Source organism: Quercus lobata, chromosome 2 (genome assembly GCF_001633185.2).
Source record: "Quercus lobata isolate SW786 chromosome 2, ValleyOak3.0 Primary Assembly, whole genome shotgun sequence".
NCBI classification, from domain to species: domain Eukaryota; kingdom Viridiplantae; phylum Streptophyta; class Magnoliopsida; order Fagales; family Fagaceae; genus Quercus; species Quercus lobata.
In genome coordinates, this window is record NC_044905.1 from 701985 (window position 1) to 823880 (window position 121896).

Consider the following 121896-nt stretch of genomic DNA (forward strand, 5'->3'; position numbering starts at 1 on the left):
TTTATTTATTTTGTTTCTGAAATTTACTCCTCAGTAAATTAACGAACCACAAAAAAAATAGACTACAATATGCATGAAATAATCTCATCTTGCTCCAGATTCCCAAGGAAAAAAAAAAAGAGTAAATTGCAAAATACACCCTTGAAGTTTGGAGGTGTTTAGATTTTATACCCTCAAATTTTAGAATTTAGATTTTAACTCTTGAAGTTTGGGGTGTTTAGATTTTATACCCTGATATTTCGGAATTTAGATTTTACCCCTTAAAGTTTAGGAATATTTGGGCTGAAAGTTCAAGGTATAAAATCCAAATAACCCTAAATTTTTTAAAAGTAAAATCCAAACACCACTAAAATTTAGAAGGTGTAGGGCCGGGAAACTTATGATCCGGCCCACGCACTATCCGGGCTCAAGGCTTGTGCCGAGGAATTAGTGTGCCGAGGACGAGTGATCAAAGGCTGAGGGGTTAAGGGGAACAGTTGAGGATGACCCTGTCCTCGGCACTCCAGGGCTCTGATGAGAAAAACAACGTCTTAGTGAAGGCCGCCCCCCAATAATCCCCTGAAGGGGATGTGAGTGGAATAGGGCCCACATGGGGGGGGGGGGCGGTGCAAAATAGGTTCAAGGAAAACACGTCCCCTCCACATTAAATGCACTGGCCAATGTTCTGATCATATTAATGAGAGAAGACGCTTGGACGGTGTAACCTTGATCCTCACGACTAAACAGAAAAGTAAGAGGGGACAGCTGATGAGACAGGTACAGGACTAAGTACCTGCCTGACCTACAAGTGGATGGCTAGGATCAACCAAGAAGGACTATATAATGTAAAAGTGAGTGTGCAAAGGGGGGGGGGCTGGAAAAAATGGCCAAAATCCAGAGCCTCCCAGCCCACCTCCAGGAGAAAGACTCTAGAGGTGAAGAAAACTTAACCATGCATGAACACCACGAAAAACCCACCACCTGGTGACCAAGGCCTAGCCTTTCAAACCCACGCTCTACAAATGATATTGTTTGTGCCCTTTTACGTGCGAACCCAACACTGCTACGGTTCGTTACGAATCGTGTCCTTATAGAAGGTAAAATTCAAATTTTAAAACATCATGATGTAAAATCTAAACACTCCCAATTTTTAAGGGATAAAATTCAAATTCTAAAATTTCAGAGTGTAAAATCCAAATATCCCCAAACTTTATGAGTGTAATTTGCAATTTACCTTAAAAAAATGAAGGATCGTGTAGACAGAGTCTTTGCATAACAATTACACAAAAGAGCCCATTTGGTAATATTAGGGGAAATAAAATTTGCTTCTTTAAAAATATGATTAAAAATTCAATTTGAAAAGGAGCTTATAATTAATTTACTCCTACCAATAATATTTCCAATGGCCCAATGGGTGGAAGTTGAATTCTGAAATGGTTAGATCACGTTCAAAGCGTCTCATTCACAAATTACAAATTTGAACTCCAAAGCCTCTGATCTTTCTGCTGCTAGGGATTTATTCATTTTAAGAGTCACATGTATTGTCTCATGCATTCTTTTGTCATGGGATGTGCCTTTCACCTTATAGATTATTGACAAAATTTCTTTGTTTTTCTCTACTAAAAATATTGACTTTAATTTTCCCATGGAGAAACTTATTTAATAAAAAATTCACCCTAATTATATAATATGAGAATGGTCTACCAAACACCAAGTCATATAAAAATCAAAGTCTTTTGGAGTAATAAATCAATAATTACTTAATAATAAAAAAGTCACCCTCAATATATAATATGAACATTGACTAACAAATACCAATAATCATATAAAAATCAAGGTCTTTCGAAGTAATAACTCAATAATGAACTATAATACACATTTTTCAAATAGAAAAAATATTTGTTAGTAATAAATTAGTTTGGACTCATAAATTGATTATGTGTGGTTGTTTAATACTCAATAATTAAGGTGTTGATTTGTAAAAAAAAAAAAAATATTAAGGTTTTGTTGGAGTAATAAATAGTAAAGACTTAAGGCTTTTGTCAATGAGTGCTTCAAAGACATAAGTTAAGGTGCATTAAGGGTCTGTTTGGATAGAACTTATTTTGCTGAAACTGAAAACTGAAAATACTGTAGTAAAATAATTTTTAAATGTGTAAATAGTACCGTGAGACCCATTTTTAATGAAAAAGTTGATAAAAAGTGGAGTTTGTGAGACCCGTGAACAGTGTATTTATGCACTGTTCACAAAAGACCAGTCAACAGTTGCGGCTGAAAAAAAAAAAAAAAAAAAAAAAAAAAAAAAAAAAGGCAAACGCAACACGTTTAAGTGCTATTCAAACATACACTAATACTCCATTAAATAATGTTTTTATACATTTAAAAAAAATAAAGTCAAATTGTGCACAGACATAACAAAAACATATTCAATCACAATGAACGTGTAGGTGTAAACTAATGAATTATTAAGAGATTCATTTTTTCAAGCACTACAAGTCATAATTAAATCTTATTATTTTGTTAAAATAATATATATGGATAGTCTTATGAATTGTCAAATAATGGAGTTGAAAGATATTCCACTAAATTGGCATGAAGGAAAACTTTATTATTAAAAAATGTATAAGAATATCATTTAAATGAACCTTTAATTAATTTGTGCTTTAAGAATATTTGTTAACAAAAGTCAAAAATCAAACCGATCTATCCGCATGTGATCCTCTCCATCATGAGCACTTGGATGATGGAATTTCTTAGAATATCTTATTTTTGAAAGAAAAAGAAAAAACAAATCTTTGGGCATGCAACATGTGGTCTTCATATACCAAATTCATGGTTGGAATTCAACCAACAAGCAGCTAAACCTGGAATGCCACTTGGAAACACCCTATGGAAGCTCAATACATGTCAAACCCAATTTGGACGCCGAAAGTAGATGAAGATGGATAGGGATGCATGAGAACATGATATGATACTACTCCAGTGATAGAGGTCTTCTTTACCTGCCATTAGGGCTACCAAAAATGAAAAAGGTACACTGTCCCAGTCCCATTCCCATAGCAGCCGCAGATGCTTATCATTATTGGTGATGATGCAAGTTGGCACTCTCCCTTTTGAACGTACGTCTATTATTTGCTTCGAAACTCCATTTTGGAATCAACATATATGTTATATATGTAAGCACTTCCCTCATTCCCCACTCCTCTAAAGGGAAAGTCCAGATCATCATATACAAATTCCCACTTTCCCTAATGGGAAACCTTTTTTCTTTTCCTTTGTACCCACCATGTCTCATCATTCATTACAACCAATTTAACAATAACTCATCAATAATATCAACATATCGATCATATTGCAATTTCTCTCTTCATCATTGTCACTCTCACTTGGATATGACACACCTAAGAAACAATGGCTTTGATTGGCTTTAAGGATAAGCTTTGCTGTATATTGTCGAATCATGACGTTATATAAGGTACATGCATGAAAAATATATGGTATATAAAAAAGATGTTTAACTGACCAATATTATAGTTAGTTTTTGCATAACTACTGTTACGCAAGTATCAAATCTAATCTTATTTACACTGCTAAAAATACAGATTGTAAAAAAGTCATGACGTCCATTTGCATTGATTGGTCCAAATATTATCAATGATTCTTTTGTATCATTATGGTTTAATTAATTAAAAAGCATATATACTTTAGGTTGCTTTAGCGCCGCATTAGATCTTTGCGTGGTCTTTGTGTTTATGAGCCACTGTCAAGCTCTCATTTGTTAATTCGTTTCTAAACTTTTATTTTTTCTTTCCCCTCATCTTTCTCCAGGGGAGGGGGGGACCTGCCATTATAGTTCCATGTTGTAAGCTTCAAATTGATTTTCAGTTAATTAACATAAAGTAAAAACCAAGGCACCTTGTACATTCCTTGCAAAAAAGATACATTCCATTTTGTTTGTCTTCGCAATGGACCTATCTTCTTGAACTTGATATAAATTCGAGCATCCACAAATCTATATTTTTTTTAATAAAGCACATTGAATACTTCATTTTAAATCTTTTGGAGAACATAATGCTGAATAAATGTGAAAAAGATGTTTAATTTTTTTTAAGTCAATGAACAGTTACAAACAATTTTGCACCAGTCAAAGTGACAAAGCCTAGCTAATACAGTTACCATTAATATATGAAAAGCATTGTGATTGATTAGAAGTTTAACCTGAAAGGCCACATCTTTATCTTTATGATCATTATATTCTTGAATCTAATTATCAATATGATCATTTATTGAAGTGCCACGTGAAATGTCCAAACATATGATAGCATTTACATCGGCATGGTAAAAATATATGGTATAAGGCCCAAAAAAAGACACCTATATTAGTATATCTATTCATTGAACAAAATAAGATTTTGCTATATTAGTATTTGTGCAAATGTATAAGTCATAGTAGCTTATGCAAAATGATTTTTTTATTCTTTCTTTGCATTTTTTGGGAGCAAATGATAATTGTTGTGTGTGAAGAGAGTGAATCTATTAAAATAATCAAGAAATTTTGAAATTTGAATGAAATAGAGTATAAAATAGATAATAAACCGCAATTTTTATATAAATCAATGTGAATACTCTTAATATTTCATCCAACTTGTTTACATAAAATGATGGAGGTACGTACAAGCACAAATCTCTCTCTCTCTCTCTCTCTCTCTTAATTATAATTTGATAGATGGGAAAGGGAGGGGGGGGGGGTTTGGGAGATTTGGACCCTAGAAACATTAAAAGGTGAAGGCTCTTGACAAAAATCTTTTTCAATTATTAGATGATTGCATTCACCTATTATTCACACGTTTGGGTTTGGTTGTTATAGAAAATATAATTTTTATTTTATTTTTAAAAAAATTTGTATTGGTAAATATAATCATCTAATTGAATTCAATTGACAAATCTACATTTTACATTTCTTAAAATGTAAACTTCGACAATTTTTTTTTTTCCTGAAAAAACCCTTTCATAGATATAACTGACATAAGGAGAGCATGGCAAGGCATGGGATTGGGATTGGGATTGGGATTGGGATGAAGAGGTGAGGTGATAAAGGAGGAAGAGGAAGGATTGGTGGGTTACAAATTTAGAATTACAAGATGCATTGGTAACTGTAATTGAATAAATGAGTCTGGTTAGATTATATGCATATGGGGAGTGAACAAGAAGATAAAGTTTCTAGACTACTTTTTTCTTTTCTCTCTCATCTGTAAAAATGGTATTAAATATTAGGCAGTGAGCAGGATGATAAACCCACACATAATTATTCCATATTCCATATATACGTGATGCAACCATTCTCTTTCTAGCTTTCTGATGCTATATAAAGCCCAAGAGCTTCACTTCTTCTTCACACAACAAATCCTAGCTTTGTTTCAAGTATATGAAACTGGTCTAAATTGGGTTTGGCAAAGATACAGCAAAAGACTGTTTTACTTTGGCTTGTGCAGTTACGGGCTAGCTTGCTAGCAGGAATACTATTTTTTGGTCATCGAGGATTAAAGGGTAAGGGAGGTGACAGAAGAGAGTGAGCACACATGGTATTTCTTGCATGCTGGGTTTCATGCTTGAAGCTCTGCGTGCTCACTCTCTATCTGTCACCCCACCAACTCTCTCTCTCTCTCTCTCTTTCTCTCTCTCCTTGTGTGTATGAATTTTGTGTGCTTTTTTCAAACCTAAAACCTGCTCAAACCCGTGTAGATTTGAGGAATCTTATTATTCCCATCTCTCTCATCACCTGTATCTGAGAAATCTTAACTCATCTTTAAACTTGTCAGTTTATTCAATTGTGCTTGCACAAGATCTATCTAAAGTTAATGTTAAATTTTAAAATAAAATTTAACTACATTCAAGCATAGATAAAAACCATAAGATCACTATATTTAATTATAACATGAGTTGAGTAGTATTAATCATTCAATTTGTATAAAGTTTTATCAAACACTTAGGTATCTTGTAAGGAGACAAAGAAATGGGGGGGGGGGGGGGGAAGAAACTTAAGATTTTTAAATATTATTAATTTTTATATTTGGGTTTAGATCAGATTCTCAAAACCTAAACCAATCTCTTATATAAACCTGAAAATTTCTCGATTCTTTCCAAAAAATAAATTTCAAACTCATCTTATTAGGATCAAGATTGGTTAGAAAACCTATTAAACCGTTTTTTCTAGGTTTTTTTTTTTTTTTTTTGTGTGACTTTACTAACTTGTTTCTGCAGCTCAAAATCCATAACCGACCTTCAAATATTGGGACTAAGGCTTGTTTGTTATCATTATTATTGTTATTTACTAACTTTATTTCTATGTATGATCTTTTAAAAGTCTATGCATCAGATCTAGCTATATTATATATGTTTGATATGGCTTGCCCTAATTATGCGGACCTGTGGTCTTTGCTTCTTTGACACAAACTCAGAATGACTTGTGTAGTTGTTGTTGTATGCAATAAGTGCCAGTTTGTCAGTTTTTTGTTTTCATTTCAGAACTAAGGGGGATGGGGAATCAGTTTTGTTAGAGAGTCATATTCTAATTAATGCATGGCAGCTGAATTTTTGGTCCTGTACTACTTTGTACCTTCATCAGAAGATAAGAGTTGTCTGACTTGGTTGGCTTGTCATATAATTGAGCCTATCACCACACTATCTGAAGAGCTTTATTCTTCACTGAAAAATGGGATTTTTAAGTGTCACATATGGTCTTTGTGTAGGGGTTTAGAGAGAAAGAGATGGTTTAATTTTTATTTACAACTTAATTTTAGACATTTAAGGACTTTGTACAGGAGGAAGTTAAATGCAAAATGTAGAAACCAAAGGAGTTAATGACTTTATTATGTACCAACCTAGTATGTCTTCTTCATCTCTCACCCATTTTTTCTTGGGTTTTTCTTTTTCTTTCTCACATAGTAATGAATTCAGGTAAGGTGCAGAAATTCTTTGGTTTCTTGAAGATCCAAATCAGAGTTAGTTTCACAGGCTGTACGCTGTAGCTGAGGCAAGGAGAATTTTGCTCATTTTGATTTGTTTTTTAGGTTTAATTTTTTTTTTTAAATTAATAGATGGTTTGTAAATAAACTTCATTCTTTCCCAATAGCTTGTAAATTAAAATCCCTTTGGGGTTTTAATGCTTCTCCTGTAAACCAATTCTATAAATAAGTTGACAAAGAATTTTTCTTATTACTATTCAATTTGTGTTGCAGGTTTTGGAAGTATTTTCCCATTAAATTGTTTTGTAGTGTCATGTTTTAGCCAAATAGTAGTTATGGGAACGATTGGAAGAATCTGAAAACTACAAGCGTGTTTACAGGAGAAGAAGATTGAGATCTTGTATGACAATTCTCCAACATGAATAAAGTGGCTTACACTATTGTATGGTTCTTCAGCCTCTAGTTAAACTAGTATTATGCTCAAAATGTCCAAATGATAGAGAAGACTCATTTGGTATATATATAGTGTTGGTACTATTTTCTTAAATTTCTTTTCTTATATTTAGAACAACTGAATTAATTACCTTATAAATTCAGATCAAAGAACTGTTAGAGACAGCCTTGTGGATGCCAGTTATCTTGGCCAAGCTAACTGAAGAAACGTCTAGCTGTTTGTCTGATCTTGAGTTCATCTAAAACCAACAATAATCAGCAGGTTAATTATATGAAACAACTTTTTTATTTTTTTTATTGGAATGATGAGGTAAATGCAAGACGTGGTAAGAAACAAATATATCTTGTTTTTCATTTTGGTGAAAAAGACTTTGAGATTTGATCAAAGGGAATATCTCTACTGACGAATATAGAGATAAGGGCTGTCATAATGTTGGATTTCTCAGGCTGAAATAATTTCCTTAAAAAAATCGAATGGACTCTAAGGCTCTAAGGTCTAAGCAACAATTCATTCTTTAGGGGCGAGAAGATTTTGCTTCTTTCTTCTTCTTTTTTTCTTAATTTAAATATGATATTGGGTAATCATAGAAAATCTTAATTAGTGAATTAAGTTAAAATTACATGGTCAGAACTCGGAAATGCTATAAAACAGTTTAGCTCGATCAGATATGGATTTACCATCAATTGTTTTTGTCAGTGTAACTTTAAAAAGAGTTGCAATTTGGATTTCTTGTTTATAGTGACTTATATATATCATTGTTCCCAACAAGAAAAGTTTTATATACATCCGTACATTGTGCACGAATCAATTAAGGTTGGTAATTGTTGGAAAAATGCCTGGATGTCAGATTTATTATGATTAGATAAATTCAACCTTTAGAACAAATTGTCAATTACGAATAGCACTAATAGCTTTTTTAATTTTTTACCATATATTCTTGTCACCACTTCATGGTTTTATGCTTATATCATCCATACTTTTACATATCAGATCTTTGACTCCGACATTCTGCCTGCACATCATAATCATGAAATTAATTAAAATGGTAACCCATGTCCGAAACAAAATCTTTGCAATACTTTAATTAAAACTCATGAACGGTTCCCATAATATCTGGTTGAAAAAGAAAAAGAAAAATGATTATTAAAAAAAAATGGAACATTAAAGAAAAAAAAAAAAAGGACAAATTACTATTATTGTTTTGCTAAGATATATAATTGTGTCGTGGCAACTTTGTAAAAAGGGCTATCCTTGGCATTAAAGTGAGGAACACATTTATACTATGTGCATATTTTCCCAGAATGCTTGTGAATATGAGCACACTATAACTAGCAAAAAATCAAGCTTAATAAATCATTCACTAGGTTAGATTTAAGTTTAACACTGGATTGTCGACACTCGGAGAATGGCTATAGTTTCATAGAGAACACACACAGTGTGTAGAGTTTCCACTCTTCCTTGTCAACATTAACATAAAACTGTTTGATACCATCAAGGCTTGTCCATATATTTCCTGATAATTTCGAGGGAGCCTTGGTAATTATAGCAGAAGTACACCAGCAGCCTGAACTTCTGAAGGGAATTGCTAGAGAAGATATCATCAATCTAAAAATAAACATGTTAAAGTTAGTAGACCATGGCGATATGCCCAAAAAGAAAGAGCAGATGATGAAAACTCTCTTAATATAAGATAACCACACATCAGAGTTAGAGAAGAGCTCGGAAGTACCGAAGTAGTATCGATTTATATATACTTAGACATGCAAAGAAAACCCACGTTTAGGAACACACTATACAAAAGCGAAATATTACATGTAAGAGCTAGAAATATTGAAATAATGGTTAATCTTCAAAATTAAAAAATAATGGTTAATCAATTAATGTAGATAACTTTAGCTTCAAATCAAGGAAAGAAAAATCTATAAGCAGCTAGAAAATTTCTCTTTTGTACAGTGTAATGGTTCATGTAGATAGCTTTAGCTTTAATATCACGGAAGTCTTAATATATCCATTTCCTTTTCCTTTTCTACTTCTCAAGTAGAGGAGGAAAATTCGAGCTCTAAACATCTCAATAAAAAAACACTAAGAAATTTCAATTAATCTAAAGATTATTGACAGCTTAATATTCCCAACTTCATGGAAGACAAACTTTATTCCTCTGCAAAACTAAAACTGATATACTTGCCTCAATACCCAAAAAAGAAATTGGAGAAAATATGACAATTATTTTTTTTAGGACATGACATGCACATTGCACGCTCTAAAGAGCATAATGGGAGCAATTCAAGGGAGGAAAGACCATATCTTTTAAACCTAGAGAAAACATCTCATCAGCCTCATCCAACACAAACATTTTGATGTTGTTGACACGAAGTGACAGCCTTTGCAACATGGTTGTTAAAATATAAACAAGAAAATATAGAAGAAGACTAGATATCCCTAAACATTTATATTATATATATTGAATTATACGTTACATTAATTACAAAATTTTGTATACTATCTATTAGAAGATTCTCTTCTTTGAACTTGACTTTTTTATAGTTTAAAAATAATCTCATTAATAAAGGGTAATCTATCTTAGAAATAGGGTTATAAATGTCAAGTAACAAATTTCATTTTGAATTAAAAAAGAAAACTCCTAAAATTTAGGATCCCCCCTAAAATTTAGCCTTCTTTATTCATCCGAATAAAAGTAAAACACCCCCAATTTAACAATTTAAAAATTAAAAATTAAAAAAACTCGTAAAATGTAGCATTTTTTCCCTTCATATTCATCTTATTTTTCCTAGCTAAACTTTTCTTTATATCACTGCACTACTTTCAAAAAAGAAATTACAATTATTCCTTTTTTTTAAAGTTTATCTTTTTTATTTGTATGGAAAAAAATATATTTCCAAATTATAATAGATGTAAATTATTAATCCTTTAAGTACGCGTCTATTTATAGAAATATATTAGTTTTAGCATGATAACTCTAAAACTAAAACTGTGGTAGCTCATGGTATTACAAATTTACAATAACCTATTGGGTTCAATCACGGTCCAACCTTACTTGATAAATTAGAAAAAATTATTAAATTGCAGTTACTGGGATTAGAACTTTGGCTTAATCGGGTTAGCTTTAGAGTCTTACCACTAAGCTATACTGGTGTGTTGGTGCTCCAACTGAAAACTAAATATACTTAATATAAACTTAACAGAATTCATACCAATATATTAAATAAACTTTCATTACTACTTTTATTTTATATCATAACTAATATTCATAATATTTTATTATATTATATATTTTAATTAGCCATCTCTAAAAGGGAGTATATAAATATATTCATACTTTTATACTTCAAAAATTAATTATAAATTTTAAAGTATTTTTTCATGCTTTATTATTTTACTTTTATTAAATTTCTTTAAAATATGCTTCAAAATCATTTAATTTTACCCATATATATATATATATAATTTTATAAATATAATATCAATATTTGTATTTAATTAATTAATAAGGTAATTATGACATCATCGCGGTTCGACCTCGATCCGACCTTAAAAACTTTGAACCTCTCCCCTTACTGATTCTGTGAACAGTCTGGGTTTGAAAACCATGATGGTGAGTGAAACCGTAAAGAAGTGCATGATTGAGACTAGGACGGTGCATGTGGGTGTGTGCGATATATACAGTAATGATGAGTATGAGAAGAACTAGATGCATATTTGAGGAGTCAGAGAGTACATGGGATCCCCATGGGTCGTTGGGGAACGTGCAGGAATGATCTCAAAGCATGTTTTAGTTTGTTGCTTAGGTAAGGGAAAACACCAAAAAATGCTTTAACAAAGAGACTAGGAGCTGTTGGGTAGTGTATTTTGAACAACAGTTTTCAGTATTTAAACAATATTACACGTATTTTCACACACTTTTTCACCCACACGTATTTCTTAAAAATACAAACAACCTTACTAGAACAACATTACCAAATAGGCTCTTGGTTCAATGACATAGACCCCTTGTGCCATGTAAAAATATAAATAAGAAAATAAAAGGAGAGAGAGAGAGAGAGAAAGAATTAACACATATGTCTACAACAAAAGCCATAAACAACTATGTTTTTCTGTTAAAAATATATGGTTAAAAGATTAAATTTACCATATTCCAATAATTAAAATTTTTGGGATAATTGGTAATTTAACATGGTATCAGAGTAATACGTCTTGAGTTTGATCCTTATCTCCTCCACTCTACTTCCCATTTAAATTCTCATGTCTTGTGTCTTACCTATTAAAAGGTAGTTTCGGCTATACATGAAGGGGAGTTTTAAAAGTATGTGGTTAAATAATTAAATTTACCATATCCCAATAGCTTAAACTTTTAGGACAATTGGTAATTTAACATTTTCTATATTGAATTATGTGTTATAATGCACCCAACATTAACACATATGTCTACAACAAAAGCCATAAACGACTATGTTTTTTTGTTAGAAGTATATGGTTAAAAGATTAAATTTACCATATCCCAATAGTTTAAGTTTTTGGGATAATTGGTAATTTAACATGGTATCAGAACAATAGGTCATGAGTTTAATCCTTATCTCCTCCACTCTACCTCCCATTTAAATTCTCATGTGTTGGGCCTCACCTATTAAAAGGTAGTTTCGGCCCACACGTGAAGGGGAGTTTAAGAAGTATGTAGTTAAATAATTAAATTTACTATATCCCAATAGTTTAAATTTTTGGGACAATTGATAATTTAACATTTTCTATATTGAATTATGTGTTACAATGCACCCAATATATAAATGAATACGTTTGGTTTAGTTGGTAATCCTAAAAGTATGATAATCCATATTATTCAATGAAATTATTATCTACACATTTATGGCAATTTTTTTTTTTTTTTGATAAAAGATAAAAATTATACTCTAGCCTAATTTAAGTGTCTATGTGTATGAAATTCCCTCCTAGACTGGAGACTTGAACTTTGTCCCTTGCCCCCCATATCCCACAAACACTTATACTTGTGGCAATTTCTTAATATAGTTTAATGAGCTACATATTTATGAATATCCTAATATATCTTAACAATTCCATTCATGGGACTTTGAGTAACAACAACATGATGAATTCCAACAAAAATAATTCAGTTGCTCACGAACGATAGTCCCAACAACTCACATAAATCTTCCCCCACCCCCCAAAAAAAAAAATCAAGGCCAGTATGACCACCTCAATCTATAGCTTGCTCTTTACTTTAGTAGAATAGCAAGCACCAAGGCTTAATTATCAATAGGATTTTTTGTTCAATCAACATCCAAGTAGGTTTAAAGAACCAGAGGAGCTGTTGGAAGAGAGTCACATTGAGATAGCAAATGATGCCAAGTATTGAGATATATATAGTAAGTAGACTATAGAGAGAGCAAACATGAAGTGAGTCATCTTATACATGACATAAGATATCTTGGGTTGATTTTGGTGATTGATTAATTTGGTCATTAAATTAAATATAAAAAAGAAGATGTAGTTTCTTTTGATTTTTCAGTACGTACACTTTTAATGATTCAAATTAGTCACGTAGATAGACAGAAATAAATGATCATTTGAAAACTAAACCAACTTATTGAACCAAAATCAAAACAAGCACAATCCTTAATCCGTAAGGGTCAAAAAAAGTTGTTAGTAAATACTTGCTAGAGCTTATTTATAGCTTATCAAATTTATTTTGACTTAATTACAGTTATATTGAGCAAACGAACACTAATAATTAACAGTTTTTTTTTATGTTCGTTTTGAGGACGCTAATTTACAGCTCACAGACAGCTCTATAAGTTTTTAGTAGTTTCACTTTCACCTTTCTTATTTATTTAATATTTAGGATTAGCCGATTAGGACAAATTAAATTAAAACATAATATTAATAATCGATGTTTTTTATACGAATACGACTTTTCTGGTATAGAAATAGAATCCAACGACGTCGTAACAAAAACACTAACAGTAAAAAAGTAATAACAAAGAAGTATGAAGGGCAAAACTGCCAAAACCGAAAAAGCCGATGCGATCACAAAAATCCAAAATCCCTAAATCAAAAACACATTTTTTTTCCTTCCCCAAGCGAATCAATCCTCTTTTATTGCTTTTTAGCCTCTTCTTCCTCTCTCTCTCTCTCTCTCTGCGTTTCATTGCTTTATTCCCTTAACTCCTCCAACCTAAGATCCGAGGAGTTTGGGAAAAGAAACCCTAACCCTTAAAACCCCTTTTAATCAAACAATCTCTCTTTCTCTCTCGTTATCGCTTTCACTTCAAGGTAAAGCTTGCTTCTTCTTTTTTCGTTTGAGTATCGATTTGCTTGTTGATGATTTGTTTTATTGTGTTAGTGAGCCTAGATCGATGATTAATTTTCTGGGCTTTGTTTGTTTTTCGAGAAATTTTTGAAAAGATTGGAAATTTGGTCTTATACATGTGCTTATTGTTCTTAATCTGTCATTGATTTTAATGAAACTTTCTGGGTTTAGCTCATCTAGTTTTATTTTTGTGTATCTTACTGGACAAGATCAGCTGTGATTTAGTTCATTAAATGTGTTAACTAGGATTCGTTTGTGAATAACTTGCTCCTGAATTATTTGTATAAGGTTTTTCTACCACTTGGTGATGATGGATGGGTTCATTAGGTTGTGTGGTTGAGTATATTTTGGGGGAGTGGGGGTGTTGTCTGGGTGGACATGGATTTGAAAATTTACGGGTAAGCTGTAATTTAATTCGCTTTTCAACTTATGAAGTTGAAGGAATGAATAAGGATATGCATATAGCATATTGTATAGGGATTATTGACAGATTTATAATTTCAGCTATGTAATAAAAACGTTAACCAAGCTGCATGCATAGTGTTCCGATTTGTCTGTGATAAATCTTTTTTTTTTATTTTTTTTTATCATCCACTCAACTTAGATATACCTTTATCTGCACTTTCTATCATCCAACATCTCTGAATGATTTCAGTTTAGAGATAGCATTCTAGATTCCGGGCTCTTTTAATGATACTTGTGCTCCACCCCCATGAAATAATGATGCTTTACAATATGGTTATCAAACGGATCTTGATGAATCTACTATGCTTACCATGTTGCCCTTATGTACGTGTTTTTTCATGAGCTGAGATCATCTTTGCAAATTGATTCGTATGGCAGCAAGAGAACATAAAGAGAAATAATCCCCTTCATGTAATTGTGCTTGTATATAGCATGTCATGTAGTCTTCGGTGGCTTTGGTTGGAATTATATGGAAATATGCTGTTGATTTAGATGGAACCTTTTTTCTGTTTGTGATTATTCTTCTTAGGCTTCAGAAAAACTAGTATTGGAACTGAATCTTTCATTTTTTATGGATTTATCTTTACCTCTAATAACCTCAGGAAAACAATATATTTAGTTTCTTTCCAAGTGGCTTAGTGAATTCAAATTGACATCTTTTTAGCGAGACATGGATCTTGCCTTGTACGTTAATACAAATTCATAAAATTGTTAGGGTCAATAATACATAGAAGATTTACTTAGTTATTGGTATGCATAATTAAATCAAGGTTGGCTTAAGTATATTAAGAGTTTATTATTTACTGCCTACTCTTTGCAGTCATGGCTGCTTTGACACCAGAGGGATCACAATTTGATGCTCGTCAATATGATGCTAAAATGAGTGAATTGTAAGTTATTTCCCTTCTATTTTTTTTTTTCCAAAATTTTCTACACATGCATTGCTGGTGATGTGTACTTATTTTGGCATATCATGCTTATCATGTGATGCCTACAATAAAAGACTCATGCTTTGTTGATGAATTATTGGGAGCAGATTGGGTACTGATGGGCAAGAGTTCTTCACGTCATATGATGAAGTTTTTGAGAGTTTTGATGCTATGGGGTTGCAAGAGAACCTCCTAAGAGGAATCTATGCTTATGGTATGTCAGATCATGCCTTTTGCTTTTGAAAGAAATTCAAACTTTCTGAGTTGGTGTATCTTGTTGAGGCAGTAAATGCAACCCACAGACACGTGTTTCCCTGTAGAAAAAAAAATGTCATGATTCTAGATTTTTTATAAATATTTTAGGAAGATTGTACACACAGACATATATGTTTAAGAACGTCCTATTTCTTTTGTCCATCATGGCTCTGTAAGCAGATTCATTTTTTCTGGTAATATACTCTAATTGTTTTTATGTTCACGACTACCATGGCTTCAGAAATTGTTTTACGAATCAGGTTGTAAAATTACTTGTGTGTGCAAAGGATGATGTTCATTTAAAGTGATGTTTTGCTGTATAACATGATAAGTCAATGTCTCTTTTCTCTGATATGTACTCTGAGACTTGACTTCAAACTTGTGGTAACATGGGAAGCTGATATTTGGATGAAACTTTTTTGAAGGTTTTGAGAAGCCCTCTGCAATTCAGCAAAGGGGGATTGTTCCTTTCTGCAAGGGACTTGATGTGATTCAACAAGCACAGTCTGGAACTGGAAAAACTGCTACTTTTTGCTCTGGAATTTTGCAGCAGCTTGACTATGGCTTGGTTGAATGCCAAGCATTAGTTCTTGCTCCCACTAGAGAGCTTGCTCAACAGATTGAGAAGGTCATGCGGGCCCTCGGTGACTATTTGGGTGTCAAGGTTCATGCCTGTGTTGGTGGAACTAGTGTCCGTGAGGATCAACGAATTCTTTCTGCTGGGGTCCATGTTGTTGTTGGTACCCCAGGTCGTGTGTTTGACATGCTACGGAGGCAATCACTTCGCCCTGATTACATTAAGATGTTTGTGTTAGATGAAGCAGATGAAATGCTTTCACGAGGGTTCAAGGATCAGGTGCTTGCTATTCTTTTAATACGAATCTATTATTTTCATGCTGCCTTCAACTATTATCTAGAAATGCGAGTTTGAGGTTTTTTTTATTATTTTTTTAAAAGAATTAATGTGACATTCATACTTCATTCAAGATAATGGGAAAATATATTACTCATTTCATGCTAGTTATTGGTAAAACTTGTGTTGGCATCTGGTGTGCTTATTCTTTTTAAATGAATGTGCGGCCTTGCAAGCTGAATTCTGCTCCAGCGTGTTAAAGATCAGTTTTCACTTAATCTAATTGCTGTCCATTTTGGTAGGCCTTGTTCTAACAAGCAGGGTTTCTATTTTCTAGATCTATGATATCTTCCAGCTGCTGCCACCAAAAATTCAGGTTGGGGTTTTCTCTGCCACAATGCCACCTGAGGCCCTTGAGATCACGAGGAAGTTCATGAATAAACCTGTGAGGATTCTTGTTAAACGTGATGAGCTAACCCTTGAGGGTATCAAGCAATTCCATGTTAATGTTGAAAAGGAGGAATGGAAGCTCGAGACTCTCTGTGATCTTTATGAAACCTTGGCAATCACACAAAGTGTCATTTTTGTGAACACCAGGCGCAAGGTTGATTGGCTGACAGACAAGATGCGCAGCCGTGATCATACAGTGTCTGCCACCCACGGAGACATGGACCAAAACACAAGGGACATCATCATGCGGGAATTCCGGTCTGGGTCTTCTCGTGTTCTCATCACTACTGATCTCTTGGCCAGGGGTATTGATGTCCAGCAAGTCTCTCTTGTGATAAATTATGATCTTCCAACTCAGCCAGAGAACTACCTCCATCGAATTGGTCGTAGTGGAAGGTTTGGGAGGAAGGGTGTTGCCATCAATTTTGTGACCAAGGATGATGAGAGGATGCTCTTTGACATCCAAAAGTTCTACAATGTGGTGATTGAGGAGCTGCCAGCAAATGTTGCTGATCTCCTTTGATGTGCTTTTAGCTGGCATGTTCGAAGGATTCTAATCTGGAAGCGATAATTATTACTTTATTTCTAGTAGGTCTAGGGCTTTTGATAAGCATGGATTGAACTTTCCTAAAAATGGGGGGTTTTGGGTTCTCTGCATTTGAGATGGGAGGCCATTCCCAATTTGGGCAAAGTATCCATTTTTGCAAATTTTGTCGTGAGTTTGGTTTGTACTTCTGATGTCTTATTAAAGTAAAAGATTTGCAGAATCGATTGTAGCTTGGGTTGGTCTCATTTGATCTAAGCTTGGTTTTTCGTGTATGTGTGAGAAGGGATGTTATGTAGAGTTGAAACATGATTTGATTATGTTGGGATGTTATGTAGAGCTGAACTTGCTCGAGTGTTTCTCTTTGAGCTGTTAACTTGCTATATCTAGTCTATCTCTGCCGCTCTTCACTTTAAAATAATTATTTCTTTGGTACTTATAACTGGAAGATGAAGCTGTTTCTGTGTTTCACTGCCTTACACCTGAACGTACATCAAATTTGATCTTCTGGGCTGGACTGGACTGGATATTCCATTCTTTACTCTCTCTCTCTCTCTCTCTCATTTGTATCTGTCAAATCTGTTTTTGCTTCCTGGCCTAATCCTTTATGAATGATGCGAGGTTTCTCTATATAGAATGATGTGAGGTTTCTCTATATAGCGTGTGTTTTATGCTCTTTTGAGTATGCTATGGAGGATCATGTATGGTTTTGAATCGAAGAACAAAATATTGCCTCTTTATGTGATTCTCCACCCTCTGTTACCCACTTGCTGGAGGATGGTTATAGGATCTCTCCCCGTGGAATTCCCTAAGATATGCTTCAGAATATGTTGTTTTATGAGGAACTCTCAAAATGCAATGGTAACATTATGAACACTTTCTATTATAATTATGCAAAGGGATGTCTGTGTGCGTTGGGGAGAACAAAGGGATTCAGAAAGCACGATGACTTTTTCGATTCATATTTTAATTATGCAGCCGAACATGGCAGCCGACATAATAATTTGCACCCTCGGGCACTCCAAAATCAACTTCATATTTATTATTTAGTGATTGATAAGTCTTTTTCTCTTTCCATGTAAATTGATCCAGAATTTGATTGGCCTTTTCTTAGACTCCGTTTGAATTGCGCTTAAATTTAGTTTCAGCGCGTTTGTCGAATAAAGTGGATTTTGTACACTGTTTATGGGACTCACAAATTGTAGCAAATTTTTCTTCAAAATTGGGTTTCATGGTACTATTCGCATATTTAAAAATTATTTTGCTACAATATTTTTAGTTTTCAGCAATAAGTGATATCCAAATAGACCCTTAAAAAAAACTTCATTTATTTCATGGTTAGAGTTCGTTTAGAATCTGCTTATTTTGCTAAAATTGAAATTTTTTTACTGAAAGTACGGTAAAAATTAGTTGAAATAGTATAATAGAACTCATGAATAGTATCAAAAAGTGCAGTGAAACTCATGAATAATAGCAAAAATAAATTAAATAGTAAAATAAGTTGGCAAAAATAATTTTTGCCAAACCCACACTTAAAAGTTCAAGATTTTAAGATATAGCCAAATGCAGTTGTAATTATTTAGCTTATTCATAGAGCCAAATAATTAGATGAAAAACAAAGTATGCCAAAGGAACACATAAAAGGAAATATATTTGGGAAATAGTACTTATATTGACTGCATCTCAGCTTGAAGGGCAGCAATATCAACACTAAAATATTGGACTCAACTCTTCTGCTCGATTGACCATCCATCTTATTTGAATGTTTGGAATAATACGAGGGACACAATATTTGTTACAACTCATGATACAACAGTCATGATTGAAACAATATTATTTACTTTTAAAAAATCTGAAATCACTCAAATAAGTATTCAGCAAAATTGGGTTTTCTCTCTAGTTTTCTACGGAAACATGGAGGTGAAAAAAGGGGCTATCTTTAGCACAAGGGTTGCCGCAAGGCATATTTCTCTTCGTGCAAGCGGTAGAACAGGTTAGTTTCGTAGTAAAATCATGGAGGAGATCACAGAGAAATGCGCGAGGATAAAACTATTGTCAAAAGAAAAGGCTAAAGTAACAATCCATGAACCAATGCCAGAGGATGGTCTCATCCTCATTGGGAAGTTTTTTACAAAGAGAAGAGTCAACCTAGAGTCTGTGGCCAGAGTGCCGAAAATGGTATGGAAAACGGAGAAAACTTTTGAAGCCAATGATCTAGGTGAGAACAAAGTCATGTTTTTTTTTCAAACAAAGGATGACGTGGATTGAGTGCTCTTCCTTAGCTCGTGGTCTTTTGATAAATATTTACTGGTCCTCCATAAACTGGAGAGGAGTGAGGCGATAAAAGACATCAAGTTTGACAAGTCCCTGTTTTGGGTCTAAATCCATGGACTGCCTACTATGTGTTAAATGAAGACGGTGGGTTTGAGTATCGGAGCAACATTAGGCGAGGTGGAGAAAGTGGATGTAAACGAGAAAGGGTTCTGCCTTGGTAGTTTCATGCGAATAAGGGTACTCATGATATCTCCATGCCGCTGAGTCGAGGTCAAAAGGTTCGTTTGGGCAAGTATGGCCTGAAATGGGTGGATTTCAAATATGAAAGGCTTCCGATTTTCTCCTACTTGTGTGGGAGGATTAATCACGATGAACGAGACTGTTTGCAAGGATTTCGAAGTAAGGAAACACTAAGGCTAGAGGAGAAGCAGTTCGGCCCATGGCTACGTGCGACACAGGACAAACACCAAAAACCTCTGATAGTTACAGCGGCAAGAAATGAAGCCAATAGAATCAAGGAAGCTAGAACTGGGTTAGAGGAGCATAGAACAGACAATAATGTGGAGCGCATGACGGTGTCCAATAATCCTGGTAATGACCTCCCAGGTAAGGCGGAGAGGATGGTGGGGGCTAGGGCTGACGTGGTAGACGTCAATACCCTATCAAGTCACATCCAAGTCAAAATCCCGAAAATCCCGCTGATTTCAAATTTTGAACAGCAACTGCGAGATATCGATGCTGCAATCTCGGGAGAAGTTTCTGACGTAAACACCGAACTAAGAAAGGAAGTAAACTTGGAGAGGGAGGAAATCTCATTGAACCAGAATGATGCTAGTTTGGACGTGAAAAAAGGGTCTCATGCAAATGGGCTTATCACAGAAGCCCAATCCCATTTTTCAGCTCTTAGGCCTTAGGAACCCATTGTAAAGATTGAACATCAACCAGGTGCCATATTGGGTTTGTCTCAAGTCGATATAAATTTTAGAATGGTGCCTACCTCTCCAAAACAGCCAAAGCCCCATAAAATGAAGAAGATCACTAGAGGTGGTCAAAAGAAAAACAAAGGAAACAGAGGCTACGATAGGACGATCATAGCCTCGGGTAAGGAATGCATGCAACCTCAGGGAGAGAGTAGAGGTGTTGAGACGTTGATGGAAGTTGATTAGGCTGAGGTGGGAGTAAAAAGAAGACTACGGTCACCATTGCATGAGCTGGGAAACTGTGTAGAGAATGGGAAAAAGGCTAGAATGGAGGGAGAGGTCAAGGATTTTGGCAAGCTCTTAGCACACTACTTAGGATCGGCGGAGGCTGTTAACCAGCCCTGCAGGGCACAATGAGTGCCATTAGCTGGAACTATAGGGGGCTTAGGAACCCCCTAACAGTCAAGGCCCTCCAAATGGTGGTTTTGGAGAAAGATCTCATCTTGGTTTTCTTAATGGAAACTAAGTTTGATGTCACTGAGATGGATGGAATCAAAAGGAAAATAGAAAGACAGCTAGGCCTGGTGGTCCCTAATGTTAGACGTGGGGATGGCTTGGCCCTTTTGTGGAAAGATACTATGAAGGTGGATGTATTGACATACTCTCCTAGGCACAATGACACAATCGTTATTGAAGAACAGGGGATGAAGAAATGGCGATTTACTGGTTTTTATGGGCATCTGAAGACCGAAAAAAGGGAGGAGTCCTAGAAACTTTTGGAGAGCTTAAGTCACAGAAGCAATCTGCCGTGGGTTTGCATGGGGGATTTCAATGAGATTATGTATGCTATAGAGAAAGATGGTGGAGGGGTGAGACCTGATGGTCAGATGAGGATTTTCTGTGAGGCAATTAATAGGTGTCGTTTGAGGGACATAGGTTATGTAGGCTCAGACTATACTTGGAGCATAAGATTAGGTAGACGTGGTTGGGTTAGAGAAAGATTGGATAGAGCCTTGGTGTCCACGGACTGGGCAACGATTTTTCCGTCAATGAAGCTATTTCATGTGTCCAACTTGGCCTCAGATCATAGCATCTTAGTGCTCAAGGAAAGTAGTTTTCCCCGATGGTAGTGGCAACGATCAAAACTGTTTCACTTTGAATCCATGTGGCTTGAGGATGGACGATGTAAAGATGTGGTAGAGGAAGCATAGGAAACAGGGCAAAACAGGGTCTCGAGTTGGCCATTAGAAGCATGCTTGGAGGAGTGCCAAAGGTTATTAGAGTCATGGAATAAGCACACCTTCGGCAATGTGGGTAAGCAGATAGCGACCTTTCAGAATAAACTCCAGGCACTTGAATCCATGAAAGGCAATACTATGGACTTAGAATCAATCCATGCAGTGAAAATGGAGCTGAATAGGTGACTTGGTATCGAAGAGAAAACGGGGCATCGGAGAAGCCAAAACAGCTGGTTGAAGGCAGGGGATAAGAATACTACCTTTTTCCACACAAAAGTATCAAAATGGTATCAACGGAACACCATCAGTAGGATTCTTGATTCTAATAATGTATGGCAGGAAGATGCAAATCAGATTGGTCAGACCTTTGTAGATTATTTTGAGCAACTTTTCTCTACCTCACGGCCAAGGGTGGAGCCAGAGTTGATTGATGCAGTGCATTCAAAAGTCACTGATCGAATGAATTCTACACTCACCCAAGACTTTCAGGCTACGGAGGTGGAAAAAGCTCTAAAGCAAATGCATTCTTTAACAGCCCTAGGTCTAGAGGGTATGCCCCCTTTGTTTTATCATCATTTCTAGCCTATTGTTAAATCCATTGTCACTAACACAACACTTACCTTTCTAAATCATGGTATAGCCCTCCCAAAATTCCATGACACTAACATTGTGTTTATTCCTAAAATAAAGAATCCAGAAAAAGTGACTGATTATAAACCAATTTCTTTATGTAATATGGCTTATAAAATTGCTTCTAAAGTGGTAGCAAACAGGATGAAAATGGTGTTGCAGGATATTATCAGTGAGAATCAATGTGCCTTTGTGGTGGAACGTCTCATCATAGACAATGTTTTGGTGGCTCATGAGTTGATGAACCATATCGGCAAGAAAAAGAAAGGCAAATGCGGTGAGATGGCTGTAAAGTGGATATGAGCAACACATACGATCATGTTGAATGGGAATGTTTGCAATAGATCATGAGGAAGCTAGGCTTTCATGAGAAATGGATTAGCATTATGATGCGATGTGCGTCTTCGGTGAAGTATGCTATACGGATCAATGGGCAACCGTGTGGTCAAATCCGGCCATCCCGAGGGCTAAGGAAAGGTGATCCATTATCGCCTTACCTCTTCATCATTTGTGCTGAGGGGTTGTCTACCCTCCTACATCGTGCCGTCCAAAGAAAAGCTATTAAAGGTGTGGCGGCTTCAACTAAAGGACCTAGAATATCCCACCTACTTTTTGCTGATGATAGCTTGGTGTTTGGAAGAGCAACAATAAGTGATGCCACGGAAATCCAAAGGATTCTCAAGGTCTATGAACTATCCTCAGGCCAACAATTAAATTGCACTAAAACTTCCCTGTACTTCAGTCCAAATACTGATGTTGAAACAAAGGAAAGGGTGAAGTCCATGTTTGGTGCCCAGGTAATCAAGCCTAATGAATCTTACCTCGGTCTGCCGTCACTTGTGGGGAGATCTAAGAATAATACCTTCGCTCAACTTAAGCAGAAAGTGGCAAACAAAGTATCGGGTTGGAAGGAAAAGTTACTTACACATGCTGGAAAGGAGATCCTGATTAAATCCATGGCCCAAGCCATGCTTGCCTACTCGATGAGTTGCTTTTTGCTTCTCGAAAAATTATGCGAAGAGCTTACCGGAATGATCAGACATTTCTGGTGGGGTCAGATGAAGAATGAGAAGAAACTTGCTTGGTTGAGTTGGGATAAGATGTGCTTGCCAAAGGAAAAAGGGGGCTTGGGTTTTCGAAGACCTAAAAAGTTTCAATTTGGCTTTCTTGGCTAGGCAGGGGTGGAGGTTGCAAACCAATTCCACCTCGCTGTTTAACTGAGTATACAAAATTAAATATTTCCCACGGTGTAGTTTTGTTGAGGTTGGCTTAGTTCAAGGCCTTCGTATGCTTAGTGAAGCTTAATGGCGGCTCAGGGTTTTGTCTGAAAAGGCATGAGGTGGCAAGTGGGGAATGGTACTAGAATCAGAGTGTGGTGTGACAAGTGGATCCCTAGGCCAAGCACGTATAAGGTGTTAACGCCGAAGAGGCCGAATTCGGAAAATGCTCTAGTTTGCGAACTCATAAACAGAACAACCGACAAGTGGAACATGGACAAGCTCAATTGCTGGTTTCATCTCGATGACAGTGAGGCAATAATGAGCATACCTCTGAGCACAAATGACACAAATGATATATTAATATAGGCAGAAAATAAAAGTGGAAAATTCACTATCAAAAGTGCCTATGCGTTGGCTTTGGAGGAGCAGCAGCATGGCCATGGGGGATTGCTCAAATGGATTGGTCTGCAGGAAGACATGGAAAGCAATATGGCACCTAAATGTTCCACAGAAAATTAAACGCTTCACTTGGAGAGCAGGCCGAGGCATTCTCTCCACAAAATCGAACTTGGCAAAACGAAAAATCGCACCAAGTGGAATTTGTGAGTTGTGTGGAAAAGAGGAGGAGATTGTTAGTCATTTGCTTTGGTTCTTTGACCACGCTAAAGGAGTTTGGACAACAAGTAAACTTGTGCTCCCTTTTGACATCTCTTCGAGATGGAACTTTTTGGATGTGGTGGAGAATTTACAGAGGTGGGATGATACCAACCCTGGGCTTCTTGAGAAGGTCATCACGGTCTGTTGGGGTATTTGGAAGAATAGGAATGTGCTTCGGTTGGGTGGAAAAGGAAAGGCCGGCCGTACTCTCTTAAGGAGTGCCTTGCACTTGGTGGATGAATATTATGCAGCAAATGAAGTAAAAGCTAGAAATCTGACTAAAGTTGCTCCCACGGTTGCATGGCAACCACCAAGTCGTGGGCATTATAAGGTCAACATGGATGGTGCAGTCTTCTCAAACAGAAAACAAGCAAGTGCGAGTGTTTTCATTAGGGATGATGCTGGGGATGTGGTTGCAGCTTTGAGCAAGAAGTGGAAATACCCCCTGGGTGCTGTTGAAGCCGAAGCAAAAGCCTTGGAAGCTAGTGTTAATTTTGCTAGGGATGTGGGAGACGTAGAAATTAAGACTGATTCGCTGGAGATCTTTAATGCAGTACAAGGGCTGGCTTCCCCACCATCTTCTGTGGCGAATGTGCTTGGTGGAATCATGGTTCAGGCCTCGTTTTTTCAACAGTGCAAGTTTTCTCATACCAAACGACAAGGAAATGTCATTGCTCATGTTTTAGCCTAGCACGCTAAGTTTTGTTGAGGACTATGTAGCCTGGTTAGAGGAATGTTCTAGCATTTTAGAGTACGTATGTGCTCATGACAGACTTGTATTTGAACGTTCTGATTTTTAATAAATTCTTGTATTTCCCATCAAAAAATAATAATAACAATAAAAAAGAGAATATTATTTTTACCTAGTAATTATTATACATCTATCACAAAAAAAAAATTCAAGTACGACTCTAACCACTGGATAAACAAACCCTTATATATCTTAAATCAAAATAAAGATACGATAAAAACATGACAATATATTTAAAATTAATCCATATCAATCTTATTAGTCTGTCTCATGTCCCTTCCGGTACTCCAATGCATGTGAGAGCAGCTTGCCATAAAATAATGGTAAAAAGTTAAGACATTCAAGTTTCAACCAACAAAATAAAAATAGTAAAGACTATAGACGTGGGCTCAACGCTAGTCTTTTGGGGTTTTGTCCAAGTCAATGCAGAATTCAAAAAATAAAACAAAATCAAAATAAAAGAACTTTAGAATTTTCGCGCAAGACCAGACAACATGATTCCCCCACTGAACACGCCAACTAGAATCAACCCCAAAAGTCAGGACTACTCCTATCCGAATCCGAAAATAAGGAAAAAAAAAAAAAGTTAACTTTTTTGGACACACCAATGAAACCAACATTAACCAACCCAGGCAGAGATAGCTAGAGCTGGTTAACCCATTGCTAGATCCCTACGTTTCAATAATTCCTATTATATACTCCTGTCAAGATCAAAGCCTCACACACCTAAACCAGAGGCCACCTTAAAAATTGAATCTTTCTGTGTATCTCTGCCACAAAATTCCATGGGAGACTACAACAGATCAGACGAATATGGGAATGGGAATATGCAGATGGAGAGCTATTATGGGCCACCGCCACCCAGACCGGCCACTTCTTATGAACTCAGGTCCTACAGTGCCTCCTATGCACAGACCCAGATGGCCAACTACAACAACAAAAATAGGGACTTGAAGCTCAAGAAAGGGAAGAGTGCTTCTGCAAACTCTTGGGCTTTTGGTGACCCTGAGTTTCAGAGGAAGAAGAGGGTTGCTAGCTATAAGATGTACTCTGTGGAAGGCAAAGTTAAGGGCTCCTTGAGGAGAAGCTTCAGGTGGCTTAAACATAGGTACACCCAAGTGGTTTATGGCTGGTGGTGATTCTCTGCTCTTTTCTTCTTGTATGTTAATTGCTAAAAGTTCTGTTTGAATTTTACAATTTCAAATTTTGTGTCATTCTATAACTGTGTTTATGAAGTTTGTGGGTTTTGTGATCATAAAATTCATGATTTGGGTTGATCAATAAACTGAGTGGTAAATTGGTGGGTAAACTGTGTTAATTTGTTGGCTCCTGCAGGATATTATTTCAGGCTTGGAAGTTATTTTATTTATGTCCCTTATAATTCTTGCTAGCCGACCCCCAAAATTGTGGGACTAGGCTTTGTTTGTTGTTGTTGTTGTATGATTCTTGATGCTGGTGTCATCGAAAGCTCTATTTGTCTTTTGAGAATGCCTAATGTTGATAAGCCACCTTGGAGTACTCTTGGTTTTCTAATTTTTGGCACTTAGTACAAAATATAAACATGGGATTTGATTTCTTTTATTTATTTATTTTTTATTATTATAGGAATTTGATTTCTTTCTTAAATCTTAAGTAAAGGGGTTGCTTTCATCTAGTTGTTTATATTTATAGTAAAGTACTTTCTTTGATTATGACCTTAGAAATTTTTTTTTTCTTGCTTTTTATTTTGATCATAACAAAAACACCTCTTTCCCTAGCCCAAGTTAATGTTTAGCATGATCCTTCTTTGTATGTTATTGTCTTTTGGGTGTCAACCCGCATGGTAATTACACCTGCAATATCTCTGTTGTAAATGCTCTGGTTACAGTCCATGGTTGACTCACAGTGATCAATAGTCAAGGTCACTCAATATAAGTTTTACCTTTGCGACCATATATTGTTTAGTGATAGACTGATGCTAGCGTATCATTTTAGCACTTAAAAAGATTTCGTTAAAACTATTTCCTAGTCCATAGGATCAAATAGGATTAATGATTCTACTAACCTATAATTTCATTCAATACTCTTGGGAGCAATGCTCTCTCATCTCACATGAGGTATATGGGGTATATGTTGTTTATGAATGACTTATGGGATGTTCCTTATTCGAGTATGGAGCATGTACCTTTATTCTTTGTCTTGTGTTCTGCTCTGTCATCTACTGGAGTACTTCTTGTTTGCTGAGTCATGCTCCAGCATCCTAAAGCTTGATAAAATTATCATGTGATCATATGCGGACAATCATACCATATATAAACCTGTCATTTTTTATCCAAATAGAATATGATTGCACATCCTGGTTGAGGATTTTAATGGAAGCAGTGACATGCTAGGAGTATGTGTCTTCATTAATCATTAGCTTTAGTAACTTCTAAAGTCCCTTTATATCATCATTTTCCATTGACAATGGCTTTTTCCAGCTGCTGAAATTTTCAGTCTTATTAGTTAATTAGGTTATTAGTATTATATTTACTTTCATAGAGTCAAGGTTATTTTTGTAATTCAGGTCTTCCTAAGTGAATTAGAATTAGGGTTTAGTCCTAGTATGTTATATAAGAATGTTACTATACTCCTACGGAGAAATTTGATAGTTTACTTGATTAATAAAATTTCCATTGAGACTTTCTCAATGGTCTTGTGCTGATTCCAGCCAACTCTAAGTGTTAATTCCTAAGTTTTGCTTTCTTGTGCCGATTTCAAGCAAGTCTATGTGCTGATTCCTATGTTCTTTTATTTTGCCAAAAATATTTTTTCGTCTTTAAATTTTACATGAAGTTCGGTTTTCATCCCCAATTACAAAAGTTTGGTTTTCATCCTTAAATTATCAAAAATTGTTTTTCTTTTCATATCCTATTGAAAATGTTACACTTTATGTCCTTTTGTCCACTTTCATTAACTGTTTACCCTACATGTCTAACAGAATACCTAGGTGGCATTACTGAATTTGACATGAAACACTAAAAGAAAAACACATAACTTAATATGACATGGACATAAACATTATTTCCTTTCTTTTCTCACATTTTCTCAACAACCAAGCACAATCTTCCAAAAATTCAGAACTTCATGTGGGAAAGGACATAATATGAAGTACCCATCAAGGATCTTTAGCTTTAGTTCTCTCGTATATTCAGTTATTAAACAATGTCGAGGGTATGTATTAAGCTCAGTCTTAGCCGAAAGGCAAGGATAGACAATAAGTTTAAGCACAAGAAAAGGTTGTTATTTCTTGAAGACATAAGTAGCAGAACGGTTTTAGATTTATCCAATTACACTACACAAACCTGTATAATTTCAATGCTGGCGCTAGTTCCTTGAATAACTTGTATCCTGTACGTTGCAATCCCACAACAAAGATGGTCACACCAAGGAGCATGGAGATAGTAGAGACCTCAAAGCCAGTCTTACCCCCAATTAATTTGGATCCACACAATTAGTGATAAGCTGACAGTACCACCAACAGATACTGTTATAAAAGGCAGTTGAAGAAGCTGGACATCTGCTTTGCTTCTTTTGGGTCAAATTGATCAGCACTGTGTATTTGGTTTCTAATAAAAGGGAAAGGAAATTTATATATCTATGTCATACTAATACTTAGGTAATGATTTTTAAATTTTTTTTTTTTAGTTTTTTATTTAGTGCTGTATTTCAGATTAAGTAATGTCACAGGTATCTAATACATAGCATTGAAAGTTAACAGAAGTAGATGGAAGGACCAAAAGTGTGATGTTTTCAATTGTTTATTGATCAAAAAAAAAATTATGATAGTTTAGATGTTTAGGGATGAAAACCAAATTTCATATAAACTTTAAGGACAGCCAATATTTTTGCCTTTTCTTTTTCTGTTCTTTCATTTCGGAGTAGCATCATTTTGATTTTGTCTTCTTTCAGTTATTTTTAAAGGAAATAGAGATTTGTCTATTTGGGACTTTTATATTTATATTTGCATGTCCAATAAATTCCCTTGAGTTTTAACTGTGGGTTTTCCTGTGAATTGAAGGAAGTTGTATGGTCCAATAAAAACTTTGGTTCATTGAGGTGACAAATGATAAAGTTCTGTTGCAATTTAATGGGTGAGCTGGGTCCTAGGGTGTGAGTTTTTTCTACTTTTTTTTGGTAGAGATGTGGTTGCTTTCTTGGGTGAAGTTACTTAGACAGTTAATTTGTTACATCAGAGTTGGCTCTAACGAGCTAGCAACCTTCTTTCTCCTTTGAACTTTTTCCTCAATATTGAGAGTAACTATAAGCATTGGAGGGTGAGGTTCTTGTGTAGTTGTATTTGTTTGTATTAGTGTCTAACAACTCTAAATTCTTTTTTATTTTGCTTTTATTCAAGTTTTGCTTTTGGGACTTTGGGTATGTAAGTTGTGGAATTTATTATTTTTATTATTATTATTTTTTTAATTCTGTATAATTTCCATGGTAGTTGTAACTGTTTCTATCGTCCTCCTTCGTTATTCACTTTATGGTAATGGTTTCTTACCTGTCATTTGACTTAGACCATGATTGTTGGAACTGTGTTGATCACAACACTCACTTTGCTTCTCCTCCACTCTTCATTTTTTGAAGCAAGATGATAAAACCCATAACTTCACATCCGATTCTGATATAAAGATTATGATCCAAAACCTCTAATGTTTGAAAATAAGAGAAGTACCAGTAGGCTTAGGCTGGATTTCGATTTTCCTTCTCTCTGGATTTTGCAAAGATGAAGCAGATGAAATTGGGGATTGAATCTCAAATACTATTTTTGTTTTAGTGCATTTCAATCTGAATGTATGTTTATGTATGTGAAAAATAATTACCCTCTATGCTCTGGGTTATAACAGCCTTGGACTAAGGTACTACTGTATAGCCTTATATTTACAGAAAATAAGGGCCTGTTTGGGTAATCAATTTTCATCACTCAATTTCCATCACTCAATTTCCATCACTCATCACTCATCACTCATAACTCATCACTCATCACTCATAACTCATCACTCATCACTCATTTTTTAACACTCATTTGGCAACATCATTTTTATTTTCATCACTCAATTTTTTCACACTATTCATGGGTCCCACACCTGTCAGCCAGTACAGTTTTTTCTTTTTTTTTTTAGCACCCAACTCACCGAAGCTAATATATATATATATATATATAAAATAATTAAAAAAAAAAAAACAAACAAACCGAAAAGCCAACCCAGGAAAAGAAAAAGAAAAAAAAAAAAAAAAAGAACAACGCCAATCCAAAAAAAAAAAAAAAAAAAAAAAAACGCCAACCCAAAGCGCTACCCAGGAAAAGAAAAAAAAAAAAAAGAAAAAAAAAAAAGAAAACGCCAACCCAAAAAAAAAAAAAAAAAACCAACGCCAACCCAGAAACGCTACCTAGGAAAAGAAAAGAAAAAGAAAAGAAAAAAAAAAAAAAAGAACAACGCCAACCCAGAAGAAGAAGAAAAGAAAAAAAGAAAAAAAAAAAAAAAGCCAACGCCAACCCAGGGAAAAAAAAAAAAAAAAAAAAAAAAAAAAAAAAAAAAAGGTCAAAAGGTGGTCAAAAGTTGCGGTTGTGGGTCCCTCATGTGTGTTTATTTACGAAAATGCCATTGAGTTATGAGTTATGGAAACTGAAAACAACCTTTTGTTGTTTTCAGTTTCCATAACTCATAACTCAAAAATCAGAGAATTGAGTGATGGAAACAGAGTTATGAAAACAGAGTTATCGTTTGGCCAAACAACCTTTTTACTATGGGTCCCACCATTTTTGAGTTATGAGTTATGGAAACAGAGAATTGAGTTATCAAAAAACTCAATCCAAACAGCCCCTAATTCTCTCCATCTGAAATGAATTAATTTCATTCATATTTATTAATCTTCTATAAATCATTTGTGTCATTTAATCATTTTTCAAACTTAGTAAAATGTGGAAGCGAATTAGCCATGTCAGGGATCCCTTAGTCATCTCGCACTCATGTCACCACAACACGTAGCAACCAAAGAGTTGTCATCTTGTCTTGCCAGTTTAATAAATTAAAGGGCAACTATATCTGATTTTAATATCAGTACAGCACATTATGCTTAAAGTTCAGGTCTTTTTATAATTTATAAACTATGCTTAAAGTTCATGTCACAGCATGTCAGATGGGTTTATATAATGTAGTGATAAAAGATTCTTAGGGAAGAGGAATTTATAACAGATACACGTCCTAAGGGCACCAGGTAATGCTGGACCACACGATGAGAAAGTTATTAAATGAAGTTTCAGTTTGCATAAGGAGGTGCATTAGGACCATCTGCATTGGACAGTGATGCTCATTTTATTGTTCAATGCTCTATGTTATTAGATAGGTTACTGTCACCATCCATTTCAGACAACCTTGGGATTGTAATTTTCAATTGGCATGCATCTTCCCCTTCCATCTTCACCCAGATGAATTTTATCAATGTGCCTCTATGGTCGGAAAAATTATTGTATAGAGACAATCTCATGGAGTGTGATTCTCACAATATATGGGTCTCATAAATTTGTGAGGCCAACCAAATGTCATAGCCGGAGTGCGTCACGAGATGGTCTCATGAGATACTTTCTCCTATGTAGTTGATGCATGAATCACAAAGCATGATACCTTACCTAACACCATAGTATTGAATTTTGATTGTCATTTGTCAAGAGTTCTCCCTACGCGAAATGGAGAGCCTGATTGTAAATCCAATTATGGCAGTACTATTGTATTGAGATTACAATATGTGAGCCGTTGTGCAAGAACTTAAAACCAAAGTGAATTAAAAAAAAAAAAAGAAAAGATGATTAAATTTGTGAAATTATTAATAAAAAAAAAAAAGTCTGAAATTATAAAATTTTCCTTGAAATGGACCCTCTTTATTTTAAAAGCAAGTAAAAGTTCCAATATTAACATTTTGATGGGTAGAATTCAGTCGATAAAATAACTGTGGCTTTTGGCATTAAGGAAAAATAGTAAAACAAGATAAAAACTAGAACTTGGAATTGAAGCATTAGGAGTAAAACACAATAAAAATGAGAACTAGGAATTGAAAAAGTAATCACCCCAACCTTAGGTAGATATTATCCACTTTGTGGCTCATACCTCTCAAGTACATAGTAGTTGAGGAAAAAACCTCTACATATTGAATAGAGATCATTCCTTATAAGCATATTCGCATATGCTTCCCCAGATGATGTAAGACTCTTAAAATTGCTTCTCCCTTTGATTCTTCACAATCTGCCCCCTTACGAACACACACATCTTCATGTGTAGAGCCCACACTTTCGGCTCGGTATGACTTTGATATCATTTCTAATGACCTCGCCCCAATTATGTAGACATTATCTTTTTTGAGGCTTATACCTCTTATGGTTTTTTTCTCCCTTAAATTACACAACAGTTTAGGAAAAGACCTCTCTACACATTGAAAGGAGAAGCAATCCTGGGATGCTAACTCATAAACTTTCTTGAAATTGAAATGTAAAGAACATTTTTCGTAGTGTTCTGATGATACCTCTGTTTTTTTTTTTTTTCTCTTATCTCTTTATTTATTTATTTATGAAAAACACTCTATTTATTTTAGTGTAAGAGTGATATTAACCGACATCAGGAAGCAACTTTCACTAATATGGTGACGTTAAGACCAGATAAAATAAAATAAAAAGGAAATCAAAGGGAGGAAAATCATTGAGAGGAAATCACAAATCACAAATCAGATAAAATTGAAATTATCAATGGCGGCCACAATGTTCACTCTATGCTTTGCTCGAGTAAAACTAAGCCACATCAGCAATGGCCCCCACCCCCCACAAAACAAATAAAAATTTGGTAACTTCAGACCTCAGCCAAAACCAAACGAAACCTTACCAAACAATTAATAATAAGACTTATATATTGTTTGTTTAGAAACAAAAATAGGAGGATACATCTGAGCGAGAGAGAGAGAGATCGGAGATGTGGGAATCGATTCTTTTAACGTTAGCAGCAACCGCCGGAAACAACATCGGCAAAGTTCTTCAGAAAAAGGGCACCGTCATTCTTCCTCCACTCTCTTTCAAGTTCAAGGTTCTTTCTTTTTAATACAGATCACAACCCTTTTGATTTTCATGCATGCCCAGTTAATCAATTTTTGTAATTTATTATTTTTATTATTGGCATCCAGGTGATAAGGGCATATGCTTTCAACAAATCTTGGTTGGTTGGTTTTCTAATGGATATCTTTGGAGCAATGTTGATGTTGAGGGCACTCTCTCAAGCTCCTGTATGTACTATGTACCCCCCTTCACTTTCTTCTACCTTTCCTATCTTGCTTATTATTTTTTACCATATATATATATATATATCTATCTTATTTCTTGCTATAAATCATATTAAAAAAAAAAGACCCCATTTTTAAAAAATTTGTCAATTTAAGTCCCAAATTTACCAAATCCTTTCAATATAAGGACAGGCTTGTTCATAAATCAATTTGGTAGTCATTGAGCAAGAGCATAGAGGCTAGAGAGAAAAAACGTTGCTTTGAGTGAGAATGTGATTGCCAAAAACTCTAAATTTTATCGAACACAAATTTTATCAACAATTTTCTTTTCTCTATGCTTCATTACTGCCCAGAATATTGTAAAGGACTAATGTAGATGGATACGGACTTCAAATTGAAATGGTTTCATAAGTTTGGGACTTTGAAATAGGATATAACTGTGAGCCTTTTTATGTAGTTTTCTCAAGTAATAATAATAGTGACGATGATAGACATGTTCTAGTTAGCTTAACCGGTAAAGTTTTTTGTCATCTAATAACTGACCTAGCTAGGATCTAGGATTGAATCCTACCAATACCAAAAAGGAAACCCATTTGTGTCTTGGCCTGATAGTAAATAATAATCATCATAGAGCGAACATCATTGTTTCAAATTTTATCATATCTATAGAAAAAGTGATAGAAAGTTATTAGCCCTTGTGTTATTTTTCTGAAGGTTCTTTTTGTTAGCTTAAACATGAAAACCAATATTATATGTGAGAATTTGTAGAATTGAATTTTTATGACATATTACGTGCATACATGTATATTTGCCTTTGTTTTTTTATTGGTAAATTGCACATTCACCCAATGGATCTTGAACCCACAGTTGCACCCTCCACCTCACACTTGCAAGGGAAGGAGTTGCCATTTGAGCCCAGCTAGAGCTCATTGGCATACATTTATATTTGCAAAATGTGCCAACCTAAATATTATATCTAGTTATTTAGCTTATCTGAAAATTTTTGTCATCACATACTGAAAGGTTAACCCTACTACTTATATATATATATAGAGAGAGAGAGAGAGAGTGGTTTTGTGCATTTGTTTTAACCTTGGTTGGCTTCTTAACAATATGCTCTCAGGTATCTGTCATCCAACCAGTTTCTGGCTGTGGACTTGCTATTCTTTCTATCTTTTCGCATTTTTACCTAAAGGAAGTCATGAATGCTATTGACTGGATGGGGATTACTTTGGCGGGTATTGGTACCATAGGTAATCTAAGCTCTTCGTGATTATCTATGTTGATTATAACAAGTGAATATATTTTAGAATCCTGAGCTCTCATAATTATTATGTCAAGTAGAAGTTAGGAATATTCTTTACACTTTCTTTTTTCTAAACTTTCAGCATGAGGCCCGTGAGGTGTGTAAATTAGCAATGAATTTATGCTCTTCGTGATTTCACTTTTTTATTATCCCAAGCCTATCAAGATGTTTATGCTTTGCAAACAAAAGTTTATAAAACTTCAATGCTTTCTCTGATGAGCTCTAGCTGAAATGGCACCTTCTTCCCTTGTAAGAGTAAGGTGGAGAGTAAGGTTGTGGGACTTACTAATAAAAAAAAGTTCAATGCTTTCAATATTGGCTATGCTTTTATTTTCTTCTTTTTTTAATATTGAATTGATTTGACCCTATATGGTATTATAATCTGTGATGCTTTTGTATTTGCAGGAGTCGGTGCTGGAGGTGAGGAGCAAGATGCTACTTCCATATCTATTTTACATTTACCATGGCTGGCATTCATTGTTGCCATCTTGTTTGTAGGTACCTTATACTATGCACCATCTGATCTTTAGTATTGATGCTCCACATACTGTTTTGTATAACAATTATGTGATGATCTAAGCCTTATAGAACCCTTGCACTTAGGTACTTCTTAATGGATGGCTTCGGATTTACAGACGCCAACGAAGAGAACAGGAGATGGTAAATTCCCCTTTAATTATGTTGACACTTAGTAAGATTTATTCAATGGCTTTTTAGTACTAGTTATACTATTGATAGTGTTTGCTACATATCCTCTTTCTTTGTTGACATTCTCTTTTGATGCAGATAGAATTTGAAGTTGTTGAAGAAATTATATATGGCTTGGAATCTGGCATTTTGTTTGGGTACTATTACTATATCCTCACTAAGCCATTTGTTTTTGCATATATCTTCTCTGTGTTCAGCTTTGACCTCACTTCTTCCCTATCTTTTGGTTTTAGGATGAAAGGTCTTGCAATAAAATACCATAAATCAATGTTGAATTGTAACTGTTGTCCTTGGAATTCTGACTTTGCTCAATTGCTGGAAAATATGAAAGGTCCCCCCCCCCCCCCCCTTCCCCAAAATAAATAAATAAAAGGATAATAAAAAGAAGAAGGGGAAATTGGGTTCCTTACATGCCCAAATATCTTTCTTTTTTTTCTTATAGCATGGGGGGAGGGGGGATTTGAAACCAAGTTCTTCACAAGGAGAGAACTGGGCAATGGCACTAAGCCAGAATGCTCTTGGCAACATGCTAGCATATCTTACTAATGCGCTAGAGCGTGATTGAGTTGTAGCATCACTTGAATAGACAACTTTTCATCTACAAACATCTTATATCGTGGCAAAATGCTATACAGCATCTAAAAATATATTTTTACAAATAGGATCTTGTTGAATAATCTCCATAACATCACTTCTCTCATTTTTCTTAATTACTTAAAAAAAAAATTTAGTTTTAAATAAAATCATTTTGATGCTTAAAAAAAATTAAAATAATTTGTTGAATAGTTTATGTTACAATCTGTCTCTAAAATGAAGTTCAACATATATAAAGAAAAACTTTCTAGTAATGTTAGTACATCTAATTGCAGGATGGCATCTGTAATATCAAAGATGGGATTTGTATTTTTTGAGCAGGGCTTCCATAGCATGCTGGTACCGATCTGCATATCAATCAGTGTATGTTGTAGCGGTACAGGATTTTATTATCAGGTATTTTGAGCAGTTGACTTAATCCACTTTTTCATATCTAAATGTTGATGGATGTGCACCTGTGATATTTAACCAATTAACCTTTCTTGAGTAAAAAATAGAGACTTTAAGCTACATACCAAAATGTCTGCCATTTTAAAGATTTTTTACACAATGTGTCTGTAACTGTGTGTCTGTGTGTTTGTTTGTTTTTTGTTTTGGGGGGGAGGGTGTTGGGTGTTATCTTCTGTGTTTTACATAATCCATCATGGAACCATTTCTATTGAAGCTGCTGGGTGTTTGTCAGAAAATTATACATATACAACATCATCATAACGTGCTTATTCATTCTATTTTAACAGACTCGTGGTCTAAAGCATGGGAGAGCAATTGTAGTATCCACATGTGCAGCTGTTGCATCAATTGTGACTGGTGTTCTTGCTGGTATGCTGGCATTAGGTGAACGACTGCCTTCAGCACCAACAGCTCGTTTTTCACTTCTGCTTGGATGGTATAAAATACTGGGCTTTTTTTATTATTAAAAAAAAAACTTATTATGCTTAGAGAAGAAAGCCTCTTGAATATAATCTTTGGGCCTGATTTTTAAACCTTGAAATATGGTGCAAACCATTTGATCTCATTTTAGAAATCTTACCTAGTACTTCCTCAAAAATATAGTTATCAGTCTGCATTAATTGGGTGTATCTATAGTGGATCTATTTATTTTTATGCTGGCCGTCAACCTACTGTGACCCTTCACCTTTTGGGTAAAAGTATGCAGTCTGATATATATGGTCATGTTAAATTAATTGTCATGTACGCATTTTAATAAAAGTATTATTACCTATCAAAAATAAAAAAAAAATCGATAGTTCAGTTCTTACTCTCAATTTACAAATGGAGATTTGAGCGCTCATGTTCAGGATTTGTGTGCCATATGTTTATTGTTCATTTCTTTAATGCAGGTTACTCATTATGTTGGGCGTGATTTTACTTGTGACTTCAACGCGGCTGCTTAGACACCTTCCACGGCCATTACGTGATTTTATTCAAAGTGGTGTTGACAGGAATTTCAACCTTAGACGATCCGGATCTGCCCGTGTTAGGGATACAAACCCAAGTGCTGTTATCCAGGCAGCAACATTACATTCTTTGATATCATCCCCTTCTAAAGAGAAGGCTTGAATTGACAACGATGGGGAGATTGTTGCATACACAACTATGTTAAGATTCTTGTTGACAGGCTTGTACATGGCATGAAAAGTAGCTCCATTTGGTCTCTAATTGAGGTTGGGGTGTATAGTACCGTTCATCTGCTCATTCGTTTTTAGAGGTTGAAATTTTTTTTAGATCATTCCTTCTGTCTGACATCTCTTACTAGATATATTGTTGTACCTGTTTGAAACTCTTGCCTCCTACATTCCATATAGTCTCAAGTTTTTGTTTTTTGTTTTTTGGTTACTTCAAGGATGATGATCTTAGTGACTAGATATGGAATGGTAAACAGGCTTTGGTTCATGTGCAAGTGACTTGAGGCAGAATGATTTCAAGCTCTTTTTTTTGAACAGTGGGGGCAATATATACTAGCTATTTTCCATCAAGTAATGCTGAGACAATTGTAAAAACAATTATCTTCACAATTTTTTTTTTTTTTTGAGGGGGATTATCTTCACAATTATTAACGTGACAAATTGTGATTGAAACATTACTTTTACACCATACGTTAATGATGTCATTATTAGCTCTAATCACTGCATGCCAAGTCAGCATCAACGAAAAATATTTGTGAAAATTTGTCTGTTAGACCTGGTTGTTTTTATTTTTCTAGCAGATAATTGTCAAGAGGTGGTACAAGTTACAATATGTCCTTGTGCTGTTGAGTTGCTTTCACTTTCAGAAGTATAACCGGGTAAATACTCGTGTGGCAAAGGGTGTCAACTGTTGAGATACGAGGAATCAGCTAGACTCTAGAGTCTAGTGTCTACGACTATAATATAGACATTACTGTAGAAAGTAGAGAGAATTTTATTTTAGGATTAGATTTCATAAACACTCACGTCAGTTTATCTATTATACATACTTTTTCATTAAAATAATATTTTTTTCTCATTTTTTTTATTATTTCCCACCTACCCCCACCTAACCCACAAAGTCTTTGCCTCTCACTTTCCCCTAACCCACCCACAAAGTCTCTGCCTCTCTCTCATCCCTCAAAGTCTCTGCACCTCTTTATTTTTTATGACAGTTCGAAAGTTACAATCAAGAGAGAAGATGATGATGTGTAAAATTGGTCACTTTTTGTATTTTGTAAATGTTTACATCCACTAATGTGGATGCTCTTAGCTTCTTAAGGTATCCAGACTTTTTTTTTTCTTCCCAGTATCCGAAACTATATATAAGTAGCATATAAAGTGCTCTTATCTCTTAGTTCTTACAACTTGAAAGAAATTTGCAATATTCAACGTCACTTAAATTTTGGTTTAAATGCAAATGATCATCTAGTTTTGTGGGATACATCCTTTCGGGGGAAATTCTACAATACCCATATTTTTTTGTGGATATGATACTTCTATTAGGATATTGGACTATCCAAACACTTGGCAAAGGTTAATCTTTGACTACATCTAACGAAGACCTAAAGATTTACGTTCTCTCCCAATCAACACTGGTAGCTGTCATCATGAAATACCCATGAAATGAATTGCTCATTAGAGACAACTGGCCGGTCGAACACCCAAGCTTTGGCGATCAACAATGGGTGAGCTTTTTTTGAACTCGAACTCAAACTCACCAAGTTAGTTGGCAGGTGGAACATAAACCCACTCAAACCCTGTGGACACCCCTAACCTCTATTTGTTTTCATGTTAATTGTAATATAGCAACTAAGATAGTGTCCATATCAAATCGCATAACAGGTTCAATCACATGATAACCCTTTTTTTAGTGACAATGAGAGGGTCACATGATAGTAACTTTGTCATAAACGCTAGTAACTCACGTCACATTAAATAACAAATCTATAACAGATACCACACCCCCAAAAAAATTGGGAGTAAAATAGAAGAACCCTCGTTTCATCATAATTTATAGAGTTTAAAGATAAAAAATGGAGTTCGCATGTCATCCATTTTTGACACCATCAGAGTATTTATAGATTACAAGTCTTCCTCACAAATATTGGCTTGACAATTAGAGAATATGATAGGTTGGAAATCGTCATATTTCTTTTGGGACAAAGCTGGAAAGGGTAACCAAAACTAATATTTATGCAGGGCCAGACCCTGTCATAATTTCTCTCTCTCTCTCTCTGTCTCAAACAGAGGCATACACTCAACAATGAATCTTTCTTATCAAATTCATTAGAATCATTAGACACAAGTACTTTGAAAATGAATAAGCCCTTCTTAGTCAAAATAAATGGAGAAACTCGTCAAGTTACTTATCTCTGAGTCTCTGTCTCAACAGTGGTTTAAGAAGGGTGGCTCTATTTAATCATCAGAGATATTATATATTACTTACAAGTTTTCCTAAATGTTTCACTTTTTTAGCTTTCACTTTGTCTCGTTCTTCATTTCCCTTTTACTTTGTTGTATTAAGCATATACACATTTCCATAATAAACAGCAGAATGATGGTAAGGACAAGAGTGGCACAGACAAGAGGACTACCAAAACAAGACCTGATTTTAAGTTAAAAAAGTTATGAAGGGACCTCTCTCAGATGAATAGTAAGATACCTCTGCAATCACTTCATGGTATGTCGACTTAAGAAATAGATGGCTTTTCAGTGTTACAGATCCCCAATTAGGATGTGGAAAGGAGAGAGGGACCCCCTTAAAGAAATAACAACCATTTCCACTTTCATATTCATGACATTACCATAGGTCCACCATCACCAGGACAAAAGCTACCACTAGTGAAAAATCCATAATGCAAAAACAAAACCCAATATTCAAAATCCTAGAGATATCGTCAAATTCATAATGCAACCATTTGCAATAGGAGTATAGGACACATATTATGGCATGCATTATGCAGGGGCCAACTGTCATTTCATCAAAAGAGTTTACTTATGGGGAAAAAATGACAGCAAAGCCCCATATAACTAGACTTGTCAGAGAGAAGAGGGCCATAACATTAGGACCCCTCCGTTGGTAATCCATGTGAGTTACAGTATGGCACCTCCATATAAGGCCAAGCTTACCTATTAGAAAGGTATATGAATTGGGATTTCCAAAAGGGACAGATCATCAGGTTTCATATCAGCTAGGACAAGTTCATTGGCTACTATTCTGATACCCTATCAAGTATATAGGCAGGTTCTATAATGGAACACCAACCTTTTATGATTGTCACTGCTTCCTACTGTTAGCAAAATAACTGAGCATCAAGGAAGCAACTTTAATGGAAAACTACTTTCACCAAACACTAGGACTAAAAAAAATGTTGGGAAAATTACATTTTACCACATGGTTTGAACTGAATTCAATTCGCCAACTTGTGATTTAAAAATTACACTTTTCCCACTTGAAATTTAATTCCTTCAAAAAATTAGCCTAAAATCTTTATAAAAAAAATTGCAAGTTTAAATTATGTTTTTTTAAGAGTAAATCCAGAGAACAAACTAATAACCTTATTACAAATCTACATTACATTATTCATGAACACAAGAAAATACAATTAAATCTCAACTGTGTAAAGTGCAACTTTCTAAACCATGAGTTAGCAAATCAAATTTGACTCAAATCATAAGTGAGTAAAGTGTGAATGAACCCACATAATTTTGTAATAAGAGACAAGGGAAGCTGAAAAAGAGAAAAATTAGGTCATGGGGTGGTAGGGTAGCCATCTGAGGCTGTTAAAATGAAGTGTGTTTTCAAATTTTCATCCATGTGCCTCGCACAGTTGACTAACTTAGTAACTTCACAGCAAAGTCAGCCCATTCCTAACTCACCCATTTAGTCATTAGCGGTAAATTAACTCTTCTTTATCAACAACAAACTTCAGATGTGTTTTTGTACTTTTCTTTAAAAGTCTGTAAATACCAATAATTGGAATTTTTTGAACAAGTTGCTTAAATTTCTCATATTGGAAGATGATCCTGAAACTTGTATGAACATTTGTCATAGTTTGCCAAGGAAGCTAAAGTTGTGAACATGGATTGAATTCCCAAGGAAGCTAAAGAGAGTAAGGGAGAAAAATAATTAAGGATGAATCGCTCAACAATATTTTCTTTTTGGGTCAAACTCTATGCTTCTAACTTATTCAGAAAAGGTGGTAGGCAACACCATCTTCTTCTGAATATAAATTAGGAGGGAGACATTTCTTGAAGTTATTAATCATGACATGAACAAGAAATCAACTAAATAAATAAACAGAAATAAATTTCTATATTTTAATTATACTACTTTTTCCACCCAAAATTCAATCCTTTTTAAGTTCTAAAAAAGGGGTTAATTAATTTTATAAACAGCACCCTGGTATCTCATGTAACTGGACCATGATCCAGGCTTGTACAAAGCATTCTTGGGCATGTAGCTCTAAGAATGCTCGCTCTTTTTGGTGGCTCGATGGTAAATTTGCAGCACCTCCTTGAGGGATGCTGTAGAATCTAGTTGCAAAGAGGTTACCTTCACTTTGGCATCACTAATCCTCTCTTCCTCCCAACTTTTAAAACAATAAATGCACCAATTGCTCCCAGTTAGCTTCTCCCTGTTAGTAGGTACTAGGAGGCACAAGCTGCTTCAAAAAAATAACTTAAGAATGAAATTATTTGACATTATCAAATCAAAAGAATAACTAGAAGGAAGCTTCCTTAAGATGTTCTCTAGTATGTTTACTAAATGAATGTGATTTAGAATTGAATGTTCCTTTGATGGTTTCATGCGTGGATCTCATGATGAAGTCATCTTTAGGTTACTGGTATTCAATAGCTTCACCAAAAGTCCAAGTTGTCCTCAAATCAGCTATCTAGTCCAATTAAGCCACTAAATTGTGGGACCTCTCACCACTTACTAGAAGATTCTGTACTATTTCATATCAGCGCTTCCCATTTCAAAGTATCTTTGCCCTTTAGCAAGTGGAACCAACCAGATATGACTACAGAACAGTGTTTCAATTGACCATAAAGCAAAGACTATAAAACAGCAAGGAAAAAAAATTACTACACTTCAAATCACAAAGGCCGACAAAAGTACATAGTAATGAACAATATATGGTCCCATCTATATAGATTCTTCCACATATTTAAATGATGATGAATCACATCAGGAATCAATTAGGAGAAAGACCTACCAATAATAATCACTGTGCATTTTCTTTTCCTGGATAATTACCAAGTTGCTCCATCTGCCAGCTTTCATGAGGAGCAACATGTTCATGGAAAGGAGTATATTGCTGCAAAAGTATATCAAAGAATTAGATGACAGATATAGCACAAAGACTTTATTACAATTTATAGCATCTCCCGGTAAAAAATTTGAAACAAAATTTCATGCTAGGCTGCTAATGGAATGAATACCATGCAAATATACCCTCTTTTTCATATGAAAAAACAAAGGGTGCCATAAAGGAAGGGGGAGCAAGGAAATGTGCCCTCATATATTCTTGGTACTTATATGATAACGAATAAGAGGTGGCCATAACACCTGGCAATGAATATATATGTCCAAGCAGATTTGAAATTTGTGTTTCAATTGGCCCCACTAACTAACATGACTCAAATTTATGTGATAGGCAGGTCATTTATAATGCTAAGAACTCCACAAACTCAGTGATATTTTCTTAGAAATTTTGGTAAAGCTCATCCATGTGATAGACAGCTTAGCCATTTGATAGATAGTAATTTAAGAAGTTCCACAATTTCAGTAAGGTTTGGTTTTTTTTTCATAGGAAATCTGGTCACACTTTATCCGTCTCTTGTGCTTGGGGGAAGCAATGAATGTGTGTTAGAATTTTAACTAGAATTTATAAGCTAATCTTGTATCTCTCTCTCTCTCTCTCTTCCACCCCCCCCCCCTCTCTTAAGAACGAAAAAAAAGAAGGAAATGTTTCCTTCCTATAACAAAGCCTAATTGACTATGTGGGAAAACTAGTTATAAGGATACCTCCATCTTCATAATTAGTTCTTTGGCAGTTGGAGCAGAGACAACTATATGCCGAGCACCTGGTTTGATGAATCCTTCTTCAACGCCATTGTCAAATAATGCCAGCAAGCAATTATAGTACCCATCAACATTTAGCAGACCAACCTATAGAAATAAAATCCAGTTACAACCTTGGTAATTTTCCAATTCTTTTAGATCTTCAAATATAAAAATTGATAAGTTACTGGTTTCTTATGAATTCCGAGTTGGGCCCACGTTATCATCTCCAACAACTCTTCCATAGTTCCATATCCTCCTAAAACCACCAAAAAAGAAAAAGATATGTTGGCAAAAAAAACTCTTGAGAATAACAATTTTGAGTTTATAAATGAAAATCAACAGAGTTTCAAGTAGCAACATATTTAAGGTGAGTGCTTATTTTCTTTTGATTACAGATGAGAACTTTCCAGGTGATTACCAGGAAGAGCAATAAAGGCATCAGCTTCTCGAGCCATTGCAGCTTTACGCTCATGCATGTCTGTAACAGTTCTTACTTCTCCAACAGTTTGACCAGATATCTGTCAGCATTATCCACAATACACTAGACCAAGTGAATAAGTTTTTCAACTACCAACATATCCAAGTACTTTCCATAGTATAGGTAGCTAATATCATATAGGACCTGATAAAAATTTCTCCCCCTAATTAGGGCTGCTATGAATTAAAATCTGGTGGAATGCATACTATTTATTATATACTCCAAAGAAACTTCATTTGCATTGCAAGGACTTTGGGGAAAAAGAAAAAACAATAGAAAAAGCATTCTAGTTCAATACATACATAAACAGATAAAAGAGAACAGATACCTCAAGAGGCATGAGAGCTGTTGGAATGACCCTGTACATGAAATACAATTACGAATTTCATCAGTGATACAATGTGTTCAATGAACACCTATCTTGCATTTGATGACAGGATTATCAATGAAAGATATGGACAATGTACTGTTGAACACATGTTTCTTAGTTATACCCGAGAACGTGGCAACCTCCATCATACACTGTCTGAGATATCAAACCCATCAACCCAACACTTCCTCCACCATACACCAAGTCTATCCTCCTCTTCACCTGTTACAGACAGCCATAAAGTTAACACCAACCACACATAATCCTTTTAGAGTAACCCTATCAAGGATAGCGGCCAACCCAAGAACATCATGTTAACTATACACGAAATGCACAATTCACAAAACTCATCAATGTGTAAAACTTTTAGTCAAATTAATGTCCTGTGACCATAAATCACAATCCACTAATAGTGTCATTACCAAACAGAACCGTGCCCAACACATCAACCTATCATTTCACTACTCCAAGCTCATTTTTAGGCCAAAGCCCAAAACCAAAGTACAGCTCCATTATCTTTAAAAAAGCAATCCCAGTTTTCAAAATATCAAGCACCTAGTACACAGAACTTAAAGATGATTACAATACCATTAAAAAGAACACGTTTTGAAAACATACAACAGTCCCAGTTCAAAATATTAATCGCCCAGTACACAGAACCTAAAGATGAATACAATATCATCAATAAGAAAGAACACATTTTTGAAAACATACACCAGTCCCAGTTCAAAATATCCAACACCCAGTACTCAGAACCTAAAGACGAATACAATATCATTAAAAAGAACACGTTTTGAAAACATACAAATACAATAGACCCAAAGCTTGAGACTCTACACTGACCTTAAGCAAAGGAAGAGAGTAACAAAAGAAAAACAAACAAACCAGTTCATTGCCTAATTCAAGAGCGGCATCACTGAAGACTTTTCTGTGGCCGGAGTTGCTCCCACAGAAAACACAAACCCTCCTGAACTTGCTTTTTGTATTGCCTTCTTCCATTTACGATTGCTTTTCTCTTTTCCTTTTTTTTTCAATTCAATCTCAAAACACAAAGCCAAACCTTGTTAAGCAGATAACAAATATATACATACATATAATTATATTACTTCTATTACAAACACCCCAATACTTACAAAAATAAACGTCACCTAATAAAAGAAATCTATGAAAGACTTCCTTTTTGGATGAGTATCTATAAAATACTTCAAAAAGACAATCTGGGTTGATCTTAAAGTGATGAACACGGCAATTGAATTCAAGTAAAATAGATGGGTCTTTATATATTTGGTGAATGGGAGCAAAAGAAGCCCACATGCTCCATTTCCTTTCCAATCCAACGTCTTTGTGTCGGCTATATATATATAAATCAATCTTTTTTTTTATTTTTTTATTTTTTTGTATGGATTAAGTAGATACTATATAATTTGATAATTAGAGTTAGAGATCATTTTTCAACCGTTGAAGCTACGTTATAAACAGTGAAGAAATCCTATAAAGCTCTAAACAAGTATATAAATTCCTGATTCTATAAATATATATATATATTAATATCCATCGTTATTCTTTTTAGGGTGAGTTTGAATGCTGCTTATTTTGCTGGAACTGAAAATTTATTACTGAAAATACTATAGATAAATAAAGGTAAAAGTTAGTTGAAATAGTATAGCGGGATTCATGAATAATACCAAAAAATGTAGTAAAACTTTATGAATAATTGTAAAAATAAGCTGAAGAGTAAAATAATTTTAAGTTTTCAGCCATATCCAAATGCATGCCTAGTGATTGTAAACCCCTCTATTGCTATTTTATACCATCAAGCCACAAAAGTAGAATGGGGTATAAACCAAAAAGATATTTTTAAAATATTTTACAACTCAACTACATTAACTTTAGCAAGATTGTATTTTTTTTTAAGTAGTTTTTTATTGTCTCTCATCTCTTTTATATCTTTTCTAATTATTTTTCTCTCTCCTTTCCCTCTTTCTCTTTATTGTTTCTCACCTCTTTTTAAATAGTTTTTTTTTTAATTTTCTCTCACCTCTTTTAGGTTATATTATTTTATTATATAAATATATTATTTTAATATATTATATAATAAAATAAAAACTGAAATATTATGTATATTACAAAATAAAATGATATAATAGATAAAGTAATTTTTTAAATAGTATAGAACATTTTTTGCAATCACAATGCTAATGCCTACGTAAGAGGTTTTTTGTGTGTGAACTGTAAAAGTCCAAAAAAGAGAGTGGACTAGGCAAAAAGAAGACAAAGGTTAAGGTTACCGTCACGGTTGGACTTGACTTCTTAAATAACACAACAATCTTGTAATTACCATGATGTTGCTATTTTTAATCATATTAATATTGATTGCACATTATAACATTTTAAAATCATTGAGTGTCCTTGAGCCACCCTACAATCTAATCTTTACCATGACAATGATGTATGTGACATGTTTTTCTGTGTGTATTTCTTTAAAAACAATAATAAACTAGTTGTTAACATGTGTGATACACAAGATAGTTAAATAAAAATGAAAAATATTTATTTTGCTTAAAGGTCTATTACTTGACTTAAAAAAAAATGTATAACTTTGAAAATGAATAATGAAAATAAGTAATTTTTTATTCAATATAATAGTTTAGAAAAATTATTTTTCTTTCATATTATTGGTTCCACATAACACATCCTCGCATGGGTTATTCTATGGTGATGACTTCATATAATATTCAACTGCAATTAAATCTACTATTTACCACCAATCTAATCTATGTTATCTTGATAGTAGATCTACAAATTGTATTCTCATATCCTTAGAGCTTGCTACATCATTATTATTATCTATATTTAATATAAAACTGAAACCTTTGACTTTTGAAGAGACTTACGTTAGAATTAGGATTAAAAAAATAATTATAATTTTTTTTAATTAGACCTCACGTTAGAATTTAAAAAAAAAAAAAAAAGACTCGCGTAAAAATTAATAAAAAAAAATTAGGATTAAGGAAAAAAGAGAGAGACTCCTGTTAGAAATCTCTCTTCCCTCCTCAAATTTTTTGCAATTTGATGGTATAAAATTGCAAGAATTAAATCAAATTAAAAAATATAAATAAAAAATGTTGATGTGGACAATTGTGGAGAGATCAACTAAAAGTCAAAAACTTCGATTTTATATATATACTAGTATTATGTCCATGCGATGCACGGCTTAATAAAAAAATCATATGTAAATTAAATGCCTTGATAAAAAAATCATATATAAATTAAAAAAATGTATTTTGATGTTAAATATAGATTATAAAAAATGAAAAATTATTTTAATTAGAATTGAATGTAAAAAAAAGGGGATTTATTTATGAAATACTCTACTAATTAAGTAGTGAGAAACTTGAAACTCTAAATTAATTATCCAAATACATAATATATGTAATATGTTTGAATAAAATATATTGTACATCAATAGGTAACCACCACAACATTATTCATCAAAAGAGAATAACTCATGATTTAGAAAGCAAACCAACATATGAATCTACCTTTCTTAAAAGAGTTTAAAAATTTGTCCTTCCAAATTCATAAAATGCAAGTTCTAGGCTTCTAGCTCATGATAAGAGTAAGACAAAACAAAGTATAGAAAAGAAAAGTTCCTATAAACAATATAAGACGCAACATATATGTATTCACATACCAAAGACATACACTCGTAGAAAATAACATTTATAGATTTATCTAAAGGCTCTATTTATTATTATCATTGAATTTATTGCTCATTACTCATGAATTAGAATGCAGCATTGTGAAAAAAATGGAAAAGAAAAGAAAAGAAATACATACTTGTGTAGCTAGAGGAAGAAATGTTTCCTTCGAAATTTGGGGATTAACAATTTGGTGTGAGTTTTATTACACGAAGAAGAAGAGGATATATTATAGAAGAAAAAGATAAGAATAAAGAAAAACCTATTACATATAAAACACTATTTATGTTGTAGGGGTGTTAGGCTCAAGAGCCCATACTTATGTATATACTAGGCTAGGGGCCCAATCCAAGGACGGGTAAGCACTTTCATAAGGATCCATGTTAGTAAGTGAAGAGGTGAAATCCGGTTAAAATCATCCAAAAGGGTGGTTTGAGGAAGAATCCCTCCTTGGCTAACAATCTGATCTGCACATGGAAGGTGGAGATGAAAGGGGAAGATAGTATAAAGTGGAAGAAAGACACTGAGAGTAGGGGATCGAGAAACTAAGGGAAAAACACTATAACAATCAAGAATTGTATTTGTAATCAAACTTGAGAGAAATATATAAGAATTGATCTTCTCGGACCTTGCCAAGAATGATTTTCTTTGGTTTAAACTTGTTTATCTTCATTTTCTTGTCATTTGAATCCACTTTAGTGGTTATTTGATTCATGAAAGCTCAGTTTTTCAACCTACTCTCTACAAATTCATTGTTTTGGGCTAAGGACTCAAATCTGGTCCTTACATATGTAATTACATATATTTTTCCTGATAAAATTATATTTGTGGGAGTAGTGTTATATATTTTGTGGTAGTAGTGTTACTTCATTATCTCTAAAAAAATTTCATATCCACAATTAAGCTTTTGTATTTATCTAAAAAATTAATTAAAAAAAGTAGAGAAAAAGTTGATAAGAATAACTTTTTTTGTTTGTTTGTTGAGAAAGTTGATAAGAATAATTAGGTTGTGTTATTTCTATATATCTAAAAAAATTACTGCAATTTTTTAGTTGATAGAATTTAACTTAAACTCAAACTTACACCTTCCCTTTTATATTGTGCGTTTAATTTTTAAAATTTTTTTAATCTAGTGTTTTTTAGGGGTTTCTTTTTGCGGGGGAGGATTTGTTCCAAGCCTGCAAGCATTTTGTCTGCTTTGGGGCCAAAAGACCCACATGGCTTTGTTCTTTGCAAGCGACGTGAGTAGTTTTTGAGACTTGCTCCCACATGTGTTGTAGTGATACACTCTTGCTTTCAGCCAAGGCTTATAAGGCATAAGTGGAGCGCATCTTTCTTCGATGTGGCAACAAGTCTCAAAAACGGCTCACGTCGCTTGCAAAGAACAAAGTCGTGCGGGTCCTTCAGCCCCAAAGTGGACAAAATGCTTGCGGGCTTGGAACAAATCCTCCCCCACAAAAAGGTGCTTTTGAGGGCAGTGCCCATCAAAGGTATTGTTCTCTTTGGGTGGCAATTTTTGAGACTTGCTCCGACCGCACGGGTTTGTTACCTCGAAGGGCACACCTCTACCACTACAACGCATGTGTTGTAGTAGTACACTCTTGTCTTCAACTAAGGCATGTGTTGTAGTGGTACAGTCTTGCCTTCAGCTAAGGCTTATAAGGCATTAGTGGGGTGCATCTTTCTTCGATGTGGGAGCAAGTCTCAAAAATTACTCACGTCACTTGCAAAGAATAAAGTCGTGCGGGTCCTTCGGCTCCAAGGCGAACAAAATGCTTGCGGGCTTGGAACAAATCCTCCCCCACACTTTTAATGTAGTTGAGGTCCTTTAGGATAGTTACAAAGCTATCCCATAAAAAATGAACTATATATATACAGGTGAAAAGAGGGAAAAATTAGGTTGTGATGTTTCTATCTAAAAAAATTACAATTTTTTAGTTGATAACTTAAACTCAAACTTATGTGCTCCCTCTTATATTGTACGTTTAATTTTAAATTTTTTTTTTTAAATGTAGTTTTTTTAGGGGTTTCTTTTAATGTAGTTTAGATCCTTTAGGATAGTTACAAAGCTATCTCATAAATTACGAACAATATATATACACGTGAAAAGAGGGAAATTTTTTGATATTTAGAATTTGGATTGTAATTAAATTAAGATTTTTATCAACTTAGAAATTATAGGAGAAGAAAAATTATATATATATATATATTTTTTTTTTTTTTAAATCTAAAAATCTAAAAAAATTTCTGCAATTTGGTGCTGCCACTTGATGCAACCATGACTTTTAAGTCCAGCTTTTATTATATACTAGTATTATGCCCGTGCGATGCACGGTTTAATCAAGAATCACATGTAAATTAATGAAAATAAAAAATAATAATTTTTATATTAATTAAAATTAAATAGATAATAAAAATAAAGTAATCTTTTACTCTCTCTTTTTTTTTTAAAGTAACTTTAAGTTATATAATGAATATATATTGTGTAAGATTAAGTTTTTATTAAAAAAAAAAATCATATATAAGTCCAAAATTAATTGAATGGAATATGGTGGATAATTATGCAGTTAATATAAAAGGATATGCCTTAAAAATATAAAGGGAGTTTGCTTAATTAAAACTCAAGTGCATATTTAAATGAAAAACCTTGAATTCAATAATTAAAAAAAAAAAATTGAAAGCATATTTAAGTGGTAACCTCAATGTAATAGTTAAGTATTATGAACAACACAAATTACTAAACATTAAAAAATAAAAGTAGTTAAACTTACGTAAGAATTAAATTTTTATCTTTGAAAGTGAGGGGAGAGACACCAAATTTCACCCTATCAAAACAAAATGTGTAAATATAAACTTCAAGAAATTTTTTTGAGAAAAACTTTTGATCGAGTGCTTTGGAAGCTCAATGAAACTACCTAAAAAAAAAAAAAAAAAACAACATGAATAATAATAACAATTCACTGAAAAAAATAATAAAAAACAACATGAATAATATTAATAAGAAATTGGGAAGTTATTTTTTGAAGCGAAGAGGGACTGAATTTGACAAAAAAACAAATAAAAAATAACCCTAAAAATTGATAGATACTTGGACATTCAAAATATTAATAAAATAAATTATGAATTTGGCCTTATTATTTATAGTGACCTAAAAATCTAAAGATGAGAGTCATGGTATAATAAAACTATTATCCATAATCATCCCTACATTTATCCAACAAACAAAATTTCAACCATGGTAAACTTCAACCCCCCAAAAAAAAAATGTTATAAAGTTATTTCTATTTAAAATAATAATTTTAAGTTGTGAAGAAGTTGTTATAAGGAAAAAAAAAGAATAAATTTATTTAAAATCAAATACCATAACAATCAAGTTATTAACGTTAATTACAATTTTTTTTTCCTAATATACGGTAAATATCAAGTTGTTAACGTTATTAGTTATTTTTTTGGTTATCCAAAAATTTGATATTCATTCAAAAAATAAATAGATTAAAACAAAATATATTTGAAAAAAGTAGACAACAAATTTATTATTAATGCCTTCTGTGTGTATATCCTCCCAATGAAAGTGGTTCTTATTTTTATTTTTTTAAATTCATGGGATTAGCTATACTTCTACTTACACAACTACACATTTTAATATTTTATGCTTTGGATTTTTTTTTTCTTTCTATCCTATTATTTTAGGCTTTGTTGATAATATTTGGATAGACACAATCATAGGTTGTAGTTATGTGGCACCAACCAACTAAATTTACTTTTCCAAGAAGAAAACCAACTAAATTTAATCTCTTTTTAAAATTTTACGTCAAAACACTTATTTTTTAATGTAAGTTGTATGTTTTGTTAAAACTTTTTTTTTTTTTTTTTTTATAATACACTACACGTTAAAAATAAGGATTAAATGGATTAGATGAAGAATTTAGATTATAATACACTACACTTGAAAAATAAGGATTATGTGGATTAGATGAAGAATTTGGATTGTAATCAAATTAAGATTTTATCAATTTATAAATTATAGGAGAAAAAAAATTATATATTTTTTGAAAATCTAAAAATCTAAAAAAATTTCTGCAATTAAATTTTTTTATATTTGTACAGCACCGAGATCCCAAGACCCATGAAGGCCCTTGGGCCCAGGCCCAACAGGAACAACCCCATTGCCCTAAGCCCTTCTCGGATCTGCCTTAGCGCACAAAAACAATTTTGGGCCTTGTGTTCCGATGTGTGCTCGGCATATGTTCCCCGAACAAGCTTATTAACCGTGTCCGGGTTAATCGTGATATGCTCGGTAAACTGCATTACCGAGCACCATCAACTAAGCTGGAACCAAGTTCCAAGGTCATAATTGTTGTACCTCACTCCCACCTAAAAATCCACTTAAATCAGATAATACTGGACCTTCAATAGCACTAACAGAGGCTGAAAACGTAATCTCACCACTAACCTTGGCTATAAATAGTAGAAGTTTGGAAAGAAGGGGGGTTCAGAGAAATAGAGAGAAAACAGTCTAGTGAAAAAATATAGACAGAGTGTTACTTTGAGTCTCTCTGCCAAGAATAACCCAGAGTAGGAAATCCTCAAGCCCACTACAAATAAATTATGAGCCCAAGTGATTTAAGGCCCAACAGCCTCATACTTGGTTCTTACAATTGGCGCCCACCGTGGGGCTCACCTACGAAGCCGTGGTTCGACTGAGACTCAAACAAGGGAAATGTCTGAGGAGCGTTCAGGAGGGCGTGCGCCGAGTAGTTCCATAGGATCTTCTCGGGGATCGACGTGGAGGGAGAGAAGGCAGAAACGGCGTGAGGATAGGGAGCACCCAAGAGGAGAGGAAAGGTCCGGATTAGGAGAAGGGTCGGCCCAGATACACCGAACGGTTTCAGGCGTCTCGGCGCATCGACAGTATGATGATAGAGACCAAGAGCTGGAGCGCTTGCACAGGTTGGTAATGGATTTGGAGCTGGAAGTAAGGGGTCGGCGCCAAGAAAGGGATCGCAACCCCCGGCAAAGGAGAAATCGGGGCGAGGAGGGCTCCAGCTGATCTGGAATGCAATGATCCCGAGACCGATCACGCTCTCAAGAGTCACACCGGCACTTCCGGGAACCACGTCATCTACGGGACCGTTCGTGGTCGCATGGATACGATAACCGAGGATCAGAATCGCCGGAGGAACGGCAGTGCCTCAATACCGCCATGGACGCCATGAGTCGAGCCTTGCGGATGGCAGCCCGGTCTCCATTCTCCGATGAGATTGAACGGGCCCCTATGCCTGGCAGATTCACGCGACTGCCGTTCAATTCCTATTAGGGGAGGACAGACCCCGTGGAGCATGTCAGTCATTACATCCACATGTTGTCTTTGCATGCACACAATGATGCATTGATGTGTAAAGTGTTCCCCTCTAGTCTCGGCTCAACGGCCCTGAGATGGTTCAATGGGTTACGGAAAGGCTCCATACACAACTTTGTCGAGCTGATTCAAGAGTTCGGCAGTAGATTCGTTAAGTATTTTAATAAAACATGCAACATGCATTTAAGTTTCAAAAGTTAAAATCCTATTTCAAAACTTATATATATTTACCAATAGTCTTTACATAGAATCTCTCTTACGTATATTTTTTTGTATTGGAAGGATATGCATATTGTATTTGTAAGGACGCGTTTTGGATCCAAGCCCAATAAGCCCAATACAATGAATTTGTAGAGAGCGAGTTGGAAAATTAGGCTCTAATAAATGAGATAACAGTTAGAATAGATTTTAGTAGATAATCAAACAGAAATGGATTGAAGTTATCTAAGTATATTTGTCCTCAGCACAATCCAAGGAGGTCTATTTTAGTATATATTGATTGAAAATGATTACAGATGTGGTTCAAGCTGCTATAGTGCTTTCTTTTACAAATTTCCGATCCCCTTCTCTCATTGTTTCCTTCTTCTTTTATATTCTTTTCTATTTTTATCTCTACCCTCCACTTGTAGGCTAGATGGTTGGTCTTGATACTTGTCCCATCAGCCCCTTCCTAAAATTTTTAGGTAGTAGCTGTAAGGCTGAAAGCCACTGTTCAGGTATCATCTCCATATTAATGCGGTCAGAAAGTTAGTTGTAGAGCAATTAATGCGGTGGTAGCAGCTTTCTCCTTAGATATTTTAGGACTCTCCTCTGTCCTTTGTTTTTGCAATGCTTATCAGTGCCAGTAGAACTTCCTGGAACATCCCCTTGGACGGTAGACCACCTCTACAGACCTCGGCTTGGGTCAGCCGAGGAGGCACTCATCCTCGGCCTATCCTCCAGGGCCATTGTGATCAAAACTAACTTCTTCATTCACTAATACGGGCTCCCTTGACAATGTTTACCCTTTGTTGGACGACCCCTTATCCTCGGTTTAGGCCTGAAGGCCTAATATATACATAAATAATGAACTTTTGGGTCCAATACCCCTACAGTATTGATTCATAAGAGTTGATAAATTTATATGATTCTCTCTCTCTAATAATTTTTTTCCTAATAAACAACTATTCTCATTAATTATTAAATTAAGAGAAATGATATGTTCACAATATTTTTACAACAAATCCTAAGTGGCAGGTTATTATTAGTTGTTATTGTTGGGGCAAAAAAATAATCTTAGTGTTAGTTTCAAATTTGAACTAATAACAACTAATCACCTGTGATTTGTTATAAAAATGTTGTGGATGTAGCATCTCTCTTGAATTAATATTTTATTAATTGTTATGATATATTTCCTTAAATTAAGGGATAAAATTATTTTAATTTACAAACTAGAAGTCCATTATAATTTTTTCAAAATTCCTTCCCAAGAAAAAATATATATATATATGAACTGAAATGTGGAATCGTACACAACACTCCACACTTTTTTTTCCCCTCAAGTTGCATCTTACATTTTATTTATTATTTAAAGAATTATTTTATTAATTGTTACACTATATTTCCTCGAATTAAGGGATAAGATTTAATTAGAATTTAATTTATCTAACATTTTATCATCTAAGTTTTAGAAATTTAAATCCTGCTCCAACTAAAAATTTATTATTAGAATTTAAAAAATTATATATATATATATATATATGATAGTTTTGATTAAATAAATTGATTTTATTTATTGTTATTTGTTCTAAATAAAAAATAACTAAATGAGTTATTATTTGTTTCTAAATAACTGCTTGAGTTCAAATCACTCTATTCATTAATAAACTAGTTGCTAACCCGTGTTATGCACGGAAACCTACCTATTTGTGTGGTAAACTAAAATGATTTTATAAAATTTTAAATTGATTAAGAAACTACATTATTGCATGAATTGCTCTTGTATAATTTCAATTTGTGTTACAATTTGATAAAAAAGTCATTGCTTGAACGTGCAATGACTTACGAAAAATATTAAAGAATAGTTCATGACTATAAACCTATAATTATTGAAAAGAATCAAAATATTTAGAGCTTAAAAATTATAAAAATATATATGTGTGTGTGACTACACAATAGAGAAATATAAGAGAAAAATTTGTTACACTCAAAATAATAATTCATGGTTATAATTATTGAAAAATATAACTCAAAAAGTTAGATGTTAAAACTTCCAAAAGGCTAAAAAATATTAAGGAATCATAAGATTTACATCCTATAAATTATTGAAACAAAACTATATATATATATATATATATATATATGATTTTATAATAGAGAAATATAAAAGAAAAATTGATTACCTTCAAAAGAATAATACATGGTATAGTTGTTGAAACCTGCTAAATATGTTCAAATATTGCAAAAACTAACACAAAAATTCAGATGTGAAAACTTCCAAAATGCCAAAAATATATGACTATTCAATAGAGAAAAATAAGAAGAAGAAAAAAGTACATGAATCTATAAAGTAATAAGTTTTAAATTTTAATGGGTCTAAACTTTAAACAATGAAAAAAAATCACATGTTAGGTTGTGATCCTAGCAACCTTGAAAGAAAAAGTAAAGGGGAAAAAAAACCATGAAATACCATCAAGCAGTAAGTTTTAATGGGTTTAAACTACAAACAATGAACAAAAATAATCATAAACAATCATAGGTGCAGGGTTTGGTTACCAAGATCAGATGGTTGTAAAACACAACCTTTCAAAATTGATTTAGGGTTATGCAGAAGGCAACATAAATGACAGAAAATTGTTTTTACGTTGTCTGCTATGCTAACCATCTAAATATATTAATTCCAAAAAATATTAAATAAAATAATTCCTAGAATTATATGAGATAATTAAGAAGAACATCAAGCCTTTGCGTGGATGTTATTTGTGGATGGCTGTCCATCACTGCAATTCATAGATTTTGTTGTTAATAAGACAATCGAGTTCAAAACTAAAAGCGATTAGGTGGCCATTGTACTAAAATAAAAAGAAAAAGAAAAAAAATAGTGATGATGTGGAAAATTGTGGAAGCTCCAAAAGCTTCGGTTTTATATATATATATATATATAGATAAGGAATTAAAAAAATAATTAGAAAAGTTTTTATTGATAATTTTAATTAGAGATATTATATATAAGAACAAATATACAAAATTATTTTATTTAGTTAGAAACGAGTTTTAAAATTATGTAATAATAACTTATTTATTTATTTTTTTCAATATATATATGAACTGATGTTGAAAATTTGCTGTAGTACAACCCATTTTTATTGGGTCTGAAAAGTTTTCATTGGGGCCTATTTTGCTGATCCGGCTCATATATTGGGCTGAGAAAGGCATCTAGCCCATGCCCACAAGTGTTTAAGGAAGCCCAAATGAAATAAACTTGAATTGCATGTCTTTTTTTTATTTATAAATATTTTGTTTCTTAGGTTGGAGTAGCACGATGTTAGCAAAACAGCTGCGTTTGAATCCTACGCAAAATTATGTAACTGACACGAAATACGTTTTGCAGAAAAGAAATTTTGAGTTGTTGCCAGCAGATGTTACAGATCCTACTACTTAAATGTTTTTTGCAGTCAAATTTGTTAGTGACAGACTGACTTAGGTTTTATTGAGTTGTTGTGGCCAAAGGATTCAAGTTCATGTGTGACATGGGAGTAAGGTACTAAAGCAAATTGTCCATGGTTATAGTGGATTTTAGAGACAGAAAGACCATAACCCCTATTGTTAATTCAACCTCTTTTATTCTCAAATGATACTAGTATATTTAGAATAAGGTATAACTAACTTGACCGTAAAAGGATGTGGCTTTCAGCCAAAATAGGAAGTCTTGGAGCACTCAAAATAGTAACTCTGCCTCCTCACCTCTAGTTCCTCTCAATTCCTAAACTCAAGCAAGTAGTTTCGGATTCCCAAGAAACAAAAAGAGTAGGGAAGAAAAAAAAAAAAAAAAAATCAAAAAACAAAACACACCTTTCATTTTCAGACTCCATTTTCCTTGACCAAGATCCAAACATTGCTCAACTTTTTTAAACATCAAACCCGGAAGGAACAGAAAACGGACAGCAGAAAAAGAGAGTAAAAACATGAAGTGAGACACAGAGAGAGAGACAGAGAGAGAGAGATCAAATTCCACATCTTGTCTTGGATGTTTAAGTCATGGGAAGAAGAATTCCTAGTGATGAGAACTTGTTAATACATCCAGAATTCTCATTCTCCCTACTTGCCATAGGGATGGTCGCAACAATTGCAATGATCACAGCTCTATGTGGTGTCCGGTCAAGGAAAAAGTCATCACCTCTTTCCTCACCACCTCTTAATAAAAAAGAAGAAAATTCAGTAGTGTCTAACTCAGCATCCTCTACAGTGACAATAACATCTTCAAAAGCTGCAGAACCAGTAGAATTAGAGGATAGTTCACATAACAAAAAACCACAGATCAAAGAACTTCCCCTTCCACCATCAATGAAGCCAATAAAAGAGTCTCATTCTTGCAATCTCATCACAAAGTCCTCGTCCGAGAGAAGACTGCCGATGAGTTTAAGCATGAAACTGCCAAGAAGCTTGTCAACGGCAAAAAGGGAAGAAAATCGAAGAAAGGAAGAAAATCATCAACAAAAGAAAAGGGATTTGAACTCGGAAGACACAGTTTGGATGAAGACAATTATCTTAGGAGAAAAATGTAAAGTACCGGCAGAGGATGATGCTGCTGTAATTTATGATGGCAAGGGAAATAGAATCTCAGCATACCACCCTAAGACCCCAAGTATGTTCTCTTTGTCTAGGCAATGCTCGTTCAAAGATCCAGATAGTTCTTGACCATAGTAAAGAGTGGAAAATGAAAGAACAAAAAGGAACATCTAGGAATGGGAGAAGAATTTCCTGATTCATTATATCATTACCGTGTCATATGCCGGTAAATAGATTTTTTTCTTTTTTTAAACTTTTCATTATTTTTTATGAATACGGATGTTTTGATATGATAATAGAGTGACTTCATTCATTAGCAGAACAATCTTATCTGCGAATTGAGAATGTAGGACATTGAGGCTACCAACTTATGCTACAGCCTCATTACAGCAATAAGCTGAGTGAAATATCAACTAGATTATTTAATTATGCCATAAGTGTATATTCTAGTTTCAGAAGTCATGAGTTCAAGCCAACCTTTATTGCATGGCTGTGTCTTTTGGAGCAAAGGTTGGGACAAGTTTGATGCATTTTACTGATGTACTTGTACAAACTTACGTCTCACCCCCTTTTGCCCCTTTCTTTCTGAATTTCTACTAAACTACAGCAAGTACCAACTATTTTTGAGTATATGATTATTGGCACTAATTATGAGAAAGTTATAATCAAAAGCTTCACCTAGCATTCTTTAGGGAACCATAAACTGTATGCAAAACAAAGCTGTGGCATTGATATCCACATTTAGACAAATTTTTGCATAGTTGAAATATTCAAGCTCTTGGTATACGATCAACTGAAAATTTCGTTAAGCTGCATCAACCTTATTCCATACTTAAGGAAGAATGAGACCATAGATTAATGATAATATCTCAGGCATTGCACATCCACTAAGGTAATAGGACATGAAAAGGCTTCAGAAACATTATGTTTGAAGTACATGGTAATGATTTTAATTTAAGATTCAGAAACTCTTCAGAAAATATCCTGAGTTATTAGAAAAAAATTTTAAACCAATGTATATAAAATATGTTTCTAGTTTCAGTTACTCAGGAACAATAGAGTGACAGCAAAATAGGCTCTCATAGTTGACTATTGCTGTAAAATCAATTTTTGTCATAAAAAATTGCAACACCAGTTATTTAGGCTACTTTGTGTCCACTATATGTGTACATGAAGTACTCTTTCCTCAATTAAATATCATTACTTATATAAATAAAAATTTTACAACACCAGTTTTAATTCAGTATTATAGAGGTCTTTTTCTTGGAGAAAAAAGGCCTTACATTCTTAAAGTTTAAATGCACCCAGCTCCAATAAGGCCTTCTCCATCAAACTGTGTAACCAATGACTTGATTTTCAGATCATTTTTTGTAGCTTTAGATGTAATGGCACCATAAATTATGATTTACATGAGAGGAAAATGGGGTTTGTCAAACAGCTTCTTGATTAGCTAGTGCTGAAAATTTTCACCATTGCTTAGGCTCATGGACTTGAAGGACTTGATAAAGAACTTGTACATTTTAACAATTCCTACTAGAAGATGTGCCCTTGCCTTCGAGGACACAATTGAAGAGTTTTTCAGCTCTGTCTGTATCTCCTGGACTGCTTTGGGGTTTGCATCAATGGTTTCAGGGGAGTGACTCGATTTATCTAGCACCAGTGTATCTTTGCACCTGTTACTGGCAGAAGCTTGGATTGGCAAATCCCTTGGTTGCCGCAAAGGTTTAGAGCTAGATAGCTGTATAGGTCCAATCATCTCAGGGTTAGATAAAGGTTCATGGCATTGTCAATACAAAAGCTGAGGTACAACAGAAATATAGAGAGAGGAAAAATAACATGCAGCATATAAAACTATGGCAAGGAAAATCAAAAAAGCATTCTATTTTTATTCAACTACTTACATTTGGCTTGTCATATCAAATTAACAGCTTGACTTATAGGCCTGAAATTCAGACTTGCTCAATTGAGGCAGAATAAATAATATGGCAATACTTCATAAGTTTTTCTGGTATTTGAAGAAATTGAATTATAAACTAAAATTCATAGCATATTGTGTAATATTTGTCTCAATACATGAGATTTATGATGAAAATTATTTGTCAAAATCTGTACATAGTTCAACAAATTTTATGAAGTGTGGCTCTAGTGAAACAGATAATTCAACTGTTAGATTTGACAATAGTCACTATAGTCTACCTTAGCATCTTTAGAAACTGCTGAAACCTTTGCAACACTCTTCTGTTCCGGAAATCTTCCAGCACTTCTTTCTTCTCCACCTGCAACAGATTTAACAAAGAAACGTTTTAGTCTCTTACGTGTGATAGGAACACAAATTCATTGATGTATAATGGTGACAACACCAAATATTGGGATTTTAAAAAGAAATAGAGGCGATTCAACTTTCAAGATGGATTTTTTATTTATGAAAATGTATGGTGCAATAAAGCTCTTGATGATTCCATCCCAAGAAAAATTGAAAATACTCATGGGACTATATGCAAAATAAAATATGTATAAGATATTAGGAAAGATAACTATATTGAGAAGACACCTGACTGTCTGTTATAATTGGCAGCAACATGGGTTTCCTGAGTGCTTGTTCCTGCAACATGGCCCTAATGTGAAAAGGAGTCAATTAACAGATTAAAAATGACCCGATGTTATTTTCATTAAGGAATCTAATGAAAGAATTTTTTTTCCATTCGAAAATGCCACTTACAAGAGCTCGAGCAGGGGGAGCAGCAAGCACTGACTGTTGGTACTTCAAAATGGTCCAGTCAAACACATAATCCATTTTTAATCCTGAACAAAGGAAAATATCCAACAACCAAGCCTTAGTCCCAAAATTTTGGGGTCAAATATGGATCTTTAACAGACTAGTCAAGGTTATTGTGAACTACAGAATGTGTACAATTACATCGATACTATAGCTGAAAGGAAAGAGTGAACTATGACTACTAGAGCAACTGCCATACTTAAAATTCTCATTCAATCTTATGACACTATACAAGAAAAGCAGGGATATAATATACAAACCTTCACGAGAAAAAAGGCTTCTGAACATTCTTTTAAGATAACCATAATCTGGCTTAGTATCAAAGTGCAGTGAGCAACAGTAGTGAAAGTAACAAGCAAATTCTATTGGGCAACCATGGCATAAGTCCTGCAGAAAAATCAGTAAAATTTCTAGAAAAGATATCTTAACTAGACGTGTAAACACTAAAGAGATGTAATTGGTAAGTTATTTTTTAAAATAATACCTCAATAGAAGTGGAATCCTTTATTTCTCTAACCTTTTCTGACTTCTTTTTTTGAGTTGCAGCTTTAATTTGCCAAGGAAGACTACCAAAAATAAGAAAAGAGCAAGACGGTTCAAGTTATGCAATGCAATATAGAGTATAGACAATTAAAAAGGTTATGAATCAATATTTACCTTCCCTTTAAGAAATAAATGAGAACATATCCAAGAGATTCTAAATCATCCCTTCTGCTTTGTTCTATGCATGTTAATAAAGACAGTTAGCCATAATATTCAAAGCATCAACTAGGGATCAAACCAGTTACCAATGCTACCAAATACACTAGGTTCATACACAGCCAAAAGAAGAAGAAATAACAGAAACATACGAATGCCATGGTGAGTATTTTTACTGGCAAATCTTTCGGTTCCAACAAAATTCCTATTTTCTCTGCATAGGATGATGACCCTGTTAGACAAAAATAATGGCAGAGGAATGCTTACCATGCATTCTGTAATGATACTAGATACTACAAATTTTACTAAAGAAGCCTTACAAACTGATATGTTACCAATCATAAAATAAGTAATTCAACATTTATTTATTATGTTGTTGAAGCAGCACTCACATTCAATGCCAAATGAGTTTGTACTTTGTAAGCTTTTTGTAGTAAAATTTGTAGTAGTTTTAACATTTTCCTTCCATAATATCAAGCAGATGGTGAGAATAAATGCAAATTTGCTAAGTTGTAATACTAAAATCAACATTAATGCAGATATTATTTCAATGATATATGTTATAACATTTCATATTAAGAGATCAATTGTGGACTGGGGATAATGCTAGTCTGATTGTCTCTTGGTGTGAACATCAGATAAGCTTATCTGAAAATGAAATCAATGCTCCACAAACCTATAAGGAATGTGATTATATGATGAAGGATGTCTATACTTGGTAGCCAGACCAAAATCCACGATGAAGACCTAGATGCAAAACAAAAACCCATTAAGCACATCAACAATATCCTGAAAGTAAATACATCAGGGAAAGTACTAAAATCCTTAAAATGTTAGACCTCATTATCTTTACTTCTCCTTCCCATAATGAAATTGTCCGGCTTGATATCTCGATGTAGATAAGATTTCGAGTGAACAAATTCAATTCTGTCAATCTGACAGGAAGATCAAAGTCACTAGTGATGGTTTGGAAAAGTAGACTTCAAAACAGAATTAAGTACAAACTGGATGCAAACTTACCATCTGATCTGCAAGCATGAGAACAGATTTTAAAGACAGTTTATTACCACAAATCTTTAATAGTTCTTCAAGGTTCTCTCCCAATAAATCCATGGCAAGAACATTATAATTTCCATCAACACCGGACCATTTAACATTTGGAATTCCAGCTGCCAAAGATGACAGTTATTAGACGTTAAACAAAGGAGTTAGAACAAATGAACATAATTTTCTAATTAAGATTAAAAATAAAAACCAAAAATTGAAATAAGGCCAACTGGAAAAAAGGCAATAGATTGTTTAATCAGTAGCATACTTCCACCCTGTAGTATTTTGTACACTCTTGACTCATGCATAAGCTGGGGGTGTTTAGTCTCGACATGTTCCTGAGGATAAGAAAGTGCAGCCTTTTAGTATTATTAACAAACAGCTAGCATCAGCCCTTAATCGATTGAAGCAAGTATAAGCTCACTCATTTGCATATTAATATCAATACTTAAAATTAAAATACGAGTGAAAACGTTTCTTTGTCAGTTGTAGTGCAGCAAACCACTCACATGCTTTACGGCAACCTCTTCACCTGTAAGGACATCAGTACCTGCAACATGTAAACCATCCCATTATTAACATCAAGCCCCTGTTGATCTATCATATGAGATTATATATAGCTTGGTACTAATCAATAGTCCACGTTTAGCTTCCCTATTGCTTCCTATTCCATGTATTGATAAGTTTCCTTTGCCACATATCGTTAGGCATGAAAAACTTACAATGATGCAAGTGTACAACTCTCTCATTTAAAAATATTTTGTAGTTTGGTGTTAGCTAAATTAGAATCACACAAATAAGAAATTAAAAACACCCACATAAGAACATTCACATAAAACAGAAAATTTAATGTGGTTCAGCCAAAACCCGTTCCTACATCTAGGTACAGACAACACCAAAATCCGTTGTTACTGTTATGGATATTACAAAAAAAAGACAAAACTCTTAATCATTAGGGCAGAACCATCAAACTACTATCCAAAGTCACTTGTGAATGCCAAATTACTTCTTTATCAAGCAAAACACCCTTTTCTTTTCCACACCAAGGGAAATCAAACAAGTAACCAACTTAAATTAAGTTAATTGTTCAAAGTTCGTAAACATTAACGAACAAGACAATAAAATTTTATGGTACAAAAAGTAATTAGTACAGACCATGGAATATCACCCCAAAAGAGCCGCTTCCAATCTTTGGACCGAGTTTGTACTTGTTCGAAATAGAAGGCTCCATTCAGTAGCTAGCTGACAGAACCAATCTTAAAGAATGTATCAAGTAGTGGTGCAGTACTATATATATATATATATATATATATTTTTTTTTATTTGTATAATTAGTGCAACGTTAGACTTAGGGTTGAACTCAAGGGTTTAGTGCAGTTCATGTAACGATTTTGAGGCAATTGTAGTGGAGATCTGTGTCCAGATAGAAGAGAAGAGAGGAGAGAAGACAAGGGGTAGAAGATCCTCTCGTATCTCCATGGAATGAATGTTACTCATGTTTTGTGTTACGGTGTCTGTGTTAGGACAACAACAATATTGTAGGGTTTCTGGCAAGCCAGGGTTTTACTTGTGTTTTTTGGAGTGTACATGGAGGCGCTCGTCTGCTATATAATTGACCTTTGTCTTTGTGTGGATCTTCAAACTCAATTATGTGTCTTCTTAATTTTATTTCTTTTCTTTTTTTGTTGAGAAACCACAAGTAATTTATATTAATATCTACGAAAAGAAACAAGAGTACGTGCCAAACTTAATTTTTATTATTATCATTATTATTATTTTATTTTTTAGAAAGGCCAAACTTAATAATTAAGTTATTACACTTAATCAAGGATATCGCAAAACAAAGTATGAACAAAAACATTCATATTTGGAAATTAATACGTTCATATGAATTTGTAATTCTCGAAAATTTCATCAAACAAGCAATCAAATTTTCAAGAATTATAGAGATTTAACCATTCATTCATTCATATACTAAATTCCAAAGCAACGAATACAACATAAAAAGAAAAGAGGGAAAGAAAATTTTTCTTTGATTCGCCTCTCCACCTCTATAGGTGGTAAAATATTAAGGCAAGTAATGAGCTAGCTACCACGACATATTATTCCATGCAACCAATGAAATGCAGGTGTTCAACAATGGGAAGTAAAACTGAAAATTAAGAAAGAAAGTGTAGAGCAGAAGTCGAACACATACAACACCTTTTATATATATATATATATATATATATATATATATATAAAATGTGAAATCCTTTATGTGCAGAGGGAAAAAAACCACGAAGGCCAGTCAAGGAGAATGCACTATGAACCGATAAAATATTACTCAAGTGTTGCATCACAATGGAATGGTATCCAACTATGTTGCTTAAGTGTCATATTGTGATTGGTACATTTACTTTTTTCCTTAACAATAATATCATGATAATTCCATGTATAAGAGCATTCACAGCAGTAGAGCTAAAAATTTAGATATTTGGCACCACAAAAAAGTTACTTTATCTATTTTACCTACTCACATGGTGCAGCAGTGAATTTATTTTAGTTTTCAATACAATAAAATAATATAAACATCACAAGAAAATAATATATCTACTACAATAAAATAATATATCCACACCAATTTCCCAAATTTTCTTAGAGTTTCTTGGTAGCCAAACATAGCAACCCACACCCAACACAGCACAAACATCCACCACCACCACCACCACCACTACCACCAGTCTATAGTAGGAAAAAAAAAAAAAAAAAAAAAAAAAACCACCAACCCAAATCCTTAATCTTTTTCCTCAACCCAGACCAAACAAAATCACCAACCGAAGACAAACCCAGCACAAACCAAAGACAAACCCATGCGTTGATGTTGCCCATGCTGTCAACATCCTTGCCGATGCTTTGGTTTCCGATTACGCTACATCTCTCTCTTGGCTTCGATCTCATCGCTCTACCCGTACATCTCTCTCTCTTGGCTTAGGACTTGGGGCTTGGGTCAGCAAAAGGGGTGGGTCGAAGCTGGGCAGGCGAGTTGGGTTTATGGCGGCGTGGGTCAGGGGGGCGGCGGCATGAGAGGTCTAAAAGTTGAGAGAGAGAGAGAGAGAGAGAGAGAGAGAGAGAGAGAGAGTTGAGAGCTGTGAGAGTTTTGAGAAGAAAGATTATTTTTTAATCTGGGCTGGAATAAATTTTTTTTTTATTTATTTTTTTTTATAGCTCTTAGCTACAGTGCACAGCCATAGGTAGTTGTGCACTGTAGCAATGAAACTAAAAAAAAATACCTTTAGCTCCACTGTTGTATGGTTGTTTTTTGTGTTTTAGTGAAGCTAAAATAGTTATATAGTTATTTGGCTGTACTGCTGCAAGTGCTCTAGGTGTTGAAATTCAATTACAAATTAACACTCAAGCATATTATGAAATTATGTGTGAGTTTGGATGTGTCTATAGACAAATAATATATTTGGATTTACTGCAAATTAAAGCTGAAATAGCTATTGTGTGGTGTAATTATATTTTTAATGTGAGAGAGAAAATTTAAAAGGTAAAAAAAATAATTATGATTTAAGAGTTGAGATAAAAACTTAAAAGTGAACTCTTAATTTTCAATATTTACCCTTGAAAGACAATTACACATACATCAAATCTCAATCCATGCATGATAGATATTGGGCTAGTGCTCTGCCTTTTTTTTTTTTTTTTTTTTTTTAAGGGGGTGGGGGGGAAGTTGTGGGGGGTAATGGGGAGGAACTCTATTATGACAAGTTTCTCAAATATAGCTTTTGGTGCTATGTGCCATTCTAAATGGCACAAGAGTAATAATAGTCACATATTCAATATATAAGGCAAAACTTAGGTACGGTACTTTAGGTTCCTTATTTAAAATTTTGACATTTGTCCAATTTAACAACCCAAACAAATGGCATTAAAACTAAAAATTCTTTTTCTTTTTTCCCTTCTTCCTTCTTTTTCCTGTACTGCAACTGCAAGAGAACCCATGGCTTCAAATCTCCAGTTGCCTCTAATTGATGAAGCTAAAATGAAGATAATAAAGGGAATTCTGAATACCAATCCAAAACTCAGAAGCTAAAATGCAGAAACAAAGCTAAAATGAAACTAAAATGCAGAAACAAATAGGAAAGATCAAAAAATCAAAAAATAAAATCCAAATCTACTGGGTTTCAAACCAAAAAACAGACCCTTCTCCCTCATTTTCTCAGTAACCAAACAAGAAAGATCAAAAAATAAAAGCCAGATTTACTGGGTTTCAAACCAAAAAATGAACCCTTTTCGACTATACTTGAAACTTCCACACTCTTAACATCAACAAAGCCATCGTCACAACCTCTTTCATTATTTTGTCCAGAGAGAGAGAGAATCATAGATCAGAAAAGAAGAAAGGAAACAGATACACACACACTGAGAGAGAAAGAAAGAATCATAGATCAAAAAAGAAGAAAGGAAACATACACACACACCAAGAGAGAAAGAGTGAGAGATATGAGATATTCTTTTCTGTTTTTTTCTTTTTTTGGGTTTTGGGTTTCGAAGAGAAGGGTCATGGGTGGTTTGGAAGAGAGAAGTTTTGGGTTTGGAAGAAAAGCTATTCGCAGTATAGGAAAAAGAAGGAAGAAGGAAAAAAAAAAATTTTAACGCCATTTGTTTGGGTTGTTAAAATGGATAGATGTCAAAATTTTAAGTAGGGAATTTAAGGTTCTGTACCTAAGTTTTGCCCTAATATATATACATTATCATATGAACTGAAATCGTTTTTTAAAAACACAATTTTACAAGGAAATATTTATAGATTGTTTAATAAGAATTTCTGAAAAGATATAATGGCAAGTAATCGATTTACCTTTTAAAATAGGCTATTTGCTGTATGTGACTTTGTCAATGTGACTAATGGCTGTATGACCTTTTTTTTTTTTTTTGGGTGAATAATGGCTGTATGACTTTATCAATGGCTCATTGACTTGGAAATTGGAATTTGTACATACGATGGCAAGTCAAAAGATCAACCACGTAAAATAAAAGCAAATATAAGCCATGGAAGCCATGCAATACATGAAAGGCCAGGGTTCCAACAAATTAATTCTCACATCCGAATTAGTTACTAGTGGCATTTTGCCATTAATTTCAAGTGGACATTACCTGTACAACCTTTGTTGTCTTCTGCGAATTATTTATAGCAGTCACGGACATCAATCATGTTCACGTGGATGATGGATGTCACGTTCTTGTTCAACAGAATTAGCTAAAGATTGAAACTTCTTATATAACTGGTTAAAAAAACACCATACATAACCTTATAAGCCAAAGCGTTCGGGTCAATATTGTAACTCAAAATTTAGTTGCTTTCTGCATATAAATCTGCTGTTCTTTTGGTTGGATAAGTAGATTAGCAAATATTCTTGCGCCCATGCATACTTCAGTCAATTGGATCCTTAAAGACAAAGTTTTGTTCGAATTAAGTTGGAAAATTTAGTCTTAACTCATTTCAGATGAATAGTTGAGCCTTTTGGTTGTTCGATAACTAGTTGATTGATTAACATGTATTATATTGACTTTTCAATTTGATTTTTCTTTTCAAATTTGTATTGGACAATTGATTTTATGAATGGTACCTCGTAACTTAATTTGCAAATTGCAGTGGTTTTTGGTAATCATCCTCGTCTCTCTCTCTCTCTCTCTCTCTCTCTCTCTCACACACACACACACATATATATATATATATATATAATATGTTACTTTACTTAATATTTTTTTTATTAAATTAACAATTTGAAATTTTCATAATTGGATTATATGTTTTTATATTCTTAACACGCATACCAAATTTCAATTCAATCGAACTTTATTTACCATTTAATCAATCTTTGATATATAATTTGAAATTATAAAAACTTAAATTTTAAATATTTGATTGATGACATAATTATTGATTTTTTTATCGTTTTGAAATTTTAAAAGTTTAAAAAATATACGAAAATAATGTAATCCAACAATATACTTTTCAAAATTTACATCTAATAAAAAATATTAAATAAAGTAATATTGCTTAAAATTATAAAAAATATATATAAAAAATAAATAAATAAATAAATAAATATATATATATGATATGTTACTCTACTTAATATTTTTTTTATTAAATTAATAATTTGAAATTTTCATCATTGGATTATATGTTTTTATATTCTTAACTCGCATACCAAAGTTTGATTCAATCAAACTTTATTTACTATTTAATCCATCTTTGATATATAATTTTAAACTATAAAAACTTAAATTTTAAATATTTGATTGATAACATAATTATTGATTTTTTATTGTTTTGAAAGTTTACAAGTTTAAAAAATATATGAAAATAATGTAATCTAACAATATACTTTTCAAAATTTACATCTAATAAAAAAAATGTAATATTGCTTAAAATTAAAAAAAAAAAAGTATATATATGTGTGTGTTTGGGGGGGGTGGTGGTGGTGGTGGTTGTGGCTTGTTAAAAGTTGAAAAAAGGAAGAACCCGCACGCATCACATGTGATACAACAAAAATGTAGTTGGAGTCGCTAATCAATTTTTGGATAAATAATATAGAAGACTAGAGAAAAAGGAGGAGGAGGGCTCTAGATTCTACAGTATCTTAAAGTTTACTTTTGAAAAGCTAACAAGTAGTTGGGAATGGCATGGCTAAGGCTAACTTGCAATATATTAAAATGTGTGGTAGAAACCTACTAAGATTTTAATTGGTGAATATTGGAAAAATAATGAAGAGGAGAGAAACGGATAAGGTTCAATATTAAAGTTTACTTTGAAAAGCTGATTGTTATCTCGTTCTTTAACTCACTTAGATTTTAAATTTTGTGTATGTATTCATATTATTAGGTATTTTTAAATAAAACTAAAATATATGAAGTATTTCATTTATCTTATATTATATAAAAATATTGTGGGGCTAGGGAACTTGGCGACCCTGGCCCGCTCTATGCTGAGCCCAAGGCCCGAGCTGAGGAAAGAAATGTCTGAGGACATGCGCTGAGAATCCAAATGGTCTAGAGATGTTGCCGAGGACGATTCTGTCCTCGGCGTTCCAGACTCTAGTGGGAAAGAATGGCACACCATCAAAGGCAGCCTCCCAGAGCATTCTCCTAAGAAAGGACGAGTATAGCAGGACGCACACGGGGGTATGGAGTGGGAGCAGTTTAAGGAAAAACTGTCACCTCCGTATTTAATGCGCCCAACTAACGTCCTGGCCGCATTAATGGTGAAAGGACCCTTGAACAGTATGGCCTTGGTTGCCGCAAATCATAGAAGGTCTGGAAAGGTGGCTGATGAGACGAACACTCGAGTAATGGCTTGCACAATCAACAAATGGAGGGTTAGGATCGACTGGAAAGAAGTATATAATGGGAAAGACCCCCCAAGAATGAGGGATCGCGAGAAAGGGAGAAGAAGAGAGAAAAAGGAGAAAACGGTAGTAGTTTGCATGGTCTTGAAAACCCACGAGAACCTGGTACTGGAAGTAGAAGAAGAAGAACATCAAGTTCCTCGGACGAGACACTCGGGGACCACATTCCAGACTCGAACCCATTTCCTCATTGGTCCGTCCACACCCAACCATGTATTGTGATTGTGGTTTAGACCAACACCTAGTTCTTAGGCCCACTCTCTAAAAATTCATTGTATTGGGCCAGTTGGGCTTGAGACCTTTCGTCCAATAGGAAGAGCACTCAAAACCAACACCCTACAAATATTATGACAAATAGTTTTATAGAATTTCCAAGAATAAATCAAAAACAAGGTTCCATAAATCTTTACAAGATTCTTAATCAAATAGAACTTAGCATATATACATGCTTACAAATTCAAAACATGGCTACATAAAAAAATAATAAAAATAAATAATGTTTTGGCATATGATGTCTTACATCCATAATCTTGACCATATTCTTAAACAAATAGAAAATCAAATATTGAGCCATCATTTTGAGTTAAAATCCTGTCTTAAAAAAACATTTATTTCTTAATCAAATAGAAGTATAGAACTTAGCATGCTTTATGCTTAGAAAATAAAATATAAAGTCATTGTCTAGCATCAAATCCTACCTAAACAAAAATCGGAAAGAAAAAAGATGTTTTATCTCTATAAAACTTTATGAGATTCTTAATGGTATGCTTAGAAAAAAGAATACAAGCCATCATCCAGGTTTAATTCATGTTTTGATATAATATTAAAAAATCAATCGTTATATAGTAGAAGGATTTGGATTGGGTCCATTATCCAATTACACCAAATGATGACATCTCCGACAATAATAACATATGGTATCATCTGGATGGGTTCAATCCAACTTACCTATATATAGGTTTCAATTTATACTATACTTATATAATTTTTTTTCATAAATTACAAATTATATCCCTAAAGTTTGGAAATATTTAGATTTTATATCTTGAAGTTTCAAAATTTAAAATTTATTCTTAAAAAATTTTATTTCGTCTGCATCAGCAACTCTTTCATCCACACTTTTCGTTAAGTATTACATAAACTTGCCACATGTGTTCAGTTTATTCAATAAAATCATGCCACGTCATTTTTATTATGTCATGTCATTTTTAATTATTTAAAATTTTGTAAGTTGCAAAAATGACGTGACAACATTTTATTGGATAAACTAAACAAGCATATCAAACTTATGTGATAGAGAGGTTGCTAATGTAAGTTAAATAAAACTTTGTTGAATAAAATTCAAATTATGAAATTTCCTATTAATATGCATGGTTTGCATTTTAGCTTTTTATTTTATTTTATTTTTAGAGGGTGATGGTCCACCATAGTCAATAAACCTTGTACTGTATCACGGTTCCACAAAGAAAAAACCCCCTTTGAATTCGCAATTCAGAAGCGCGTTCAAACCGAAAGATACACAGAAAATAGAAAAAGACGAACAAATTTCGTCGAGAAAGAAACCTCAAGGAAACCTCCTCCTTCCAACGCCGAAGGAGAACAGGTACTTTCTCTTCATATTCGCATACCTGTTCTCCTACAACAAAAAGCTTTCATCTTTGATAGGTTCTCTTCTCCATATTCGATCCAATTCCTCAATAAATTTCATTACTTTGATGTGGGGATCGATCATTTGGTCTTAGATTCAACTGGGTATTCCTTAGATTGAAGGGTTATCAAGTATATGCTCAGACTTGTGGCTATTCGGATCAAAATCTGCAATAATCTCAGGTTTTTTTTCTTTTTCCAAAAGGGTGTTGATGATTTTGCTTTAAATTGGTGGGATTGGTGTTTTAATCAAAAGGGGTTGCTGATATTTGATCTGGGTCTTTGTGGTTTGGGTGAAATATTTGATTGACACTGATAAACGTTAAGTTGGTTATGGTTGTTGTAATTGAAGGAAGGGTTTTGGATATTTGATCTGCCTAAGCCAGGTTCTGTGTGCATGTTGATGTATCATACTGTCATTGGGAAGAAGGATCGGCTTGTGAACGTGCCCACCTGGTTTCTGGGTGCTCTCAGGCCATTTTGCCTGCCCATTGAACAAAAGGCCTTTTCATTTTGCGTTCCTAGAGATAGATGGGATAGGGAGTTCTTTAAGCTGCAGGGTGGCTAAGTAGAATTTGTCAAATTTACGGAGTTTTTTGGTAGTGAAATTGTTTTTTTGAGTGATTTGAGATGGATTCCTCGCAAGGATCGGTGTTGTCTTCAAATGTGGCAGGGCTAGTTGATGGTTCATCAGCTCAAGGAGAGGTGTCTTACCTTGATGGTATTCCTATTTATGTCAAGGAGCTTATTGCTGGAGGTGCTGCTGGTGCATTCGCTAAGACTGCAGTTGCACCCCTGGAACGGATCAAAATACTCTTGCAGGTGAAGCATACAAACAAAAAAAAAATGTTCCCATTCTCAAGATCTTTTCATTTTTTTAATGAATATAATTAGATATAATGGTTCTACATGACTTGCTGTATCTTATAGATATGCTCACACGCACCTGATGAATTTTGGACCCCTAAACATGCTAGGCACTTGGGTATTGAACCTATAACCTCATCTTCCACCTTGCTTCTTACAAGGGGAGGAGGTGCCATTTGAGCTAAAGCTAATTGGCACCAAAAATATTACCATTAAGTTAACTTAACTTCAAAACAAACTATGGAGAATGCAACTTAAGCTACACCAAAATTCGGATGATGTTATTTAGAATGTGGATGGTTGGGGGTATGTGAAGAGGTAACCATTATAGTTATTTTGGATAGAGTTTTTATCAAGTGGTTGGGGGCCTTGGAGTGGGATTAAGTATAGTTGTTAATATAGGGGTTTGAAATTATTAGGCATGGAATAATGTGGAAAGAATAAAAAGTTGTAGTATATATTTGGAGAGTGGGAGAATCTGTGGCCAATAAACTCTGGCTCAAATCACACGTCCTCCTCCTCTGAGAATGGATAGAGGATCAGGTCAAGGTTCAAAACCCATTCGATGTGTTTGTAACTTATCAATATCAAAATAAACAAATAAATGAAATAGTTTGGGAGAAGTAATGTGTTTAAATAATAGAGAAAGCAATGCCGAATATGTATGATCATTTGACAGGATGAACAGTTTTGCTTGTAGTTTGGAACTTTGTTATGATTGTAACGATTTTTGTGTCTGATTTTGGAGCTATAAATTATATGGGTATCATTTGGAATTTGGTTTATTTAAGGAAATAATAATAATAAAAAAACAATAGGACCATGGATGATGTACAACCATGAGAGGCCAGAAGGTTAACAAACAGGGTAGCTTTAAAAACATAGGTAAGGAAGTCGCCAAGTTGATTGAGATTTTTGCCTACCTGTAATGGCAATGAATGACAGAATTAGGTAATGAGGGATAAGGTAATTTGATTAAGTTTAAAGATGTGAGAAGGATGGAAGGTACGATTGAAAGTTTGTTGATTTTGCAATACGACAGGCTATCATAGCATAAGCTCACAATAGGCTTAAATCTAAATGTAGGATGGCAAAAACCATATGTATAGTTGTCCCCAAGTATTGGGAAGGCTTTTTTTTGGCTCGAAAGGGAAAGCAACTAATAGGTGAGTTATTTTATCATATTTGGAGTAATTTGATTGAGGACCATTTGGACTCAGAGAAGTTGTGCTATTAATGGGAGTTTGGCTACTCTTGAGGAGGTTAGTCTCCCTTCCTATAAAATGCATTTGCTTCACTTGACGGTTCTTTCTCTACTTTTTTCCTTCTTTTTTTTGTTTCCTCCTCTGTTTCTCTACTTATCTCAATCTTTTAGATTTTTTACACAGTAAGCAGTCAATGTCCCTTTCAGTATTTTCTTTCCGTACACTTCTGCATGCGTTTTTCAACGCAGTATCTAATAAGGAGGACTGATTAGGAGTTGCAGTTTGATTTGTAGTTTGAGTATGATTAGAATTTTGTTAAAAGTGATTATTCATACAAACTTGATACATAAAGTGAATTTTTTTTACATGCTATGATTAATTTTAGTATGTTATAATAAGTATTAAAGCTTGTTTTGAAGCTTGAAGCCTGGATTTATCATTAAAAACTAAAATCTAGTGCTTCATACTTTTCTTTTTTTTAAAATTCATAATTTTTTTCCAGAATTTCTTAACTGTATTTTTCTGTGTGGGGATATTTACAGACCAGAACAGAGGGATTCCACTCTCTTGGGGTGTTTCAATCTTTGAAGAAGTTACTGAAGCATGAAGGTTTTCAAGGATTCTATAAGTAAGTTCACACTCATTAAATTCAATCATTTATTATATCTATCCCACAATAACGTATTCTAGCTTATACTTGTATGTATTTTAGAGGAAATGGAGCAAGCGTCATTCGTATCATTCCTTATGCAGCCTTGCATTTCATGACTTATGAACAGTATCGGTGTTGGATCCTGAACAACTATTCTGCCTTAGGAACAGGGCCCCTTATTGATCTTCTAGCTGGTTCAGCAGCGGGAGGAACTGCAGTTCTATGCACATATCCTTTAGATCTGGCTCGTACTAAACTTGCTTATCAGGTATATATCTTACATAATAATGATGAAACATATGGTCTTATCTGAATGAGGTGGAGTATCTATGGCATAGTGTGAATTTGTAGTTATTAAATGTAAATTAACTGATGTTTCTTGTTTACTTATCAAAAAACTGATATGTTTCTTGTTTAGGATTGTAGTTAACGCTACTAAAGATTTTTCTTTGTGAGTTGTTATCTAATTTCTTATGCTTTCCTCCACATTAGTTTAAAATATGAGTATTAAATATTCATCTAATTTGTTTTTATATGTGCCAATATATAGAGTTTACCTCCAAATTAGTTTGATGGAAAATTCCTCCAACACACTACGTGGCAATTCAAACGACCATCCACATGTAGTTTTAGTCACATGACCTATTTAATGAGCCACATTATTTAATACATGTGGATGGTTTTAAGAATCACCACGTAATGGATTGGAGGAGATTTCTCCAAACTTGTGACTATGTCCTAAGAAAAAAATGTTGTAATGTTTTTGAAAGTTTATTTAAAATATCTTGCATAATAATTTTCTTATGCTATATTTTGTTTGCTTTCTATATTTTTCAAACATGTTTTGTGAAGGATTTGATTCATATATATATTTTTAATAAGTAATAATATATATTAAAAAAAAAAACAAATACATAGATTTTTTTGGTTTAGGGAAGTGAGAAACTATGGGTTTGTTTAGATATCGCTTATTGCTAAAAACTGAAAACTTATTGCTGAAAACACTATAGCAAAATAATTTTTAAATGTATGAATAGTGTCGTGGGACCCAGTTTTAAAGCAAAATTTGCTAGATTCCGTACTTGCTAGTCCCGTGAACATGGGACTCAGGGAAACACAAATGCAGACTACAAAAAAGCAGTAGGCAAACGCACACTATGTGAAGCTCTCTATCAAGATGTTTCTTATAACTTATTCATGATCTGCTTGTCTTACCTTTGATGATGTGCTCACAGATAATTTGGGTTAGTGTAAATGCATAGTAGTTCAGTGTTTAGATGACTATTTAAATATGTTAAGCTGTTTGGGAATTTTATGTGGAGTTTCTGGTTCTTTTTCATCTTCTGGTTGATTGTTCCATAGTTAAAATTGTCATTATTTGATGCATTTTTACTTTTGTATTTAATTCTTTATGGTTTTGTAGGTTACTGACACTAGAGGAAGTTTTAATTATGGAATGAAAAGCAATCATGCTCAACCTGCATATAATGGCATAAAAGATGTACTTAGAAGCGTTTACAAGGAAGGGGGTGTGCGTGGACTTTATCGCGGTGTAGGTATGTATGTGCTACATTGTTGTGTCCGTTACCTTACAGTGTGGTGAGCCATTACATGGCATTTATGAGTATTGAAAGGTTTTTTTTTTTTTTTTTGGTTTGAGGGTGGGGGCAATTGCCTTTTTTTTCCCCCCATTTTATAGCTGAGCTCCATAATTATCCTTGTCAAAGTTGTTTGTCATTTTTCCCCTCTTTCCCTATGTGATATAAAAAATTGGGTGGTTAATATTCATTAAAAGCTTCCTTTTTTTGAGCAGGCCCAACACTCACTGGAATCCTTCCTTATGCTGGTTTAAAGTTCTACATATATGAGGAACTCAAGAGGCATGTTCCTGAAGAGCATCAAACGTCCATTATGATGCGTCTCTCCTGTGGAGCTCTTGCTGGGTTATTTGGGCAGACCTTCACGTACCCATTAGATGTTGTCAGGAGGCAGATGCAGGTATTGCCTATTACAATCCTTTTACACTGTTGGTAGCAAGGGAGCTGCTTTTTCTTTAACTGACTAAACTCTAGAAGTATTTTCTGGGGCAAGCAAAAGTTGATGCAAGAGGAAGCCATGATGGTAATATAGCTATTAACGTCTCTATGAACCATGTTCTGAGCTCATGGTAGCTAAATGCCAGTGAAAAATTTTAGGGTTTCTGTCAGAAGACGTTTTTTTTTTTTTTTTTACAGCAAGCCACATGGTGAACAGGCCAGGGTTGCTGTTTTATTAATAATTGTATACGTATACTATCTCCCTCGGTCTGGTTTTACTCATTGACATTAGCTATATATAAATTTGATTGTAAGCAACATATCAAAGCTGGGGTAGATGCCTAGATTTGACCCTTTAATTGAATGTTTTGACTCATGCTGTATCCAGATTTTCTTAGTTTAGAATGACCAGCAAGGGTGGTTTGCTAATCTCTTAGGAATTGCATGATGGTGAAATAGTAAACTAATCAGCTTGGTACAGGTTTTACAAATCATTTTACGGGTAGTGAACCAATGATAGAGATTTGCTGAAAATTCCAGAGGTCAACTACATGCAATAGCTATCAAAATTATGAAATTATTCCTGATACATGAAGAAATTGGACTGCCAGACTTGAACTTTTTTAAAATTTTAAGGATTAAAACTAATTACTGAACAAGATACAATGTAGTTGCTATACTGACCTCAGGCTGTAGATGAGTATATTTAAAATTAATAATGCATCTCAAGTTTACTTACCAGTGGTTGGCTTGAGCTCAAACGCAACAAGCAAAGAAATAACTTGCACAAAGCTTTTGCGGTCCATTGGCTTGACATTCTTGAAACATTGATGCCATTGTAATTGCTAAATCAAGTTGATACTTTAACATGAGTTACATGGATCTGATGTTTTACATTACTTGTGGGGTGCAATTGCAGGTTGAAAATTTGCAACCTTCATTCCAAGGAAGTGCCAGATATAGAAACACATGGGAAGGTCTTACTACTATTGTTCATAATCAAGGATGGAGACAATTGTTTGCAGGTCTAAGCATTAACTATATAAAGGTAATTGTTGATAGTTACTTTATACAAGCTCTGTCTGGATTTCAGATTGATGCTTTTCAAGATATTGTCTTCTAGTTAAATTCTTCTGTAATTGCTGCACTTTTCTGTGGTTAGCTTTCTAGGATTTCATGTTGGCCAGAATGTGCATTAGCAAATATTAATTGATCTTCTTGAAGCACTGCAACAATGTGGTGTTATGCTCTCACTAAATATATTTCTTACCAAAAAACATTCATGTGCAGAGAGTTGTTCTTTTTCTTATAGTTCAATGATGTAGGTTTGTCTGTCTATGATGTATCTATCATTGATGCTTCAAAGAAGAATTTTAGACACTGATTGCTTAGACCAATCTTTTTAAGGTGTGGAGTACAAGTACATAGACCACTTAAACTGTTAAGAAGAGAATACAAAGTTATTAAGGGTGACCTTGTTTGTGTGATTGGTCTCTTGAAGCACAAGTGTCTTGCTAACAATGATTATAATATGTTCTTAGATTGTTCCTTCTGTGGCCATTGGTTTCACTGCGTACGACATGATGAAGTTTTGGCTCCGCATCCCACCTCGACAGAAGACTCAATCAATATCTGCTGCCTAATTCCTTTGGAATAAGACCATAAATGCAACTTGGTTACATTGGCTGTGCAATGCAGAATGACGACGATCTATAGATGCAAGTAATTAACAAAGGTGTCCTCAAAATGATACTCTGATTGTCTTAGTTAATGATTAATAAGATATGGTGAACTAAGTGGGTCCAAGCTGTAAACTTGGAGTCTTAAGTCTGTTGAGATTCTATTTATATTCAAAGCAGTGTGCTTGTTTTATTGGGGAGGAAAATAATTTTATATGTAAAAATTTGTCCTTTTTAAAGTTGTTTAATCATATGGCTGGAAAAAGCTATTTGATCTTTTCCCAATTGTTATTGAATTAATGTTGTTTGGTTTAAAAGTTATGCTGTGTATCCGAGAGTTAAGCTCTTTTGAATATACACCACTGTCAGTTTCTTTAAGATCTTCTCCCTTCTCCCTTCTCTCCATGTTTGTGTTAAAATACTTAGTATTCTAAAAAAAAAAAATGTTGTTTGGTTTAAACCTTATTTTTGGTAAGTAATTTTTTGGGTTAAAACCATTGCCACAAGATAAATATAGAGAGAATTCAAAATCATATACTGCTGATAGGATACACAAACTTTGATATTTAAAATTGATATGATGAATTGGGAAACTATGAAACAACTTGGGATTGATTGTGACTAGCTCAAAGGCAGCCTGTTATATTTGGGACACCAGCAATTCTGAAGATTTGCCGTCTCATAATTTGTTATTTGGATAGTTTCAATTGTCACATTTTGCTCCTAGATGCATAGATGCTTTTTGGTTTGGTTTGGTTTGTGACACTTCAGTGTTTAGTTCCCTTTAGCTATGTTAATCAGTTTAGTAAACTTTAATTAAATTTGATGAAGTGATTAGAGGGTGTATATATATATATATATATATATATATATATATATATATTCTATGACTCATATATTCTCAAAATTGATACATTTAACCCATCGTATCACAGATTAATTCTCAAATTTAATGGCAAGGCATTTTTCCTTTGCGCCACAAGATAATACACTTGTGAGAAACTCAACACATAAACATTGGTTTAGTGGCTTAAATATATACTTGTGCATGGTTATCTTTTTACTAAGCTTCAGAATGTGATCTATGATTGGACAATTGGATAGACTCTGAGGAGGTGTGAGTCGTGAAGTAGAAATGTTTTTATTTTTTATTTTTTATTTTTTTTAGAAATGTTTTTTTTTTAAATCTGTATTAGAAGGTGATGCATTTGTGTTATTCAAAAGTGGCAACATAAGAAGTTAATGGTCTCTAAAATCCATATTAATATCTATATCTATATAATATCTATAAGCCGAAGTATAGTATTTATTACTGCTATACTCCTATTAAACCACATCAATATAACATTTTGATCCATTCAGTATAGTTCCGTCCCATTCGGTCTACTTTAGTTCATTTGGTCCATTTCGGTCCCAGTCCATCCAATTCTGTTCATTCTGTCCACTTCAGTACAATTCGGTCCACTTTGGTCCTATTTGGTGCACTTGAACCTCATTCTATCCACTTCAGTCCCATTCAGTCCAATTAGGTCCCATTTCATCCACTTTAGTAAAATTCGGTCCAATTAAGTCCACTTTAGTTCAATTCGGTCCTAGTCAGTCCACTTTAGTCCAATTTGGTTCACTTTGATCCATTTGGACTAATTGAACCTTAAATTAATCCATTTAAATCTTTTTATTAAATTATATTATATATATGTATTGTTGTTGAATGCAAATGTGTACCATTATATAAAACTTGTAAAAATAGAAAATATTTTAAAAAATACATGCACTATTTAACTAACAAATTTAACTTACAAATATCGTGTGGGTTTATGACTAATCTTTGGATAAAGGGTTGTAACACTTTTTACATTTAAAGAGAAAATGAAGTAATAATTTTATGCTAGTGAAATCACATGTCTTAGTCTTGGCTCTCACAGCCAAGACTAAAATTGGTTTTGTCAATGGCACAATATGCCAATGAATACTGTCCAATTTTCATTTTTCAGTCGTTGGATAAGATGCAACACAATGGTGCTCTCGTGGATTCTCAATTCTATTTCTAAAGACGTAGTTTCCAGTGTGATTATTTACATGTAGACAGCTTGAGATGTACGGCTGGATCTTCAAGAGAGGTTTGCACAAAGGAATGCACCTTGAATCTTTCAGATTTAGAAGGCAATCTCATTTCTTGCTCAAGATTATTCCACTTTGAGTGCTTACTTTACTAGGCTTAAAAAACTTTGGGATGAGTTATCTAATTATAAGGCCTGGTTTGATTATCATATTCAAGAATACATTATGCCTTTTTCGGAATTGTATTCAAAGCAATTTGGACCACTTTTTAGTTGGAATTACTTCCAAATTATCAAGAATACTTCAATTAACCTTTGTTGATATATTGAGATCATCATTGGAGCCGAGAACTAAAGATTATTAACTAGTATAAAATGAGGTGTTTACAGATGATTCTTTTTACTCAACCTACATTCTTAGATTCAATATTAAGTGTGTCATTTTCAAACAACTACATCTCATTCATTTCAAATCCAAATTGGGTCAAATCTATGTCCATTTTAAAATTTTGGATGTCTACTTACAAATGAAACAATTTTCACATAGAAATTCATTATAGTGGGAAAGATAAGGAAAAAGATCATCAAATTCTCATATTTAAGCATATTAAAAGTTAATTGTCTCTGAGCAACTTTTGGCCCAAACTCAAACCTATATAGTATTGTAGAAGCCATTATAAACCTTTAAAGTTCAAATAAGACTAATATCACATACATGGAGAATACAAGTGTGTATAATTTACAAAATGTATAGATGAAAAATATCAATCATAAGATATGTTATACAATGCAATTGATATGATGCTTGACTATCGAGCCTCTAACATGGTAATAGTAATTTCATTGACTGAGGGTGACTGGTTCTTGCTTGATGAAGGTGATTTTTTTCCTACAAAGAAACCTAGCTCTTTGGGTTCAGGTAATGAACCCTCACTGTGCAATAGCATAACCACAGATGACATATTTGGCCGATTGTCATGATGTTGTTGCAAACATAAGAAACTAATATGGAGGCAACGTATAATCTTCGATTGGATGCCAGAGTCTTCTAAGAAAGTATCAATCAGTTCTAAAGGCCTACCTTCTTTCCATAATTTTCATGCCTAAAATATTTAAAAATTCTCAATCATTATTTGCATCATTATATGTAAGATAGAGGATGAAATTTGTTGAGAACTCACATGTTCAACAAGGTTTAGACTATGGTCTGGATGGAACCAACCTCGATTTTTCTTTCCACTTATTATCTCCAACAACAATACTCCAAAACTAAAAACATCAGATTTTACTGAAAATATACCATTAATTGCGTATTCAGGTGCCATATAACCACTGCAAAAACATCATTAAGCATTAAAATATTTGATTAAAAAAATGTCAACAATAAAACATGTTGAGAATACGTACTAAATTCCAACCACTCGTCTTGTGTTTCCTTCAGTTTGATCTCCACCAACAATTCTAGCCATACCGAAGTCAGCAATTTTTGGAATCATCTTACTATCAAGTAAAACATTGCTTGCTTTGAGGTCTCTATATATAATCCTCAATCTAGAATCTTCGTGAAGATAGAGAAGCCCTCGCGCAATCCCATAGATAATGTTAAAGCGCATAGACCAACCCAAAACTTTAGCTCTTGTTTGATCTGAAAAGTTTCTCATTTATGTTAATACTAAGTTGAACATGAATAATGAAACAAGAAATTGGAATTTCTTCAAATAACAATGAAAACTTTCATGGAGTTTGGTAAAAATTATTTGTTTTAGAGAAGTTCAAACCAAAAATGAAGGAATCCAAGCTTCCATTGAGCATATATTCATAGATTAGGATTTTCTCATCTCCTTCAATGCAATAGCCCAAAAGCCTAACAAGATTTCGATGCTGCAATTTGGCGATTAGTATAACTTCATTTTTAAACTCGTTCAATCCTTGTCCAGAACTCCGTGAAAGCCTTTTTACAGCAATTTCTTTTCCATCTACTAGGGTACCCTGAAATTTCAAATATGCAAGTAGTTTTTTATTGAAGTTGAGTATGGTAAGAATTGCTTTTTTTGTGATCTTTATAAAAGCATGCTAGAGAGTTACCTTATATACAAGTCCAAAGCCACCTTCACCAAGCTTGTTATTACTTGAAAAATTGTCAGTGGCAGTGGCTATGGTAGCTAGGGTGAAGAATGTGACCTCCATATCTTCACTTTGGCCTTCAATGTTCTGGTCTACCATCACATTATTCTCCAATTTCCCTGCTAAGATCATGATGGGCTTCACATTATACATAAGAAATAAGAATAGGGCAATTGTTAAATTCGGTTTAGACCCACTGGTTAATTACAAAACAAAATTATTATTTGATTTCTTAGGTGATCCAAAATATCAATATCAATAATCAAAATACAATAAGTGACCAAGTCATAAAGCAAAATAAAATAAAATAAAACTATAAACGCATAAGACACGTAGGTTGTGTTTAACATTGGCTTAAAAAGTATGTTTTTTTTATTTTTTTATTTACTATTTGGTTTGTTTTTGCTACTATTTAGTTTATTTTTGATACTATTCATGGGTCCCATTGCACTTTTTGATACTATTCATGGATCCTACTTTACTATTTCAACTATTTTTTAACTTTATCTACAATACTTTCAGTAAAAAGTTTACAATTTCAGTTAAATAAGTTATTCTCAAATAGACTTGTAATATGATCTGAAGTGAAAAACCTATGGAGAACTCTCTAAAGGAAAAAGGACTATATGTGTAAACTACTCCCACTAAGGCAATCAACTAGAAAAGGATGTGTTTTACAGTCTTGAAAAAAAAAAATTTGTACCTGGCTTTAATTTCCCAATAGATAACTTCTGCGACTCACAATAGCTTTAAAACTTTGAGCTTCTTCCTATATGGATTTCTTCGATTCCTTCATGAATGGCAGGTCTATGTAAATTAACTAGAACCTTTGGTGCACTCAAATTAAGGTACTTCCTTGAATATTTGATCTACAGTCAACTCACTAGAAGAAATGCTATGTGGTTTTGAGCTTTGGATCACAAGATTTTATAAAACTACTAGGATTCTCTCAAGAAAGCTCATGGATGAAAGGCATGGTTTTTTCACTAAAAGTGTTGTGCTAGTTTCTGCCTTTCCAACTTTACTAGAAATCTTGCATAAGATAGTATAAATTGGTGTTTACATATATGGTTATAATCCTAATCAAAACAAAGATTTAGATTATTTTTTGTGATTCTCGTTCAATGGGCCATTTCAGCCCATCTTTTTTTTTTTAAGCAAATTTCAGCCCATCCATATTTACTAGCTTGAGTCAACCTCTTGTTTCCCCCGCTTTAGGCCACAATATATTTTAGCCTTACCAATATTTTGCAAATTTTATTCCTTACCATTACTTTTCTTAAGATCAAATGGCTAAAACTTCACAGCTTTTCTTGTTCAACATCTTATTAGCTGCTTTATACGTTTTTAGAAGTTCAATTAATTGTTTGTTTGGATACAATTTATCCAGGGACGGAACCAGGATTTGAACTCGGGGGGGGGAGGGGGGCAAAGCATGAACCAAAAAAATTTCCAGTGACATGGTTTATTAAAAAAAAAAAATCATGGTAGGCAAAACAATTGCATTTTATTACCATAAATATTTAAGTCAAGAAGGAAATAATATGAATAAAAAAAGTTGAAAGTTACAATATGATATTCTAACATTTTCAAAGAAGAAGAATAAAAAAAGAAGAGGATTTCAGATCTCCAAATTTTGGGTAATTTGAATAAAAATGTTGATTTTATCACGTTGACCAACTCACCAATATGATAAACCCATATGTAAGGACACGATTTGGTGACGAACCTAAACAGTATTGGGTTCGTACGTAAAAGGCCCAGACAATATGATTTGTAGAGCGTGGGTGTAAAGAGCTAGATTAACTGTGGTATCTACCTCCAAGATTTTCTCTCAAGCCCATACCATGTTTTCCTTCTTTTTTGTTGGTATAATCAACGTCTTTTCTTAAGTCCCTAGTGTTACTCTCTCTTTCCTCCTTCTTCCTTCTTTCTCTTCAGTTTGATGTGTGTTCCCCTTTTCTTTCGATCCCCTTCTTCATGTTCCTCTTTTAGTTTATATACTCCCCTTCGCGATCCATCTTCACCGAACACGTGTAGATTGTGTCCGGGGGATTTCTTTCTGTCCCATCTGGCGCCTCCTGGAACTTCCTATGGGCAGCTGTAAGGCTGCTTCCCTACTGCTCAGGTATCACCTCCACATTAATGCGGCCAGAGAATTGGTTGAGAGGTCATTAATGCGGAGGCAGCTATAGTTTCAGATATTTGTTTGCCTTATCTCTTTCATCTTTAGTCGGCTACTCTACCCCTTGAGATGACCTACTTCTGAGACCTGATCGTGGTGATACCACGTCCTGATCGTCTTCGGACGCGATCGTCCTCGGACGCATACTGCCGAGGAGCATGGCGTCCTCGGACGGGTGCACGACCTCGGATGGGCCACTGGCCCAACAATCCTCAACCAATTCTGAATCCTATGGGCCTATCAACCGAATGATCCCCACAATAGCCCCTCAAAATCCTACTTTTCGACTCCTCAGGAGAAAAGGTGGGTTTTGACGTCATGAGCCTGCACCTGTGCTCGTTTCGGGGCATGCCCCTGACGCTTCAGCGCCCCGATTTTGGCAGCATTAAATTCTGACAACTCCCTTGTCTCCCACGTTCGACGGTTAGATCCAAATCGAACGGTAGGGGGCTTCTCTTGTTTTGTGAGCGGGAATTTCGCCGCTCACAATCTTCACATGACTATAAAGGCGTTCCCAGATTAAACCTGTACCTTACCCTTAATGGTTACGCGGTTCCAAGGCCTATACACTGAACCTGCCTTCTTCCTGTCTTCACTGTTCTCCTGGCGACTACAAATAATCGTACGTTGTCCGAGGTCCTTCCTTTGAACCTGTAAGTCCTCTCGAAACTTTTACCATTTTTATTCAAAATCAAAAAGTTTTTTCTCTACTAAATTTCTTTAGAAAAAAGAAAAAAAAAATGGGGAAGCAGAGGAATCCCTTTCGGTGTCTCGTTGACTCCGAGGAGGGCATTAGAAACTTCCGCATGAAGTACAGTATCCCACCAACGGTAGGGATGAGGTATGCGGCCCAAGGGGAGTGGGTTGACGCCAGGCAAACTGGGGAAGTGGTTATCCCCATGATCGCCTTTATTGAAGGAGGGATGACCATCCCCATGGGTAGTATCACTAGGGGTTACCTTAATTTCTTTAGGCTATCCCCCACCCAATGCGCTCCCAATATGTTTAGGATTCTGGGAAGTATAGACGCTCTGAATCAGAGAATGGGTCTAAATCTATCCCATCACGACGTGAATTGGGTGTACAGCCTTCACCGCCTAGCTGACCAGGACTACTATCTCAAGTCGAGATATCCTGAAGTAAGGTTGATTCAGTGCCTCCCTACTTCAAATAAGCACCTAAAAGAAGATTTCCTCATTTTTTCTGGGGAATGGCATGATGGTCTATCTTGCCCGACTGTGGAGGGAACGCCAGGTGGGTGCGAAGTTATAGACCTATGCTACTTAGCTCATAATCACATTTTAATCACCTTTATTATTTTCGCGTCTCACAACTTTTAACTTTAAAATCAACGGTCTTGCAGATAGACGCTACACAAAGCCCAATCTCAGATTGGTCAATAAAGCGAGCCTAGACAGATTATTGAGAGCTGAAATATACGTGAACGAGGCTGATGGTCAACTACGAGCAGCACATTTAATTCTCGGATATACCCCCCTTTCTTTTGGCTTTCAGGCGCCGAAGTGCGTGATTAGGGCACGCGATCCTCGGCTTCGCCGTATCAGTGTTGCCTACGAAGGATTCATTGTCCCCGAGGGTATTCCACTTCCCGAACACACACCTCTCACAGAACCTCTTTCCGTGGCCAGCGTCTCAGCGGGGCTTTCTTTACCCTCACCTTCCCTCAAGAAAAAGGGCACCAATAGGAGAAGGAAAAGGGAAAAAAGCAAGCAAACCGTTGTAACAGTATCGGAATCCACGGACGATTTTGAGATTTTCGATCAGCCCTCAAACCCCGAGGAAAGTTCTGACGAGATGGGGGTAAAAAGGATACCCCAAAAAAGCCTAATGGAGCTGATAGGAGGTCAACAGGGAAAGTCTGCACCTGCCCAAACAGTACCATCCCAGGTTTCATCTCTTCCAGCCAGGTCTCCTCCTCCAGTCCCCCGCCACCCTCCTCAATCATCTTCGCAAACAGCACCGCCAAGCATTGCCGAGCCAGAGAAGCGCAGAGAGCAGAAAGGTAAGGGGGTGGCAGATGCGAGCAGATCCCGTCCCACTCGAGAGGAAGATATCCAACGAGCGGCGAAGCAGCAGAAAACCAGACAGCCCTCTACGCGGGGCCAAGAGAAATCCGATTCCCCACATCCCGATTCACAAGCATGGCTGCCAGTTCCTATGCTCGGTGGGGAACCCCTGCGAGAGGATGCCTCTGTAAGGGATTATAACGGCGGCATAGGGTGTCATGTGGCCTCGGCCATAGAGGAGGCCTTATTGCTCCCAAAGGATATGGCTGAGCTAAAGAATGTGAGGAAGAATCAACTCGTCCTTGACAATAAACGATATTTGGGCATGGTGAGAAGCTGTCTTTTATACTGTTTCATTCTGTGACCGTTACTTACTAATGCGCATTTTTCATTAACTATAACACTAACTCACCCCCCCCCCTTTTCTATTTTTATTTTTTGCAGATCATCCAAAATACCTTCAAGCTAGATGAGATGCTCAATGCTTGTTCCAACCAGCTAGATGGTGAAAGGAAAAGAAGGGTAACGGCTGTTCAAACCTTGTCCAAATCTGAACAGGATCTAACCGTCGCAAGGAAAAAGCTACAGGTCGAGGAAGAAGCTCGCAAGAGTGCTGAATCGTCATCAGAAGGCTACCAGAAGCAGGCCGAGGAACAAGCCAAGCTTCTGCGTGAGGCGAATGCCGAACTGAAGAAGACTCAGGAGCAAGTTCTTGTTCTTAAGAAGCATCTAGAAGAAACTCAGAGGTTAAGGGAGAGAGCTGAAAAGCTTAAAGAACAAGTCGAGAAAGCAAAAATCGAGTCTGAGAAGGCAAAGGATGAAGCCGAGCAGAGGGGCTACGAAATCGGGATAGCTGAAACTGAGAAAGCGTTAAGAGCCGAAGTTCCGGAGGTTTGCCGTATTTTCTGTGCGAGAACCTGGAGCGAGGCTCTTAACCGCGCTGGGGTTGAAGCCTCATCTGAACTACGTAAGCCAGAGAACGTATACTACCCCGAAGCGATACGCCCCTCAGCTCCTCAACCACACCAAGCTGATATTCCAGCCCCAGCTATTAACCCCAGCGAGGAGGTTTTACCTCGCACCTCCTCTCCAGGAGCTTCCCCAAGCAAATCCATCACTGCTTCGAAGACATATACGGTCTCACAGGGTTTTCAACAAAAATTGGACTCCACAGTTCAATCGGCTGGGGGCATCATCAAAAAGTAAAAAGATAGAAACTGCTTTGTAATTTTAATTTAGACACTTAATAGAGGACTTTCTTGCTTACTTTCTTATCATTCTGATGGTTCTAAGTTATCTTTACACTTACTTACTTTGTCGTCGTAATTTTGGATGGATTTATTTCAGACGCCTCTTTCATTGTACGCCAATCTTGCATTTGAAGCTCTCTCTTTCTGACTCTTTAACGAATGTTCATAAGGCATTACTTTTACTAGGATTATGATTTAGAAAGACTCATCACCACTTTTTCTGCCATTTAATAATTCAATGCACAACTTAGCAGGTAAGTTTCTACCGAATTAGTGGTCTAAGAATTTGACATAACATAGTTTCTGTTTAGCAATTCAGTATGAATGACAGGACGTTAATTTCCACTAAGTTTGCGATCCTGGGACCTGGCATAACTCGGTTTCTGTTTAACGATTAAGTATGAATGATAGGATGTTAATTTCCACTAAGTTTGCGATCCAAGGACCTGGCATAACTCAGTTTCTGTTTAACAATTCAGTATGAATGATAGGATGTTAATTTCCACTAAGTTTGCGATCCAAGGACCTGGCATAACTCAGTTTCTGTTTAACAATTCAGTATGAATGATAGGATGTTAATTTCCACTAAGTTTGCGATCCAAGGACCTGGCATAACTCAATTTCTGTTTAACAATTCAGTATGAATGATAGGATGTTAATTTCCACTAAGTCTGCGATCCGAGGACCCGGCATAACTCAGTTTCTGTTTAACAATTCAGTATGATAGGATGTTAATTTCCACTAAGTCTGCGATCCGAGGACCCGGCATAACTCAGTTTCTGTTTAACAATTCAGTATGATAGGATGTTAATTTCCACTAAGTCTGCGATCCGAGGACCCGGCATAACTCAGTTTCTGTTTAACAATTCAGTATGATAGGATGTTAATTTCCACTAAGTTTGCGATCCGAGGACCCGGCATAACTCAGTTTCTGTTTAACAATTCAGTATGATAGGATGTTAATTTACACTAAGTTTGCGATCCGAGGACCTGGCATAACTCAGTTTCTGTTTAACAATTCAGTATGATAGGATGTTAATTTCCACTAAGTTTGCGATCCGGAGGCATAAGTCTGCTAACCGAGGACCCGGCATAACTCAGTTTCTGTTTAACAATTCAGTATGATAGGATGTTAATTTCCACTAAGTCTGCGATCCGAGGACCCGGCATAACTCAGTTTCTGTTTAACAATTCAGTATGATAGGATGTTAATTTCCACTAAGTTTGCGATCCGAGGACCTGGCATAACTCAGTTTCTGTTTAACAATTCAGTATGATATGACAGGATGCGGAACTCATAGAATGCATATTTGACGTAAGTTAAAAGAGAATATTTGAATTAAAACTTCTTTACTAATAATAATACCTTCTGAGATTATTTACATTCCAAGGATGGAGTACAGGTTTTCCGTCTAGATCCTCTAGATAATAAGCCCCTATTCCAGCTACAGAAGTAATTCGATACGGTCCCTCCCAATTGGGTCCCAGTTTTCCCCAGATTGGATTCTTAGTGGGCCCCAGGACCTTTCTCAGCACCAGGTCACCTATGGCTAACGGCCTCATCCTCACATTGCTATCGTAGCACTGCTTGAGTTTGTGCTGGTAGTAAACTAGCCGAACCATCGCGCTTTCCCTCCGTTCTTCAATCAGGTCTAAACTTTTTTCCAACATCGCATCATTATTACTCGAAGAGAATGCACTGGTCTTTAATGTCAGGAATCCAGTTTCCAGCGGAATAACGGCCTCGGCTCCATAGGTCATGGAGAAAGGAGTTTCTCCCGTCGAACGCCTGGGCGTTGTCCGGTACGTCCAAAGCACATGTGGGAGTTCCTCCACCCATCTTCCTTTCGCGTCATCTAGTCTCTTCTTAAGCCCATGGACAATGACTTTGTTAACAGCTTCAGCCTGCCCATTGCCTTGCGGATAAGCTGGAGTGGAATATCTGTTTCTTATTCCCAGTTCTGAACAGTATTTCCTAAAGGCATTGCTATCGAACTGGAGCCCGTTGTCCGAAACAAGAGCTCGTGGGATTCCAAATCGCGTAACAATGTTCTTCCAGACAAACTTCTTCACATCTATGTCCCGGATGTTCGCCAAGGGTTCAGCCTTAACCCATTTGGTGAAGTAGTCTGTGCCAACCAGCAGGTACTTCTTGTTTCCTATAGCTTTAGGAAAAGGGCCGACAATGTCTAGCCCCCATTGTGCAAAGGGCCAAGGACTTGAGAGAGGGTTAAAAACTCCTCCAGGTTGGTGGATATTCGGAGCATATCTTTGACACTGATCGCACTTCTTAACGTACTCCTGCGCTTCTTTCTGCATATTCGGCCACCAATAACCTTGCGTTAGTGCTCGGCATGACAAGGATCTTCCTCCTGTGTGGCTTCCACAAATACCCTCATGCAACTCTTCCAGAATTAATTCTGCTGCCTCGGGAGACACGCAGAGCAAGTATGGCCCAGAGAAGGACCGTCTATATAGCTTTTTATCTTCGGATAACCAGTACCGAGGTGCTCCCTTTCGTATTTTCTCAGCTTCTACCTTATCTTCGGGCAACACATCACTGTCGAGAAATTTTAATATAGGGTCAATCTAGCACTGCGTCAAACTAGCTTGGCGAACTTGGCAAATCTCCTTTTCTGGTGAAGTGGGAGTATGCAAGTCTTCCACGATAATTACCCGTGGGAAATTTTGTGCTGAGGAGGTGGCAAGGGTCGCTAAGGAGTCCGCGTGGGTATTCTCGCCTCGTGGAATATGTAATACGTCGAACGACTCAAACTCTGTTCGCATATGCCTAACCCGGTTCAGATACCCTTGCATTCTCGGGTCTCTGGCCTCCAACTCTCCAGTCACCTGGCCAACGACCAGCTTCGAGTCTGAGAACAGTTTCACTGCCTTTCCACCCATTTTACGGACCATGCTCATTCCCATTATCAGAGCTTCGTACTCTGATTCATTGTTAGTAGCTGAGAACCCCAGTCTTAGCGACTTCTCAATGATGACCTCTTCGGGAGATATCAGGACCAATCCCAGTCCAGCTCCCCGTTGGTTTGCGGCCCCATCCACGTATATCCTCCATACCGGCCCTCCTGGCGCGGATATTATGCCAACCGATTTTTCATCCATGTGGTCTTGACTCCTACTAACTTCCTCAGGGCATTCAGCGAATTCCGCTACTAGATCGGCGAGTACTTGACCCTTCACAGAGGTGCGGGGCATGTATTTAATGTCAAAAGCACCCAGAATCGTTCCCCACTTGGCAATTCTGCCGGTATAGTCAGCACTTCTAAGTATGGATTTGAGAGGCAGTTGGGTCAAAACAACTACAGTGTGAGCTTGAAAATAGTGTGGGAGTTTACGTGTCGCATGGACGACCGCCAGTATGGCTTTCTCTAACGACAGATATCTCACCTCCGCTTCATGGAGGGATTTACTTACATAATATACCGGCCTCTGGACGCCATTGTCTTCTCGCATCAAGACAAAACTGACTGCGTGTGGAGCTACCGCCAGATAGGCATACAATATCTCATCCACTTCAGGGCTAGACATGATCGGCGGTTTGGATAAATAATTTTTCAACTGCTGGAACGCCTCAACACACTCCTCGGTCCATTCGAATCCCTGCCACTTATGTAACAGACGGAAGAAAGGACGACACCTTTCGGCTGACCTGGAAATGAATCGGTTTAACGCAGCTGTCATCCCCGTCAACCTCTGCACTTCCTTTGGATTCCGGGGCGCTTGCAAACTGTTAATAGCCCTAATCTGATCTGGATTAACCTCAATTCCCCTATGGGTCACCATGTACCCCAAGAATTTTCCTGAGCCTACTCCAAAGGAGCACTTCGAAGCATTCAGGCGCAACCTGTGTTCTCTCAGTATCCCGAAGATGCTAGTGAGGTCCTCCACATGTTCAGTCACTACCTTGCTTTTCACCACCATGTCATCAATATAAACTTCAATACTTCTGCCCAGCTGTGGCTCGAACATTTTCGTCATCATGCGTTGGTAGGTAGATCCAGCATTTTTCAGACCGAAAGGCATCACCTTGTAATGGTAGTTCCCAACCGGGGTCACGAAAGCGGTCTTTTCTTGATCATCGGTGGCTAACGGTATTTGGTGATACCCTTGAAAGGCATCCAAGAAGCTCATTCTAGGGTGGCCCACGGTCGCGTCCACCAGCTGGTCAATCTTTGGCATAGGAAATGGGTCTTTGGGACATGCCTTATTAAGATCCGTGAAATCCACGCACACTCGCCACTTCCCCGTCTTCTTCTTCACTACCACCGTATTGGCCAGCCATTGGGGGTAAAAGACTTCTTTGATAGCCCCAGCCTGTTTGAGCTTGGCAACTTCACTTCGGACTGCCTCGGCATGCTCTTTCGATGGTCGCCGAGGAATTTGCCTTCTAGGGGGAACGGCAGGGTTTACATTGAGTCGATGACAAATAAAATTTGGGTCTACTCCTGGAGCCTCATACGGGTCCCATGCAAAGACGTCCACATTAGTTCGAAGGAACTCCAGCAAACTCGCTTTCTCTTCCAGAGGCAACTTGGCCCCAACCCGAAAGAATTTCTCTGGATCATCAGCAACGGTCACCTTCTCCAGATCTTCACACTCTACCCCATTGGTTGGTACGTCTAAACCTGATGCTGGGGTCTTTAATTGCTATGACTCATTATCGGCTGTAGCCGAGGTTTCTGCCTCAGGCCGATGCAGTATAGCCGCTACCTGGCATTGCCGAGCAGCCGCTTGGTTCCCTACTATCTCCAGCACTTGGTCTCCGGACGGATACTTCACCTTCTGATGCAGGGTAGATGAAACCGCTTTAAGTGTGTGAAGCCAGGGTCTGCCCAGGATAGCCGTATACGGAGAAAAAACATCTACGACAATAAAATCCACCTCCACCACCTCCGTGCCTGACTGCACGGGCAACCTGATTAGTCCCATGGGAATGACTAACCTTCCCTCAAAACTGACCAGAGGGGAATTATAGGTTGTCAAGTCCTGCTGTTTCAAACCAAGCCCCTTGTACAAATCCGGATACATCACATCCGCTGCACTTCCCTGATCAACCATCACCCTTCGGACATCGTACCCACTGATCCTCAGCGTTACCACCAAGGCATCCTCATGGGGTTGTATGGTTCCCTCCAAATCTTCGTCTGAAAAACCCAAAACCAAGGAGACACGCTTCTTGGCTCTCTTCCATGCTTGAGAACGATCCTCAGCCGGGGATCGGGACACCGACAACACTCTGGTGGGGCAAGATCCAGTCCTCCCTGGGGCCGCAAAGATGACGTTGATTGTTCCCCGAGGGAGGCTTGATGAAGCATCCCCACGCACCTCGGAACCTGCTTGGCTCGCCCTTCCACTAGAGTGATGCAAGAGCTGCCTTAATTTTCCTTCCCGGACCAATTGCTCCAAATGGTCCCATAAATTTCTGCAGTTGTCTGTCGTGTGTCCATGGTCCTGATGGTAATGGCAATACAAACTCGGGTTGCGTTTTGTAGGCTCTCCTGCCATCCTGTTAGGCCATTTGAAAAATGGCTCGTCCTTTATCTTCTCCAAAACCTGCTGAACAGGCTCCCGAAATACCGCATTAACGACCTGGGCATCTGCCGAGACCGACTGGCCAACAAAGTCCCGCCTTGGTCGGTTGTTATTATAACGATCCGACCTGAAATCCCTCCTCTCCTGAGGGATCATCTTGGCCTTTCCTTTCCCCTGAAACTGATCCTCCTCTATCCTTTTGTACTTCTCTATTCTGTCCATCAGTTGGCGCACACTGGTAACAGGTTTACCCGTCAAGGATTTCCTCAAGTCGTGATCAGCTGGGAGGCCGGCTTTGAAAGTAGTTATGGCCACAGCGTCATTCTTCCCTCCTATTTCGTTGAACATCTCCCAGTACCTATCCGAATAACTCTTGAGAGTCTCGCCCTCTCGCATAGACAAGGTCAACAAGGACCCCAGCGGCAAAGGAGTCCTGCTGCATGTAATAAAACGAGCACCAAAAGCCTGGGTCAGTGCTTTGAAAGATCCAATAGAGTTGGCCCTTAAGCCATTGAACCACCTCATCGCCGTCGGGCCCAAGCTCGACGGAAAAATCTTGCACATCAGGGCATCATCTCTGGAATGAATAGCCATCTTCTGGCTGTAATAGCTTACATGTTCCACCGGATCCGAATGGCCATCATACAGAGAGAACGTAGGTTGATTGAACCGCCGAGGATGGGTAGCATCATCTATGCTTCTTGTAAAGGGTGACCTGGAAATTTGACTCAAGGCTTTGTTCATGGCATCGTTTCCCACGCCCCTACTAGTTGGACTTTTGCGCCTACGCCTATGGCGACGCTCCTCCTCGTAGGAGAAAGTCTCCCTCTGCGGAGTTCTCGATCTCCGCCTGTAACTAGTTCCATCCGACTCCCCGGATGATAGTTCGGAGCGAGGTGGGGAACGCTCCCGTCGTGCATGACGTAACTCTCTCTTCAAGTCTGCAATTTCACGTTGCAGATCCCCATCATGCTTCACGTGGGAAACGTGACTCTTCCCGCGTGTACGGGTTCTCGTGGTGTGGGTAGTATGTATGCTCCCCTCCTGGACTTCCCTCCGTTCGGGACTTTTTCGAGGACCATCATGCTGAGAGCCCCTTGACTCCGCCTGATGCGGGCTGATATCACCCTGATGCAGCCCCGCTGCGGGGTGAGGCAGTTCCACTCCTTCCATCGAAAACGTTGTGTCGGAGGTTGTACAAGCTAATACAAGCTCTTCCCACAGACGGCGCCAATTGTAAGGACACGATTTGGTGACGAACCTAAACAGTATTGGGTTCGTACGTAAAAGGCCCAGACAACATGATTTGTAGAGCGTGGGTGTAAAGAGCTAGATTAACTGTGGTATCTACCTCCAAGATTTTCTCTCAAGCCCATACCATGTTTTCCTTCTTTTTTGTTGGTATAATCAACGTCTTTTCTTAAGTCCCTAGTGTTACTCTCTCTCTCCTTTCTTCTTCCTTCTTTCTCTTCAGTTTTATGTGTGTTCTCCTTTTTTTCTCGATCCCCTTCTTCATGTTCCCTCTTTTAGTTTATATACTCCCCTTCGCGATCCATCTTCACCGAACACGTGTAGATTGTGTCCGGGGGATTTCTTTCTGTCCCATCTGGCGCCTCCTGGAACTTCCTATGGGCAGCTGTAAGGCTGCTTCCCTACTGCTCAGGTATCACCTCCACATTAATGCGGCCAGAGAGTTGGTTGAGAGGTCATTAATGCGGAGGCAGCTATAGTTTCAGATATTTGTTTGCCTTATCTCTTTCATCTTTAGTCGGCTACTCTACCCCTTGAGATGACCTACTTCTGAAATCTGATCGTGGTGAGACCACGTCCTGATCGTCTTCGGACGCGATCGTCCTCGGACGCATACTGCCGAGGAGCATGGCGTCCTCGGACGGGTGCACGACCTCGGATGGGCCACTGGCCCAACAATCCTCAACCAATTCTGAATCCTATGGGCCTATCAACCGAATGATCCCCACACCATACTTTTGAATGCAACTAAAAATCATACTAATGAAGTTTTCAAAACTTTTTTTGTGGATTTTAAAAAATTGGGATATTAATATTAAGAGTTGGCAATGCTACATCATTAATATTGGCTTCTAAAAGAATTTTGCATTTTATCTTTTGAAAAAAATTTAAATATTGTAATTGACTTTCCCATAATTTATAAATCAATTAAAAAGTCATATAAATTATTGTCACTCCCGTAAGGGAATTTTTTTTTCTATGAGATTTTTTTGGTTATGAATAATTGAATTATGATATTAGTGATTTGTAGATTTTTTATTGTGTTGTATTTAGACTATAGAGGGGCCACAGGCCCAAAGAAAGGGTTAGGTGATTAGTTTCTTTTGGGCTATTTGGACCAATCCAAAAATTTGAGGGGGGCCAACTATAAACTCTAGAATATGAGTCTTCCAATATACTAAATTTTTTCAAAGAAATTTTTTTTTTTTTTTTTTTTTTTTTTTTTTGTGGTTGGGGGTGGTGGTGGGGGCACTGGCCCCCTGCCCCTTAGTGGGTCCGTCCTTGCATTTATCGTTGAAAATTGAAAACATTGTAACAAAATAATTTTTAAGTGTGTAAATAGTGTCATGGGACTCAATTTTAAAATTATTTTTGCTTAAAAAAGTATTTACAGATTCCATAAACAGTGCACGAAATCCACACTAAAAACACAAACACGCGTCTACTTTCATTTTCAGTACAATCCAAAGGTACACTACAGATTCTAGAACTATCTTTTCCAAATGGGTCAGAGAAAGAAATATTACCTCTGACTTTTGTCCTTTTGCTAATGCAGTAGGGAATGAAGAGCACGCCAAAAACGACCGCAATTGCAACCACAACTATCACTATAACCTTCATCTTTTTGTCTTTCTCCTCTTTATGATTGACTTTGCAGAAGAAAAGCAAAAATATTTTAGTAATAATGCATTAAAATAGATGGAAACAACAAAGATTATAGCTTCAATGGCATGTAAAAATATAAATTAAAGAGCAATAAAGACCATAGGCCTATTACCTTGCTCTGAAGCAGGCATTCGAATATATACATCCTGCCCATTAGCTGCAACCTGTCTAATATCAATTAGATCCCCAAACCACATGGCGCAGCCACTTCCTCCATTTTTAATATCTGAGTTTGCATAAGCCGTACAGGAACAGTTGTTCAAACATTTGACTTTGCATTCGTTAAGATTCATACTTCCGTTCATCCAGGAATACGTGGTATCTGGCATTTTGAGCCCAACAAATTTAGCAAACCCAATTTTATCTTTATCCTCGCAGCTCAATTGGGTAATGCGTACACATCCCTTAGACCACTCATCTGGGTTCCATGTATCTGGTGACTTATGCTTGAATCCTTCTACACATTGACAGATAGGTGACTTACCAATGATACAATTTCCATAAGGACCACATAAATTATAGGTGTCACATCTGTCTCCTGGTGAAGAAATGAGTGTGGTCCATTTTTTATCTGCTTCGACCCATATGTAGCGCTCATATGAGGACGTATTTTCGTTCAAAACTCCTCTTGAGATTACAGATTTTTCAATCAGGTGGAATATGACGTATACCTCATCGCTGTTGATGACAAAATCGTAGGTGTAAACCGGATTGTCCTTTATGTCTGATACACCACTGAAACCAAGGCCATTCCATGGTCCGGTCCTTAAGAACTTCTCGGTGCCTTTCTTTGCGACTATTTCAGGGTAATTATGAAGTTCAACCCCAAAACTCAGTTCTCCAGGAGACGGGTCATCTGGACTCTTCCATGCAGATATGCGCCGTTCCAGACCAGTCTTTAAGTCCCATCCAACTTTCATTCCTGGTAGCCAAGTATTAGAAGGATAGTCAAAGCTTTGCCACAAATATTTTTCTGGGTTTTCTTCCTTCTCTTCTCTTAATATTAGATTTCCTGAATCTAAAAGCTGGACTATTGGATTCCAGGCCTTTTTTGTTGAGTTTGCCGACCAAGCAACTGTTCTATTCTGGCTGAGAAGAACAAGACTACCTGAACTGTTTACCATCAACATGCCAGACGAGTCGTTTATTGGATTGAGCCGGTTTGCTACCCAAACAACCGTTCTAACTGGGATATTGTTGTACCATATTCCCAAGTAACGGTTGCCGGAATTACCAGGACTAAAGAACCCCAGGGCAAAGCTTCCATCTCTAGAGACCAGGGTCATGCCCTCAGTGAGGGATTCGGATTTTGCAATGCCGTCAGCAGCATCCGACAGTACAAAGAAGAAAAGAAGCAAACTCGAACTCAACAACAACAACACAAAAGCAAAGATGTCCATTTTTTTTTGGTTAAGGGGAACAACAAACAGAACTACCTCACCCTATCAGAGAGCACAGAGTTAGACATCCTATTATACAAAATACCAGCAGCTCTTAGCCAAACAGAACTACCTCTTTGCCAACATTTTAAAGTTAGGCCTATTACAATGAGCAAAGACTAGATCATGGAAGGCCATGCGTTGACTCAGGCATGTGGTTGTTCTTTTATGGTAACTAAGCAAGAGATAAATACAAACTAAAGCGCCAATATTATCAAGTTCGACTGGGGACCATCATCAGTAATAAGAATAGAAATTCTTTGTACCATATTTTGTATTCCATGCTTAAAATGGAAAAAAAAAAAAAAAATCACATGACAAATTGTGATTAGTAGAACATAAAGTGTATCACAAAATGTGATACAGAAGATTTGTATTTCAATAATAGACACTGTAAGAAAAGTGTGCCAATTGATTTCTAGTTCTTAACAACTTTGATTCCTCGTTAGAAGTTGCAGAAAAGACCTTATAGCGGAGCTCTTATTTGGACAAATATCCCTATCGAGAATCGACGTGCACCGGCCCCTATTGACTTAAATGCCTGTGTTCATTGACAAAACCTTCCTCAACGTTTACCCATGGGCTAATAATTTCGAGCCAGGTGTATAGCAGAGTTGGTATGGGTCGACATGGGGATGGGGTGACCCGAGTGGGACCTATCCAATATGAGAGGTCCTACACCAATCCCTCTTATACATAAATGCAACCTGATTACATTGGCTGTGCAATGCAGAATGACGAACGATCTATAGATGCAAGTAATCAACAAAGGTGTCCTCAAAATAATACTCTATGATTGTCTTAGTTAATGGTTAGAAAGATATGGTGAACTAAAGTGGGTCCAAGTTGTAAACTTGGTCTCAAGTCTGTTGAGATTCTATGTATATTCAAAGCAGTGTGCTTGTTTTATTGGGGAGAAAAATAATTTTATATGTAAAAATTTGTCCTTTTTAAAGTCGTTTAATCATATGGCAGGAAAAAGTGATTTGATTTTTTCCCAATTGTTATTGAATTAATGTTGTTTGGTTTAAACCTTATTTTTTGTAAGTAATTTTTTGGGATAAAACTATTGCCACAAGATGAATAAAGAGAGAATTCAAAATCATATACCGATAATAGGATACACAAACTTTGATATTTATTATTGATACGATGAATTGGGAAACTGTGAAACAACTTGGGATTGATTATGACTAGCTCAAAGGAAACCTGTTATATTTGCGACACCAGCAATTTTGAAGATTTGCCGTCTCATAATTTGTTATTTGGATAGTTTAAATTATCACATTTTGCTCTTAGATACATAGATGCTTTTTGTTTTGGTTTGTGACACTCCAGTGTTTAGCTCCCTTTAGCTTAGATACGTTAGTTTGTTTGGTAAACTTTAATCAAATTTGATGATGTGATAAAAGGGTATATATATATATTCTATGACTTGTATATCTCAAAATTGATACATCTGACCCATAGTATCACAGATTGATTCTCAAATTTAATGACAAGACATTTTTCCTCTGCGCCACAAGATAATACTTGCTGATGAAGCGTGACTTCGTCAGTTGAGGTGAATACGTCCAGATGGATTTGGGCTGGATACCTGCGTAAATGAAAAGACTGCTCCTTCTAATGTGGTCATCGGTGTGGTGCCTGCCACAACGTCTCCGATGTCAAAGTCAGAACAAGAAAGTGTTTTGTAAAATGAAACAAAATAGCAAAATAACAATCAGTGTCTTTTCAGAGTGTTTTTTTTTGTACCTTGTGTTGGCAGTGTGAGGGCTTTATATATGTTGCCTTGGATTCTAGCCGTTGTGATTGATATTGTGATGTTAATGCCTTCCTTTTGTAATGCCTCCTGCGTAGTTATGGGGTTTTAATATGCTCTCAACGGTCTGTACAATTGGTTTTGTAATCGTCTGAGGCATTATTGGCGGCATTGAATGATCCGGCTGTCTCCGTCAGTGACGTGGGCATTTGTTAGGCTCTTCTTAGGGGAATGGTCTCGTCCATCTTGCTGAGCCCGTCTGTAGCCAATTTTGTCACTCCCATCAGCTGCCCCTAGATTTTGTGATTTGGACTGTAAATGACTCTTGGGATTTCGTGCTGTATTAAATGCGTAGTGGCGGCGCCACACGCGTCGTGGCCACGTGGCGCGTGCTGATCGGTGGGGTTTTTTGCATGACCCTTGGGTTTCCCGCTGCTTTTCAGTTGTTTGGGCTTCAGTTTTTAAACTTCCTTTTCCTTTGGTTTCCCCCTTCACTTTTCCCAATTTCTTTACTCATTGCTCCGAGTCTCTTCTTCTTCGCTTGTTCTTGCGACTATTCCAACTTTGTTCCGGCGACTTCCTTTTTCCAATTGCGCTGCACCTTTTCGAGGTATGTTTCTCTTTTTCCTTTTCCTCTATTTCCTTTTTTCTTTTTCTTTGTAATCTGTTGTAAGTTTCTGATTTTTCCTTTTTCTTTCCTTCGCTGTAGTTGTCTTTGTTTTCTGATTTTTGGGATTTTCAGTATTTACCTCCTTCTTCTGCATTTTTCCAAGTGTCCATGGTTAGTAGTTCTGAGGTGAGGATAGCTTCCCCCTCAGTTTCTTTCCTTTTTGCGCGTTTGGGGGGGTCTTTAGGTGTTTTCCCAAACCTCGAGGACTTTGTTTTTGAGGGTAACAGTTTGGGCGTTGTATTGGTCGAGTTGTGTCCTTTGCTTCGTCAATCTATTGATTGGTTTAAGGGTCTGGTAAGAGAGCGGGGGACGATGTTTGAGGTTAGATCTAGTGAACTCGACACTGGGTTATCATCTAATGGTGACCCGGTGGAGGGAGATACTGTCGTTTCTGCATGTAGTGACCCAAAAAAATGGGGTCTTGCATTCCATGGAATCCTACATTGCCTAGGGAAGCACATGAGAATGTGTTTATAAGGAATGACCTCCCTTAAATGTGTAGAGGCCTTTTCCCCCACTGTTGTGTGCTTTGGGGGAGAACAAAACTGTGAGGGGTATGGGCCCCAAAGCGGACAATATCTGTAGTGACCCAAAAAGGGGGGTCTTGCATTATATGGAATCTCACATTGCCTAAGGAAGCACATGGGAATATGTTTATAAGGAATGACCTCCCTTCAATGTGTAGAGACCTTTTCCCCCACTGCTGTGTGCTTTGGGGGAGAACAAAACTGTGAGGGGTATGGGCCCCAAAGCGGAAAATATCTACACAGTTGGGGTGGGGTCATTACAGATGGTATCAGAGCCATGCCCTAGCTAGAAGTGTGGGCCCCACACACGAGGACGTGTGTGCCCGTAAGTGGGGTGGATTGTAGTGACCCAAAGAAAAGGGGTCTTGCATTCCATGGAATCTCACATCGCCTAGGGAAGCACATGAGAATGTGTTTATAAGGAATGACCTCCCTTCAATGTGTAGAGGCCTTTTCCCCAGCGCAACTTGGGGAAGAACAAAACCATGAGAGGTATAGGCCCCAAAGTAGACAATATCTACACAGTTAGGGTGGGGCCGTTACACTGGCCCTTGAGAGGTTAGTGCTTTTTACGCCCTCAAGGAGGTATATGGGCTGGATGCTGACACTGTGGGTAGATTTAGAGGTAGGTTTTAATTTTCGGAGAGGGTTCGTGTTCGTCGGCCCAATGACGAGGATAGGGCTTGCCACTTTTTTCTTGGTGAGGTATGCTTATACGAGGCTACCTTCACTTGTGGCCTTAGGTTCCCCGTCCACTCGTTCATCATGGAGCTTTTGGATCATTTTGGTATTGCCCCCAGGCAGCTTAAGCCTAACTCATGGAGGATAGTGGTTAACTATATGGAAATATGGTTGACTATTATCAGGGATATGATTAAGGTGGGTGAGCTCATCCACATGTATCGTTTGAAAGGGTCTAAAGAGTACGTGTATTATGAATTAGTGCCCTAGGAGAGGAAAACAAGGATTGTCAAGGGTTTACCTTCGTCCTTCAGGTATTAGAAATCAAGATTTTTCTTTATGTCCGGGGATGATTTTGAGACTCCCTTTAGCAGGGATTGGGGTGATATCCCGAGGTTGCTTCATCGGTGGGGAACCCCGACCTTAGGTGCGTCAGTATTTCTTCCCGTCGTTTTTAGTTTTGTTATATTTGCTGTTATCGTCACTGATTCCTTTGCTTCTTGTTTTGTGCAGTTAAGAGACGGCCTAAGCTCAAAAGCAGGCATAAGGAGCATGTTGAGAAGGCGATAGAGTACGCCCTGACAATCGAAAATTGGGACGACCTGGTAGATCTGAAGACCCTTGCCTTCTATCATCTTGGTCCTAACCCGTCTTCCTACGTTTTGCGAGGTCTTGGTATTGAAGAAAAAAAGAGTAAGTATTAAGTTCGTCAATGTTTGAGATCGTCAGTATTGACTTTCTTTTAAAATTTGGATTTTTGACAAGTGTTTTCTTCTTGCAGAAATGACGACTAGGTTTAACAAGGATATGTATGCAAAGATGAGATCCAAGAAGGATGAGCCGCTGTCCAGTATAAGGAAGAAGGGGGTACGTGTAACGGGGAAAGGTCCGTCCGTTACTCGAGTTGTTTCTGCTACTCCCATCGTCTCTGGTGTTGAGACTATGAGGACGGCCTCTCCAGCCACTTCAGTTGAAGAGATCCCCACTCCTTCATCAAAAAGGTCGCGCATATCGGGCAAGGAGAAGGGAAAAGCTAATTTTCGCTTGTCCATCGTCTGGGACAATGAAAGGCTGGCTGTGGACAGGGCGTATGGGGTCGTGACTGTTGAGGACCTGAAGGTCTTTATTGGTGTGCCATTCAAAGTGGTCGCGAATCAGCAAGTCTATAAATTTGTCCAAGTAAACAGCTCGTGTGTATTTCAGTTTCAGCTTTCTTTTCAGGTGTTGGGGGAGAGTCTCCATATTGCTTCTGAGTACCACACTCAGGAGGCCAAGGTGGCATCCCTAACATCCAGGATGGAGGCCTTGGAAGAGGAGAATTCTACGCTGAAGAAGAAGCTCATCGACTCCATGCACAAGGCCAACACTTAAAGGAAACACTAGGACCTTGACTAACGATCTCCGAGCTGAGCGTCAGTTAACTCTGGAGAAGGACGATTAGCTTCTGGCAGCTAAGGAGAAGCTTAAGACTATTGCCGCCCAGTCCGTCGAAGCTTTCCAGCAAACGAACGAGTACAACACTGTGCTCTTCAGTTGGTACTTTAAAGGTTTTAAGCTTCTGAGGAGATACCTCGTCAAGCATCCCATTGGAGTTGATCTACAGAACTTGGATCTTAAAGTGGTGGACTAGGAGATGGTGATGGACGAGGCTGCCCAATCTTCCGCTCTTGAGGATGATGTTCCCGAGAAGGCTTCTGCTGATGACGCCGCTACTGGCGATGACGTTGCTGCTGACCCTTGAACCTGATACTTATGAAAATTTTCTCTTTTCTTTTGTTTCTTTGGGTGCCCGTTATGTTTTGGGCTTTTTGTAAATCTAATTTTAGAACAATCTCCTTTTAATCTATCTTGAGAACAATATTTATAACCCAGTGTTTATGGGCCTTTAGATGTGAACACAATGGTAACTGCTCGTTGTTTTTGGGCTTTAATTAAATTTATGGTTGTGTACTTACTTGCATTTACTGGTTCGTCATATGCTTGTGATGTCTTACATTTGTCCGTGCCTTGTACTTAGCAAAATTTTTAGTTGTAACTTTCCTCTTCCTCCGTCATTGATCTGCTACTTAGTTGATTCCCTGCAACTCACAACTCTTCAGGGGAGCTCAAATTCAGCCTGAGCTTTGTTTTGATTTGTTGCAAGGTTCTCGTCCATTTTTTATTTTTTTATTTTTTTATTTTTTATCCTCTTAGGGATTTTGCCGTTGCATATGGATTCGTTAGTAACTTACATTTGTCGAGATGGAATCTTGTTACTTCGTCATTTTATTGTGTGACATGCACCCATTTAAGGGATCTTGTGGCTTCGTTAGTAACATATATTCGTCAAGGTGGAATCTTGTTACTTAGCCATTTTATTATGTGACTTACACCCATTTAAGGGATCTTGTCTTATTTGTGGTTTCATTAGTAACTTACATCCGTCAAGGCGAAATCTTGTTACTTAACCGTTTTATTGTGTGACTTACACCCATTTAAGAAATCTTGTCTTATTTGTGGTTTCCTCAGTAACTTACATCCATCAAGGCGGAATCTTGTTACTTTGCTATTTTTGATTTTATAGTTGATTAGACCTGCTTGCACGAAGACATTAGCTGAATAATTTTTTTATTAATTTCAGGATGGATACACTTATTTGTTACGTCTATTGGTGGTACTTCTTTAGTTGCTCAATGTTCCATGGCCGCGGGAGTTTCTGTTCGTCCAGGGTTTCTAGGTGATAGCTACCTTGCCTGGAGTAGTGGACGACTTGGTTGGGTCCTTCCCATGTGGGTCTAAGCTTTCCCTGGGCCGAGTCCCTTGTTGCCGTGGTGACCTTGCGCAGGACGAGGTAGCCTATATCACGTCGTCTGAGCTTTACCCTTTTGTTGTAGTATTCAGCCATCTTCCGCTGGTATTCTGTCATTCTGCTAGAAGCTTTGTCTCTTACTTCGTCTAGACAATCCAGGTTGATTCGTAACTGATCGCCGTTGTCATTTTCTACTTTGTGCAAAACCTCTCGCCTGATGCTGGCTACTCCTACCTCGACTGGGATTACTACTTCAATGCCATAGGTGAGTCTGAAGGAGGTTTCTCCAGTCAGGGTTCTTGTCGTGGTCCTGTAGGCCCACAAGACGTTGGGCAACTCTTCTGGCCAGGCACCTTTAGCGTCGTTTAGTTTAGTTTTGATAATCCTAAGTAGTGTCCGATTCATCACCTCTGTCTACCCATGCGCTTGTGGATGCCCTGGGATGAGAACTGGTTCTTGATGCCTACGCCTGAACAGGAATCTCTGAAACCTTGGCTATCAAACTGCCCCCTATTATTTGATATGATCTTTGGAATCCTGAACCTGCAAATTATATTCTTCCATACGAAGCTCCGAATTCTTGATTTAGTGATGGTCGCTAGTGCCTCTGCTTCAACCCACTTTGTGAAGTAATCAATAGCAACTAGGAGGAATTTTACTTGACATTTACCTTAGGGCAACGGGACGACGATGTCGATTCCCCATTGTGCAAATGGCCATGGAGATGCTATCATCGTCAGTTTCTCAACTGGAAGTTGCTGGACGTTCGCGAACCTTTGGCACTTGTCACACTTCTTGACGAGCTCTACTGCGTCTACCTGCATAGTAGGCCAGAAATAACCTGTTCGGATGACCTTGCTTACCAAGGATCTAGGACCAGCATGGTCTCCACAAACTCCTCCGTAGATTTCTTCTAGGACGTATCTGGCCTCTTCTTTGTTGACACACTTCAGGTAAGGCATGGAGAAGCCTTTCTTGTATAAGACGTCATTTAGGATCGTGAATCTGGCTGCCCTCTTCTTGATCTTCTTGGCCTCCTCGGCGTCCTGAAGGAGGTGTCCGTCTTGGAGGAAAGATACGATCTGTGTCATCTAGCTGTTTGTGCTTTGGATCGCAAATGTTGGGACTTCTTCAATGCTAGGGTGCTTTTGGACCTCCATATCTAACTCCATGCTCGTTGATCCTTCTTCTGACAAGGCCATCTTTGCAATCTCGTCTGCTGCCATGTTTTGGCCTCTTGGGACTTGCACGAAATCCAATTTATCAAACTCCTGGGCTAGATGCTTTGTCAGTTGGAGGTATTTCTGCATTCTTTCCTCATTTGCTTCATACTCTTCCTTGATCTACACTATTACTAATTTTGAATCGCTCTGGATAAGTAGGTTCCTAGCCCCGAGTGCCTTCCCGAGTCTTACCCTCGTCAGTATTCCTTCGTATTCGACTTCATTATTTGTGGCTAGGAACTTCAATCGGACTCCATACTTGAGCATTTCTCCATCGGGGGTGATTATGATGATCCCCACTCCCCCTCTTTTTTGAGCTGACGAACCATCAGCCTGGATCGTCCACTATTCTATCTCACAGGTAGGGTTACCATCTTCTAGGGAGGTGAACTCGGCAATGAAGTCCACAAGGGCTTGTGCTTTGATGGCTGTTCTAGGGTGTTACTTGATGTCGAACTGGTTGAGTTCAATCACCCATTAGACCATTCTCCGTACCGCCTTGGGTTTGTTCATGGATTTTTTGATGGGTTGATCCGTCATTACCAAGATGGGATATGCGTGAGGCCACAATTAATGTGAATGCGTTCTTCTCAATCCTTGAGTACTTAGCCTCAGCCCCTTGGAAAGCCTGACTAATGTAATAAACTGGGAGCTGCTTCTTGTTCTCTTCCTGAATTAGGGCTGCACTTACTACCGTAGCTGATACTGCCAGATACAGATATAAGTCTTCTCCTTGCTTGGCCGGACTTAGGAGGGGTGGATTACTAAGGTAACATTTGAGTTCCTGAAACGCTGCCTCACATTCGTCAGTCCAGGCAAAAGCTTGTTTCAACATTTTAAAGAAGGGTAGGCATTTGTTCATCGCTTTAGAGATGAACCTATTAAGTGTCGCGATCCTCCCTGTGAGTTTTTGGACTTCTTTGATGGTCTTGGGTGACGTCATGTTGAGGATGGCTTGCACCTTCTTCGGGTTCGCTTCTATTCCTCTCTAGGACACCATGAATCCCAAAAACTTTCCCAAGGCTACACCAAAGGCACACTTACTAGAGTTCAACTTCATTTGGTATTGTCTGAGCGTGGCAAACGTCTCCTTTAGATTGTCCAGATGGGTCAGTTCTTCTTTGCTCTTGACGAGCATGTCGTCCACATATACTTCCATGTTCCTTCCAATTTATTTGCTGAACATTTTATTCACCAGCCTCTAGTAGGTTGCCCCTGCATTTTTTAATCCGAAGGGCATTACCTTATAGCAGTAGAGCCCTTGACTTGTGACGAAAGTAGTTTTATCCTGGTCTTCTTCAACCATCTTTATTTGGTTGTATCCTAAGAAGGCGTCCATGAACGTTAGTAATTTATACCCAACTAGCTGGTCTATCCTTGGTAAGGGGAAACTGTCATTTGGGCAGGCTTTGTTGAGGTCCGTGAAGTCCACGTACATTCTCCATTTCCCGTTTGCCTTCTTCACTAAGACGACATTTGCGAGCCATTCTGGATAATTCACTTTGCGTATGAATCCTGCTGCCAATAGTTTGTTAACCTCGTCTGTGATGGCTTGGTTCCGTTCTGGGGCAAAGACCCGTCATTTCTGCTGGACGGGCTTCTTTTCGGGATTCACGTTCAACTTGTGTTCGATAACCTTTGGCGATATGCCAAGCATGTCCTCATGGCTCCATGAAAAGACGTCAAGGTTTTCCTTAAGGAACTGAATAAGCCTTAGCCTTAACCTTAACTCGGGACTCAATGTCGTTCCTATCCTTGTTGTCTTGGTTGCCTTTCCTTCTACCAGCTCCACTTCTTCCAAGGCTTCTACTTTATCTTCTTCCTTTTCTTCGATCGTCCAAGTATGGTTCTCCTTGGTAGCCAATATGGCCTGGTAGCATTCTCTGGCTAAGACTTGATTTCCTCTTACCTCGTCTACACCGTTCTCTGTTGGAAACTTCACCTTCAGGCAATAGGTGGAGGTGGCTGATTTCCATTTGTTGAGTGTGGGGCTTCCAATGATGACATTGTATGATGTGGGGCAATTCACCACTAAGAAGTCTAACTGATGGGTCAACTGCTTCGGGTATGTCCCCGCTGTCACCGTCAATGTTACTATGCCCTTGAGGTATACCTTGTCTCCGCTGAAGCTGACGAGGGGGGAGTCAAATGGGTGCAGTCTTCTAGGATCTAGGTTCAGCTGTTGAAAAGCGGGTAAGTAGATGATATCCGCGGAGTTGCTATTGTCCACGAGGATACTCTTGGTATTGAACCTTTCAATCGTGAGTGTTATGACCAAGGGGTCATTATGAGGCTGCTTCATCCCCCTTGCGTCTTCCTCGTTGAAGGATATATCTTGGTTCGTTCGTCTATGCTTGAGCGGAGGTACCATGTGGACGTTGTTCACATGTCTCTGGCATGCTTTCTTGAGGGATCTGAATGACCCTCTTGTGAATGGCCCCCTTGCGATCGTCATTATTTCCCCAATCACATTCCGTAGGGGCTGGAATGGGTGATCTTTGTCCCTGGATGATGACTCGTGCTGGCTTTTACTGCCGTCTCTGAACCTGCTGGGCTCCCCCTTCTTTACATACTTCTGCAACTTTCCTTTCCATATCAGCTCCTCTATCTGTTCTTTTAGGTCCCATCAATCCTCTGTGTGATGGCCATGATCTTTGTGGAACCGGCAGTACTTGTTTTTGTCACGGACGTTGGGGGATGAATGCAACGGCCTTGGCCACTTGAAGTAGTGATCATCTTTAATCTGTGCCAAACTTTTATCAAATAGGCATAATTAGAGGAGTGAATTTTACCGTTTTGGGGATTTTCTCGTCCTTCCTTTTACCCCCGTCGTTGATTCGTCAGTCTGGCCGGTCCCTTTTCTATCCTTTGCGATCGTCCTCCTTTCTTCCCGGCTTTTCTACATCCTTTATGGCGGCTAAAGCATCTTCGGCATTCATATACTTCTTTGCCTTCAAGAGCATCTCCGCCATCGTCTTAGGTGGATTTTTCGCGAGTGAAACTATAAAATCTCTAGACTTCAACCCTGCTTTGAAGGTCGTCAGCTGCACTATGTCATCAGCTTCGTCTACCTCCAGAGTCTCCCGGGTGAATCGTTTCACGTACGACCTTAGGGTTTCTTTTTCCCTTTGTTTGATAGTGAGTAAATGGTCAGCTGGTCTTTTTGGTCATTGTCCCTCGACGAAGTGATGCAGAAAAGTATCACTTAATTGCTCAAAACTTTCAACAGACGATTTTGGTAGTTTTGTGAACCATTCCCTTGCAGCTCCCTTGAGAGTTGTGGGGAAGGAACGACATAGTATCTCGTCAGGGGGCTGTTGGAGACCCAGAGTCGTCTTGAAAGTGTTGAGGTGGTCTAGAGGGTCCTTAAGCCTATCAAAAAGCTCAAGTTGGGGTAATCAGAATTTAGATGGAACCGAGCACTCCAAGACTGCCGTGGTGAACGGCAAGTCTGTTGTCCTCACCATCCTATCCACACTCCGATCCATCTGCCCTTTAATGGCCTTCCTCAGCTCATCCATCTCTTTTCTCATCTCCCAGAGAAGGTCTGAGTAGGGTTGATCCGGGCTAGTTGGTCCTCGCCAGTTACTCTTTCTAAGGCTATCTCCATCATCCTCTTGGTGGGCTGTAGACCGGTTTTCCTCCTGTTGAAGCCGTAGCTTCATCTCTTGATTATGTCTAGTGAGCTCCTCGACAGTGGCCACAAGAGCCTGAACTTGCTGAGCTAGAGTTGTAGAGTCTTGATTGGATTCCATCTGAATGTGGAAGTTGATGGGAAACTACGCTTTCGACCTTGAGTACAAAAATCGTCCCCACAGACGGTGCCAAACTGATGAAGCATGACTTGTCAGTCGAGGTGAATACATCCAGATGGATCTGGACTGGATACTTGCGTAAATGAAAAGACCGCTCCTTCCAATGTGGTCACTGGTGTGGTGTCTGCCACAACGTCTCCGATGCCAAAGTCAGAACAAGAAAGTGTTTTGTAAAATGAAACAAAATAGCAAAATAACAATCAGTGTCTTTTCAGAGTGTTTTTTTCGTACCTTGTGTTAGTAGTGTGAGGGCTTTATATATGTTGCCTTGGATTCTAGCTGTTGTGATTGATATTGTGATGTTAATGCCTTCCTTTTGTAACGCCTCCTGCCTAGTAATGGGGCTTTAATATGCTCTCAACGGTCTGTACAGTTAGTTTTGTAACCGTCCGAGGCATTATTGGCGGCATTGAATGATCCGGCTATCTCCGTCAGTGACGTGGGCATTTGTTAGGCTCTTCTTTGGGGAATGGTCTCGTCTGTCTTGCTGAGCCCATCTGTAGCCAATTTCATCAGTCCCATCACTTGCGACACATTCAATACATAAACATTGGTTTGGTGGCTTAAAATATATACTTGTGCACGGTTATCCTTTTATTGAATTTAAGAATGTGATCTATGATTAGACAATTGGGTAAACTCTAAGGAGGTATGAGTCGTGAAGTAGAAATGTTTTTTTCTTAAAATCTGGTTATCCTTTTACTAAGTTTAAGAATGTGATCTATGATTGGACAATTGGGTAGACTTTAAGGAGGTATGAGTCGTGAAGTAGAAATGTTTTTTTCTTAAAATCTGGTTATCCTTTTACTAAGTTTAAGAATGTGATTTATGATTGGACAATTGGGTAGACTCTGAGGAGGTATGAGCCGTGAAGTAGAAATGTCTTTTTCTTTTTTTTGAAGGGTGAAATGTCTTCTTCTTAAAATTTGTATTAGAAGGTGATGCATTTGTGTTATTCAAAAGTGGCAACATAAGAAGTTAATGGTCTCTAAAATCTATATTAATATCTATATCTATATAATATTTATAAGCCGAAACATAGCATTTATTGTTGCTATACTCTTATTAAGCCACATTAACATAACATTTTGATCCATTCAATATAGTTCGGTCCCATTCCATCCACTTCAGTAAAATTCGGTCCACTTTGGTCTTATATGGTGCACTTCAATCTCATTCTGTCCACTTCAGTACATTTCGGTCCACTCGGTCTACTTCGGTCCCATTCAATTCAATTAGGCCCCATTCCGTCCACTTCAATACAATTTGGTCCACTTTAGTCCAATTCGGTCCTAGTCGATCCACTTCAGTCCAATTTGGTCCACTTTAATCCATTTGGATTAATTGAGCCTTAAATTGATCCATTTAAATCTTTTTATTAAATTATATTATATTTTATTATATTATATATATATATATATATATATATATATGTATGTATTGTTATTGAATGCAAAATATATTATATGTTCCATTATATAAAACTTATAAAAATAGAAAATATTTAAAAAAATACAAGTCTAAGGACCTAGTTTGGACTTCTAGCCTAACGGAGGTATGGATTTAAGCCCAAAACAATAAATTTGTAGAGAATGAGTTGGAAAACTGGGTTTTAGTGAATTAGGTAACAAGCCAATAGATTTTGATGACAAAGAAAGAAAGATAACAGAAGTTTATTAAGGAAAAAGGTCCTCGGATTCGTCCGAGGAGACTGATTCTTAAATATTGCTCTTAAAGCTTCGTTACAAGTCTAGTTCCCAGGTTGCTATGGGTCTCTCCCCCCCTTTTTTCCTCCTTTCCTCCTTTATTTTATACTATCCTCCTTCTTTCATTTCCACCATCTATGTGTAGATTTAGATTGATAGTGCTGATACTTGTCCCATCAACCCCTTCAAAATGTTTTTAGGAGTAGCTGTAAGGCTGAAAAGCATGATTCAGTTAGCTGCAGAGCATTCAATGCGATGGTAGCAGCTTTCTTTTAGATATTTCAAGGCCTTCATTTGTCCTATTCCTTCTTAATACCAATCATCTTCCATGGAATTTTCCGGAATGTTGCTCTTGATGGCAAACCATACCCTCTACCCTCGGCCTTGTCTAGCCAAGGAGGGATTCTTCCTTGGACAACCCCTGGGGTGGCTCTGATCGGATTTCATTTCTTCACTTATTAACATAGACCCTTCTGAAAGTGTTTACCTGTCCTCGGGTTGTTTAACGTCCTCGGATTAGGCTCCTGGCCCAACATACACATAGATATGGGCTCCCTGGCCTTTCACCCTCACAACATGCACTATTTAACTTACAAATTTTACATTATATTTTTATAAAATAATTATATAATGTTTTTCCACGTATCATATGGGTTTACTACTAATCTTTGGATAAAGGGTTGTTACACTTTTTACATTTAAAGGTAAAATGAAGTTATAAATTTATGCTAGTTAAACTCACATGTCTTAATACTGTCATAGCACAGAAAGTGGTTGATATGGACACCCTGGCTTATGGGTCTCAACTCTCATATGTAATAGCTGAAAGTGTCATTGCGAATGCGAGAGGTGGTGAAAGGCCTTTTGAGATGAACAACTTCACGTACACGGTATGATCAGATCATTGTCACAAAAGGCTACAAAGAGTACCATTGTATTATATATGCAGGAAAGGGCCTTTTTATTTTGGCATGCACTCATATTCAACACAGACTTTTTTATGCCCAGTTGCCAACTTGCATGCCTTATGGTTATGGACCACAAATATTTATAACGTAATAATGTAAATGGGTCTACTTTAGAACTGAGAGAAGTTAATACCTTCAGCTACCATTTTAACCTGTAAATGTAAACTGGTTGTTGACTCCAAACGTACATTTGCTAATCAAAGATTGGTTTGAACTTTGGAGAGTACTGTGCTATATAATCACAGTAAGGCTGTCCATGCAAATGGGCTATCACAATCATTTATTGCTGTCTTGGCGACTGGTTACTCAGTTTTAATATATTTGTTAGATTCTTTTAATTTTATTTCCGAGTTTGAACTTGTCACCAAGTTGTATTTGTATATTTAGATTTTTTTTTTTTTTTTTTTTAAACGTGGAACAAGTTTGAACTTATTTACAATATATTAATTTGAGTAACTTAGTCATACAAATTATGACTACATTTTTTTTAACCAACTTCATAAATTTATGCTAATGATTAATTAATTAAGATTATACTCTTTAAGTTAATTAAGAAATTCAATTTTCATGTTTTAACTTATAGAATTACAGTCCCCGATCTTATGTTGATCAAATTCATATAATTTTAACTAAAAATATAACTATTTATATTATCAACAACAACAAATATATTATTGTAACTAAATAAGTTGACTAATTTAATAATTAAGCCTACCTTAATTTCCATTTTTTTACTAAATAAATGACATCTATAAACGTTTTCCTGCTGAAGCTAATCCTAATTCCCAAGTGCTCAAATGTTATGTTAAATAATGAGATAGGTTTTTGACTTTATTTTAGTTTTTTATTTTTATTTTTTTGAATATTTTGGATTGTTTATTTGTCTATATTTATTAAAAGATATAATTTTTAGTAGTTATTATATTAAATGTGTGAGAAAAAACTAAAATTTAATTTATTTAAAATAAAATTTAATAAAAAGTACTAGTTTTTCCAAATAGACACTACATATATAATTATATAAATATATATATATATATATATTTATATATAAAAATATTATCTACTTATAAATTAGATTCTCAAAATAAAAATTATATAATAAAATAAAAACATAGAATTTTTTATTTTTATTTTTTGCTACAAATAAGACATGTAATATTTGTTCATTTTTTGAAACTAGCCTTATAACATTCTTGGTTGTATTAGTAGTTCTAAATGCTTAATATAAACGAAAAAACATGTAAACCTCAAATTGAAATGAATGAAAAATTATGACACTATAAAAAATAAAATAAAAAACCTCATTAAACGCGCAAGACACATGTGATGAGGCTAGTCAAGACTTAAACATTTCTCTTTTTTTTTTTTTTTTTTTCTTCTAAATTCTAATCTCAGGTTTATTTATTTATTTTGGTTTTTGTTTTTATTTTTTCAAATATATTCTTATTTATTTTTGAATTATTAAAAAAATGTGATTTTTAATGTACTCTTTTTTTTTTTCTTTTTAATGATTTATTTATTTATTTATGTTGGTGTTTGAATTGTTTTCTCTCCATATCTGATTGTACTGCATTTCTTTTTTTCATTTTCATGAATGTATTTTCTATGTTCAAAATAAAAATTACTATATGTGTAGTTTAATTAGATAAAAGAAAAAAATATCTTAATTTAAGATGAATAAAAAATTATGATACTAAACCCAAAAAAAAACCCTTTGCACGCACAAAGTCGTATGAGGACAACGAACTTAGTACGTGTGTATATATATATATATATATATATATATATGTATATATCCCTGTTCCTCGAAAAGAACATGAGTGCGTAATCCACTTTGCTATAATAAGGGGTCTTATTAAACTCGATTATATCCACTAGTAATACTATCTAGTCGAAAGTCAATGTCAATCTTTGAGGTCACTGCCAGGATGTCTGGATGTGTACCGTGTAGGACAGAAGAACTATGCTTGTACAGGGATTGTACACACTACGTATTCAAAGACCTCTGAATAAAGACAATCACTTTACATGGTACATACGACAGTCCTAATTTCCAAGAATTTGATCTTTGATTTTTAATTGTAACTTTATAACTTATCTAAAATCTTATTTACTTTAATCCCTTTTTTTATTAACTACTGAGTATAAAAAGAAACAAATAAGTCTACTCATACCTCATAAAGATAATAATAATTTTTTAAATATTTTTTAAAATGATATATTGTGATTAGTGTAAATAAAAATAATGTTAATAATTATTCATAAAAAAATTATTTAAAAAAAAAAAAAAAAAAAAAACCTCATGCGAAAGATAGTAATGTTGAGTGAATCACTAGATTCACAATGAACAATGTTAAGTGTGTATTTCTAGCATTGCTAAGATAAAAATAAATAAATAAATGAGCAAAGGTATTATAGTTTATACTACTTTAACGGGAATTTCTTAGTAAGTTTGGAATTAATGAGATTATGTGTGTGTTTGTATTCAACTTAATTCACGTCCACGTTTTCTCTGCTGCGTTTTGTTCTTTTTTTTTTTTTTTTTGTTTTCACGCGTTTTAGGGGTATTGCGGTTACGGTTCAATGAACAGTAACCGCAAATATTGACTTTCTGCCATGAACAGTGAATATATGCACTATTCATGGATCCACAAATTTCATTTTTTATCAATTTTTTCATTAAAAATGGGTCCCACAGTACTATTCACACATTTAAAAATTATTTTGCTACAGTGTTTTCAGTTTTCAATTTTCAGTTTCAGTAAAATAAGTTCTATCCAAACACACCCTATATGTGTGTCAATATATATATATACACACACTAGAGGTACGTATTTCTACTATTCATATAAATAAAGAAAAGTATAAAACAAAAAGAGAGCTAATCCAAAGAATTATTGGACTTGTGGTTGATAAGATATTTCAGACCCACCAATCCCTGACCAGCCCAACCGCTGAATTTAATGTTACCCCACGCCCCATTATTATATTTTTCTTTGTTACTGTATTAAAAACATGCTCAATTAATTGGTGTTTCTTCAATCTTTCTCATTAACTTCCATGAAGGTCCAGTCTCCCCCGCCATATTCACTCTTTTTCCACAAACTGACTTACTTTCATGTTATACAATGCCACTAAGTACATGAACGCTGAGGACGACATGATGGCTCGAGGGGGCAAACCAAAGAAAAAGGAAAGACAAGACGATCCCAGTCATGACAAAGGAAGAAAGTCTGCTCGGACGAATGACTAAGGTTGAAAACCCATTTGATGTGTTTGTAACTTATCAATATCAAAATAAATAAATAAATGAAAAAGTTTGGGAGAAGTAATGAGTTTAAATAATAGAGAAAGCAATGTTGAATATGTATGATCATTTGACAGGATGAACAGTTTTGCTTGTAGTTTGGAACCTTGTTATGATTGTAATGATTTTTGTGTCTGATTTTGGAGCTATAAATTATATGGGTATCATTTGGAATTTGGTTTATTTAAGGAAAAAATAATAATAATAGGACCATGGATGATGTACAATCATGAAAGGCCAAAAGGTTAACTAACAGGGTAGCTTTAAAAACATAGGTAAGGAAGTCACCAAGTTTATTGAGATTTTTGCCTACCTGTAATGGCAATGAATGACAGAATTAGGTAAGAAGAGATAAGGTAATTTGATTTAGTTTAAAGATGTGAGAAGGACGGAAGGTACGATAGAAAGTTTGTTGATTTTGCATACAACAGGCCATCATAGCATAAGCTCACAATAGGCTTAAATCTTAATGCAGGATGGCAAAACCCATATGTATAGTTGTCCCCTAGTAATGGGAAGGCTTTTTTTGGCTCGAAAGGGAAAGCAACTAATAGGTGAGTTATTTTATCATATTTGGAGTATTTTGATTGAGGACTATTTGTACTCAGAGAAGTTGTGCTATTAATGGGAGTTTGGCTCCTCTTGACGAGGTTAGTCTCCCTTCCTATAAAATGCATTTGCTTCACTTGACGGTCCTTTCTCTACTTATCTCAATCTTTTAGATTTTTTACATAGTAAGCAGTCAATGTCCCTTTCAGTATTTTCTTTCTGCAGGCGTTTTTCAACGCAGTATCTAATAAGGAGGATTGATTAGGAGTTGCAGTTTGATTTGTAGTTTGAGAATGATTAGAATCTTGTTAAAAGTGATTAGTCAGACAAACTTGATACATAAAGTGATTTTTTTTTTTTACATGCTATGATTAATTTTAGTATGTTATAATAAGTATTAAAGCTTGTTTTGAAGCTTGAAGCCTGGATTTATCATTAAAAACTAAAATCTGGTGCTTTATACTTCCTTTTCTTTTTTTAAAAATTCATAATTTTTTTCCAGAATTTCTTGACTGTCTTTTTCTGTGTGGGGATATTTACAGACCAGAACAGAGGGTTCCACTCTCTTGGGGTGTTTCAATCTTTGAAGAAGTTACTGAAGCATGAAGGTTTTCAAGGATTCTATAAGTAAGTTCACACTCATTCAATTCAATCATTTATTATATCTATCCCACAATAACGTATTCTAGCTTATACTTGTATGTATTTTAGAGGAAATGGAGCAAGCGTCATTCGAATCATTCCTCATGCAGCCTTGCATTTCATGACTTATGAAGAGTATCGGTGTTGGATCCTGAACAACTATTCTGCCTTAGGAACAGGGCCCCTTATTGATCTTCTTGCTGGTTCAGCGGCTGGAGGAACTGCAGTTCTATGCACATATCCTTTAGATATGGCTCGTACTAAACATGCTTATCAGGTATATATCTTGCATAATAATGATGAAACATATGGTCTTATCTGAATGAGGTGGAGCATCTATGGCATAGTGTGAATTTGTAGTTATTAAATGTAAATTAACTGATGTTTCTTGTTTACTTATCAAAAAACTGATATGTTTTTTTGTTTAGGATTGTAGTTAATGCTACTAAAGATTTTTCTTTGTGAGTTGCTATCTAATTTCTTATGCTTTCCTCCCCATTAGTTTAAAATATAAGTATTAAATATTCATCTAATTTGTTATTATATGTGCCAATATATAGAGTTTACCTCCAAATTAGTTTGATGGAAATTTCCTCCTACACACTACGTGGCAATTGAAACGACCATCCGCATGTAGTTTTAGTCACACGACCTATTTAATGAGCCACGTTATTTAATACACGTGAATGGTTTTAAGAATCACCATGTAATGGATTGGAGGAGATTTCTCCAAATTGGTGACTATGTCCTAAGAAAAAAATATTGTAATGTTTTTGAAAGTTTATTTTAAATATCTTGTACGTTTTTAGACCTCTTAAAACACAAGTTGTTTAACCTAGTTATTTAGCTAAGTGATTACTTAGATAAATTATTCAGTTCTAGGTTAACAATATTCAAATCATATCATGTAAATAATGCAGAAATATAAAGAACACGCGATATGATAACCCAAGAAAATCAAACTGTTAAAAAGCTTGGAAAAGATTTAACCTAGCTATCCTCAAGGTAAAACAAATCCACTATGAAAGAATTGAAGTTTGTACAATTGAACCCAACTCCGAGTCCACGGACTACTTCTTTCCTTGATCCACTACAACCACAGGTTCTCCTACTTGTGATTTTGAGACTCCACTCAAAGTTTTCAAATCTTCTTTAAGTTCTTTATGCAGCAACTGAAGCGATCACCAAGTTCTTGACATAAATCTCGATCTTGATAACTCTAAGTGTGTATGAAAGTAAATACCTTTAGATTTCATAAGAGATTCAACACACAACACATCAAAGACTAGGGCATGGCTCTGATACCATCTGTAACGACCCCACCCCAACTGTGTAGATATTGTCCACTTTAGGACCTATACCCCTCATGGTTTTGTTTTTTCCTAGGTTGCGTTGGGGAAAAGACCTCTACACATTGAAGGGAGGTCATTCCTTATAAACACATTCTCATGTGCTTCCCTAGGCGATGTGGGATTCCATGGAATGCAAGACTCCCTTTTTTTGGGTCACTACAATTTTATCTGTAACGACCCAAGGAAAAATGCTAGCTACATCTGCGCTATACCTCAAAATGACTAATCACAATTGAAGCTCCTTGTAGTCAATCAAATTAGGGTATCACAATCTCCCCCACTTAAATCTCTAACGTCCTTGTTAGGGCCCACTTTATGGGGTAGTGTCTTTGAGCCCACACAGGATTACCGAGCCGGTTCTGATACCATCTGTAACGACCCCGCCCCAACTGTGTAGATATTGTTCGCTTCGGGGCCCATACCCCTCACGGTTTTGTTTTCCCCCGAAGCACACAGTAGTGGGGGAAAAGGTCTCTACACATTGAAGGGATGTCATTCCTTATAAACACATTCTCATGTGCTTCTCTAGGCGATGTAGGATTCCATGGAATGCAAGACCCCCTTTTTTTGGAGGGAATGGGTAGAGTAGCAGTGTGATGGGCAAGTATGTAGTAAGTTAGGCAACGTTTTAAAGTTTTAATGAAAATAGCATCTCGAGTTTTAGAAACTCGAGATCCATATTAAAACCCGAGTTCCAAAGACTCGCTTTGCGAGTGTTTGGCTGGACGATTTGGACTGAAAATGCCACATAGATCTCGAGTCTTTAAGACTCGAGTTCCATGCAAAAAAAATTTCCCCTATAGTGGCGTTTTTAAGTCTTATAGTGATGTTTTGAAGCCCTATAGCGGCGTTTTACTGTAAAATATTTTTTTATAAGTGTGATCACCCATACAAGGTTCTAGGAGCCCTATAGTGGCGTTTTTAAGCCCTATAGTGGCGTTTTAAAGCCCTATAGCGGCGTTTTTCTGCAATTTATAAAAATCGAGTTTTTAGAACTCGATTTCCACGTGGATTTTTTTCCACATCAGACCCATCCGCTTACAAATCGAGACTTAAAAACTCGAGTTTTATCTTGGAACTCAAGTTTTAGACAATCGAGATTCTAGTTTTCAACATTGTTTTGAAACGTGACAACTAACTAAATTTTTTGATATTTATTGTTATTTGGAAAAGTTGTTCCTTTTTTTGGGTCACTACAATTTTATATGTTTCAAACATGTTTTGTGAAGGATTTGATTCATAGGTTTTTTTTAATAAGTAATAATATTTATTCAAAAAAAAAAAAAAAAAAAAAAAACAACAACAACAACAAATACATAGATTTTTTTGGTTTAGGGAAGTGACATGGTGAACAGGCCAGGGTTGCTGTTTTATTAATAATTGTATACGTATACTATCTCCCTCGGTTTGGTTTTACTCATTGACATTAGCTATATATAAATTTGATTGTTATAAGCAACATATCAAAGCTGGGGTAGACGCCTAGATTTGACCCTTTAATTAAATGTTTTGACTCATGCTGTATCCAGATTTTCTTAGTTTAGAATGACCAGCAAGGGTGGTTTGCTAATCTCTTAGGAATTGCATGATGGTGAAATAGTAAACTAATCAGTTTGGTACAGGTTTTACAAATCATTTTACGGGTGAAAATTCCAGAGGTCAACTACATGCAATAGCTATCAAAATTATGAAATTATTCCTGATACACGAAGAAATTGGACTGCCAGACTTGAACTTTCTTAAAATTATAAGGATTAAAACTAATTACTGAACAAGATACAATGTAGTTGCTATATTGACCTCAGGCTGTAGATGAGTATATTTAAAATTAATAATGCATCTCAAGTTTACTTACCAATGGTTGGCTTGAGCTCAAACGCAACAAGCAAAGAAATAACTTGCACAAAGCTTTTGCGGTCCATTGGCTTGACATTCTTGAAACATTGATGCCATTGTAATTGCTAAATCAAGTTGATACTTTAACATGAGTTACATGGATCTGATGTTTTACATTACTTGTGGGGTGCAATTGCAGGTTGAAAATTTGCAACCTTCATTCCAAGGAAGTGCCAGATATAGAAACACATGGGAAGGTCTTACTACTATTGTTCATAATCAAGGATGGAGACAATTGTTTGCAGGTCTAAGCATTAACTATATAAAGGTAATTGTTGATAGTTACTTTATACATGCTCTGTCTGGATTTCAGATTGATGCCTTTCAAGATTTTGTCTTCTAGTTAAATTCTTATGTAATTGCTGCATTTTTCTGTGGTTAGCTTTCTAGGATTTCATGTTGGCCAGATTGTGCATTAGCATATATTAATTGATCTTCTTGAAGCACTGCAACAATGTGGTGTTATGTTCTCACTAAATATATTTCTTACTAAAAACATGCATGTGCAGAGAGTAGTTCTTTTTCTTATAGTTCAATAAAGTAGGTTTGTCTGTCTATGATGTATCTATCATTGATGCTTCAAAGAAGAATTTTAGACTCTGATTACTTGGACCAATCTTTTGAAGGTGTGGAGTACAAGTACATAGACCACTTAAACTGTTAAGAAGAGAATACAAAGTTATTAAGGGTGACCTTGTTTGTGTGATTGGTCTCTTGAAGCACAAGTGTCTTGCTAACAATGATTATATTATGTTCTTAGATTGTTCCTTCTGTGGCCATTGGTTTCACTGCGTACGACATGATGAAGTTTTGGCTCCGCATCCCACCTCGACAGAAGACTCAATCAATATCTGCTGCCTAATTCCTTTGGAATAAGACCATAAATGCAACTTGGTTACATGGGCTGTGCAATCCAGAATGACGCACGATCTATAGATGCAAGTAATCAACAAAGGTGTCCTCAAAATAATACTCTGATTGTCTTAGTTAATGATTAGTAAGATATGGTGAACTAAGTGGGTCCAAGCTGTAAACTTGGAGTCTTGAGTCTGTTGAGATTCTATTTATATTCAAAGCAGTGTGCTTGTTTTATTGGGGAGAAAAATAATTTTATATGTAAAAATTTGTCCTTTTTAAAGTTGTTTAATCATATGGCAGGAAAAAGTTATTTGATTTTTTCCCAATTGTTATTGAATTAATGTTGTTTGGTTTAAAGGTTGTGTTGTGTATCCGAGAGTTAAGCCCTTTTGAATATACATCACTGTCAATTTTTTTAAGACATTCTCTCCATGTGTCTTAAAATACTTAGTATTCTAAAAAAAAAAAAAATATTGTTCGGTTTAAACCTTATTTTTGGTTAGTAATTTTTTGGGTTAAAACCATTGCCACAAGATGAATATAGAGAGAATTCAAAATCATATACTGCTAATAGGATACACAAACTTTGATATTTAAAATTGATATGATGAATTGGGAAACTATGAAACAACTTGGGATTGATTGTGACTAGCTCAAAGGCAGCCTGTTGTATTTGGGACACCAGCAATTTTGAAGATTTGCCATCTCCTAATTTGTTATTTGGATAGTTTCAATTATCACATTTTGCTCCTAGATACGTAGATGCCTTTTGGTTTGGTTTGGTTTGTGACACTTCAGTTTTTAGTTCCCTTTAGCTACGTTTGTCAGTTTGGTAAACTTTAATTAAATTTGATGATGTGATCAGAGGGTGTATATATACATATATATATATATATTCTCAAAATTGATACATTTAACCCATCGTATCACAGATTAAATCTCAAATTTAATGGCAAGGCATTTTTCCTTTGCGCCACAAGATAATACACTTGTGAGAAACTCAACACATAAACATTGGTTTAGTGGCTTAAATATATACTTGTGCATGGTTATCTTTTACTAAGCTTAAGAATGTGATCTATAATTGGACAATTGGATAGACTCTAAGGAGGTATGAGTCGTGAAGTAGAAATGTTTTTTTTTTTTTTTTTTTTTCCTTAAAATCTGTATTAGAAGGTGATGCATTTGTGTTATTCAAAAGTGGCAACATAAGAAGTTAATGGTCTCTAAAATCCATATTAATATCTATAAGCCAAAGCATGGTATTTATTGCTGCTATACTCCTATTAAACCACATCAACATAACATTTTGATCCATTCAATATAGTTCGGTCCCATTCGGTCTACTTTAGTTCATTTGGTCCATTTCTGTCCCATTCCATCCAATTTTGTTCATTCTGTCCACTTCAGTACAATTCAGGCCATTTTGGTCCTATCTGATTTGCTTGAACCTCATTCTGTCCAATTCAGTACATTTCGGTCCACTTCAGTCCCATTCAGTCCAATTAGGTCCCATTTCGTCCACTTCAGTAAGATTCGGTCCAATTAAGTCCACTTTAGTTCAATTCGGTCCTAGTCG

At 36.0% G+C, this 121896-nt stretch overlaps 7 protein-coding genes and 1 long non-coding RNA gene across 10 annotated transcripts; 5 read left to right on the forward strand and 3 right to left on the reverse strand.

Annotated features, from left to right (window-relative positions):
- Positions 1–13495: 13495 nt before the first annotated feature.
- On the forward strand, positions 13496–17628 carry LOC115969448 (eukaryotic initiation factor 4A-11). Its single transcript, XM_031089111.1, has 5 exons — positions 13496–13701; positions 15024–15093; positions 15240–15346; positions 15813–16243; positions 16578–17628. Exons 2-5 carry the CDS (start codon positions 15026–15028, stop codon positions 17211–17213), a joined length of 1242 nt encoding a protein of 413 aa, XP_030944971.1. The 5' UTR covers positions 13496–13701; positions 15024–15025; the 3' UTR covers positions 17214–17628.
- Positions 17629–25433: 7805 nt separating this feature from the next.
- LOC115974443 lies at positions 25434–26442 on the forward strand. Its single transcript, XM_031094815.1, has one exon. It carries the CDS (start codon positions 25710–25712, stop codon positions 26061–26063), a length of 354 nt encoding a protein of 117 aa, XP_030950675.1. The 5' UTR covers positions 25434–25709; the 3' UTR covers positions 26064–26442.
- Positions 26443–32656: 6214 nt separating this feature from the next.
- Positions 32657–37708, forward strand: LOC115969571 (probable magnesium transporter NIPA9). Its single transcript, XM_031089249.1, has 9 exons — positions 32657–33014; positions 33112–33210; positions 34331–34460; positions 34919–35007; positions 35117–35173; positions 35300–35358; positions 36091–36211; positions 36553–36701; positions 37156–37708. The coding sequence occupies exons 1-9, from the start codon at positions 32904–32906 to the stop codon at positions 37373–37375; spliced, it is 1035 nt and encodes a 344-aa protein (XP_030945109.1). The 5' UTR covers positions 32657–32903; the 3' UTR covers positions 37376–37708.
- A 3843-nt stretch (positions 37709–41551) lies between these two features.
- On the reverse strand, positions 41552–45525 carry LOC115969633 (cytokinin riboside 5'-monophosphate phosphoribohydrolase LOG8). 3 transcript variants are annotated; one of them, XM_031089333.1, is made up of 8 exons: positions 45067–45525; positions 44306–44403; positions 44140–44170; positions 43752–43851; positions 43519–43589; positions 43295–43438; positions 42483–42584; positions 41552–41927 (listed from the first exon to the last, which is right to left on the reverse strand). In XM_031089333.1, the coding sequence occupies exons 1-7, from the start codon at positions 45178–45180 to the stop codon at positions 42492–42494; spliced, it is 651 nt and encodes a 216-aa protein (XP_030945193.1). In that variant the 5' UTR covers positions 45181–45525; the 3' UTR covers positions 41552–41927; positions 42483–42491. The 3 variants fall into 3 exon arrangements, with proteins under 3 accessions (XP_030945193.1, XP_030945201.1, XP_030945208.1); XM_031089341.1 differs by lacking the exon at positions 41552–41927 and adding an exon at positions 41947–42324; XM_031089348.1 differs by lacking the exon at positions 41552–41927 and having other exon boundaries at positions 42328–42584; positions 45067–45221; positions 45315–45525.
- An 11945-nt stretch (positions 45526–57470) lies between these two features.
- Positions 57471–63761, reverse strand: LOC115977734 (casein kinase I-like). Its single transcript, XM_031099754.1, has 15 exons — positions 63686–63761; positions 63040–63080; positions 62799–62868; positions 62504–62652; positions 62323–62418; positions 62160–62230; positions 61636–61697; positions 61442–61505; positions 61269–61350; positions 61045–61171; positions 60728–60810; positions 60560–60623; positions 60205–60284; positions 59479–59746; positions 57471–57706 (listed from the first exon to the last, which is right to left on the reverse strand). Exons 1-15 carry the CDS (start codon positions 63759–63761, stop codon positions 57471–57473), a joined length of 1569 nt encoding a protein of 522 aa, XP_030955614.1.
- Positions 63762–71373: 7612 nt separating this feature from the next.
- LOC115969702 (mitochondrial carrier protein CoAc1-like) lies at positions 71374–78337 on the forward strand. The gene is made up of 7 exons (XM_031089356.1): positions 71374–72399; positions 74192–74277; positions 74362–74569; positions 75725–75857; positions 76115–76299; positions 77257–77385; positions 77879–78337. Exons 1-7 carry the CDS (start codon positions 72208–72210, stop codon positions 77978–77980), a joined length of 1035 nt encoding a protein of 344 aa, XP_030945216.1. The 5' UTR covers positions 71374–72207; the 3' UTR covers positions 77981–78337.
- Positions 78338–80706: 2369 nt separating this feature from the next.
- LOC115977736 (G-type lectin S-receptor-like serine/threonine-protein kinase At4g27290) lies at positions 80707–97417 on the reverse strand. Its single transcript, XM_031099756.1, has 6 exons — positions 96244–97417; positions 95993–96115; positions 82162–82319; positions 81855–82065; positions 81258–81721; positions 80707–81179 (listed from the first exon to the last, which is right to left on the reverse strand). Exons 1-5 carry the CDS (start codon positions 97415–97417, stop codon positions 81483–81485), a joined length of 1905 nt encoding a protein of 634 aa, XP_030955616.1. The 3' UTR covers positions 80707–81179; positions 81258–81482.
- Positions 97418–119348: 21931 nt separating this feature from the next.
- LOC115969771 lies at positions 119349–120637 on the forward strand. Its single transcript, XR_004087069.1, has 2 exons — positions 119349–119727; positions 120220–120637. It is a non-coding gene; the product is annotated as an uncharacterized LOC115969771 (long non-coding RNA).
- Positions 120638–121896: the final 1259 nt, after the last annotated feature.

Excerpts from the sequence above, each read along its gene's own strand:
- LOC115969448 (XM_031089111.1), top strand. The coding sequence starts at position 15,026 with ATGGCTGCTTTGACACCAGAGGGATCACAATTTGATGCTCGTCAATAT. Across the intron at positions 15,094-15,239 it reads GATGCTAAAATGAGTGAATT|ATTGGGTACTGATGGGCAAG; the intron begins GTAAGTTATTTC and ends TATTGGGAGCAG. Across the intron at positions 16,244-16,577 it reads CACGAGGGTTCAAGGATCAG|ATCTATGATATCTTCCAGCT; the intron begins GTGCTTGCTATT and ends TCTATTTTCTAG.
- LOC115974443 (XM_031094815.1), top strand. The coding sequence starts at position 25,710 with ATGGGAGACTACAACAGATCAGACGAATATGGGAATGGGAATATGCAG.
- LOC115969571 (XM_031089249.1), top strand. The coding sequence starts at position 32,904 with ATGTGGGAATCGATTCTTTTAACGTTAGCAGCAACCGCCGGAAACAAC. Across the intron at positions 34,461-34,918 it reads GGCGGGTATTGGTACCATAG|GAGTCGGTGCTGGAGGTGAG; the intron begins GTAATCTAAGCT and ends TTGTATTTGCAG. Across the intron at positions 35,008-35,116 it reads TCATTGTTGCCATCTTGTTT|GTACTTCTTAATGGATGGCT; the intron begins GTAGGTACCTTA and ends CCTTGCACTTAG.
- LOC115969633 (XM_031089333.1), bottom strand. The coding sequence starts at position 45,180 with ATGGAAGAAGGCAATACAAAAAGCAAGTTCAGGAGGGTTTGTGTTTTC. Across the intron at positions 44,404-45,066 it reads TTGAATTAGGCAATGAACTG|GTGAAGAGGAGGATAGACTT; the intron begins GTTTGTTTGTTT and ends TGTCTGTAACAG. Across the intron at positions 43,439-43,518 it reads TCGGAATTCATAAGAAACCA|GTTGGTCTGCTAAATGTTGA; the intron begins GTAACTTATCAA and ends TTATTTCTATAG.
- LOC115977734 (XM_031099754.1), bottom strand. The coding sequence starts at position 63,761 with ATGGAGCCTTCTATTTCGAACAAGTACAAACTCGGTCCAAAGATTGGA. Across the intron at positions 62,653-62,798 it reads CAAAATACTACAGGGTGGAA|CTGGAATTCCAAATGTTAAA; the intron begins GTATGCTACTGA and ends CATCTTTGGCAG. Across the intron at positions 61,698-62,159 it reads TATAATCACATTCCTTATAG|AGAAAATAGGAATTTTGTTG; the intron begins GTTTGTGGAGCA and ends CATCCTATGCAG.
- LOC115969702 (XM_031089356.1), top strand. The coding sequence starts at position 72,208 with ATGGATTCCTCGCAAGGATCGGTGTTGTCTTCAAATGTGGCAGGGCTA. Across the intron at positions 74,570-75,724 it reads GTACTAAACTTGCTTATCAG|GTTACTGACACTAGAGGAAG; the intron begins GTATATATCTTA and ends ATGGTTTTGTAG. Across the intron at positions 77,386-77,878 it reads TAAGCATTAACTATATAAAG|ATTGTTCCTTCTGTGGCCAT; the intron begins GTAATTGTTGAT and ends ATATGTTCTTAG.
- LOC115977736 (XM_031099756.1), bottom strand. The coding sequence starts at position 97,417 with ATGACCCTGGTCTCTAGAGATGGAAGCTTTGCCCTGGGGTTCTTTAGT. Across the intron at positions 96,116-96,243 it reads AATGCCTGCTTCAGAGCAAG|TCAATCATAAAGAGGAGAAA; the intron begins GTAATAGGCCTA and ends TCTTCTGCAAAG. Across the intron at positions 82,320-95,992 it reads CAAAAGGACAAAAGTCAGAG|GGAAATTGGAGAATAATGTG; the intron begins GTAATATTTCTT and ends TGATCTTAGCAG.